Source organism: Athene noctua, chromosome 2, assembly GCF_965140245.1.
Source record: "Athene noctua chromosome 2, bAthNoc1.hap1.1, whole genome shotgun sequence".
Taxonomy (NCBI): domain Eukaryota; kingdom Metazoa; phylum Chordata; class Aves; order Strigiformes; family Strigidae; genus Athene; species Athene noctua.
Window position 1 is genome coordinate 53,937,877 of NC_134038.1, and position 121,896 is coordinate 54,059,772.

At 39.0% G+C, this 121,896-nt stretch overlaps 1 protein-coding gene across 1 annotated transcript; it reads left to right on the top strand.

The window, feature by feature from the left end:
- The first annotated feature begins 24,593 nt into the window (after positions 1-24,593).
- Positions 24,594-113,218, top strand: SMCHD1 (structural maintenance of chromosomes flexible hinge domain containing 1). Its single transcript, XM_074899128.1, has 48 exons — positions 24,594-24,933; positions 36,468-36,543; positions 36,693-36,854; positions 45,878-45,960; positions 46,066-46,196; positions 47,896-48,010; positions 48,147-48,266; positions 51,166-51,332; positions 53,550-53,643; positions 53,897-54,107; positions 54,963-55,083; positions 55,186-55,369; positions 55,859-56,056; positions 56,189-56,302; positions 56,753-56,859; positions 57,124-57,206; positions 57,359-57,472; positions 62,259-62,336; positions 62,419-62,538; positions 68,792-68,936; positions 69,172-69,268; positions 73,876-73,948; positions 75,508-75,647; positions 77,234-77,368; positions 78,207-78,434; positions 79,143-79,291; positions 80,727-80,815; positions 81,964-82,082; positions 82,780-82,947; positions 84,148-84,273; positions 87,647-87,726; positions 89,241-89,398; positions 92,695-92,810; positions 93,267-93,328; positions 96,251-96,338; positions 96,674-96,805; positions 97,941-98,090; positions 101,473-101,599; positions 101,770-101,889; positions 103,323-103,408; positions 104,470-104,592; positions 104,859-105,049; positions 105,804-105,913; positions 107,156-107,226; positions 108,848-109,019; positions 110,874-111,032; positions 111,721-111,838; positions 112,810-113,218. Exons 1-48 carry the CDS (start codon positions 24,754-24,756, stop codon positions 112,916-112,918), a joined length of 6,099 nt encoding a protein of 2,032 aa, XP_074755229.1. The 5' UTR covers positions 24,594-24,753; the 3' UTR covers positions 112,919-113,218.
- The last annotated feature ends 8,678 nt before the right edge of the window (positions 113,219-121,896 follow it).

Sequence of the window (121,896 nt, forward strand, 5' to 3'; positions counted from 1 at the left end):
TGTCCTTGAGTAACAGGTGTCTCTAACTAGTTGGAATTTTGCTAATGAGTAAAGATAGCCATATACGAATGGTAGAAGTTCTATTGGTTCTCTTAGATTAAGATAGAAAGTAAACCATCTGAAAACACTCTTGTTATTCAGGAAATTGGCCAAGAGAATCTGCGCATGCTCTGGGAAAAAAAACAAAGTGAGAAAGACTACGAGCCTTCCTCCCAAAGACCCCTGAAGACGACCGCCAGGAGGCAATGGGCAGGTGCAAAGATGACATAAACTGTTGACATCAACCTTTCTAACTAACCCAGCCTTACTCATGCATATGTATGTTTGTGTTATATAATCCAATGAATATGGATATCCACACTCTGTAAGTTTTTTGGTAAAATGTGCGGTAGGTGTGCAAGCTTTGTGGAGAAATCCCCTTGCACCCTGTCACTGGAGTAAACATACCCGCTTTATAACTCTATTCGAGTTGTAGAGTCTTTTTCCACGAATCAGTATTGTGCTCTCCTTTTCAGTCTGTAACAAACTTAAAGTTTGATTATTTGGTTTTCCTTTATTTTAAACTCAGTTCCTTGGGCAGTAAAACCAATCTTTTTTCCTAGTTGTTCTAACAGGTCTCTCCCTAATAATGGTTTAGGGAATCAAGGCAAATAAAGAAACTTATGTATAACTCTTTGTTTTCCTAATTTATACTTTATAGGCTGCATAAAGAAAGCCCTTTCAGTCTGGCCAGTTACTCCAACCACTGTTATAAAATCTTTGTCCATAGGTATTAAACGTTGGTTCAAAACAGTGTAAGAGGCTAGGTGTTCTCAAAACCTATTACTTTGTTTCTGTAATAGCATCTAGCGTTAAGTCTGTATCTTTCTAATCAGGGTCCTAGTTCAAATCTTTCTGTGTCCCCTAGTGGGTCATCCCAGTAGTTTGTCACTACCTCCTTCCAAGCATCTAACCCATTCATACTAAAGGAGACTTTATTTCGGGTTATTCCTCCCGGTCCCATCGCTTCTCTGAATGGTGACTGTATAGTTGAACCTGACACTGGACCTGTTTTACGAGTCTGGGCATTGACTGGAATGCTACCTCCCACAACCTCCTAACACAAAGGGGTTATCATCCTGAGAAGGTCATACATTAATATCCAATTTTCCCCTTTTTTCTCTCAGAAGGCCACACCTTAATTAACACAAAAAAATATTACTATCCACTCTTCCCCCTATTCACTCTTATAAGGTCACACCTTAATTAGATCCTTTCTGTTCCCGAGAACTCTGTTCATGTATAAAGCAGGGGAGTGGTCCTCTCAGGAAGGCAGCATGTAAGTTCCAAACACAACACAAACTTGCCTCCTTATGTTCCTGAGAAGTCCCTCTTAACACAGTGAGGCAACACGGCACTCTTGTCTTTAGGGATCCTGTCCGTGACACCAATTTAATGTCCAGATCTAATGTCGGGGGAGGCTTTGATACAATCCCCAAAGCGAGATTAAGACATAAACTAAGTCAAATGCTGTATACCCAAACCAGGGTTTTATTATTAAAAGTGAAGAGGGGTAGTGATGTTACTGATTTTATTACCAACTGAAATTAAATGGTGTTTGATTTTAATATAAGTATAGAATTAAGACATATTTTAGTAAAAATCATTTATTTACATTTATTGTACTTTGAATCTAGCAACCGACTGCTACTCTAAAATCCCTGTACAGCCCCGTACCAAGGCCGAAGGGATTGGCCACAATTGTCTAGTAGGAATGGTTAGAACCTAGGTAATAAAACACAAGGTGATTTGTAAACTGATTTATAATACATATATAAGACTAGAAGAATGCAAGTAGTTGTCAAGGTCCAGGATTAATGGGAACTGAGGGAAGTGACCATAACAGCTTGCAAGTACCTGCCAAGAAAACTGTGTCCTTAAGCAAAAGGTAATTCAAGCAGGGGGAGATCACGACCATTGAGCCATGGACCACCTACTCACATTACACCCCAGACCCATTTCTAGACATTTCTAACCTTTACTGCGAAGAATCAGAAATAGGAGGAGAATATGTTAATGATTTTGTGAAATAAGTTGACATGATTCGTGTTATTATAAAATAATGTCAGGACTTTTTAGTCCATTTTCACCTACCTCAGCACATGGTTTTGCACAGTGTAAAATAAGTTGAAAATATTGCTCTTTTTATATGTATTTTTGACAGAACTGTTTTTGTATAACTGCAGGTTTGAGGGGGCAGGGTGACATAATGTGTAAATAGCTCTCTTTATTTTTTGCAAAGCCATCCTGACTCCGTGTTCTAATGGGCCGGTCCAACTGGTTCTGTTAAGTGTTGTTTACAGTTATCCGGGCCCAAGAAGAAGTTGTTTGTAAGACGCATGCTCGAAGTTCGGGGTCACCAAAAGGGCAGGCCGAGGAAGAGTGTTTACTTCATCCCACGACCACCAGAGAGGGGCGAAAAAGACCCCAACAGACAAAGAGAGCATGCGCAAGAAAGATCTCCATAAACCCACCCTTTTCCCGGAAATCCTATGAATATGTATTAAAGGGTATAACTATGTATGAGAAGAGAGAGAATAAATACTAAGGAGGGAAACAGGTCGGTGTGGGCCAGGTAGAGTAGGGGCTCCCGGTCCGTCCAGCGTTGTTTTTGCTTATCTTTATTTATTTAATAAATTGGAAATTTTGTTTATGACTAAATTTGAATGCGATCATTTATAACAATTTTGGAGGCTCGTCCGGGATGGTTTTAGCTCCTGATTTCTGACTCAATTTAGGAGAGGCGCCCCACCATTTGGTGGCTCCTGATCAGGTCGGGTTAGGACTAACGCCATCCTGAACCAAAAGAAATAAGGGTAAGCAAAAGGATTTTAAAAGATTTTGAACTCCCTTGTTGGCTGCAGCAGTTTATTTTACCCGTAATTCTGCGCACGAAGATCCGGACGAAGACGACGGAGTCGTAAGCATTGCGTATACCGTTTGGTTGGGTGGGATTTGGTTGCCTGTGTGTCTGAGAGTGTGATTGAGACGGAACCTGGTTCTGAAGTGATTGTGGAGGTCTTCTAACCACGGTTCCAATCTCCCATGAGGGAATTGGCTGGTGAAGGACTGAAGCGATTCTTATAGGATTTGTGGGTGGGTAATATGTCCTAAAACACCCTGCAAGACACTCTTACTGGTAACCAAGGGCTTTAGGAATTGCCACTGTAAAATTCGTAGATGGGTCAGAAGAAATCGAAGACCCAGGACCAGGAAAAAGGGAGTAAATTACCAGACATACCACCAGACAGTCCGTTAGGCATAATGATTAGAAATTGGAAAGAAAGGGGCCCCAGAAAAGGAAAAAGTAAACAAAAATTAATTCACTGTTGTATGGTTGACTGGCTGAAGAAACCTTTAAAACCACACGTTTTCTGGCTGACTTTTGGTTCTTTTGAAGACTGGATTTGCCAGGCTTTAAATACCTATATCAACTCAAAAGAACCATTTAATCAAGAAGAAAGTGATTATGCACAATTATGGATCAGGGCTTCACGTCCGTATCCAGCCTGAATATTAGCATTAAAAAAGGATGAAAAATCTGAGGAAGGGGATAAGAGCGAGGAAAGGACAGAAAAAGATAATAAATGGGAACCATTAGATAATTTGCCACCCCTGTATTTTAATAACCCGCCTCTGGTGGCAGCTGCTCCTCCTGTGGCTGTAATACCACCGCCTCTGCAACCTACAGCACCCAAAATAGAACAGCCTCCAGCTGCACATACTAGGAGTAGAACTGCAGCATATGAAGAAACTCCTTTATATCCCCTACGGGAGGTGCCTCTTGGAGGAAATCAGGGAGGCATTGGGTTTGTTGCGGTTCCTTTAAATACCACAGACGTAAGAAACTTCAAGAAAGAAAAAGGAACCTTATTAGATGATCCTTTGGGAGTGGCTGAAAAATTAGATCAATTCCTGGGTCCAAATACGTACTCCTGGGAAGAGATACAGTCAATTTTGGGAATTCTATTTACTGTTGAGGAAAGAGGAATGATTAGACAATCAGGAATGAGAATTTGGGAAAGGCAGAATCAAGCAGGACCTCCGGGGGACCAGAAATGGCCAAATGTGGATCCCCACTGGGATCACCAGCAACCCCATGGGAGGCAAAATATGAGGGATTTGAGAATGCTAATTATACAGGGAATAAAAGAAGTGGTTCCCTGCAGACAAAACATTAACAAAGCATTTAACGCACAACAGGGAAAGGAGGAGTCTCCAACAGAATGGCTGGAGAGATTAAAAAAAAGTTTACAAATGTATTCTGGCATTGATCCAAATACAGTAGCGGGAACTGCGTTTCTCAGAACACAATTTGTGGCAAAATCCTGGGGTGATATAAGAGGGAAATTAGAGAAATTAGAAGATTGGCAAGAAAGGGGGTTGGAAGAATTACTGAGAGAAGCACAAAAAGTTTATGTTAGGAGAGATGAGGAAAAACAGAAAATGAAAGCAAAAATCTTTGTAGCGGCTGTAAGAGAAAGCCAGAAAAATGAAACTCCTTCTGGAGAAAAGAGAGAAAAGAAAGCAGAGTGGCCGCCCCCAAAAAGACCTTACCGAGAAGGGTTGGCTGTCCCTATATGTTACTACTGCAGTAAGAAGGGACATATTAAAAGAAACTGCTGCAAATGGGAGCGAGATGAGAGGATGTTTCAAGAAGAACAGGAGTGTCAGGGACAATACCTTCTGGGGACTTAGACATCGACAGAGCCCTTGATAAAATTATTAATTGATCTCCATAAAGAGGAAGTTTCATTTTTAGTTGATATAGGAGCCGAAAAATCAACTATTCAGAAATTACCAAAAGGAATAGAAAAAGGAAAGATTTATATGTCAGTAATCGGAGCAAAAGGGGAACCTTTTAAGGTACCTATTTTGGAAGATATAGAAATAGAAATAGAAGAAAGAATTTGTCTTAATTATTTACTTCTGCTCCCTGAAGCAGAATATAATTTATTGCGGAGAGATTTGATTTTAAAACTGAATTTAAGCAGCCACAGCCCAGACAGTAGTAAAAACATTATTAGAACATTTAATTCCTAGATATGGAATAATCCAATATATTGATTCTGATCAAGGCACACATTTTACTTCTAAGAAAATAAAATTATTGAGTCAATCATTAGGTATTCGGTGGGAATACCATACCCCATGGCATCCACAGAGTTCAGGAAAAGTAGAAAGAATGAATCAAACAATAAAACAACAATTGGCCAAATTAATGGTTGAGACACAGATGCCGGACAAAATGTTTACCATTGGCACTTATAAGAACCAAACCGTATAGTGAGACTGAATTATCTCCTTAAGAAATGCTATATGGTATGCCTTATTTTCAGGGAATGCCCCTGGAAAATAATGCAATTGAAGATTATAATATTCAAAAATACATAATTGCCATTGGGAAAAGATTAAAAGATTAAGATAAATTGGGATAATATCTCAAACCCCACCTTTGGGATTCCCAATTCATCAAATAGAACCAGGAGATAAAGTTTTAATAAAAACATGGAGAGAAGAAAACTTATCTCCCCTTTGGGAAGGACCTTTTCTTGTTTTATTGACTACAGAAACAGCCATGAGGACTGCCAAAAAAGGATGGACACATGCATCGTGGGTAAAAGGTCCAGTGAAGGAGTGGAAATAACATCTGAACCAGAAGAAACTAAGTTGACTATCAGAGGAACCTAATGAGGTTGTATGATTACAGACTCGAATTCAAAGGAACTTAGCCGTCACTAAATGGGAGGAATACCCCAGTTAATAACACAGAACAGCAGAATCTTAAATTGGGCCAGTACTTCACCTTGTCCTGTTTGTCATCAATGCAGCTTATATCTTATTTGCCATTGTTATTATTGTGGAAAACATATAATCCAATTTAATAGGTTACAGAGAATTTATTTGGTGAATACATTATCTCCTTTTTGTATCAGGTGCAAACGTAATAATCCATTGGAGCTGCTGAAAAGGACAAGATATTTTTGTTGTCGAACTAATAGGGTTGTAATAATAGGAAAATAAGAAGAAAATAAAGTGTAAGACATGTTAACTGTGGGAATTTCATCATAACTGTTCCTATGCAATTTGGGAAATATATTTATACATAGAGAGAAAGTATTCAAAGATTAAAATATCAAGTCTTTTTGGATATAGCATACAAATTAAACTTAAGAGGCAACTCTGCAACTTTTCAGATACTTAAGATACCACCAATTAAAGGAAGAGGGCAAGACTGGATAGGGAACAGGTGGTGCGGCCAGAAAAAGGTCTGCCAAGGGCTGCAACCCCTTTGGGCTGTGACTGATGACCACTATGGCTCTTACCAGACCTCTTCTGATCCTACTTGGAGTGCCAATGTATACCATACTGTTTACAGTTGCAAGGGTTCCGATACGCCTTGTGCAAGGAGGAAAACAGAACTATATGCCATGATCCAAAAGAACTTCCTTATCAATACTGAATAGAGATTAGAACATGATCTTTTGATGCTTGTAAAGTGTCAGTACAACACTAGTTACTATTTAATTCATTTTACTATGAGATGGAAACAGGAGTAAAGTATGAGATTCCCACAGTAGCGAAGAATTCATTTGTAAATCTAGTTGTCCAAGTGTATACAAAAGTGGAAGACCCAGTTTAAATTTGGAAATAATTCCGTTTGATATTGTGTTTCACTAGGTTAATACATTCAGTTATACAGGGGATGCAAATATCTGCTACACAATTAGGAATGAAAACACGAATCAATATTATGGAAAAAGAAGAGGAGGGATTGTGAAATAACATGATTTGTGTTATTATAAAATAATGTCAGGACTTTTTAGTCCATTTTTCACCTACCTCAGCACATGGTTTTGCACAGTGTAAAATAAGTTGAAAATATTGCTCTTTTTATATGTATTTTTGACAGAACTGTTTTTGTATAACTGCAGGTTTGAGGGGGCAGGGTGACATAATGTGTAAATAGCTCTCTTTGTTTTTTGCAAAGCCATCCTGACTCCGTGTTCTAATGGGCCGGTCCAACTGGTTCTGTTAAGTGTTGTTTACAGTTATCCGGGCCCAAGAAGAAGTTGTTTGTAAGACGCATGCTCAAAGTTCGGGGTCACCAAAAGGGCAGGCCGAGGAAGAGAGTTTACTTCATCCCACGACCACCAGAGAGGGGCGAAAAAGACCCCAACAGACAAAGAGAGCATGCGCGAGAAAGATCTCCATAAACCCACCCTTTTCCCGGAAATCCTATGAATATGTATTTAAGGGTATAACTATGTATGAGAAGAGAGAGAATAAATACTAAGGAGGGAAACAGGTCGGTGTGGGCCAGGTAGAGCAGGGGCTCCCGGTCCGTCCAGCGTTGTTTTTGCTTTATTTAATAAATTGGAAATTTTGTTTATGACTAAATTTGGATATCATCATTTGTAATAATTTTTTAGGAATTATATGTTTGTGTATGAATACTTAATGAATATGTATGAGTAAGTTCTATATAAGGTGTATGATTCTGGTGCCTGGTACGTGTTGTTGCTGAGAGCACTCCCCTACACCTCCAGCAGTCAATGAAGAAGTGTCTGCTTATCTGCATTAAATTGGTGTCAATAAGTTATTTTTATCCCCGTTTTCGGTGACAGTGATAGGACAGAATGGAAGGAAAAGACAGAAATAAAGCAAGGATGCAGGATAGGGCTGCCAGAATAATCACCACCATGGATCCAGCAGTGTCCCCTTGGTCTTCAGTCTTCGGTTTTTCGGTGGTGGGTGAACACCAAGCAAAATTTTCTGCTGCCTTTTTAAGTTCATTGTATCCGCTGATTAGTATATCTGCCCACCTTTGGGTTTTTGTTTGGTTTGGGGTCGGGGTTGTTTGGGTTTTTGTTTTTTTTTTTAATCCGGTCCCACAGGTTTTGCTGCATCCTGCTTCTGGGCAGAACTGTTTGCCTCCTATCAGTTCATAAGCAATGGGGTCTGGCCTACACAATAGAGCCACAAAGGGCTACAGGATGGACCCAGCACAGTACACAGTTCTCAGCTTTCCTGACACTTAGGGCAGTCAATATCCCGCCCAAACTCGACCGACAGGTTTTGCTCACACCACATACATTCTAAAACATACAAAGGTTTACAATCATTTTCTGGGTGTAATAGACACTACGCAGGTTCCCACATTCATTGAAAATTACATATTAAGATCACAACAGTTATTTATCAATTGATTCGTCCTTCTCCAGCTGTGTTTCTTGCGGGATAACAGAACCATGGATTCAGACTCTGCACTCACTTCATACTTATTTGTACCTCTCACTCACACACAAAACAATCACATAATCATACAAAGAGATCCCTTACAGTTATGTGGTGGTTTAAGTCCTGCCGGGACTGGAGACCACATTGCTGTTGTCCCTCGCCCACCCTTGGACACAAGTAGGGCACAAACCCCAGGATTGAAATAAGAAGAAATTTAATACAACAGTGTATTAAACAATCTGAACAACAACAATAGCAATAGCAATAATAACAACAATGAACAGTAATAACAGTAAACAAGAAAAAATATATATATACAGAGAAATACTGCAGTAAACACAGCCACCTCGCCGCACGTGCTTCCCGCGCCGAAGCCACAAAGGAAAAAGATCCTGCGCTGCCGCGCCGGACCTGACGTCAGCATGGTATGAATAACCCGGCTGGAGATCCCTTCCCCCTCCCTGCTGGGGAAACCTAACCCTATCCTAGCTGAACCAGGACATAATCCACCCCTTTATTCTATACCATCTGTATCAGGTCCAGCTGTCATTTAGCAGTTAACAATAACAAAACAACAATTTACACAGGCACAGCATAATTCACGCTATGTTCTCACCCAGAATCAAGTCCCCCTGTGGTACGCATCGGACCTCTCCATTGTCCTGCATCACCCACCAGGTACACCCAGGTCCTTGGGCAAAAGCAATCCTGTGGAGGGGTTTGCCTTTACCTTTGCCTGGCGCAGGACTAAACCAGACCATTTTTCCCAATATATTCCTCATGCGCACCACAGGGACTTTATCCCCATCTACAGCACGTGGAGGTTTCGACTGAGCCGGGACAGCTCGACTGGCAGATCCTCTTGTGTTGACTAGCCAGGTGGCCTTTGCTAGATGCGTGTCCCAGGCTTTGAAGGTCCCACCTCCCAGTGCTTTCAATGTGGTTTTTAACAGTCCATTGTAGCGCCCAATCTTCCCAGAGGCTGGTGCATGGTAGGGGATATGGTAGACCCACTCGATGCCGTGTTCTTCTGCCCAGGCATTTATGAGGTTGTTTTGGAAGTGGGTCCTGTTGTCTGACTCAATTCTCTCTGGGGTGCCGTGTCGCCACAGGACTTGGGTTTCAAGGCCCAGGATGGTGTTCCGGGAGGTGGCGTGGGGTGCTGGGTAAGCTTCCAGCCATCCAGTGGTTACTTCCACCATTGTGAACACGTGGCGCTTCCTTTGGCGGGTCTGTGGCAGTGTGATGTAGTCGATCTGCCAGGCCTCTCCATATCTATATTTCATCCATCGCTCTCCATTTCGCTGGGGCTTCACCCGCTTGGCATGTTTGATTGTGGCACATGTCTCACATCTGTGGATGATCTCTGCCATGGTGTCAATAGTAAGGTCCACCCCTTGATCTCGAGCCCACCTGTATGTTGCATCTCTACCTTGGTGGCCCGAGGTCTCATGGGCCCACCGGGCTATGAACAGTTCACCTTTGCGCTGCCAGTCCAAGTCCACCTGAGCCACCCTAATCTTAGCAGCTTGGTCTGCCTGCTGGTTGTGTCGATGTTCATCAGTGGCCCGACTCTTGGGTACATGGGCATCCACATGGCGCACCTTCACCATGAGGTTTTCCACTCAGGCTGCAATGTCCTGCCATACTTCAGCAGCCCAGACGGTTTTACCCTTACGTTGCCAGTTGCTCTGTTTCCATTGCTGCAACCATTTCCACAGGGTATTTGCCACCGCCCATGAGTCGGTGTAGAGGTAGAGCCTCGATCACTTTTCCCGCTCAGCAATATCCAAAGCAAGCTGGATGGCTTTCACCTCTGTGAACTGGCTTGATTCACCCTGTCCCTCAGCAGCTTCAGTGACTCGTCATGCGGGACTCCATACAGCAGCCTTCCATCGTCGATGTTTTCCTACAATGCGACAAGACCCATCAGTGAACAGGGCATATCGCTTCTCCTCATCCGGCAGCTCGTTATATGGTGGGGCCTCCTTAGCACGTGTCACCTCCTGTTCTGGTGACATCCCGGAATCTTTGCTCTCTGGCCAGTTCGTAATCACCTCTAGTATCCCTGGGCGGCTGGGGTTCCCTATTCAAGCCCGTTGTGTTATCAGCGCAACCCATTTACTCCACATGGCATCGGTTGCATGATGTGTGGAGGAAGACTTTCCTTTGAACATCCACCCCAGCACCGGCAGTCGGGGTGCCAGGAGGAGCTGTGTTTCAGTGCCGACCACTTCTGAGGCAGCCCGAACTCCTTCGTACGCTGCCAGTATCTCCTTCTTAGTTGGTGTGTAATTAGCTTCAGAGCCTTTGTATCCCCAGCTCCAAAAGCCTAGAGGTCGGCCTCGGGTTTTCCCAGGTGCTCTCTGCCAGAGGCTCCAGGTAGGGCCATTCTCCCTGGCTGCGGTGTAGAGCATGTTCTTAACCTCCTGCCCTTCCCGGACTGGCCCGAGGGCTACTGCCTGGGCAATCTCCCGCTTAATTTGTTCAAAGGATTGTTGTTGCTCAGGGCCCCATTCAAAATCGTTCTTCTTACGGGTTACATGGTAGAGAGGGCTCACAATCAGGCTGTAGTTCGGGATGTGCATCCTCCAGAACCCCACAGCGCCCAGGAAAGACTGAGTCTCCTTCTTAGAGGTTGGTGGGGCCATGGCTGTTATCTTGTTTATCACCTCCATTGGGATGTGGCGACGCCCATCTTGCCATTTTATCCCTAGGAATTGAATTTCCCTTGCAGGTTCCTTGACTTTCTTTTGCTTAATGGCAAAGCCGGCCTTCAGGAGGATTTCAATTATCTTCTTCCCTTTCTCAAAGACTTCCTCAGCTGTGTCCCCCCATACAATGATGTTATCAATGTACTGCAGGTGCTCTGGGGCCCCACCTTTCTCCAGTGCAGTATGGACCAGTCCATGGCAAATGGTGGAGCTGTGGTTCCACCCCTGGAGCAATCGATTCCAGGTGTACTGGATGCCTCTCCAAGTGAACGCAAACTGTGGCCTGCACTCTGGCGCTATCGGAACGGAGAAGAACGCGTTAGCAATGTCAATCATGGTGTACCATTTGGCTGCCTTCGACTCCAGTTCATACTGGAGCTCTAGCATGTCCGGCACTGCAGCACTCATTGCTGGTGTAACTTCATTCAGGCCACGACAGTCCACAGTTAGCCTCCATTCACCATTAGGCTTTCTCACTGGCCATACAGGGCTGTTGAAGGGTGAGTGAGTTTTGCTGATCACCTTCTGGCTTTCTAGTTGACGGATCAGCTGATGGATGGGGACTAGGGAATCTCGGTTGGTGCGGTACTGCCGCCGGTGCACCGTCCTGGTAGCAATCGGCACTCGCTGCTCCTCAACCTTAAGCCGCCCCACCACTGAGGGATCCTCTGAGAGGCCGGGTAAGGTGGACAACTGTTCAACCTCCTCCAGGGCAGCTACACCAAAAGCCCACCGGTACCCTTTTGGGTCTTTGAAGTACCCTCTCCTGAGATAGTCTATGCCCAGGATGCACGGGGCATCTGGGCCAGTCACAATGGGGTGCTTATGCCAGTCCCTCCCAGTCAGGCTCACTTCAGCTTCCAGTAGGGTCAGCTGTTGGGATCCCCCTGTCACTCCGGAGATACAAATGGATTCAACTCCATTGTAGCTCAATGGCATCAGGGTGCACTGAGCGCCAGTGTCCACCAAAGCCTTATACTCTTGTGGGTCTGACGTGCCAGGCCATCGGATCCACACTGTCCAGTAAATCCGATTATCCCTTTCCTCCACCTGGCTGGAGGCAGGGCCCCTCTAATCCTGCTCATCATCACTCACTTCTTGCAAGAATGATTTACTGGTCCCCTCAAGAGGGTCAGACATAACGTTCACCATTCTGTTCTGTCTGGGGGATTTCTGACTGGACACTGGAGCTGCGCTTTTCTTGGAGGACTCCCCTTTGGTGATGGTCTTCCCTTTCAGCTGCTCTACTCATGCAGCTAGGGCGGCAGTGGGCTGTCCATCCCACCTCCTCATGTTTTCTCCATGGTCGCGGAGGAAAAACCACAGGGTGCCCCGTGGTGTGTACCTTCTGCTGCCTTTCTCTTGGGTGGGGAAACGTTTACTTCTAATGGCTGAGACATCAGCCCGTGCAGGTGGAATGTAGGACATGTCCTCTTCCACTTTCTGGACCCTCTGAGACAGCTCCTTTACAGCTGAAACCCAGGAATGTTGGGATGAAGGGAGATTTCCCTCATATTGCCAGAGCTTGCCAACCACTCCATCCACTGTTAGAGTGTGGGTGTCTGTCCACCAGGACACTATTGCCAATGCTTTCAAGTGTGCTTCTGGTGCGCTCTTCAGGAACTTCCGCCACATCAGGTGTGTGCAAGGGGCCTGATCTGGGTCCATGGGTGACTGCTCATCATTCAGATCACCATAGATCATCTCAAACACAGCCAGTTCCCTGAGGTTCTGGATGCCTTTCTCAATGCTGGTCCATTTGCCTAGCTGACATAGGATATCATCCTTGTAGGGGTGCCTCTCCCTTACACTGAGCAGGAGTCGCCTCCAAAGGCTGAGGGTTTGAGTCTGTTTCCCTATTGCCCTATCAATGCCAGCATCCTTGGCCAAAGATCCCAGCTGCTTGGCCTCTCTCCCCTCCATTTCAAAAGCACTGGCTCCATTATCCCAGCATCGGAGCAGCCAGGTGCAAATCTGCTCGCCTCCCAGGCGGCTGAAATCTCTCCACATGTCTCGCAGCTCAGTAGGGGATAAAGATCGGATGATCACCTCTGGCCCTTCCTCCTGCTCCCGTGCTGGGCCTGGCTCATCCCCATCCCCCACTTTGCGAGCTGACTTTCTGGTATATTTGGTTTTCTGTATCGGGGTGACTGATACAGGCACTGACTGGATCTCTGGCTCAGCTGCTGTGCTGGTGGAGGCAACTGATACTGGCTCTGCCTGTTCCCCCGGCCTAGATACTGTACCAGTAAGTTCACTCTCAGGTCCTGCAGCCCTTTCTCCCCCTTGAGGTCAGTGAGTGGCATTAAAAAGGACACGGTAGGCATGGGCAAGTCCCCAACACATTGCAGCGAGTTGTGTCTCCTGGGTTTTGCTAGCTTGGTAACAAACCCTTTCTAAGCACTCCATCAGCTTATCAGGGCTCTTCATTTGTTCAGGAGTGAAATTCCAAACCACTGGAGGTGACTACTGACCCAGGCATTTGCCCATCTTTTCCCACACACCTTGCCACTCACTATTATCTGACCTAGGGGCAGGTTTCCACGTACCGCTACTGTTAGAGAAGTGTCACATGGCCCAAAACACAATCTGGCAGACACCCAGAAAGCATCATGCTGCAAACACACTGGCCTGAAAGCTCCAAGGATAATTGAAACTCTCAAAAATTGAGAGGATCTCTTCCCCTGGCTCACCCATAGAGGGGGTGAGACCCCTAACAAAAGCCCAGGCAGCAAACAGGTACCGGCCTGCCCCTACAAACAGCGATACAAACACATTATAAGCAGTCAGTAGCCAGTATAACAAAACAAGCCCCTTTATACATTTTCCACCGACAACGAACATCAGCACTGGGAACACACAGTGGATATAAGGAATAATCCAGCCCCACCACACAAGCAAGTGGGCCAGCATTGCAAACATTTTCTTATCAAGCAGTACAAATACAAATAGAAAAAACTGCACCCAACAGATTTCTCCAACACACTCTGCTCAGGGTCTGTCCCTTTTTGAGCCTTATTTCAACTCTCTCGTGCCCCCACGTTGGGCGCCAAAAAAGGCTGTGCTAATTTAAGCCCTGCCGGGACTGGAGACCACGTTGCCGTTATCCCTCCACCACCCTCGGACACAAGTAGGGCACAAACCCCGGGATTGAAATAAGAAGAAATTTGATACAACAGTGTAATAAACAATCTGAACAACAACAATAGCAATAATAACAACAATAAACAGTAATAACAGTAAACAAGACAAAAGATATACAGAGAAATACCCCAGTGAACACAGCCAGCCCGCTGTACGTGCTCCCCGCGACAAAAGCCACAAAGGACCTGACTTCAGCATGGTATGAATAACCCGCCTGGAGATCCCTTCCCCCTCTCTGCTGGGGAAACTTAACCCTATCCTATCTGAACCAGGAAAAGTTATTACTCACACAGTATAAAATAACAAATACTACAAGCATCAAAACACTAATTATAAGAATTGCCAAGGTCACGTTTCCCAGCATAAATCGTAAACCATGAGCCGTTTGCCAATTATCATTCACCACAGATCCACACCTGATCGATATCGACTAAATTATTATAAATGGTACCAGATTTTACATTTGATGGTAACATGGCCATGCCACACCACTCCCGTAACCCCATACTGGGAGTACCCAAGTCGAACTAGGATACCAATGTGGTCAGAGTGTTGAAACCACCCTGCCACCTGATTCACAGAAAAAAAGACTCTACAACTCGAATAGAGTTATAAAGCGGGTATGTTTACTCTGGCGACAGGGTGCAAGGGGATTTCTCCACAAAGCTTGCACAACCACCGCACATTTTACCAAAACTTACACAGTGTGGATATCCATATTCATTGGGTTACATAACACAAACATACATATACATGAGTAAGGCTGGGATAGTTAGAAAGAATGGTGTCAGCAGTTTATGTCGTCTTTGCACCTGCCCATTGCCTCCTGGTGGTAGTCTTCAGGGGTCTTTGGGAGGAAGGCTCGTAGTCTTTCTTACCCTGCTTTTCTCATGGAGCATGCGCAGATTCTCTTGGCCAATTTCTTGAATAACAAAAGAGTTTTTCAGCCAGTTTATTTTTCTATCTTAGATAAGAGAACCAATAGAACTTGTACTATTTGTATATGGCTATCTCTACTCAATAGCAAAATTCTAACTACTTAGAGCCACCTGTTCCTCAAGGACAAAGCATAATATTTTGCTGTACATTGTAATCCTTAGTAGATTTTCACAGTGAACTGCTTTGTTCTGATGAACACTATAGTCCTTGGTAAAATTCCACATAACAGTCTGGGCAAGCAGGATTCTTAGCAATATTTTAAAAACCACTGTAAGTAAGTAAATAAGTTGCTAAACAGTTTTCTATAAGTAAATAAATCTTAAAACAAGTAATCATTTCTCTGTATCACACCCACAGGCCCACTACCATTTGGGGACTCAAACCCCAAACCCAGGGGCGAGCACAGAGGCTCTTTACCTCGCATAGGACGTCTCCTCATGACTTACAGGTCCCCCCTTTTTCAACATACCTGGTCCGCTGATGGATGGTCCTTGTCTGCCTCTGCTAAGATCGGGAGAGCGAGGGAGGTTCTCTGAGAAAGGAACTTCAGGGTGCCTAGAATGTCCCCCTCTCAACCGGTCCTGCAGCCGGACAGAGAGGGTCCCATCTGGGTCGCCAAATTGACACACGGAAACAAACTCTACAACTCAGAGAGTTATAAAGCAGGTATGTTTATTCCGGCCAGGGTACAAGGGGATTTGTCTACAAAAGCTTGCACCCTGTCTCTGTCGCGTAGCTGTCACATCCCACTCAGACGAGGGGGACAAGTGACTCAGATTCGCAAATCCCCAATCGGAGCAGACAACAAGTCTCCAAGTACAAGCATTTATTAACTACCCACAATGTACTAATTGAACACACGATAACTGGCTAAGTATATAGCAAATTGTGGTGAGCAATATAATATGCCTTGCATTTCTTAAAGAAAAAGGAAAAGAGGGAGATAGAGGGAACGGGGGAATACAGATCTCTGGTCTGGGTTCCTGTGCTGATCCTGCCAGCGAGGGTTCCAGGAGGCGGTCGTCTTTTTCTCTGGCATCTGTCTTCTTCACTTCACTGCTCTCTCCAGACAGCTGGGGGGCGGGGGGGGGGGGGGGGGGGGGGGGCAGAGAAAGAGGGAAGAGAGAGAGAGAGAGAGAGAGAGAGAGACAAAGAGAGCTTTCTTCCCCCCCTTGATTTATATACACTTTCCTTGGGTCCGTCCCCTAGGTCGATCCACACAGCTACATATCCCATGTACAGGGAGGGGTAAGGTGTTTCATGGGATGATGTCATTAGCATGATCATGTCAGCCCTTGTTAGCATATTGAGGGGTGTTAACTTTAATATACATTTCATGGATAATGAAGTAAAGTTCATTCACCAGACACATGGCCCTTGAAATTTGCCCAGGTGCCCCAGGGCAGAGCCATCCTGTCTCCACAGGGCTCTCTCCCCCAGCCACATCAGGCAGTGTTATCAGCTTCGGCCTCCACAGAATGTACCCTGTGACTCAGAGTTTTGTCTTGTGAGTGTTTGAGGCATTTCTTCAATCAGCCTCAACATTTGCTTTCCCAGGTTGTTTTTCTTAGTTTCTCACAGGCCTGGTTTCTCATCTCTCACAGTAGCCAAATATTTATTACACCAAAGCATACACATTCCTTAAGAAAGGCCGGGTTACTACAATTAGTTCGGGGAATAGGTGTGGTTATTATAATTATTCAAGGGGAGAAGTATGTGGTCTTCTTCACTGAGTCTGCTCTTTCCAGGGCATGTGCTGTGAAGCGAAGTCCAGGTGTCTTCTTCTAAATCAGCAAGATCATCCTCCCTAGATAGCATCTCTGAGTCCTTTTGTTCAAGTTTAAGTTTATCTAAGTGCCCACTGAGGGCTTTGAGTAGGTGCCCATTCAGGGCTTTGACTCTGCTATCGGTCCTTTTAATTCATACCCCCGGGCTACCTGCTACTTTCTTATCAAAGCCAATCCCCAAACTATCTGGTAAGCTACACTGAACCCACAGAACACGTCTGGACAAGCAGGATTTTTAGACAACGTTCAGAAATCATCATATGTTGCTATAAGTAAATAATTTGCAAGGAAAGTGGTCGTTTCTCTGTATCACTACCCCTCTTCACTTTTTTAATAATAAAAACCTGTTTGGGGTATATGGCATTTGACCTCGTTTGTGTCTTAATCTCACTCTTGGGATCATACCGAAACCTCCCCCGACACTGGATTGGGACACATGCTCATGAAGCGATCTGGAAAGAACAGGGACTTTTAACCACACAAGGAAAAAGCATTAAACATGCAGATATGATACTGAGACTTTTGGAAGCAATTCAACTTCTGACAGCTCTGGCAATCATACATTGTAGGGGACATCAAAAAGATAACACTGACAAGGAGGTGGGTAACAAATTGGCTAAGAGGCGAGGCAAGCAGTGGAACAAGGTGAGGTATTAAGCTTGATTCCTGAAAAATCTCTATCATCACCTGAAACAGTAAAATATGATGAAAAAGATAAAAGGCTAATCAAAGACTTAAAAGCTAAGATTAATTCATCAAGATGGGCAACAGTAGAAGACAATTGAGTAATAGTTCCCTTTAAAATATTGTGGCCATTGATAAAAATTGAACATGACAGAACTCATTGGGGAACAGAAGCTCTGTATAATTCTCTCTCTAAGCAAATAGCCTGAAACTTGTTTCAAACTGTGAAAAATGTGGTTAACAGATGTGAGACATGTTTGAAGAATAATCTGAAAGTAAAGAACCAAGTAAAGTTCAGAAACGTTAGCAAAGGATGTGTTCCAGGTCAAAGTTGGAAAATAGACTTCTCGGAACTTCCTAGAAAAGGGGGGTATAGATATCTGTGAGTATTAACAGATACCTTATTTGGATGGCCTGAAGTGTTTCCCTGCCAAACTAATAAAACTCAAAAAGTAACTCAAATTATGTTAAGGGAAATTATCCCTCAGTTCAGAGTCCCTGAAATGATCTCTTCAGACAGAGGGCTGCATTTTGTGTCACAAGTAGTACAATTAGTCAGTAAACTCTTAGAAATTAATTGGAAATTTCATACAGCCTATTGTCCTCAAGCAAGCGGGCAGGTAGAAAAAAATGAATCATTTGATAAAAACACAGTTAAGGAAAATCTGCCAAGAAACTAGCTTTAGATGGGATCAAGCCCTTCAAATTGTCTTATAAGAGCTCAAACCAAACCAAGAACCAAAGAGAAATTCAGTCCTTTTGAAATTTTATATGAGAAACTATTCCAAACTTGATATCAAGGACAAGATCTCACTCAAGTTGGGGAAATGAGCTTACAACAATATTTGATGTGTAAATTTGTGGTATTGCCTGTGATTTTTGGTGAAAAGCCAACATTTGAGCCAGAATATTGGCTACCCCACTGTGCTGGTTTAGATCCTGCCAGGACTGGAGACCACGCTGCCGTTGTCCCTCCCCCACCCTTGGACACAAGTAGGGCACAAACCCTGGGTTAAAATAAGAAGAAATTTAATGCAACAGTGTGATAAACACTCTGAACAACAACAGTAGCAATGATAACAACAATAAACGGTAATAACAGTGAACAAGACAAAAGATATATAGAGAAATACCGCAATGGATACAGACAGCCCCGTGCTTCCCGCAACCAAAGCCACAAAGGAAAAAGTTCTTGTGCTCCCGCATTGGACCTGAGACCTGACGTCAGCATGGTATGAATAACCCGGCTGGAGATCCCTTCTCCCTGCTGGGGAAACTTAACCCTATCCTAGCTGAACCAGGACACCCACTTAGAGGGAGACTATATTGACTCTAGGAATCAGACCTGTAAATTGGATTTGTGTACACCCACAATAAATGGTATGTCAACAAAGCTCACGATTATATGAACCAGGTTTATTGGAACATTCAGTGAATCTATGTAAATGGGTAGTCTTGCCTGGAAGTTTTGATGTGTTTGTAGAAATTAGTGCTAGGCATGTTTGTATAATAACAAATAATCAAAATATTACAAGAATGTATAATTTAACCACTCCATTTTCAGGGTGCCGAAATGTACTCTATCTCATTTGGCATGGACAGATGTATACCTTTCATTTGGCACATGAGAAAAAAACTAAACCTGTATTGGCACCCTCAAAGTTTAGATCTTAGTGAAATCAGCTTATCCCTGACTCAACTGAAAACCATCATGGAGCAATCAGAATATTTGTGACGACCTGGAATGACAGAATAAAACTCTGTCAGACTCCACGATAGAGACTGTGATCACAAAGAATCAATAAATGTCACCAGCTAGCCAGGTGGAAAAAGAGATTGTAATCATTGGTGGGACATCTTCACAGGCTATTCACCATTGGTAACCAAAGTGTTAAATTTATTGCTACATCCTTTGCTTGTAGTACTGGTAGTAGCAACAATACTAGTAATTGGAAATCTTATTTTCTGGTGCAAATTAACCAAACTAGTCAGAAGAGTTTGGGCTTTACCCACCAACCTTAAGCATGAACAACATGAACTTTTGTGAAAGAATTAGCGAAGATAATGAAAAGGGGGGACTGAAGGAGGAGCTGCTGCAAGTGTACTTGAAAATATAAGACCAAAACACTTCTCAAGACGAGCTGACTTTGCTGGTGTATAGAAACCAGTAACATTATTTTTATTTTTGTATTTTACTGCAATGTATATAACTTCATTTATATCCTTTTCCTAGCTACCCGCTGTGGTCTTACCCATTCGTAAAATATCTTGAAACATGGAATTCCTTGCCTATTGGGGATAAAACAGGCCTTGGACAGTCTGCTAAACTCCCTGAGTGCATCCATGATAACAGGAACCTAAAAATGCAAGACAAGCACCTGAGAAGACACCAGTGTCAAGATAAGTGACTGGAAGCTGGTCAAAACTAAGCTCCTTGAAGAAAACAGGAGCTGAAGGACGGATGAGCTAACTCCATGACTGTATATGGACACGGGAAGCCCAAAGTTCAACTAGCAGACAGTGTGAGAAAGACTATGTGGACCCCCAGGAGGAGGGGAAGACCCTCACTCTATTTTTACTAGGCATGCTCGGACTATGTAAGTGAATTCTGAGAACTCATTAGCATAAGACTACCTTTTCCAGGGAATCTGATGAATATGTATGCTTTTTGTGTATATTAGGGCGTTTTGTTAGTAGTTGGAGCACTCATGGTGGAGTAAACGCCAGTGCTGCCCTGTGCTGCAATAAAGAATACCTGCCCAACAGATATATTGGATTCTGACCATTGAGTGAACCTCATGGTTTCAATATCAATTTGAACTGAAAAGTATCATGTCCCACACATGTAGTAAGACATTTTCTGTGACAATGTCATTGATGAAGTTTTCCTGTTTCTTACGCATCTTACAGCAGAGAATATATTTGATCCCAGTCTTTGACTTGGAGAGACTTCTTCAGACACAGTCAAAAAAAAGAAATCTTTGGGAGCATAACAGCAACGGTTCTGTTACAATATTAATGTTTGAAGACTTCAATCTCATACTTTATCAGCCTTTCCATAAACTGTTTTCTCCCAATGTGTCTTTGTCAGATATATGTTTTCACGTACTTGTTCATTCATGTTTCTTTGTCTCGCAGAGGAAAGAAGATTTTAATGTTTGGTCCATCCTCATTGATTTCCCATGAGAAGTGACTGGTACCCACAAGATGCGGTGGATTGATATCAAACTTATTTCATGACCACTGCATTTTTGGATGCAGTCATCTATCCCTGGTAGGTGAATGGCAATAGATTCTTGCTAGTTCACTTCTCAGAGAGGTTCCCTTGTATTGCCACGGTTTCCTTCAAAGAGTTCCATGACAATCCCAGGAGAGCTGCCAGGCTAAATCTTACAAGGATCCACCTAGTCTGGTGTCCTCCTTCCAAACACAGCTTTGGAAAATGATGCAAAAAACTCTACAACAATGAGATAATGGGATGACTTGCTTTCCAACTTAAACTATTCCTACTCAGTAATATTTGGATATTTTACCCTAAGGACAGAGTACATGATTTGTATATCTCCCGGCAAAAATGTCTTCTTTTTTCTCTAGTTATTTATCTCCTTTCTATTCATATGAAGAAAAAATTGTTTTAAATATCACTAAATCATTAATTCTCATTACATGAAAACATATTTCACAGTTCAATCAAGTGTTTTATGAAAAGTGTATCTTCCTATCACTTCTACATGTTTTTTAACACAACTTCATGTCCCTTTTTGCTTTATAAAATAGACTGGAAGTTCCTGATGATCTTTCCTGGTTTTATACTTTTAACTGTAACATTTTCTCAGTTCAGAAATCCCAGCTCTTAGGCACACTTTCCGTGACTAGTTATACCCTATCAGTAGTCATCAGAGCCATTATTTCCATTGAATTTTAAACGAGCATGTCACATTGTATTCTTGTTAATGAAGTACGCAATGAACAGTGAGAATTTACATGAGTTTGGCTCACAAAGCCCAAATGATGGAGTTAATTTTGACCACAGGAGGGTGAAGGAATGGTTCATTGTCCCTGCCCCTTCTCCCCCATCTCCCTGTGTGGCCTTCAATTATTAAAAATATAATCTGATCTCTTATCATATCGGTCAGATATCTCAGAACCATGGACCGTCTTTACAGTCCTCTTGACTAACTGGATTGTGTTTCAGAAATATTTTTCAATTGCTCACTCATTTGTTTCAAGTTGCTGAGAAATTAGAAAAAGAATAGCACATAGCACTTCAATCACCCACCTCACATCTACATACATGTTATGATGACAATTCACTGTTTATTTCTATTCTTTGTTTTCTGTCTCTCAGACAGTTTTCTGGGTAATGATGCTGTTTCTTTCACACTGCAGGGGTTCTCACTAAGGTACTTTTTGTAAGGGGCCATGTCAAAGGTCTGTGGAGTTCTAAACAAGATGCCACAGGCTCCTCTTCTTAGATGCAACACTTTTGTTACCTTAAAGAGGAGCAGCGCTTTCTGTTAGATAATTGGAAGTTTGTAGGTTTGTACCTACAAAGCATACATAGGCAGTAGCATCCAGTATCGCTCAATAGACTGTGCCACTGCAACAAGCCCTAGTAGAGGGGCTGTGCGCTTTATTCTAGTGAAGACACAGCGATTTTCATTACATTACATGTATGCAAAATACTTACTATATAAAAATGTCCAGGGTTGGAACTTAGTTCATATTCCCCCTTAATACAAAGAAATCAGATATTTATTCCTTGAATGAAAAAATTAGATACAGGAAGGACAGAATGATACATTCTCACATACATAAAAACCACATTACTGAGCATCATCTGAAACATCAAATGGCAAGATGAACAAATAGTTGGTTACTGATACTATTAATTTTGAAAAATAACATGACATCTGGCTTTAAAATCCAGTAGATCAGTATAAGCAATATTCCTTTTTCCAGAGAAAAAGTTATTTTCCGTGAAGACTGAAAATGATTACTCAGTTCTTAACAGAACAAAATACTTCATACAGCAGAATTAAAACTTTGCAACTGCAGGCACTCTTTAAACCAGCCTGCAGGTAGGCTGAATAATGAGGGCCTGATTTTCATGCAAGTGAAGTGGTGAAGTGCCTGCATTTCAGTTAGAACCATCCTTCTCTGCATTGGCATATTAATTTTGAAACTAGATTAAATAATTCACCTCTTTTTTTTCCCCCAAAGTAGTTAGTATTCTAAAATGGAAGTGCTATCTCAAGTCTAGAAATATTTTACAAGTATGCTGAAAATCAAAATTCTGTTTAATGAACTCATAAAGTAATGAAGTTTGTCATCAAGTCATCATTTTGAGGGGCTCTGAGTCACATCCTATATAAAAATTCTCAAGACACCCTTCCTCTCTTAACTGGGTGGCACAAATGGTCTTTGTTCTCTCAAAACTCCGCAGTGCTCATTTCCATTATGCAATTTGCTTTCTTGTACTGTAAGTGCATGAACCTCATTTCTTGCATGATGAGGGGTTTTTTTGTCACCACAATCCTTTCCTTTCAAAGCTAAGAGTCCTTTAGCAGCTGCAGTTTTCTGAGCGTTTCTGTTTGTACTTTTGTAGACAAGCAGGACAAAGCACGTAGAAGGAAGACTCTGTCCCTTCAGTTTTCTCTTGCAGTTCTTGTTCCTATCCTAAGAAGACTACACAGCCTACATACCCCTTGAACACTGCTAAATGAGATAAGTGAACACGCAACTTTGTACCAAGAAAGCTTTAAAGTAATTAATTTACAGCTGGGGGGGGGGACAACATAATATTTTTAGAGGGCCTCAAGGTCCAATGTCCAGCCATGTATCTTCTAGAGCTCAATCCATACAAGCAGTTGTATCAGACAATGAAAATGCCACCCTCAAATTAAAGACTGACTACAAATAATAATGATTGCACTTAGAACATCTGTGTATTCTTAGACCAGAGACTTCTCTCGGAATTTACATCAAATACTTAGGAAACGTGTTATGCTCAACTGACAGTACTGAAAGTCTATACGTAAACTCAGAACATAAGAACAACATGCAGCATGAAATCATGAACCGCAAATATGAGAACACACAAAACTCAGAACACACTCGGCTCGAGTTAATCTCATCAGAAGTGTAAGCTGCCCCTTCCAGAAACATGAATACATACATTGTGATTACTAATTTTTCTCTAAGTTCATTTAGAATGTGTATCCCAACTATGTCCCTATTGTTCACAACAGGAGGAAAACCTATTAGTTTACCCTACAGTGAATGATAAATCAAAAGATCCTGACAGTTTCCTGACAAGTATGTTTTGCTTAAAGAGTGTGAAGACTGTTTTTCTCTCTTATTTTCGTTATTATTCAGCTGCAGTTTTGCAGCTACTCTATTCCCACCATTCTTCTACAGTGGCACGATGCAGAAGTCATTTGGGTTCTGTATATACAAAACTCACAAGCTTTACGTTGGTTTCAATTCAAATGCGTTTTTTAAGACTGTGGGCAATACACCAACTCTTCAGAGGATAAAGTGTTTCAAGCATTAAAGCGAATAAACAACAGCTTATGGATCTCAATTTACACCGAGGCAGGCCTACTAGGCCTTCACGCCTCCTGAGCGCAGCCGGACTCCGCCGCGCCCGCCCCAGCGACGAGCCTCTCCCTAAGTCCAACCGACGGGCACACGCTACTGCCGGGCCCGCGCCGGGACTGTGTCCGCCAGGCGGCGGGAGACCGCGGCGGCCCTGCCCGCGGCGCGGGGCCCTCGCCGCCACGAGCCCGCCCCCCGCGGGAGAGGCGGCGAGCGGCGGCCCCGGGCGCCTCAACCGCCAGAGCGGCTGCGGCGGCCGGGCGGAACACGCGGCCCCGCCGCCTAGGCCCCGCCCCGCCCCGCGGCGGCCGAAGGGCGGCGGAGCGGCGGGCGTGAACCCGTTCCGAGGTCGCAGCGCCGAGGCTCGCTTTCGCTTCCAGGCCGCTCGCCGCCCCGCCCCCAGCGGCGCCACCGCCGCCTCCATCCCGTTCGGGGCCTCCGCGGCGCCGCTGCTCCAACCTCCCGCCTGGCTCCTCCTCCTTCCCCGGCCGGGGCTTCCGGGGAAGCGCCAGGCGGGGGAGCTCGCGGGCCAGGCAATAGATACCGCCGTTGCTGCTGCTGCCGCCATCGCGGCGGGACGGTTTCCGTCTCCTCAGCTTCCCAACATGGCAGCGGCGGCGGGAGGCAGCCGCGGAGGTCGCAGGCCGGTGCTGCTGACGCCGCGCGGCAGCGGGGACCGCACTGTCTTTCTCTTTGACCGCCGCCAGGAGCAGGCAGATCCGGACGAGAAAGTGCTCAGCTACGGCAAGGACAACTACCGCGGCTTCCGCAGCGCCGTCTGCCAGGTACCGGGGGCGGGGAGGAGGCGGCGGCGGGACCGGCCGCGGCGTTCGCGCCCTTCGGGCCGGGGAGGGGGGGGGGGGGACGCAGGGGCGGCCGAAGGGGCGCCACCCGCCGCCGCCGTTCCGCCCGCGCGCGCGGCCGGGCCTCGCGGCGCGGGGGGAGGGGGTGGGGTGGGGAGTGGCTGGCACGTGTCGCAGCCCCACGTGTGAGGGCAGGCGCGAGGGGGGCGCGGCGGCCCCGGCGGCGCGCGCCCGGCCGGTGGCTGCTGAGCGGCGGCGGCAAGCGCGGGGGGCGGGGGGCGAGCGGTGTCCTCCGGCCGCCCGGCGGGGCGCCTGCCGCCGCGCCGGCCTCCCCCTCCCAAACTTTGTTGCCGGGACAGGTTGGGCGGGCGCCCGGGGCAGTCCGGTCCCGCTCCACGGGCGTCCCCTTCCCTCGGGCACCGGCCCTGCCGCGCTGAAAACGCCCGTCCGGGACGGCCGGCGGCGCGGCGGGAGCAGCCCCTGGCGGCGGACGGAGGTGGAGCGGGCGGTCCGGGAGCTCCCCCGCGCGGGGAACCGGCGGCGGCGGCGTCCTGGGGCGCGGCGCGGCTCTGCACTCCGCCGGGCCGGGCCGGGCCAGTGGCGTTTCTGCTGTCCAAGGTGTCGGCGTGAAGGGCCGGTGGCTTCCCGCCCTGAGGCCGGTGGGCGCCTCTGAGAAGCGCGCGGTGGTGGCTGCCATTTCGGTACTTTGCCTGGGTGGTGCTTCGCGCTCTCGTGTGTTCTTTCAGTTTTCTTTCCTTTCGTTATGCAAAATAAAACCTGACTTCTGCCTTGAGATCTCTTGGAGGTGGAGATTTCTTTCCACGTACGGGCTGTTTACTTTGGTGTGCTGGCGACACCAGCCGGCAACGCCCATTTTCGGTCAGTTTCGTTTCCTGAGGGAGGAATAAATGCCAGAAACCTGTTAGCTGCCCACTTATGTTTTATATTGTGAAGCCTACAGGAAAGTCAGCTGTAAATTGTGCACTAATTTAGTCTGATAAAACATTCTATTTCAGTTTCTTTATCCAGTGCAATTTGCACTGTGTTCTCTAGGATATGCATTCTTGGGGGAAATTGCTTTTTTTGTCGTATGCCCGGACAGCCTTTAAGATAATGTTTTCCTATTGCGATGGAAGCTTTTGGTTATCAATGTCAGCAAGAATAGCTGTCACACTTGACTACTTCCTCCTTACACCATTCTGCTTCGCTGTTCAAAATGGCATAGTCATATTCTGTTAGAGGTACTGAGTCTGTGCTACTACCTAAGGTCCTACTACTCGGCAGTAACTTGTCTGTGGAGTGTTGGCACATCCCCTGCCCTGGTCAGAACACCTAAATTTCAGAAGACTGGAAGAAACAAGTAACTACATGGAATAGAGAAATCTGTACACTTTATGTAACTTCTCAAATTACATTATATAGTGGGGTGGGTTTGTGACCCTCTAAGAGCCAACATCCTCCTTACTGGAGCATCATTATAGGGTTCGTATTTCCTAAAAGTATAACGTGATCTCCTCCGAGAGTCGTCTTAATGGATCCCATCTCAGCAGTACCTACCAGATGAATTTCAAGGATACTTCATATTTTTGGTATTCGTGGCAAACGTGATGAATAACCCATCTTTTTTCTTTTGTAATAAATTGATGGGCTGAGGTTAACACTAATTTGCAACTTGTTACAAACAGCAGAGTCTTTCCTTTTGTAGCTTTTTTATATATGCTTTACATTTCCAGTGACTTCTGCTTCCATGCATCTTCATGGTGCTCAGCAGTTCACAGAGCTTTGTATTTGCAGTCTTCTGATGGTGGCTTTTTTCTGTATAAGAGATGAAAAATCTTGGGTACAAACAGCTTCAGGGTTTTCTTATCTCAAAAACACATTGACATTGTGGAGTTGGTACTTCAACACCGTTAGGCAGACCCCTCAGGTGTGCAGCATAGTGCTTGAAAAGTCCGGTGCTGCAAAGCAGAACTTGGTGTGTTTGGATTTGGTGCCTGTGAAAGTACAATTTTCAAGTATGGTTTCTTATGATGTCAACACCATAATCCTTAGAACCAACCCTGGTGGCTGTTTTGGGCATTAAGGATAGTAGTCAGTGGTCTTATAAATTTGTGCAACAAGAACCTCAAATGATCTTTCCCTTAGAGAAAGGCCTTCTCCAATAACGTGTTGACTGTCTTGTGAATTCACTCAAGGATGCCTCTGTCACAGCTAATTTCAGTGTGGTGATCTTTGCACCTTGGAGCTTTAGTTGTCTTAAATATGGGACATCTAACTCTGAAAGCATGCTGAGACAGATGGCTTGATGTGACCAGTAAATGCAGCTACAGTGAAAACTGGGCAGGCTGGTGTCCAAGAAGCTTGACATCTGATGTCTCCTATGCGAACAGTGTACGGGTTCTTGTTAGGTTTCTGGAAGAATGTTCCGGCATCTCGGTGCCTCTGGAAGTTTTGCGCGGTGTGTGTTTCTGCGGGTGCTGTACTCCAAAATGCTGGATTTCTGTCATCTTGAAAGTTGCAACTAACTGCTTTCAGGGAAAAGGTGATCAATGGATTCACCTGATTGGGACAGACTTTCCCCTCTTCATGGTGCTGAAAACGTGTCAAGGAACTGGTTAAAGTTCAGGAAGAAAGAGTCTTTTGATAAGCAAGTTTTGAATTGTTGAGACAAAGTGGAATGTTGTACTTGGTTTTCTCCAATGAAAGGTATTGGAGACCATCTGAGTGAGTGATCAGGCAAATGCCACATAGATAGCAGTGTTGTTTCTTTGGGTATCTCTGGTGGCTCAACCTCAGTACAGGCTCAGCTTTAAATTGACTTTCACTGGCAGTTTGTTGTGCAACTGAATGATGCTATGCAGCAGTGAGGGTGCACATAGACTTTTCAGTCTGCCAGCTGGGCCGTGGGGGTGATAATGTCTGACATTAAATAAAGAAATATTAAGCTGTTGGAATTATTTTTGCTGTGAACATCTTCCTGTGGCATCCCTTGGATGTAACTGGATATGCAGGAATTAAGGGAGAATGTAAATCTTGAAAAAATGAAATTAAACCTGATTGCAGTATATGGTGATTCTGAGTTGAAAACACTTGAATGCCTGAAGGCATGGTCTTAGGCTGCTACTTCTGAGACTTCTATTTTTTCATAATACAGAATCACTTTCTCTCTGGCAAAATAACTGATTCTTGAGACAAGAGATTCAAGCACTGAGAGGTTGATTTAGGAGCCAATTCATGTCCTTTCTGTCATCATATAAAACATTCATTATTATTCATTATCTTTACTAATTTTTGGAACTTTTTTTTTTAAGCAAATATTTGTTGTCACCATATGATTTTCTTTTGCTGTCCCCTTACAACAAGCTAGTGCATGGCAGTGTGGTTGGATGTGGCTTTCTCTACTGATAAGTTAGCCTCTCCTTCTGAGTGTGTGTGTGTGTAAGATTAAAAAAAAAAAAATCTCACAGAAGTTGTTGGAGCATATATAGTCTGCATTCTTCCTTGCAGTGATCAATCCTAGAGCAGAAACCTCTTAATTAAAAATGATCTGTTAGCTTGATTATTCCATTTGAGCACTGGCAAGCATATGTGGAGCAGTCATGTAGTTTCAGGCTCTAGAACCATGAAGTTTTAAGGTGAACAAGTGAATTAAATACAGAGTTTTAAATACGGAGTTTTACCTTTTCTTCAGAGTACCGTTGCTTGTACACCTTCTTGTTGTCTTCTGTTAGCTACATGCCCCACTGCTTGTCCCTGATGTTTAGAGTATAATTGGGAAATATTTACCTGCAATGAGCAGAATGGAGCTAAACTTTATTGGCAGCTAATCCTAGATCCCTTGCTCACATTGTCCAGTTACGCAGTGAATCTGGGGCACTTCAGTTCGTTACTAAGCAGGTGGGAATCCTTCCGAGCATTTACAGAGGTCATTCTCCTTTTAAAGCAGAAAGGTGTCTGTGCTGAAAACTGCCCAGAAGTTTTGCTAAGTGTGAAGGGGTTTCTGACAGGTGAAGGACCAGTCTGAAGAGAGCAAAGGGTGCTAAAATTACTACTTAAATAGGAACTGAACACATTTATAAATGCTTTTTTAATTCTTTTGAAAATTTTCATTATCGTTGCAACCTCCTTGTTTGAAGAAATATATATAGGAAGTATAGATCTGTAATTTGCATAAAAAGTAAATATCTGTAATGTATGTAAATACTCAAAATTCAGACATCGCAATAAAACAAAATACTTTGGTCTTAATCTTTTGTCACATCTTTTGTTGAGCTTCCCATTGTATTCTAACAGCCTACCTGCTATTTAAACATTATTTTGACCGTCCACCAAAATGCCAGTGTATCAATAAACTAAAAGACAGGAAAAGATGGTCATTAAGAGCGAGTATGGAGAAGCAGCATAGCTGTGGTGGAAACTCAAGAAATAAGTGTAACTTCTTTTTGTATGTGTGTGAATATTTGCTTGCCAGTGCCTAATAAATAATTTATAATGAAATTGTTTATGATTAGTGAAAAAATGTTAGCAACTTCTGCTGTTTGTATCACCAGAGGGTAACTCTTAAATGTATTTAAGAGGTGTTTGGATTATGAACTGAGATACTGTTCTGATAAATTTGCTTAACAAAAGTACTTCCATTCTTGATGAAATCATTCCATCTTGCAATAATTACATTTTTGGATTATAAAACCCATGTTTGCTTTCTCACTTTCCAAGATTCTGCATAGCCAGAAACTAAAAATAGATATATTTTAAACAAGCTGTGCATACATGAAAGAGATTTTTCCTTAATTTTTAAAGAAGTTGTTGGAGGTACTGTAAGGTATGCGTAGGATGCAACAATATTGTATTTTTTTCCAAAACTATCATACCGTATTTCAGGCTTCACTGAAATGCTTGTGTTACAGCATCTTTGTTACTGACACATTTCAGTGGGAGGAAAGGTGCAGTTTGCATACCTTTGTGCACTTAAATACTACCTTACTATGTGTTGACTGATTTGGAAAGCCATGTGCTTTTTCAGTTCCTGCTCAAATTTGAGCGCTGGGAGATGCAGTCAGATGCAGAGTATCTGCATTCCTTTACCATTCCTTATCCAGGTGCAGGTTCTTGGATGTGATCAAATATTTTCTGCTTTTGAAGAGTGGCTTCCAAATTCTTGTTACTTTACCAAGTGATGCCATACAAAATATGTTCATGGTGGAAGCTGTATGGAGTTGATGTTAAAATTTTGGCTGATAGCTGCACGCATTAATTTTTGTGACTGTGCTTTTAGACACAGTGACTTGTGAAGGTCTGGTGAAAGTTACTGTATTTGTCTAGACTCTGAATAAGTCTAGTAGGCACACTGTGATCTTTGCATAAATTCTGGGGTCCCCATCTTCTCTCTACTTGTTAAAGCTTGCAAATCTTGAAAAGATGTCTGAGGTGGCTCATTGTTTTGGACAAAATTTCATTGATTTATGTATGTGGCTTCTGTAGAGAGCTTCTGTCATGCAATGCTCTCTTCTTTTTCTCTCTTTTTCCACCAAAATTATGATAAAGCTTTTCTTTAAGATGCCACATAAGAATTTTTTCTGTTACTGGATCTTGTGGTATGTAGCAATGTACTTTGGTTGAACCATCTGTTCACTTAACACCTTTCATTGATATCCTTTTAAGTATTTAGAAGTCTATCAACTGAACTTCTGAAAGTAGTGAAATGTTTAAGTAGGACAGAGGACAAGGCACTTCAAGTTCTGCAAATGTTGTCTTCCATAATTTGTTCTTTAAATGGAGGTGACTCCATCAATAAAGGATGATTAGGAAATCTTTCAGAACACTAGTGTTCACTGCTGGTTTTTATCTCTAGGTTGTCTCTAGTGACCATCAGCCCAGAAGATGTGGGCTACTGGATAATCCTATATTTGTGTAATAGACAACTCTTTGCTTTGAGCTTCAAGAAATCCTTGAAAATAACTTCTGTTTTTTTTGAATGCAACTGCTTTTTAGAGACTTTTGGATCCACTTTCTGTTGGTGTCCAAAATATATGTTTGTGTCCTGACATTAGGCAAGCTTATTCAGATTATGATTAAAGATGATTGTTATCATACGTGCTCTGCTACCATGAGTGCTCAGTACCAGATCCTTGCTACTAGATCCTGGGCAGGTTGTCAGGAGACCAGCTGACCTGACAGTGGACTGGAAAAGTCTATCTGATTAGCACTCTTATGAGCTACATACAGTTGTTCTCAGTTACTTCCAGCAAGGTCTTTGTTACTGCTTAATTTGTTTACATCTTAGTTTTTCTATTTGCTAATCTGTATGAATAATTGAGAGAGTTGATACAAATATCTCAGTATCCATAAGCACTACTGAAAGACAGTTCTTGGTTTGAAAATCCTTTTCCTTAAATGCGTTTTATAGTTTCATCCATTTGTTGATCTAAGAGATTTCTCTCAATTTGGACTGATAATTCTCTTTAGTGTAGGATAAATAACTGATAAACATACATCTTTCAGGTGACAAATTGACAAATGGCATGGGACATGCAGTTAATCACCTGCAAAGTTACAGAAGGCAGCAGGCCTCTCAGAGTTTGGATGTGGCACTTAGTTTCCTATTTTAGATTCCTGAACAAGTTCCTGCAAAGGAGCTGCTGGATCAATGTGAAATACTCAAAGCTGTATTGCTTTTTATCACTTTAGGTAGCTGAGCTATGTAGGTAACTTTTTTTGTGAAAATCAGTAGCTATGGAGGACAGCACAGAAAATGCCATTGCCAGATCTCTTTACGTTTAACTGATACAGTTCAGGTCCCCTTTAAGAGGTTTGCATTGACAATACAATTCTACTAGCCAGAAAATTATTTCTGGCCTAGGTGCCATGTGGAAGGTGGCTGCATGGCTGTTATGTCTGTTACCCCTTGGCTACATTGCCAAGTGCAGAGGCTAGTTCTTCATATCATTCTCATGCATCTGCCTGGGAACAGTTACTGTAGGACAAGACAGAGCACTTTAAAGATATGGAAGTTGCTTATTGTAGGAAACAGTTGTTTGTATTGGAAAAGTTTGTATTGCAAGGGGTTAAAGGTGTCTCTCAAGATACTGTAGTTTTGGTTTCACTGTTTTATGTCTGTCATGTGTGAGACTGTTCCATTCCTTTGGTTTGAAAAGTCGGCACCAGAAATGATTGTTTTATGGTAATAGACTGGAGGACCGCTGGAAGCAGACCAATGATTCTGTGCTTACAGTGTGTTACTTCTCCTTCACTTACTACTTCAAGCCTATCCATGTTATTGCATGCTGTGATGGTATAAACACAAAGTTGAACATTTGGTTGTTGAACATCTTTTCCAAGGCAGATGGTAAATCTAGAGGCAAAGTCTATGTTGACTTCATGTTAAGTGTTCTAGTTGGTCCAGAAGTCAGGTAAACCTCACAGTGCATGTTCAGATCAAACGGCATCAAAATTTGCTTTGGGGTTTATGTGTTAATATGTGAAAGAGAAAAAAAAAACCAAACTTGAGGCCTGTTTAAAGGAGTCTTAGCTGCCGAGTTGTCTGTGATTTGTGGGCTTGTGTTTCAAATTTTTTTTGTTGTTTATAAAGAAAACCTGTGACTAAAGCAAGTTTATAAATTGAACTTTGCCTCTCTGATTCAGAGTTAAGGATTAGAGAGATCACAATTCATTCACACTTTTCATATATCGTACCTGTAAATTGCTCTGTTGAAAGTTCCTTGGGGAGTTGGCATTCATTTGGCTGTTTCTTTACATTTACAAAAAAAAAACTTTTACATTTTAGCATTATGTTAATCTTACGTCAAAAACATCCCCCAACAAATTGAGAACTATTAGCTTTATTTATTTATCATGAAACATAGGCAGTGCTCCAGACTGAGCCTCCAGTTTATAAAGAATGCATTTCTTTTGTTTGAACAAAGACAGCTTTTTGGCTCGCTTATCATTTCATAGGTATAATGACTGACATCCTGCTGCAGGCAAAACAGGCTTGTCTCGGGGAATTTTTCTTAATTTAACTTGTTGCCAATTAACACAAACGTTTGATCATTGATTGGGGAGTCAATTAAACAAACACTTAAGGAAATGCCTTTCCTTCTTTTTCCCCCAAGCTCATTGTCTGTCATAAACCTCTTTTACTCCATTCCTAGTCTAATCGCCCCTTGTTTTCCCCATGCACAACACTCAGTCAATCCAAATTCTTTTTTGAGGCAACAAGCAGTGCAAGAGGTTAGGGCCATGTGCAGGGTTTCCTTCTGTTGCTGCTCCTCCTCCATGCTCTTCACTGGTTTTCTTCTGCTCTGGTGGGTTATCTACAGGCCACAGACCTGTGGGAGTAGGAGAAAAGAGAGGGGAAACTCCCTGCCCTGACATGGATCCACCATGGGCCCCAGCACCTTTGGAGCCATCCCTGCTCTGGCTTAGTGCACCTCGTTTCAATATGTCTCCAGTGCTGTCCCTAGCAGTGTCTCCTCTGATGCATCTTCTCTGTTGCCTCTTGTTTGTCTCCTCTATTTCTTTGACAGTATGTTTGAACAGAAGCACCATGTGCTCTTCTGGTTGAAATTTTGGTGCACAGTGGGTGGTTTCCCTCAGTTTGAGAGCCATCTGGCACTGGCTGTGACTAGCTCAGGGCAATTCATAGCCTCTTCCTGCACTGGTCACCCCTGTATCTCTCTGGCACCAAAATCCTGAGGTACCACCTCCAAGTGTGGTTTAGCAAACAATTTAAATGGCTCTTAGTGAACAGCTACGGTTGTTTTCCCAGAATATTCAAAATCTGGTTTGTTGTTATAATCTTCTATATTTTATAAGTTCTAGGTGGCTTTTTTTCTCTTTTGTGTGCATTTAACTGTTTATAACATTTTGACTTTTGCATTTGCGTGTAGCGATCCTATGTAACCAATAGTGTAGGAATCCTTGTCTCTTCACATATCTACCTCTCTTTTTAGAGAACATACAGTTACTACTTTTTTTTTTCACCTAGATTGTGGATTAATTTGGAATTTGCCTCTTTTTTTCACAAAAGTCTCTTTTTCTATCAGAAAACGTAAAAGCTTTCTGCTTAGCTGTTCTAACAAAATAACCACCAAACATGCTTTCATTGGGAATGTGCAGAGGCATTTCTGAGTGTAGTGATTCTATTGTACTTGCCAAGATTTTGATGACGTCAAAAGCTACGTCATGATTGTGCATTTGGACAGTTTTCAAAAGAATAACCAACAGATCTATAATCTGAACATACTACTAGGTTGTCATGTGAATCTTCTGAAGACAAGAATTGAGTGCATCTTCAGTGCTTCTTTGAAAAATGGCACAATGCTAGACTGAAAGGAGCTCAGCCGTGAAACCTGAACTTTGTATCAAGTCAACAAAAGATGCCATGGTGTCTCTTACATGTGAGAATCTTAGTGAGAAATGAAACATTTGACCAAACATTGTTTATCAGAATCAAATGAAACATCATCAACTGCTCAAGTAAAGTACCTAGTAGGTTCATTTTTATTCAGGGATGGCTGGCTCATCTTCCTGGAGACCACATCCACATAATGGGACAACTGTGCAGCCACCTCACTGCTACCTGGCATTAGGAGGAAGAGACAGGGACTGGGATAACCAAGAGTGTAGGACAGAGGGAAGGAAGAAGTAAACCAAGTAGGTCTTATAATTATATCCAGTTCGAAACTAAGAAACTTTCTAAGTTGGCCAAACTTTACAAAAATGTGACCTCTTAAATTCTGGCATGGACAAGAAAAACAGGTTGTCTGCAGGTAGGACTGCCAGACTTGGTCCATGAATCTGCCCAGTAGCTTGTCTCAAAATGACAACCATTTGGAGGGAAGCAGAAGGGACCTGCTGTCAGTAGATGCAGTAGTGCTGGGCTCACCCAGGAAACTCGGGTGTAGCTCTGCCTTAGAGGATGTTGCAGTCAGCTTAGCTGAGGCTCACTCATGGAATGGGGGAGAGGACCAGAAGGAGGAGGCTGCCCCTGCTCAGTTAGCAGGCAGCTGTCTTGTGCGTGCACTGCATTATCTTAACTTCTTGATGCCTTAAAGTAAATACTATACTCTTCTTAAGGTTTTAAGGGTAGAAGAGCTTTTGGGAGGTAAAGAAAACAGGGCAGCTGTAATTATACTTGGAGGGAAAAGATGCTTATCTGTGCTTTCAAATGTAAAACTCTCCAGTTCAGTTATTCTGTATTAACCATTAAACTCAAATGGAAAAATAGGATGTTAGTTTTATAGTATCTGTATTTTTTTAATTGTTTATTTTCCTTGCTTGGAGCAATTTTATATTTTTTTCCTGCACAGGTTTGCTATGTGGAAATTTGTGTAATGTGAGAAATTGAATTGAAGTGGTCTGAATGTATAACAGTTAAAAAGTAGTAATTTCTCCAGGCTCTTAAATCTGAACATTAATCTCTTCATGCCATTTTCGTTTGTTTCATTTGCACCAAGTGCTTGCTATGAGAAATTTTGACAATTTTGCTGATGGATACTAACTGTATCTTTAACATACTTTAACCACCATAACTAGGGAGAAGATAACTGAAAGATGGAAAGCAGACTTCTAATGAAACCTTAAGCAGTGTTTTAAAAGTATTTTTGTGGCTCTTGAGTACTAGAGATGGGAAGAAAGACATACGGGAAATAGTGAGGGCAAGCTACTACAGGGAATGCAGGAGCTTCAGGGAAGAATCTGGCTAAAAGTGCAGAAAGTACCTGTCAAGAGTCATGGCTGCAGGACTGAAGGGGTTGATAGTTAAACAAAACCAGAGTTGACTTTTACTTGAGTTTCAGACACTTGAAAAGGCAAAAGAAAATACAGATATTTAGTTTATTATTTTGAGAAAGACATCGAGGTGTGGAAATGAGGGGAGATGTAGAGGCATATAAATGTATGTAGAAAGCATCCAAAGCTACAGAAACGTATTCAAAATTTGGAGGCAGCAAAGCAGCAAAGATTGTTTAGGTTCAGAAGAATATACTTCAATGTTTTAATGGTAAATTTTGTAAAAGAAATTTTCATTGGGCTTTTTTAAGTGTATGATATAATTGAAGAACAAAGACTTTAATGTATATCCTATGTTAAGAAATATTTGGTTGGTTTAATGTCTCAAAAGAGTGTAATTAAATAAGGGACACCCTCTAGATCATGACTATTGCTGTTGTAGTTGTGCAGTCTGAAATAGAACTGTTCAGTCTCATTCCTCAGCCCTGAAGGTATACCCATAAGACAGAATCCTCTTTCTTAAAATTCCTGTTGCTCACTAGAACATAATTTAAGCAGGAGAAAAAGAAAATTACTCTAGTACAGATAGTTTTGGCTAAGTTGAGAAAGAAAATGAAGTTAAGTTCTGGAATTAAATGGTGTTATGAGTTAATATGGGGAAAATATAATATTTGGTCACTTCTCAGTAGTTTGTGGCAAAGTATATAGAACGATATTTTTAGAAAATGTATTTACTTTATGGAGTACTTAGTTATAATAAATTAATAACCTCCAATTTTTTCTAGGCTTTTGGCATAGCTACTGATGAAAACTTTGTTATCACCACAACAAACAGGAAGGAAATTACAGAAGACAACTTCAGTAAGTAGCTTAGATGACAAAAATAAATACACCTATTTTTTGTATTGATTGTAAAGACCGCATGATGATTGTTACACTTTATGATGTGCAGTAATTAACTGGAAGTACACATTTTTTTCAATATACTTTATATTTCATCTTCACTACAGGAGAACTTGTTCAGGATGGAGTTACTTTGTATCTGCTACAGTCAGTTGATCAGACGCTGCTTTCAGCAACCAAGGAGCGAATTGACTTCCTGCCCCACTATGACACGCTTGTCAAAAGTGGCATGTACGAATACTATGCCAGCGAAGGCCAAAATCCTTTGCGTAAGTACTTGTCAAAATAATCTTGTGTGAATTATGTTTATATGAATACAAATTGCTCATAACCACATCAAATTTTAGTTACATCTGGTAAAAAAATACAGTCTTAACTGTAAAAGAAAAATTAAGTATGTTCTTTACACAAATTTTTCTTTTAAAAATTACTCAAAATGGCCGTGTAATAATCCAGATTTACATAGGTACCTCATTAAATACATCTTAAAGTTTGAGTATTTTAGAAGTAAAATTATTTTAGTCTTGATAATAATCTTGTGGATGTGACCCAGGCAGGTCAGCACTTGTGTTATCATGCTTTTGTCTCCTGTACTTGCAATAGACTTTATGTTTGAATTTGATGAACAGTTTTTCTATAAGGTACCATAGAATTTTGTCTGCTCTCCAATTTGTCATTCTACAAGGCTTAACTTACCACCAAGAGCAAGTATTTCTTTAAAAAAGATGCTGCTTTAGTTTTTATCTAACTGGTATATTAAATATGTAATCAGCATTTTGTATTGTTTTATTTTAAAAATTAATTTCTGTTTATGGCTTCTCTGAAAATTCTCTCTGTGGCTGTGGTTACTTTTTAAGTATGTATGTCTTGGCCTGTTCAGCTGACTTAAAATTGTACTGAAAAAAATGCAAACATCAAGACTCAAGCATTATACCATTCTCACGGCAATTTCTGTTTCAAAACGGTCTCAGCTATGTCTGTAAATAGGAACTGTGTTTTAAGTACCAGTCTCCTTTTGCCCTCTCCCTCTTTCTCCACTTCATTGATTTCCCCACCGTGCTGAAGATACTGTTTTGGTTCAGTTTTGAGGGAGCTGTGCTTAAAATGCACTAATAGTTTGGTCAGTGATATGTGTATCTTTATGCACAGGAATTGGTGTATTAGACCACACATTCTGTCTAGATCTGTCCTTTGTTCCTACCAGCAGCCAGTGCATTAGATACCTGGGAAATACTAGAAAAACAGAAAGGCAGTGTAGAGCTGCAGCAGTAGTGATTCGGGGAGTTTGGAATTCATGTCTGTGGACTGTTATTTTCCGTGAAGTTGTCCAGTTACTTTCTGAACCACATAACATCTTTAGCATTCACAATATTTTGTGGTATTGAGCCCCCAGCTTAATTGCCTGTGAAGTGTCATATCTTTTTGTGTATGTCAGACTCGTTAACAGTTTCTTTGCCTGGTGATCCTCATTTGTATGCTGGGAGATACTGTAAAACATTGCTGCCAGATTGACTGACTTAGTGAGTCATGCTTTAAACTAACAAACTCGGGGGTTGGGACGCCACCAAAAAGGTGAGACAGTCAGCAGTCCGACTAAAATGTCTCTATACCAGTGCATGCAGCATGGGTAACAAAGAGGAGGAGCTGGAAGCCACTGTACAGCTGGAAAGCTATGATCTGATTACTATCGCTGAAACTTGGTGGGATGACTGATATGATTGGAACACTGCGGTCAATGGCTATAAACTGATCAGGAGGGACAGGCAAGAAAGGAAAGGTGGGGGGGTTTACACTTTACATAAAAAAATGGATTGACTGTACAGAGCTGTCTTTGAAAAACAGCAGTGTACAAGTTGAGAGCTTATCAGTGAAAACTGAAGACCAAGCCAACAAAGGAAACCTCATGGTTCATGTTTACTACAGGCCACCTGATCAAGGGGAGGATGTCAATGAAGCACTCTTACTTCAACTACAGAAGGCATTACACTTGCAAGCCCTGATCATGTTAGGGGACTTCAGTCACCCTGACATCCACTGAAAAAGTGGCACAGCAAGCTGCAAGCAGCCTAGAAGACTCTTGACAATAACTTCCTAATCAAGGTGATAGAAAATCTAACCTGAGGAGATGCATTAGTGGACCTGTTGTTCACCAATACAGAGGAACTTACTGTAAAGGTCAAGATTGGTAGTAGCTTCGTCATACTAGTGAATTCATGATCTCGAGGGATATAGGCTAGGTGACAAGTGAGGTCAGAACTCTAAACCTTAGGAAAGTGAACTTTCAGTGTTTTAAGGAAGTGGTGGATGAGACACCCTGGGGAACAGCCCTTGGGGGTAAAGGAGCAGAAGACAGGTGGTGACTATTTAAAGACTTTTTTTCTTAAAGCACAAGAACTGTTGATTCCCACATGCAAGAAATCAGTCAAGGAAGAAGGAAGACTAGCATGACTGAGTAAGGACCTCTTGGTCAAACTAAAACATGAGGGAAATGCATGGGCAGTGGAAGAAAGGGAACGCATCCTGGGAATAATAAAGGGATAATGTCTGGGAATGTAAGGGCGGGGTCAGGAAAACTAAGGCACAACTGTAACTAAATTTTGCAAGGGATGTGAATAATAATAATAATGGTTTCTGTGGGTACTTTAGAAAACAAAGACAAGAAATTGTGCACCACCACCACCCCCAATAAATGAAGGGGGGTGGGGGGATGACAACTGACATGGAGAAGACTGAAGTTCTAAACAGGTTTTTTTTTTCCTCAGTTTTCACTGGTAATTCTTCTTCCCACATCTGCTGAGTCCCTGAATCTAAAGGCAGGGACTGGGGGAATGAAAACCCACTCATTGTAGGAGGGGATCAGGTTCAAGACCATCTGAGGAACCTGAATGTACAAGTCCATGGGAGCTGATGAGATGTATCCCAGGGTCTAGAGAGAACTGGCAGATGTAGCCACTAAGCTGTACTCTGTTGTATTTGAAAAGTCGTGGCAGTCAGACAGTCTCCAGTGGCTGGAAGAAGGGAAACATCATGCACATTTTTAAAAAGGAGGTCTCTGGGAACTCTGAACCACTCAGCCTCACCTCAGTGCACAGTAAGGTCATGCAACAGATCTTCCTGGAAGCCGTGTCAAAGCATATGGATGACAGGGAGGTCATTAGAAACAGCCAACATAGCTTCACCAAGGGCAAATCATGCCTGACTAGTCAGTGGCCTTCCATGGTGGAGTGACTGTGTTGGTGGATAAGGGAAGAGCAACTGATGTCATCTATCTTGACTTCTTTAAGGCCTTTGATATGGTCTTGTACAACATCCTAGTAGCTAAATTGGAGAGAGATGGGTTTGATGGGTGAACTGTTCAATGGGTAAGAAATTGGCTGGATGACTGCCACCAAAGACTTACAGTCAATGGCTCAATGTCCAAATGGACATCAGTAACAAGTGGTGTCCCTCGGGCATCTGTATTGGGACTGGTACCATTCAATATCTGACATAGTGGGATATTGATGCAGATGCACCAAGCTGAGTAGTGCAGTTGATAAACACTTTAGGGAGGGGATGCCATCCAAAGGGACCTTCACAGTCTTGAGAAGAGGGCCCATGTGATCCTCATGAAGTTCAACAAGGCCAAGATCATGCACCTGGGTTAGAGCAATCCCCAGTGTCAATACTAACTGTGGACTGAATGGATGGAGAGCAACCCTGCAGGGAAAGACTTTGGGGTACTGGTCAACCAAAAATTGGACGTGAGCTGGCAGTGTTGCACCTGCAGCCCAGAAACCCAATCATATCCTGAGCTGCATAAGAAGTAATGTGGCCAACAGGTCAAAGGAGGTGATTCTCCTACTCTACTGCTCTTGTGAGACCCCACCTGGAGTACTGTGTCTGACTCTGGGGCTCCAGCACAAGATAGACATGGACCTATTAGAGCAAGTCCAGAGGAGCGCCACAAAAAAGTGATCAGAGGGATGGTACACCTGTCATATGAAGAAAGGCTGAGAGAGGTGGGGTTGTTCAGCCTGGAGAAGGCAAGGGTCCAGGGAGGCGACTGCAGCATTTAAAAAGGGGCTTATAAAGATGGAGAGAGACTTTTTACCAGGGCCTGTAGTAACAGGACATGGGGTAATGGTTTTAAACTGAAAGAGGGCAGATTTAGATTGGACATAATGAAGGAGCTCTTTACTATGAGGGTGGTGAGAACTGGAACAGGTTGCCCAGAGAAGTTCTGGATGCCCCCTCCCTGGAAGTGTTCAAGGCCAGGTTGGACAGGGCTTTGAGTAGTAGTTGAAGATGCCTGTGGCAGCAGGGTTGGTACTACATCATCTTTGTAGGTCCCTTCTGATGTAAACATTTCAGGATTCTGTTATCTCTTGTTTACATTTTCTGTGGCAGTCATAGATCTTTGGAGTTCATTTTTTCCAGGCATGTACATTCTGTTCTGCTTAATTAAGGCTCTTGTTGTTACTTTTTGAATAAAATGAATAAAACTGAGGTACAGCAGTGCAAACTAACCTAAGCATTCCTTGTCTATGCATAGTTTCTTAAATTGAAATTGATGCATCTTCCTTTCTAGCTTAGCTCAAGACTTGTGTAAAGGAAGGTTACTTACTGTTTCATTCCCTTGTGACACTGAATTAATGGTGGAACCTGATATTATTGAAAATGAAGGCCTATGTATGGTTATCATTACCTGCAGTAGCCATCCACAGACTTTTCAGGGAAATGTTGGGTGATGTTGGGACACGTGGAACTATTATATGGCATCATAGAATAATTTAGGTCAGAAGACATCTCTGGAGGTCATGTCATCTAACCCTTGCTCAAAAACAAAGTCATTTAGGTCAGGTGGTTGGACAAGTCTGGTTGAGTTTTGAGTATCTCCAAAGAGTAGAAATTCCACAACCTGTTTTGGCAGCCTGTTCCAATATTCAGTTACAGAAGAAATACATATTGAATTTTTCATGTTCTAACTTCTGTCTGTTGCTTCCTGTTCCATCACTGTACACCTCTGAGAAGAGTCTGGCTTCATCTCTCTGTACCCTCCTAGGAATAAGACAGCGATACGGTCTCCCTTAGCCTTCCTTTCTTAAGTCTGAACAATCCTAGTTTCCTCACCAGCTTCTCCTTGCCTGTCTGGTGCTCAAGCCCTCTGATTATCTGGAGGACTCCTGGGCTCACTTCAGTATTTTAGTGTCTTTTCCAGAGAAGCCTAAAGCTGGACACGGTACTCAGAATGCAGTCTCACAAGGACTGGATAGAGAGGAAGAATCACTTCACTTGACACTTTGTGTCAAAGTGTCACTTTGTGACAAAGTTTGACACTTTGTCAGTGTCTCTGTATTGCTCTCAGGTAGCCCATCACCTCTTCAGCCTCAGGCATTTGAACTTGCTCAGGAGTCTTATTCATCAGTTCTGGCTTTCTGCCACACTTGAGTTCCTCCACAGTAGCATGAACTACTCATTCCTTGAGGAGGAGGTCCTTGGAGATCAACCAGCTGTTGTGAGCCATCCAGGACAACTATTAAAAACTCTCTCTAAGGGTACCAAAGGGATGTAAAGTAAAAGAGAGAAAGCTGCGAAGGTACAGATGAATAAGGATTGGTGGCTGGATCAGGGTGGGTTGTGTGTGTCAAACCTACATTTTTCTGTTCTTGATATGTTGAGCTTTTTTCTTCCCTCTGCTCTTCATTACAGTAAGATTGTTGGTTTCATAGCAGAGAGTTGTCAACTTGGAGAATATAACTGTATGAAACTGGCAGGTATCATACCTCATTGTATTTGTGTTATGGTGATAGATTCTTATACTGAACAGTAGTAGTTCTTTCTGCTGAAAATGAAACATTGTAGAATCATACCCCTTGGTCCTGTGTAATGTTTCAGTGAAATGCACTGTGGATCAGTGGGAGGTACATGTTACAGATACTGAAGCCGTGCTGGAGTAGTTGGTTGGCATCTTATCTTAAGCTACTCTGATCTCTAGCTGCTTGACTCTTCTGCTAATTTTACCTGTCGGATTTTTTTTTTTATTGGCAAATGTTTTGTATTGTTTCTTCTTCCACTTTCATCTTGGGTTCAAGGGACTCAGAAGTTATTTGTTGTTAAAAGCTGTGTTTTTTCATATATGATGGAGACTACAAGATAAATAAGAACAGAAGTAGTAGAATTGAGATACTTCTCTGTTGTGATTTTTATCAGTGTTGCTGATGATGCTAAACTAGATGGTGAGGTAGACACATCAGAAGGGAGAGCCATCTTAAAGAGACCTGGACAGGCTGGAAGAGTGGGCAAGCAAGAACTGTATGAAGTTTAACAAAGACAAGTGCAAAGTCTTGCACCTGGGATGACATAACCAAAGAGCCCAGTACAAGATCAGATCTGTGTGTCTGGGGAGGAGCCTTAATGAAAGGGACCTGGGGGTCCTGGTGGACAGCAAGCTGAACACAAATCAGCAGTGCCCTGCTGCAGCAACAGAGGCAAATTAGATTCTGGGATGCATCTGCAGGGGTGTTACTGGCAGAGATAGAGTTGTGATCATCCCACTTAGCACTGGTCAGGCCATGCCTGGAGTGCTGTGTCCAGTTCTGGTTCCCACAGTTCAAAAATTACATTGGCAGACTAGAGAAGAGCCTAAAGGAGAACCGCTGGAGAACCTGCTATGTGAGGAAAGACTGAAGGAGTTGGCTCTTTTCTGGGTAAAGAGAAGGCTTGAGAGGACCTCATCACTGTATTCCAATACTTAAAATGGCAGCCACTAAGGGAATCGAAACTCCCCCTTCACAAGGAGCCATATGGAGAAGACGACCAGCGGCAATGGGTAGAAGTTGCACTGGGAGAGGCTTCATACCGATGAAAGGAAGAAATTTTTTGCAGTGAGAACAATTAATTAGAACAGTCTCACCAGGATGTGCTAGAGTCCCCACTGCTGGAGATTTTTAAAGATGCAGTTGGTCAGGGTGCTAGATAATCTCATACCTAGGCTCCCTTTCCCATGAAAGGTTGGACTAGATGACCTTTCAAGGTCCTTTCCAACCTAAATTGTTCTGTGATTCTATAACTTAATTTGAGTTTACAGACATTAATGCAGATTCATAGGGGGAAAAGTGTGACAGTAGTATTTTGGGGTAAATTCGTGTATTTCAAAAGTTGCAGGTAGAGATACTGTTCTCACTGCTAGATTCATGTTAACTGGAAGCATTTCCATTCTTTCAGTCACAGAGATTCAAATGAGAATTTTTGGCAGTCAAACCATAGCATATTCCTGAAACTAAAGAGCACTTCACCCTTGATTTGAAGGAATGCACCCTTAGCAACCACATTGGATGACTACATTTTTTTTAATTTTAAAAAAGAATTTATAAAAAAAGTACTTGAATGTGAGGGTATAAGTAGGAAACAATATGCAGCCCATCCACTGGGACAGAATAATAACAAACAAAAGATAACTGTTAATTATATTATGTGTCATGTCAAGGTGATGTGAGGCGTTGAGTGCATTGGTGTGGATGCAGAACCTTCTGTTGTTTGATGTTCAGCTGCAAAACCAAGGAATTTTGCTACTATCCATTCATGTTTCCATTTTAAATACATACAACATTGCTAGACAAGGAGTTAATACTGTTTGGCTAATAGTAGCACAATGATACTTGTGGGACAAGAAGATGATGAGAGCTGGGCATTGGGAGCAAGGGTCTATTCTGCAAGAATGGAGAGATGAAGGGTAGAAAAATGGAGAAATCTAGTTTTCTGACATACAGTTATAGTTACTATAACCACTGTGTTTTAGAACTGTTAAGCTTTGAAGATAAATATGTAGTCTGTGGTTTCTTGTATTCAGTTTCCTATAACTGTTTATTAGAACTCCCAAACCCTATTCCTCTATTGAAAAAATAAAAATTTCATCCTGAGAAGAAAAACAGTATTTTTTGGAGTCAGAGTCAAGTATCATCTCTTTAGCTTTACTTCAGGTACCATTTAAATAAACCGGTTTGTGCATTAAGAGCAACATGGTGCATGGTCATCAAATTCTGCAATAGAACTTGAAGTCCCTTCTGTTTTTACGGTTTCTTATGTCAAGAAAGCAAGTGTTTAAAGTTTTCAGTTTAGAAAGATATACTCTTTAAGAGTTGTGGTGTTTTTTTTAAACCAAAATTAAAATTTTAAATCAAGAAATAATATACACTGAGGACTGTAATTCTTCTACATTGGAGAAATACCTCCGTATGTGTATAACAATCCAACTCTCACACTGTTTTCGTGGTAATAACATCACTGGTATCAGTTTTTCAGAAAAAACTGTTAACTTCTCATAAGATGTTTATGAATATGAGGCCATTCAATACTGCACTTAAAAGTGTTCATGTAATTTGTAGCTACCAGTCATCTCCCATGAAATGCTGAGCATTCCCTTGGTAGGAAGACCTCTTTTTCCTTCTCTCAACAGGCTTCAGAAAAATAATATGAGATGAAAAAAGATAATGCATATGTCGCATGCATATGTTGCATATGCATAATGCATGCATATGTTCAGTTTTCCTTTAGTTTGTCACACACATGATTTCTTTTTATTTTCCCTTCTTTTCTTCATAAAGGACATTTTCCACTTCTGTTGTCTCACGTTATGATAATTTCCCAGTACATAACTCCAGTGATAGCCTCTTGTAGTCCTAACTTTAATTACATAAGGGTTCCAAGTGTTAATGTTTAGAAACAACAAACTTCTGCAAGTAGTATAGCTGATTATTTCTGCTGTATATTACCATGTGTCTGACATTACTTTGGTTGTATTTACCAATCATTAAATTCTTCAACCATTTTTGCAATTTCCTTGGTGTTTTTTTATAAGCAAATTATTTTGTAGTTTGTGCAACATTTCCATTCAGGTTTTTTCAATGAGTTTATTGTTCCCTCAATATTTTAACAAGTCGAAGTCAGTTTTTTAAGTACTTTGGACTTTCATATGATTCACACAAATTCATTCCTAATCATGGTAAAGGACAAGTTTGTTTTGTGGTAAGAAGCCTGTTAGTTCATCAGTGTTCCTAGGTACTTCCAGTAATTGTGTTCTTGCCATCAACAGAGTTATAAGATATTCAGTAATGAAACAAATAATAAAGTGTATGTACAAATGACTTTTTCATTTTTAACCAAGATGTTATATAATTTTTATGGTTCTGATAGTGCCTAGCTCTTGTCTATGTTTAGGCTGTATCCTAATTGCTCAGAAGAAGCTAATGTGTGTGTGTCTGTTTTCTGAGAACAAGATTTTAATAGGGTTATTTTTCTGCAATTTATTTAGCGTTTGCCCTTGCTGAGTTGATTGACAATTCTCTGTCAGCTACGTCACGAAATACTGGTATTCGGAGCATACAGATAAAATTGGTAAGATAGAAATATTCTTTTTTCAGGTGTAGTTTGAATTGTCCTTTTTTTTTTTTTTTTTCTGGTGCTCCTTTTTTTTGTTGTTTTTTTTTTTCCTCCAAACAGTTATTTGATGACTCCCATGGAAAACCAGCTGTTGCTGTGATTGATAATGGAAGAGGAATGACTTCTAAACAACTTAACAACTGGGCTGTATATAGATTGTCAAAGTTTACAAGGCAAGGTGACTTTGAGAGGTTAGAAAGTTTTAATAATTTTTACAATTAGCAGACTGTGAAAGTTCACACACATCATTTTAAGACATATCTCTGTACCAACACCCAGCTAAAACCTATCATTCTGTGGCTACATATAGACACATACTTTTTGTAGGTAGGAAATAGAGAAGCTTCATAACACATGTCTAATATTATGATACTGTGAGGACACTTTTTTATTCTCGTGGCCTTTTCTAATCTGTCTGTGACTTGCCTATATACAGTTAGGGGCATTCTGTGTTCTGCAGAGGTTTTTTTTATAGTGTGTTGTTCATCTGTTACCTGAAAGCCTTTCAGTAGTGCGTCAAGCAATGCATTCATTGTCTATTATGTTACTGGAATAATGGATACAGAGTTTAGGTTTAATGTGGGTTTTTTGGTGTTCCGTTTTTGGGTTTTTTTATATATCTTAATGATGTACAATGTAATGCAAAATTATTCCTGAAGGTGGCTAGGAAAAATAAATGCTTTATATTTAAAAAATAAAGTAGAAGTTTATGGTGGGTTTTGCTATGTATATAAATTCATTTTTCAGTTTTGAATCTGTTCTCAAGAGATCTTCCAGCTGCACAGACAGACTTAACCCTAGTGTAGAAAATTCCAGAGAAGCAGTTATGTACAGTCCTTGAGCTTTCGTCACTTTAAATACCTTAAGTCTAGGACAGTAAATATGAAGATGAGGATCGCAGCCTCAATCATAACTGATTTGTCATAGGAGAAACTAGTGTAAAAGTAAAATGGGGCAGTGAAAAGTGATAATATAGCTAAGGAGGGTTGTTTTTTTTTTCATTAGAAGCATCTCCAAATAGAATGACTGATATCTATCAACCAACTGTAGATAAGTGCATAAAAAGGTCTCCTGGGTCATCTAGTCATTTGTAAAGAAATTCACTACTTTTTGAAATTGCGGTAGGTGAATTTAGTAACAGTAGAAATGTATAGTATTTTTAAGCTAAAGGTTTAAACTGTGGGTTGATGCCATTCAGTGGGAGCATAGCTGTAAATTATACCAGGATACCATCTACATCTTGTTTCCATTTGGGAATGCTATGACTTAAAAACAGACGTTTGTCCTACTATTTGCTTAAACTAGGTAAGACTGTTCATCAATCTAAGCTGACTTAGACATGAAAGGTGATGGTATGTGTAGTCTCTCCAAGACTGCATTTAATAGTTGGTTGGCGTTATTTCCTATTTTGACTCAAAAGTGAAAGTGTGAAAGGATGATGTTGGGAAGATCAGACTTGGTTTGTAAGCCGTTTTCATTTGCAGCAGCTTCAGTTAGTGTGTTGCCATGGTCAAAGGGAGAGCATTGGGGGATTTGCCTTTTACTTTCTACCATTAAAACTGTATAATTGCTGTTGCCACAGTACCTGTCACACAGACCTGTCAACCATGTCCTAATGCACAGTTAACAATGCAGAAAAGTTTTCAGAGTAATAGTTTCTATCAGATTCTTACTGCCAAATATTTTCCTCTCTTTCATCTGAACTTCATCTAGAATTTTAGGCACGTACCTTTTAATGTTGCAATTATAGTTGGTCTAAAGTGGAGGATTTTTGAACAAAGTGACTGCAGGAAGAATTTAATATTACAAGCTGTTTAGACCAGAACTTTCTTTCTTTTTTGAAATTACTTTTGTCCTGAGAAAATTTATTAAAGGCACTTTTACTCTCAGTGATCATTCAGGATATGTACGCCCTTTGCCAGTGCCTCGTAGTTTAAATAGTGATATCTCGTATTTTGGAGTTGGAGGCAAGCAAGCAGTGTTCTTCGTTGGACAGTCTGCCAGAGTAAGTAAATATCAATCTTTATTTTAAAACATTTTTACATTAGATTGTTATTATCTTGGCTTTCAATCACAGCATTAATTTTTTTAATGTTAAATCTTATTTTGATTTTTAAATACTGTTTCTTCAATAATATTAGATGATAAGCAAACCTGCAGATTCTCAGGATGTTCATGAACTTGTCCTTTCTAAAGAAGATTTTGAAAAGAAGGAGAAAAACAAAGAAGCAATATATAGCGGATACATTCGAAACAGAAAGGTAAATTGCCTTAATACTTTTTTTTTTTTTCCCTTTTTTTTAATTGAAAGACTTTTGTGGGTTAACATGATTTCACTATATAATATTCTTGTAATACTTCCCTGGGGATATCTTCATCTTATTGGATCATTGGCATCCTGGAGTGTAAAAGAAAGTAATGGGAACCTTGAGACACTATATCATAAGGCTTTATTTATATGTGATTCTTTTTGTAGTATGGCTTAAAGAACAGAAATGCCATACAGTTTGATAGGCTAGGTTAGGAAAAATATTTTTAAATACCTTTTTAAGAACAAATTGCTTTGTTACATAGGAAACCTAAAGAAAAAAAATGCCACTTCTATGAAGTAGTAAGGAATAAATTAGGGAAACCAGCTGTGCTTATGTAGAATAACTAACCTGCATATGGGAGAAAAGTTCAGCCAGATCAACAAAACTCAGTGGTTTCACAAATCTTCACTAATTTTGTAAAAAAAATGAACTATTTAGTTGAAAACTGAAAGGAACAGTCCTGATGATTTTCATGAAGAAAAGCTTAAGCAAAAAGTTGTAAGGTAAGGAGGAAGACCAAAAAGAACTGTTCTTTGGACATTTTTGAGCAAGGAGATAAAAATACAGCTAAGGGTGCACATGGAAGCTTAAGTGGGTGCTGTGTATAACAAGGTAATCAGACCTTGATAATAGTCCGTATCTTGTGAGTTATATCAGTGTTCTTGGCCTTTTGTATGGGTCAGAAAGGAACATGGAATAAATAACATTTTTATCATGCTAGTGTTGGGTCAGTGACTTGTGACAAAGAATTGTCAGAAATGTACAAGTTTTATTTTTAATCTCTGTGCAATAGAGACGAGAAGGTAGAGTCACAGAAATAGAAACTGAAAATAAAAGCAGACAAAATCTGTTTTTTGTATAAGGTACAAACGCTTTCCATCTTCATTTGATATTAAAAAGGGAGTGCGGGGGACAGAAAAGTAGAAAATAACAGATATTAGTTGGAGGAAACTAGCTGAATGAGATGCATAGATACTATTAAGGAATTAAAGAAGATGGTGCAATCATCTGTTTGAAAAGTTGTGATGATAATATAAAATGAACATTAAGCTGATACAGGTAGAAAAAGTAATTTTCAAATAGAGTTCTATTAGAGGTAAAAAATAACTTTTAAATATCCAAGAGGGAAGAGATGATGTGAAGCGTTCAAGTAATAGAAGTGAAGTGTGTAGATAATGAATAGACAAGTCAGGTCTCAGAAATTCTTTCAAATCATTGAAATATCCAGGCCAGTTCATTATATTGATGTGAAATTAAATGTGTGAATTTGTCTCTCTAATGTCTTGAAAAATGGTCTGCAGTGCACACAGGTGATCAAGAGAATACTATCTCAGAAATAGAAGTTGTAATGGGTCACTGCACTGTTAGAAGAATAATTGAGTCTTTGAAGCGTAAGTTTGTAAAGGAAGTTACTTTTGCAAAGAAATCAAGATATACTATCAAACCTAAGGCATTCTAGAACAGGGCCAGAACACTGATGGCACCCCCAGTCAATCATCTTCTGTTGATGGATAATAAGCACCTTCACTTGCTTCCCTGGACCATTTAATATTGCCAACAAGTAAATACTGCTTTTCTAGTTGAGATGGATGCTGGGAACGTAGGGGAAAGTGCCATGGTAGTTTGTCATCTGTGGTCGGAAGGCTGCAAAAAAATTTGGGAGGCATTTTTGAAGGCACTTTCCTTCTGTTAATTGTACAGGATAGCACTTGTTCAACATCAGTGTACAGCTTCTAGGTCATTGGTAAAATCATACAGAAGTGAGGACCAAGCAACTCCAGCTTTTCTTTATTATCTGTGATCTCATTACTAGCTTAGAAACAACCCCTTGCTTAGATGCAGTGATCAAGACTGTTAGGTTTAAAAGAGGCTGTGCTTTGAGCAGAAGACAGCATTTGAAGAACTGCAGTCTTATTTGATGAAAGTTCCCACAACTGGTTAAATTATTCTGTTGGTTAAGGAGAGCTGTTTGATTCCCTGGGAAAAGTAAGTCTCAATAGAACACCCTTGACTAACATATTTCACCACCTACAGTTAGGTAGGATGTATCCTTTCATGACTTAGTGGTGTGTTTCCTTTTTGCCTACTTTCCTGCAAAACAAGGCATGAAGCTCTACTTACTACAGCACGAAAAAGCACACCACCTCAGTTGTACCAATTGTTTGCAATTGCTATAAAAATCTCAGTCTTTGTATTGAAAATAGCTTATTTTCTGGATGAACCAAATGTAAAGGATTATACACTGGTCCAACATGAAACATAACATCAACCGCTGTGTTTCTATGCACCTTAGAAACCACTTATCATAAGAGTAGAGTGCATCCATCCAGGAAAAGTCAATCAGGTCTTTCTGGAAGCAGGAACTTCTGTTTTCTGTGGGACTACTGGATATTTCAGCTGGAACTGAGGATTCACCCTTCCTCTTTCCCAACACAAGCATCTTTCTTCCACTTCATTTTCTGTTATAGAAAGCAGTCTATCCATTTAAAAGCAATTTTTTTTTTTTTCTGGCTTGGCTTTCCTAAAAAGACTTAGACCTTGTACCCGGTTCCATTTGATGGATGTATGTCACACAGTGCCACATTAAACATGATTAGATGCATTTCTAGATTGAACACTTCAAATGCAGTGATGAAAGTGAGTTAAAAATCAACCAGATCAAGTATGTCAGATTCTCAGTTTGCTGACTTCAATTTGGAAGCTTTTATTTTAAGCATTAATCCTTTGTGATGCTTAGCATCATGTGTTCTATATTCTTTTCCTGTTCTGTTTTTTAATCCTTTTTGAAGCTGATGCAAGTTCAGAAACTGTTTACATTCCTGCTGTTATTATTTTACTCTCTTTGTAGCCGTCTGACTCTACTCACATCGCAAGTGATGATGAAAGATTTCTTCATAATCTAATATTAGAAGAAAGGGATAAAGAGAGTTTTACAGCAGTTGTCATTACAGGTGTACAACCAGATCATATGCAATACTTGAAAAATTACTTTCATCTTTGGACAAGGCAGCTGGCGTAAGTTTGTGATTTAAAAGATTTGATTTAAAGGTGGACTACTAACATAGTCAGATAATTATGAATTACTTCATTTTTGTACTTAGTGGCTTTGTTTCTGTTAAGGCTGTTGATACATGTTTTGTTAGCTAAGTGATTTTACAGAAACTAGGTGCATTTATTCAACTGAATAGGGCACCCATCTAAACAAAGATGTTTACAAACATAAGTTTCAGTGTGACTTGATAAATTGATATATAATTATCCAATCAAATTATTAATAACCTATTAAATAGTTATTAATTTAATTTTTATATATCTCATTATTAACTTGATAAGTTACTGTTCTCACCTGTTCTCACAGCTGTGCTCCTAACCTTGATATCTACCTTTGTGTTTAGTTTTCTGTTTTATTGTTTGGTTTTGGTTTGGTTTTTTTTTTAAATGCTGCTTCATCCCAGTTTAAGAGGGAGACTGATATATGATGCTGTCCACTAATTACTATAGTAGTGTCATCAGTAGCCCTGCAGAGCTTGGAGATCTAGCAGTCTGTGATACCTGTGAATTGTGTGGGTTTATCTGTTAAGATGATGGATCTGTTTGTGAATATAAACTCAACTATGAAGCCATGGCCCAATTTTGAAATCTAGCAAACCATGGAATTTTATTTTCAAGCTATAATTTTATTTTTGTGTTACCTATAATCTAATAATAATAGATAATATAAGAATTAGATATTATACGAAACATCATTCGCGCTTGCATGTAAGAACTTGTGGCTGAAACCCTTTTTAACATTATGAAAATGTTGGGGTACATCTACTTTGACAAGTAACTTAGGTCCCTCATTAGCTTCTAGGTGCTCTTCTGGTGAACACCCACACTTAGGTGTGTGTTAGTTCATTCCAGCAGTCTCTTGAAGTGAAAGAACTGCCTCCATTTGAGATGAAACCCAGGTGCAGTTATTCAAGTATATGCCCTGTAGCTATTACAATGAAGCCAGTCAGATTTAGCTTCCCAGTGCTACACAATCCTGCAATACTATTTCAGCTGTAGTGGCCTTTTTCCCCTCAAACATCCCCACACACCCTCCTGTCATGCCTTTTGCCACACATGCATGATGCCGGTTTCATTCTGCTCTAATGGGCTGCAGCACAGCCCTCATACTGTTTCAGATGCTTTGAAGTGGAGGGAGGAGAGATGAACCCCCAAAATAATTATGTATTAAGGCCATGAGAGCACCTTTTCAGTTCTGGAGGAGATGCAGACAAAGTGCTAAGCAGTTTGTTAATACCAGTCTACTCTAAAGTCCTGAGCAATGAGACTACAAGGAGCTTTTGTCTGGGAACTAGAATTTCTCCATGGGGTCCATTTAGTGCAGTGAATGTCAGAAGCAAAGCGATTATAAACACCTGCAGGTGCATTTAACTTCATACATTCAGTCCCATTGACTTGTATAATCTCATTTTTCTGCAAATCACCACCCTGAGGTTTAAGGACTTAATCTTTGAAGTTGGAAGAATTAGCTAGCTTGCTGAAAAGTTGAAGTCAGTGGGGTTTAGTTCCTCACTTTTCTTAAACTTAATATCTCTATGAAAATAATCTATCTGATGGTGTGGGGTTTTTGGGAGTTTGTTAAATGTGCACAAGTACTGTTAGAAAATAATGTTTACAAATAAAGAAACATTTCTAATATGCAGATCATATCCGTGACTGCTGCCTGTATTCAAATAGGATATATTTACTCTTTTGTAAATAACTTAAGAATAATGATTGTTAGATGCTTCTATTACTATTAGATCATCAATACAAAGCTGATAGAAACAATAGGTGTGAAGCTTTTTGACTCTTGTTCATCCCCAGAGTGCAGAACAAATTATAGTAGTTTTATTAGTTTTCACTTTGATATAAAGGATCTATAGCCATGTAACTATCATAATTGTTTTTACTTATGTATTATTTTCCCATTTGTAAGGTTTCTCAATGTTTTATCAAAAAATTGATCCCAATATAATTGCACATGAAGGAGATGAGTCGAAAAGAGTGAAAAAGAGTCACTCCGTTTACTAAATCTTCTGTACCACATATGCATGTTGTCATGGAATTGATTTATAAAAATGCAATGAACCAGTTATATTTTAATCAAAATATTAGTTTATTTAGGTTTTTGAAAATCATAATGTGCAATTTTAAAATAGAACTTTCTGAGATTTATTTTTCATTTAAAATGTATTTCAGACATATCTATCACTATTATGTCCATGGACCAAAAGGAAATGAAGCTAATGCTGTAACAAAAGATGTAAGCCCTTTCAACAACATTGACATTCAGGTAAGAGGTTTTATGCTTACTAGTCAGAGTTCTTCTTTGATGACAACTTATTTCACATTGTGCCTGTTTCTCTTTAATCATGCATTTTGAACTACAGCAGCATTTTAAGATATGTATGTAATTTAATTTAAAAACTATCGTTGCAGCATAGGAACTAATTAATTTTGCTAACAGTTAAGATAAATGTAACAAATACTAATTACTGTAGGTTTGTTGGTCTGAGGAGAATCAACTTGTTTTGGTTTTTTTCCAGATTTCAATGTTCGAAAAAGGAAAAGTACCAAAGATTGTCAGTCTTAGGGAGATCAAAGATGACATGCAGACATTGTATATAAATACTGCAGCAGATAGTTTTGAGTTTAAGGCACATGTTGAAGGAGAAGGTATAGTGGAAGGCATCATCCGATATCATCCCTTCCTGTATGACAGAGAAACATATCCTGATGATCCATGTTTTCCATCAAGTGAGTGAAATGTTTTGCGGGTTGTCAGTCCTGTTATAGACAATCGTACTACTCTAAATGTTTTAATGAACTAGAATCTAGAACAATTTAAATTGAAGTGTAAATTGTTCTCTAATTTGCACTGTAGCAGAACAGAAAAGTTCATATTCTTTTGGATGAACAAATCCTGTGAACAAATTGACTGTTGTGGTAACTCATTCGTGTAAACCTGAACCTTTTGACATAATACCTTCTGATTTCAAACTATAAACTCTTAGGGAATGCAGTCTGATTGAAACATTTCCACTTTCCTGTTAGATCTTTGCTCTGAGAAAGTAATGAGAAACACCAGTAATTTGATTCAAGAAATGCTAACTTTGGAATACCACAGAGGACAGCATGTAGTCTTAAGAGTTTAATTTAAAATTTGTTTTTTCCAGTCTTGATGAGTTCTGAGATGCTACGGTTTTAAAAGTGATTGTGTTGGTGATTTTTTTTTTTTTTTTTTTTTTTACAAAACAAGTCTTGAGTTTATATCTGGCAAGATTTAATGATCTTAGAAGAACATCAGATGTAACTAGGGGGAAAAGTAATATTTATTCAAATTCGAAATTCACAAATTTGGTAGTCTTGGTAATGTTATACAATCCCTGTTTAAAATTTTTCCTTAGCTTTCCTTAGTTCTGCTTGATATTTCTTAAAAAGAAAAAAAAATCCTAATATTGTGTGTACCTAGCTTGATATCATATGTACTGCTACCGTGCTTAACTTGATAAGTATAGATAGTCCTTAATATAGACTGCACTGTTTTTTGATACTATATTATTGTTTTAAAGAAACTTGTTCATGGAGACTATCTTTTTTTTTTTAATCAAGAATTAAACGATGATGATGATGACGACGACTGCTTTATAGTAGAAAAGGGTGCCAGGGGAAAAAGGCCTATTTTTGAATGCTTTTGGAATGGAAGATTAATACCGTACACAACTGTGGAAGAGTAAGTGGTAATCTGTTTCTACAATGTAAACCAGGCTGTTTCTGTAAGGTAAATGTCCCTTTATAAAGAAGAGATTTAATGTCTTTTTCCTTTTGTTTTAAGTTTCGACTGGTGTGCTCCTCCAAAGAAGAGAGGATTAGCACCTATTGAATGCTACAACAGAATTTCTGGTGCACTATTTACCAATGATAAGTTCCAGGTCAGCACAAACAAACTCACCTTCATGGATCTGGAGCTGAAGCTAAAAGATAAGAATACTCTGTTCACGAGAATCTTCAATGGACAGGTGATCATTTTATTTTGTTAAGTATTTCTTCTTGGCAAAGTTTAATGCATATGTGACACAGAAACGGTTACTGATTGTTTCTTCATGTCACTGAATATTGCCTAGTTTCTGAAGAAATTTTACCTTGGGCACTTTTGCAGGACTTCATAGCAAACACTTCTCAGTTTTAGTGAGTAGTAAAGCTGGCTTAAATCTGAAAAAAAAAATTTAGTCTTTTTCCTTCTATTTTCCTAAACAGTAACTTTATCTAGTTTTATATGACAGTTTTTGTGGAAAGGCCCTCTTTATAGAGGAATGTGAGTGTTGAAAGAAACACTTTCTCTGGCTTGAGGTTTAGCTTTCCTAGAATTTTGTGGTGTTTCTAAGCTGAAGAATCTTTTTTTTTTAGTACAATATCACTATTCTCCTATAATTGTTTATATTTTTGAAGTTGTCAGATTTAAATTTTGTAATATGTTAATATGTATTTCTCTTGTAATCTCTTCATAGGAGCAGCGAATGAAAATTGACAGAGAATTTGCTTTGTGGCTCAAAGACTGTCATGAAAAATATGACAAACAGATAAAATTCACAGTTTATAAAGGAGTAACTACACGTACTGATTTACCATCCAAAAGAATGCAGAGCCCTTGGACAATGTATGCTGCAATAGAGTGGGATGGGAAGACATACAGAACTGGACAGCTTGTAAGTTAGTTGTTCACTAATGTTGGCATTTTGTTTATTTTGTAATAGAGGACTTGAACCCTGTAAAAGGCAAATACTGTATATTTGATGCAGAAGGAATGTATTGATGCTAATTGTCTCTTCTCCTTACAGGTGAAAACTGTTAAGACTCTTCCAATATTCTATGGAAGTATTGAGAAATTTTTTTTGTATGGAGACCATGATGGAGATATATTTGCCACAGGAGGAGAAGTTCAAATTGCTTTGGTATGACAAATATAAAAAGGATTCACACACCTAGTATGCCTGTGGAATCTTAAACATAATCCTGGGCCAGACTTGTTTAAACAACTTTTAAATAACTATTGAAAATTATGGGGGTTTTTTTGAGATTCGGCAATGTAGAAATAATCAGATTGCTTAGTTACATTAATATTAATGTAACTATATTAAATTATTAACAATTATATGATTTATTTAAATTTGCATGTTAACTAGAGTATCACAGTTGGTATCGATAGTATGTTGTGCATCCATTCTTAATCCTTGTGGTTTCAACAAATTTTAGAGCAATGTCCTGTGGAGTCACCGGGTAGTATTTGTTCACATATTGCATTATGTTTGTGTCTACTTGTCTGTTTCCTTGGTAGAGAGGTACTTCTCTGACATACTGTAATCTGACTGTTTATAACTGCAACTGTATTCAATTTTTTTCAGGAACCTCAGGCATTGTATGCTGAAACGAAAACTGTTCCAATCTCAAAACTTGACAGAACAGTGTCTGACAAAGCTATTAAAAAATACATAGAAGATGAAATGGCAAGGTAAGCTCTAAATTCTAATTATTTGCTTGTGAAGTTCCTCATAACAGTTCTAGCATTTCTTCAGGAATAAAAAAAAGTTTTATTCCCAAATGGGAAAGCAGTCAGCTGTTTCAGTAGCACCAAAAAACCTAGAACTCTAAACCTAGAAGAAATAGTTCACTGGGGTTTTTTTCCAGAAAAAATAGATTTGCGTATATTCTACTAAAGAGAAGTCACCCTGTTTTTTAACTCGCAAAAACCTGTTAATTCTTTTGTTTTCACTAGACTTCCTGACAAATTATCGGTAACATGGCCTGAAGGAGATGAGTTATTACCAAATGAAACAAGATTTGCTGGTACACCAATAGGTATATTTTTTTCCTTCCAAATACTAAAAAGTAAAATATAAATTTAATATTAGGTTATACACTTTTGTTTAAAAATAATCTCTTATCTTCAATCACATAATACACAGCATATTTTAAAAGTACTTTTTTTTTTTTTTTTTTTTTAAATACAGGAGCATTAAGAATAGAAATTTTGAATAAAAAAGGAGAAGCAATGCAAAAACTTCCAGGTACAAGTCACGGAGGTTCAAAGAAACTTCTTGTTGAACTCAAGGTTATTTTACATTGTAAGTATTTCAGTATATTTAAAGAAATCTTTATTATTTTAAAAATGCTTAATGGATATTTCTTTGTGTATATACACATAATACACATTAGAATTTGATGGATGGATATAGCTTTTAATTTTAAGGATAATATCCCATCAGAATATGTAGTATTCAAAGCCCTATTTCATTAAATGACAATTGCTTCAATGCCAAATGTTTAATGTCTTAATGCTACATTATGATTACATCTTCTGTCACATGTAAGAAGGACCTATCGGTTCCAGGCCGTCTACTTAATATGTATAAGAACATGGTTAAAAAGCTAATGCTTCTGTAGTTAACGTAGCAATTCATGTGAGCTGCATAAAAGCAGTGACCAGACTTGTTTAGTATCTAACATAAAGTCACTTCAGCATTTTAAAAGATCGAGTTTCTTGTGAGTTACTATTTTGTGGTTTCCATTTTATGGGTGCTTCACTTGATACTCATAGAATCACAGAATGGTCTGGGTTGGAAGGGACCTTAAAGATCATCTAGTCCCAACCCCCCTGCCATGAGCAGGGACACCTTCCACCAGACCAGGCTGCTCAAAGCCCCGTCCAACCTGGCCTTGAACACTGCCAGGGAGGGGGCAGCCACAGTTTCTCTGGGCAACCTGTTCCGGTGCATCACCACCCTCACAGGAAAGAATTTCTTCCTTATATCTAATCTAAATCTACCCTCTTTTAGTTTAAAACTGTTACCCATCATCCTATCACTACACACCCTGATGAAGAGTCCCTCCCCATCTTTTCTGTAGGCCCCTTTAAGTACTGGAAGGCCACTATAAGGTCTCCCCAGAGCCTTCTCTTCTCCAGGCTGAACAACCCCAACTCTCTCAGCCTGTCCTCATAGGGCAGGTGCTCCATAAACAATAGCAATAACCTATAGGCATGTGGCATATACAATAGGAAAATCCAATTCTTCTATCTGATAAGAGTTGTAAAAATACCTTTCTGAAGCACTGAGGTTGCTGTAATGATATATGTCAAAGGAAGCCAGATGAAAGTAATTTAGCTTCAGTTTAGTATGTGTGTCATAAGACTACATATGGTATTTTAATGGCACTTGTATGGTGACTGTCTGCTGTGCATAACCATTGTCCAAGGTAGTGTGCTGGGACATAAAGGTTGGAATTGAAAAAAAGTGTTCACATAATACAAATTATCAGATTGTATTTGCCAACAGCCTGGGAAATAAATCAGTGTTTTGCAACCTTAACTAAAGTAGACTATCATGATTTTAGGATGTATAAACTTGAAGGAGTCGTGGTGTTTTGTCAGTGTCGTTGCTAGCAGAAATAAAACTAAGTTTACTCTTTGCCTCCAATCACTGAAAAGTCTATCTTCAGACCTTTTGTGTCTCCTGACCCCTTTGATTCATTGGTGGAAACTTGTACTTACAACTTTTTACTGCTTCCTGTCTTAACTTTTGTTTCTAGTCAATTTATAAATCACTAGTGTAATCCTGTTCTTCACCAGAACAATGAGTTAAGTCCTGTAAGTGACAGTTTGGACACAGCATACCTGTCAAACTCAAACCCCTAGTCTTTCTTATAATATAAAGCTTTCAGTTGTACTAAAGTGGTTACACCTGCATACAGGACAACAACAAACACCTTACAATGTACAGTAAGTTTCTCTTCTCATTTGAGAATACCTGGCAAAATTTACTGCAGGCTGCCAAAAGACTTGAGCTGTGAGAAACTTATCTGATCTGTTACTGGGGAGCCATATAAAAGGTTCGATTCAAGATTAGGGTTTGATTTAGGGTTGAGAGAATGAGAAGGTAGAGGGATGCGGTGGGGATAAAAGGAGCTCCCAGAGCAAAGGGTGGAATAGCAGAACTAGACTGTGAGAAACTTCTTGTCTGGACTGTGGCAGAAGCACCTTGTTCAAAGTTTGGACAAGGGAAATGAGGCTAGCAAGACAGCTGGGAGATGTGAAAATTTTTATCTGGGCGCTTGTAAGGTTTGGCCAAAAAATAAGGTGGGAGTTATGGGTTAGAGATGAGAAAAAGAGAAAGCTGAAGGGTCTAGGTGGAGCAGGAAGAGAAAGGGGCTACCAAATGAAGGTAGGATCAAGACAAAGAGGCTGCCTATGGAAAGTGTCTGCCAAAGGGAGGCATGGACTGCCAGGAAAACAGGGCTGTGAAGTTGGTTTTTTTTGGTTTTGCTTATTTGGATGTGTCATGGTTTGATCTCAGAGGGCAACTGAGCACCATGCAGCCTCTCGCTCCTCCCTTCCCCCACAGCACTGAGAAGGGAAAGTAAAGCAAAGGCTCAGGAATCGAGATAAGGACAAGGAGGGATGACTCATCCGTTATGGTCATAGGCAAAAGACAGATTCGGGGTGGGGGCAGAGAATAGGAATTTAATTCAGACACTAGCAACAATGCTTAACAGAGTAGGACTGTGAGAAGCATTACCACATCTGAAAAACACTTTCCCCCCACCCCTCCCTTCTTTACAGGCTCAGATTTACTCCCACTACCTCTACCTCCTCCTGTCCCAGTGGCTCAGGGCACAGGGAATTGGGGTTATGGTCAGTCCTGCTGCTTCTTTCTCCTTATGGTGGGAGAGTTAACTCCTCACATTTTTCCCCTGTTCTAGTGTGGTCCGTCTCTCACAGGAGACAGTCCTCCACAACCTTTCTCTGACATGAGTTCCTCCTATGGGTTGCAGCATTTCCGTAGCTGCTCTAGTGTAGGTCAACCCCGTGTGTTGCAATCCTCCCAGCGATGAGCTACAACAGTGGGGGCTTCTTCCCACAGAGTCCCAACCCCCTTCGGACGCAGTCACCTGCTCTGGCGGGGTGTCCTCCACAGGCCGCAGGTCGGCATCTGCTTCACTGTGGACCTCCATGGGTGGCAGGGTGATGCCCTGCTGTCTCATCACAGGCAGGATACAGGGAGGGCTCTGCACTAGCACACTTGCCCCCCACTACTTCTTTCTTCCACTGACCTCAGTGTTCACACAGATGTTCTCCTCACAACTCTCACTCCTCCCAGGTTTCCTGTCTTAGATATGTTAACAAGAAACACTGCCACCATCACTAACAGGCCCAGCCTTGGCTAGAGGCAGGTCTGACTTAGAACTGAGGGAATTTAAACTTCCCACAGGCCACTTCTGTAGCCCCATCACCTGCTACCAAAAATGTCTGTAAAAACTTAATTTCTTGTGCTGTTTGTGAGACACAGCACCAAGTATCTCAGTGATTGTAGTGATACTGGTAATATTCATAAATATGTTGTGTGGAAGTATCAAGAAAAGAACATTCTGATTAGGAAATCCTAATGGTGCTTTCTAGCAAAGCAACAGAGGAGAGCTCATTAATCACTACTGATACAAAGTGTTTGAAGGGCTTTTCCTCTAGCAAAGTTAAAAATGGAGAAATTCCCAAGAAAGTTCTAAATCTTTGCATGTGACTCCACTGAAATAATTTAGTCTATTGTTCAAATAAAACATCGGGATGTTTTTTTCATCAGAAAAACCAAAACAATATTGGATGTTTCCGATAACTTTCTTGTGCAGAACTGCTCTTGGGATTGTCTCTTCTTTCAGAAGAGATCAGAATATGACATCCCTGCCTTTAAAAGCCAGGTTTTTCTCATTTATTCTCTTCCAAGATCCCATTTGTTTTATTGCTGTCTTTTGTGTATCACTGTGCACTTCAAGTTATTAGACTTTTTTAACTTCCTATAGACAAATTTCCACCTTAGGTTATCTATGTATTTGGGGCAAGAAGAAGGGTATGCATCTTCCAGGTGTGCATCTTGCATAATACAGAGAGACTTTCAGTTTAGCTTGGTGGCAGTTGACACTGCATTAGGAAACCTGCACTTCACTTGAGAAGTTCTCTTTTCTCAGTGTTAGTAACTACCAAAGGTAGGAAAAACCCCAATATAGAAAACTGAATTAGCTCTCACTACAAAACACCATCAAAATTTGTTTTAATAACACACTACTGCCAGAATTATACATTCAAAGATACACACCCAGGAAAACTGACAACTGTTACTTTATCTTATGTATACAATTTGGTGCAAGAACAGGATCTGAAACAGTTGTACTTAGCTATAGAACAATGTATATTTTTACTGCATTTCTTTTTATTTTGTATAGCCTTACTGCAGTCACGTTCTGTATTTATTCTAAATTATATTTTGAAAAACAAATGTATTAATGCCTCTTGAAGTTTCAAACAATAAATCTTATTCCTGTATTTATCTTCAGTTATAGAACCAGTCACTAAAAAATTGCCTGGAAGTCTGTTTTCTTTTTGGATGTGTCTTAATGCTGCGAAAGTGTTTATAAAGACAGAGAGACTAATTTGAAGAAAAAAGGAATGTTCTTTTTTCCTTATTTGTATGTTTAGTCAACTGCACATTTTTACCATTGATCCTATTTAAGCTAATTTTTTATGGTCATTTGACAAGCGGATCAGTTGCTAGTGTGGAGCAGGCAGCCTACAAGTGCTCAGACTTAATGGGGAACATATAACCAAAGAACTAATAAAATCCAATTTTACAAACCTGCTGCTTTCAGTTTAATGTGTCTGAGGCTAGCAATTTTCAATTAAAATGGGGTTAAGTAGGGAATTCATTTTTTTAGCTGTGATCAACAAGATTAATTGTGAAGCTGAATTTGTATTTATTAGATTTAGAAGTGATAGTAGTACTTAATAATGAGTGATAGCACTACTTGAAAAAAATAAGAATTTTGGTGCAAAATCTAAATACATGTAGCAAATTCTTTGTTTTTCAGCACCTACTGGGAATAAAGAAATAATTTCCCATATCAGTCAGCATGGAGGCAAATGGCCATACTGGTTTAAAAAAATGGGTAAGTCCACATACGCAGTATTTTCAGTTTGTCTATAATTCTACTTTTTTTGCTTTGTAATTGTATTTGTGTTTCTGTTTAGAAAATCTTCAGAAACTTGGGAACTACACCTTGAAATTGCAAGTAGTATTGAATGAAAGTAATGCAGATACTTATGCTGGAAGGCCTCTACCATCTAAAATATTTAAATTTACTATTATAGGTAAGAATTCCAGTCATACCAATTTTCTTCTACTCTTAGTGTTTCTATTTGATTCATTGTATATCAAAATTATTCATGTGTTAGGTGAGAGATAATTTTCAGCACTGAAAAGTAGCATTTGCATGTCAAACATGAAGCACTTCAAGGAAAAAATAATTTTTTGTCTAATAGGTTTTTATCTCACCTGTAATGTGTTGGCTCTGCTATACAGTTTTGCAAAAAAGTGTGGTGGAATCAAAAGCTTTCCCCTGATATGAACTTTTCTAAATGTACTTAATAAAAATAAACTTTTACTTAATTAGAATCACCCTTTTTCCTCATGCCATTGGCATATTCTTTCATAAAACTAATATTCATTAGGCCAACTTCCATGCATAAACTGCAGAGAGAAACTCATTCATAAACAGGTTAAGCATTTTAAATATGCATGTTAATATTGAAGTGTTTTTTAATTAAAAGAAGAGTCCTATGCAAAACTAAACTTTAATTCAGTTATAATGGGTGTGTACCTTTTGGATTAACCATATAACCAAAATATTTACTGGAATACCAGAACAGAACTAATACGGTTAAATACATCTGATGTTACTCTTCCTTGCCATACTCTCTGGTGTGCATGTATGTGGCCTAAAATAGTGTATGACTGATTATATCTTCCCAAGTAAGTTAATGGATTCTGATTTTAATGGCACTGTAGGGGACCGTAAAATACACAGTGTACGGTGACATCATGTTTTTAGTACAGCCCTGCTAGTCCTGTTTCTCTCATCCTCTAAGATGTTAATTTTATTTCCTAATTTATTTGTGTGCATTTTTACCTGTTAGTTGCTAGTTAGTTCTTGTTTATAAGCCTTTCTCTGGAGAAGTTTTATTTCTTTTTGCTGAAAAGACTTCATTTCCAAGGAAAATAGGCATATATTTATGAAAAGGGTAAAACTGTAGACTAGGTTGAAGTTGCTCTTTCTGTCCAGGAATATGACAAACAATTTTTTAAAAATTATAAAGTAGTAATATGTTGTCTGTAAAGGAGATTTCATAGGATTCAAAAAAAAATTCTGTGCTTTTGATTCTGTACATAATAATTCATCTTAATGAAAAACTTTTAATTAATTTACAAAATTCATTTTCAAAAATACATACTAATTACAGATTATATATTCCATGCTCCATCTTATCACCATGAATCATCCTTTTATGTAAGTGTGCTTATATACAGTAATCAAATAAGTTGTGGCCTACATACATTAAAAAAATAGATCTTCTCTTGGTCTCTGGCTCTCAGTCTCCAGTTCAAAAGGAAAAGTTTTGTTCAGCCCTTTTGCCATGCTGTGACTTTGCCTTTTTCTGCAGTGGCAAAAACCAGGCCAAAAATAAGGTAGGAATGACAGCGGAGGAAGAGAGTTACTAGCAGCCCTATGAGGGAGTGATGGACATGGTTGACCATCAGAAGGCCTGGAGCAATATGGCAGAAAAATCACAGATTCAACAAAATGGGGCTGAAGTGAGCTCACCTCCAGCATTTGCATGTATGCAAGGAAGTGCCTACAAAGGCATCATTATGGAGAAATCACCAAACCCTTTTGGCAAAATTAGCATGCTTTGGTGCCTCTCTGAACTGCACGTGCACTAGCCCTTCCAGCATGGCTAATAAACATGTTGAGTTAGAGAAAACAGAGCAACATTATAGATCTTGCTAGATTCATGGAGATATGGTGGGATGGCTTACATAAGTGGAGAGCTGGAATGGATACAGGCTCCTTAGGAAAGACAGATCGGGATTGTTACAGCTGGAATGCATGGAGCTCTGCCTAGGGATGGATGGTGTGAGTGAGGGTTAAAGAGCAAACCAATACGGATGACACTGTAGTGGGTGTCTGCTGTAGGCTACCTGACCTAGAACAACAAGTGGATGAGGTCTTCTACAGAAAGCCAGAAGCAGCATCATGTTCACAGACTGGTCTTCATGGGGGACTTCAACCACCCCAGTATCTACTGGAGTGACAACACAGGAGGACATAAGTGATCCAGGAGGTTCCCGGAGTGCATCAATGGCAACTTCCTGACTGAAGTGATAGAATAACCAATAAGGAGAGATGCTTTGCTGGACCTCATACTCACAAACAAGGAGAAGCTCTTTGGGGATGTGAAGGTTGAAGGCAGCCTTGGCTGCTGTGACCATGAGATAATAGAGTTCAGGATTGTAAAAGAAAGGAGGGCAACAAAGAACCCTGCATTTCAGGATAGGAGACTTCAGCCTCCTCAAAGATCTGTCTGGTGGAGTTCCATAGGATAAGGCCCTGGATGAAAAGGGGGCCCAAGAAGGCTGATTGATATTCACAGATTACCTCCTCCAAGCTCAAGTCTAGTCCATCCCAATGAATAATAAGTCAGGCTTTGCTAGGAGGCCTGCATGAATGATCAAGGAGCTCCTGGCAAAACTCAACACAAGAAGTATATAGAAGGTGAAAGTGGGAACAGGTAGCTTGGAAAGAATACAGAGACACTATCCAAGCATGCAGGGATGGAGTTAGGAAAGCCAGAGTCCAATATGAATTGAAACTGAATCTCTGGCAAAGGATACTAAAGGCAAGAAGATGGACTTCTCTAAGCACATAGATGACAAAAGGATGACTGGGATAAACATGGACCCACTGTTGGATGAAACAGGGAACACGGGACGTGGAACAGGCTTTCATGCTGAACACTTTCTTTGCCTCCATATTTACTAGTAAGAATTCCAGGCCTCCGAGACTAGTGGAAGGTCTGGAACAAGGAAGATAAACCCTTGCTGGAAGGGGATCATGTCAGGGAATACCTAAGCAAACTGGTCATACATAAGTCCACGGGTCATGATAGGGTGCATATATGAGAGAGAGAGAGCTGGCTCATGTCATTGTGAGGCCACTCTCAGTAATTGAACAATCATGGCAATTCTGAGAACTGCTCGATGATTGGAGGAAGGCAAATGTCACTCCTGCCTTGAAAAAGGTCAAGAAGAAAGTACAGAACTACAGGCCAGTCAGGTTCATCTCAATCCCTGGGAAGGTGATGGATTGACTAATCCTGGAAACCATTTCCAGGCACATGAAGGACATGATGATCATCAGGAGTAGTTAGCAAGGGTTCACCTTCTCATCTATCAAGCTAGTCATTTCATCATAGCTGAGCAGTAAATGATGTCTAGGTAGACATCGGTACGGCTTTCAGCAATGTTTCCCGTAAGATTCTCATAGAGAAACTGATGAAGTAATGGGCTGGATGAGCAGTGACCTGCACTGACAACTGACAGAATGGCTGGGTTAAGACAGTGGTGATCGATGCCACAAAGTCTAGTTGGTTGCCAGTAAATAGAGGTTGCCCCAGGAATAGAGTCAGTACTGGGTCTGATCCTGTTTAACATCTTCATTAATGATCTGGATGATGGAGCAGTTTGTAACTTCAAGCTTGTTGATGACACAAAGCTGAAGAGAGTGGCTGATACACTGGAGAGTTGTGCTGCCATCTAGAGGGACCTCAACAGGCTGGAGAAATGGGCTGACAGGAACTTCATGACATTCAACAAGAAGTGTAAAGTCCTGCACCTGGGGAAGAACAATGCCATGCACCAGTACAGGCTGGCATTTGACCAAGTGGTAAGCACCTTTGCAGAGAAGGACCTAGGGGTCCTGGTGGACACCAAGTTGAACATGAGCCAGCAATGTGACCTTGCTGCAAAGATCAACAACGTTTTGGGCTGCATTAGGAGAAGTGTTGCCAGCAGGTTGAGGGAGGTGATTCTTTCTCTACTCGGCACTAGTGAGGCCACAACTGGAGTACTGTGTCCAGTTCTGTGCACATTATGTTACAACACAGACACGGACATACTGAAGGGAGTCCAGCAAAGGGCTGTGAAGTTGGTGAAGGGACTGGAGCATCTTGCATATGAAGAAAGGCTGTGAGAGCTGGAGTTACTCTGCATGGAGAAGATTCATGGGGATCTTAGTGGTGTCTATAAATACTTGAAGGGAAAGTTTAAAGAAGATGGAGCCAGGCTCTTTTCAGTGGTGGCCAGTGACGGGTTAAGAGGCAGTGAGCACACACTGAAACACAGAAGGTTCCCTCTGAACATCAGGAAACACTTTTTCACTGTGAGGATGACCAAGCACTGGCACAGGTTGCCCAAGAGGTTGTGGAGTCTCTGTTCTTGGGGATATTCAGAAGCTGTCTGGACATGGTCATGGACAACTGGCTTTAGGTGGTCCTGCTTGAGCCAGGGGTGTTGGATAAGATGACCTCCAGGGAACCCTTCCAACCTCAACCATTCTGTGAGCTTTATCTGCAAGGGGGATAGGGAAAGACAAAATCTACTACTTCCTTTGTGTTTAATACTAAATTAATATTTTCATCACAAGTTCAGGAGGTAAAGCTAACATCTGTTTCCAGAAGATCAAGAAAAAAAATAGATGCTTTCAGTAGCCTTGTATTTTTTTCTGCAAAACTAGAGGCTTTGAATGCAAATCCTGTAGGGAGGAAAGAGTTCTTTGTAACGTATTCTTCTAAAAGCTTCTGCAAAAGTATTATTGGCAGAATACAAAGAGGTATTCTTGTATGATAATACAGAAAAAATGCTTGGCATTACTTGAAAAGAATTGTTATTTAAACATGTGTCTAAAAACCTGGCACTGAAGTCTCAAGATACTTCTGTGAAGTTCCAAGAAAAAAAAAAAAGTTTCTCTGCACGAATACATAAGTGAACCCTGTCTGCTCTTTCTCTGTCTCTTTACTATAGCAAAAAGAGAATCAGAAGTTGCAAAGTTGCATTCTGTATTTTAAAAATTCTTTCTCAATATTGTTGTGGCTTTTCCCAGCATGGCAGCCTTCAATTACAGGTTGCTGTGGCCATAACAGTTGAAATAAACAAATCTCCTTGGAAAGGAATATACACTTTAAAAATCTAGTCAATTAGTATTTTGGTATTTTTAACACAAGGGATACCAAAACCAGCTTTTGCTATCTGTTGTTGCTTTATTATCTAGTCAGAAGATAATTTGACATTTTTAATATTTTCAGTCTTGAAAAGTGAATATTTCAGGTCTTTATTTTTGCAATGTTTTGTGTTGCTCAGAAGCAGCCATAAATCTTTAGTGTCATTATTCAAAAATATCAACATTTATGTCACTTTCTATGTATACAGATTCTAAAAATCCAGAAAAGAACAACTAAAATCTAAACTGAAATCAACAACTTCTTTGAGAAACAAATTACTTTATTTCTATAACAGTAGGTGGTTGTTCAGTGTACAGTTCTTGGTAAGGTAAAAAATTAATTGTAAATGTTGGTTAAAACTGAACTTCCTAAGTCAGTCTGTTTTGCAGTTTTAGTTCAGACACATTCTTTTGGTAGTTACTCACTTTGACAGTGCAGAAGTTGTTTTACTGTTATTTTGTCAAATCATTTTACAGTTTATCATTCACTTGTAAATAAAATTGTAAACACTGTACAGTTGAGGTCTTTTTGTTGTTGTAACGGATAAATAATTTTGTCCAATACAAGGTAACATTCTCCGCCCCCCCATGATCTTCATATCTCTTGTGCAAAAGAAGCTCCATGATCATGACACCTGTAGGCAGTGAAGGTAGTTGTTGAGTTCAAAATAATTTGATATGGTATTTATCTACCCTTTGGCTCAGCACTGTATTGCTGCTTTTTTCAAAGGCCACTTGACCAAGACAGTCTGATTCCACAAAATGTTATTCTGATTTACAAACTCCCATTTGTACTGCTCTGTTTGGTCTTAATTTTTTAGTGCCTGGTTGAAGCCAGTCTAATGGGGCAGATTTCACAGGAAGGCTGCACTCACATTTCTTTTTCAAATACTCATCATTACTCATCTTTATCTCTCAAATATGTGATAGTTGTAGAACAAAAGTGTTTTGTTCCGTAAATGATTTTATTTTAACAGACTTAAGTCAATTAGATGTTTAAGGAAGGCACATTCAGGTGCTTTATTGATCTTCCAAGTACTTTGGAGGTTTTGGCTGTCCTGTTATGTTTCTCATACCATAGTCTACTGCTGCTTACTATTGGTTTTATGTTAGTGTAAGTTAAAAAAAGAGGATAAATCAATGAAACCATGATTTAGGTTACAACAGCATTCTGAACAGCCTATTTACTTTGAGGCTGAAAACCACTTGACTTAATCACAGCCTTAATTAAGAAAAAGCCAATGAATACACATAATTACTTCTAAAAATGTGTTATTCTTTTCTCCTAGAGGGCAAACCAGAGAAATTTTCAATTGGTGTTTTGGAGCTTCCTTTTCGAGTTGGAGTACCTTTTAATATTCCTTTGGAATTGCAGGATGAATTTGGTCATGCAACACAGTTGAGAACTGACATTAAACCAATTCTTGAAGCTAGGTAATTCAGCCATCTCCTTGTTCTTTTTTTTTTTTTTTTATATTTTTGTCCTTTCGTCATGTGACATTAATATAGTAATTCTTTGGGATTTGAGTGATACACTGGATACTTTTCACATAAATTAAGTGGCATTTTTGCTTTTATTTCTTTAAGAATATCTGAAAGTATCTTGTATGTTAAAACACTGTGTTTATTTTAAAATTGATTCTGTTCTGTTTTCTATGTATTTTTCTAGTGGATTGACATTGCAGTATGAAGAAATAACTGCGGAAGCAAAGTGCATCATTAAGGGTGTCACTGCTAAAGGCAGTATAAATAGCTGCCAGGGCAAGGTAGGCTAATGAATTTAAACTTGAAGTAACATACTCAAAAAGAAAGAGAGAAAAAAAAACAACCAAAAAAAAAACCAAACCCAAAATGCAGAGCAAATAGTTTTTGTGTAAAATGGACTGTCACATACTGTTATCTAAGTTTGGTATACACTAATGAATGTAAGTATTTCTTGGGGTATTTTCAAATGGTCTCTTACAGCTCTACCTGGAGGAATTTATCTTTCCTACAGCTGCACTCTGTTAGCTGATGGGACTGGAGCTAGAGGGGCTGATCAACACATGGGTGTGTGGAAGAGTGTACCCAGCATGCTAAGTCAGCTGTCTTATTTTAAACTGGTGCTGAAATTGGTTTAAGCCAAATAACATGGCTAACTGAGGAGGTCCCATTGGACTGGAGGGTAGCAAGTGTGACACCCATCTACAAGGAAGGCAGAAAGGATGATCCAGGAAACTATAGACCTGTCAGTCTGACCTTGGTGCCAGGGAAGGTCATGGAACAGGTCATCTCGGATGCCATTAAAAGTCATATAATGGACAACCAGGGGATCAGGCCCAGTCAGCATGGGTTTATGAAAGGCAGGTCCTGCCTGACAAACCTGACAAATCCTTCTATAACAGGGTAACCTGCTTATTGGATGAGGGAAAGGCTGTGGATGTTGTCTACCTTGACTTTAGTAAGGCCTTTGACACCTTTTCCCACAGCATTCTCCTGGTGAAACTGGCTGATCGTGGTGTGGATGGGCACACGCTTTGCTGGGTAAAAAACTGTCTGGATGGCCGGGCCCAGAGAGTGGTGGTGAACGGAGTTAAATCCAGTTGGTGTCCGGTCATGAGTGGTGTCCCCCAGGGCTCAGTTTTGGGGCCACTCCTGTTCAACATCTTTATTGATGATCTAGACGAGGGGTTCAAGTGCACCCTCAGTCAGTTTGCAGATGACACCCAGTTGGGTGGGAGTGTTGATCTGCTCGAGGGCAGGGAGGCTCTGCAGAGAGACCTGGACAGGCTGGAGCCATGGGCTGAGGCCAACTGCGGGAGTTTCACTAAGGCCAAATGCCGGGGGCTGCCCTTGGGCCACAACAACCCCCAGCAGCGCTACAGGCTTGGGGAGGAGTGGCTGGAGAGCTGCCAGTCAGAGAAGGACCTGGGGGTGTTGATTGACAGCCGGCTGAACAGGAGCCAGCAGTGTGCCCAGGTGGCCAAGAAGGCCAATGGCATCCTGGCTTGTGTCAGCAATAGCGTGGCCAGCAGGGACAGGGAAGGGATCTGACCCCTGTACTCGGCACTGGTGAGGCCGCACCTCGATTCCTGTGTTCAGTTTTGGGCCCCTCACTACAAAAAGGACATTGAATGACTCGAGCGTGTCCAGAGAAGGGCAACGAAGCTGGTGCAGGGTCTGGAGCACAGGTCGTACGAGGAGCGGCTGAGGGAACTGGGGGTGTTTAGTCTGGAGAAGAGGAGGCTGAGGGGAGACCTCATCGCCCTCTACAGCTGCCTGAAAGGAGGTTTCAGAGAGCTGGGGATGAGTCTCTTTAACCAAGTAACAAGTGATAGGACAAGAGGGAATGGCCTCGAGTTTTGCCGGTGAAGGTTTAAACTGGATCTTAGGAAGCATTTCTTTCCAGAAGGGGTTGTTGGGCGTTGGAATGGGCTGCCCAGGGAGGTGGTGGAGTCCCCATCCCTGGAGGTGTTTAAGAGTAAGGTTGACATAGCGCTTAGGGATATGGTGTAGTTGGGAACTGGCAATGTTACGTTAATGGTTGGACTGGATGATCTTCAAGGTCTTTTCCAACCTAGATGATTCTTAAAAAAAAAAAAAAAAAAAAAATCTTTGTGACTTTCACACTGAAATAGCGTAGGGAGCACTGAAATCTTTCATACTTGTAGTTGAGATGATGAATGATAATAGTTAATATGAGTGGTAACTACTTGAACTTCTCTAGACATTTCCAAAATGCTGGTTTCACTTCTGTAGTAAATACATGTCATCTACATCCAACCTGTTACTGATGGATTCTCAGCACCTAGTCAAGTTGCTAATTTACTGTAAAAACAAAAACATATGTAACACACTAAAAAGTTTTCTTTCAAGAAACAGATCTTAATGGTTCTCATAAATATAGATTTGAAGATCTGAACTAGGAACTGAGGTGGCTAAAGATATCTCATTGTACTGTTTATATCGTTGCTTAGAAAAAAGCAAATTAATGTTGCTGGTGGAAAGGTGTGTAGAGAGAAGAGGGAGCATATACCTGCATGTTGAAAACTGGAGAGTGTCGAATGTAATAGATTTTGTGGGTAAAGCTCAGAATTTCAGGTGAAGGGCAAGAATATTGACAAAAGATAGAGGTGGATTATGGGAAATAAATTGTATATGGCAAGACGTAAATTTGGTGAGGGGTAAGACCAAGAGTCATTCAAGGAACTTGCAGTACAGAGATAATATCATATCATAATGATGGAAAAGAAGGGCTGTTATTTTCTCACGTTGCTTAATTGCAAAAAATGTTGGAGGCAATACAGGAACTGGCACTTAAAGTAGCAGTTCTAATTTATATATAAAAGGACTGTTTAAGATGGGAATGAAAAATAATGCAAAAAGCAGGATGGTGGGACAGCAGACTAAAAACAACAGATAATTTTAAAATGTAAATACAGTGTAATTTTTAGTGTTTAATTTAAAATAAGCAGAGAAGAACATAAGAAATTTTCAGCACCTTGGAAGTTTATTTTGAAATGGTTGCAGAACAACTAAGATATCTCAGAGAAACAGCTAGTAATAGGATTCTAGAAAGAATTTAGAAGGAGAAAGTTAATGAGAGAACAAAATGGAAGACATGGAGAGCATGGCAAAAGTTAAAGTGAATTTTTTGGGGAAAGAAGTAAGGAGAAAAATGTCAGAGGAATAATCATGCTAAATGTAGAAGAGAAACTTGATTGAGATAGGAAGTATAAATTATCTGAGTTGTCAATGAAGGAAGCACTGATAGAGAAGGGGAAAGCAGACTTCATTTACGTATGTAGTCATTGATTTAATTCCACCCAAACTAGGCAAGACAGAGAAGTATGTTTTTATTGTGGGTGGATTCAAAGAGAAAATTTTAAGACAAGAATGTAAGCAATAGCAGCATGACTGCTCTGTTATAGGATTTCGAACACAGTCAGGAGAAGGGTGAGGAAGGGAGTTTAAAAAAATTTTTTTTTTTCATTTTAAAGTACTGGAGTATACATAGAATCAGACTTGAAAGCAAAAGGAAAGTAGGTAAAGGGGTCATGAAGGATAAGGGAAAAGAACTTCCCTAGAGGGCACAGATGTTGAAAGATTAAAAGGAATAAAGTGAAAGATGTAAACCGATTAATTAGAGGCACAAAATAGTGCAGTATTAAGAAGAGGGTATTAACTTAAAATTAGTATTGCAGAAAAGGGTTTGAAACTAAAAGAGGGGGAGCATAGGAGGGGTGTCTAGTGCATGAATACAAAGCTTGATTGGATGAACTACTAAAGAATTCAACTTACTAACAGCAGCTATCAGCTATACTGGTTTCCTATGTTTTTATTTCCTATGTTATTTTTCCCTTCTTTCTTGCTGCTTGTTCCCCCCTCCCCCAGTCCTCCAACATGTCATGTTAATATATTTTGCCTTCCCCTTTTCCTGTGGTTCACCATTTGGTTTAATGGGGCTCCAGGTGATAGGTGCTGCTTGCCTTGCAGGCAGACCAGTATGGCTGGCTGGTCAGAGCTGGAGAGTTTTCATGCACATGTCTGGCCAGCCACGTGTTTCATGTGGAGCTCACGTGTTTGATGTAGCTGCAGTTGTGATGCATGTGCCCAAGCCTCATTGCGCTTTCTGCTTCTCTTGCCCAGCAAACCAAAAGAATTGCCTGATTGTTTTCATACAGTCTACAAGGTGTTAATATTGCCCATACCCTCTCAGACATGGGAAGGGCATAAGTCAGGATTATGAAACTAAACGTTTCCGGAGGCAGCATTTCTGAACATGTAAAAATGCCAGTTGATGAATTGCATCTAAATATTCTCAGAAACAAATATATAAAATAGGAAATGCACGTATCTGCAGTGCAACTAGTTTTTTAAAGTTGGAGCTTTTAAGATTATTGATTAAACTGCTTCATTCTCTGATTTTAATACGAAAATCAGTGGTAGTAATGCAGCAGTTGGGGTTTTTTATGGCCTTACTAAGCAATGAGATGGACAGTAATTGTGGTGTCTTGCTTCAGGCAATTAGCTAAGGAACAATGAACACAACTTGCAGACCCTTTCTTTAAAACTACTTTTTTTGAACTGGTACATTTTTTTTCCCCAGTAAAACAGTTTCTAAGCAGGAAACCACAGGATATGATAGCTGCTTTTAATCGTTTCAGAACCATGTAGTTTAATGTGCACATCCTGGATTGAAAGTCTCTGGGAGTAACAACACAAAAACCCCCAGATTTTAGTACAGTGAAAAAAATCTTGGTTTATGTAGCAGTGCAAGAAAATTTGGACAGACTTCTGAAATTTACATATATATGAATTGACGTGACTATGTTGAGATAATTTATGATCTGGCTTTGCTTAAGGTTAATATTTAAAATATTCTTTTCATTAGAACTTTAATCTGAAGGTTACCCTTCCCGGTTTGAAAGAAGACACACAGATCTTTAAAATAAGATTGCAGCCTGGTAAGTATCCTTAAAATATTTAGCAAATTTCTCTTGAATTTTATTCAGACAGTATTAATGAAATGGTTCTTATCCCAAGAAGGTATAATATTTAGTGAGGCATAAAAAAGGATATTCTAGCTCATCCAGGTGATGACTGAAACTAAATAAAGCTAAAGGCATGCCATTCTGGGCAGGAGTAACATCAGACTCAAGACCAGTTTTTTCTATTCTAGGAGCTGGAATTTGTCTGCTTACTTGAGAGTGATTTTTCACTTGTTTTAAAAATTATATTAAATATTTTTCTAATGTAGCACAACTGATTGAATGAATCAATTTCTCTGTTTTCTTCAGCATTAAGCTCTTTAACCTGTACTAATCTGCATTAACCTGTTCTCCCTGTAGAAAGTATCTTGTGAGTGAATAAGTACTTGTTCAGTTTCTTACCCCAGCAAAGGGAGGATGCTTTGGTAGTTGGGATTGTGTCTGAAATTTTTAGTGTTACATGTTGATTTTACCATAAAGCAAGAGAGGAATATAGAAGTGTGTATCTCCACTGCCCTTACCACATTTTTATGCTTTGTGGATGTCTTGATACTGAGAATTCCCTCGTACGATACCTGTTATCCCTTGTTACCTGGATTTTTCTGGATTTGGGAGATAAGGTATTTGAAGCCTAATTTTTGGCTTCCCAGATTACCAAACTTTAGGCTTTCTCATCTCGCTTTGCAGAGAAACTGTGTACTTCGAGCTTTGTTAGACCAGTGATGCACAGTTTATTCCATTATTCTTTATCTTTTGAGGAGTTAAGGCTTCGTGTAGAAAATGGAGTGGAATGGTCTGACTTGAGACAGATTGAATTGTGTATTGCTTAGTTATTTACCTTGGACTGAAGGCAACTTCATCCTTCATTAGAATCTTTTGCTTTTGGCAATGTAAAGATGCTTCACTGCCTCTTCTCATTGGACTTATTCTTGGCTTTTAAAGCTGTTTTTTGAAGAAGGAGTGAATAAAAGCTATTTCAGTCTTTCCTGTTCTTCAAGCAGTGAGTTTGAAATGGAAGTTTTAATGAATGATGCATAAAGGATGTTTCTGAAAAATGGCCTTCTTTGTTCCTTCAGAACTTGTCTTTTAATAATAATCTATTGCTTGTCTTTTTAAAACTGATAAAATAGTTACATGTTCCAGGGGGTAAACTTACTTGAATAGCTTCACTTTACTATCCAAGTAATGCTAACAAAATTTTCTTTTGCTTTTCTTTGCATGCAAATTGTAGCTGTGGTGGCTTTGGTAATTAAACTGCTGCACATCATGATTGATCAGATATGTCAACATTAATATCTTTGGCTTTAACATGTCAGGAGAAAGCTCCGAGTTTCTTTTTGATGAATGTGTATCTGTATTCATCAAAATGTATGTATCAGCATAAACCAATACACTTGAATTGTGAAATGGTTCGTTACCACAAATGTCTTGGTAGCTTGGCTTTAAAAACACTTGGAGATAGCAAAAAACGAAATCCAGTGTCTCACAAGTTATCTAAAATAGAACCAGTGTTCTGCAATTGTGTATTTTTACAGGTCCTCCTCGTCAGTTGAAAGTAAAACCGGATTCTGACATTCTAAAGATTGAAAATGGTACAGCTTTCCCCTTTCAGGTTGAAGTTCTGGATGAATCAGGAAATATAACAGCACAGCCAAAGTTGATAGTTCATTGTAAGGTAAATGCATTTCATTATGTGTTATAAGGATTTTCCTACTTGCTTCCTAAAGGGCTGGGAAGAGAGCCTATTTTGGCATCTAGATGGAATTTATTATCTTTAATAATGCTTTTTGAAGTTTCTGTAGCTTGTGTTGTGTTTAAACTCAGCTGGCAGCCAAACACCACACAGCTGCTCGCTCACCCTCCCTCACCCAGGCAATGGGGGAAAAAATTGGAGGGGTAAAGGGAGACTCGTATGTTGAGGTAAAAACAATTTAATAATTGAAATAAAATAAAACAATAACAGTAACAGAAAGTACAAATGGGTCATGCACACTGCAATTGCTCACCACCCGCTGACTGATACCCAGCCGCTCCTGGCATGTGATCCCAAAGAAAACCAAGATCCCAAAACTGCGATCCCGGAAGCGAGGGAGAACCCCCGTCCTTCCTGGCCAACCCTCCTTTAAGATACTGAGCATGACATTACATGATATGGAATATTTCATTGGCTAATTTGGGTCCTGTGCTCTGGCTGTGCTCCCTCACAGCTTCTTGTACACCTGCGCAAAGGCAGGACACGGGGAGTTGGAAAGTGTTTGATCTCTTCATCTCTTAGCAGCAACTGAAGATATCAGTGTGTTATTAACTTTCTTCTCTGACCAAATCCCGTAGTGAATCCAAAACACAGCACTATTCTAGCTACTAAGAAGGAAAATTAAATATCCCAGCTGAAAGCAGGACAGCTTGGTAGCCGTAACTTAGACTCTCTTGCCTCTATTATGAGTCATTCAGTAAATTTCGGAGTCAGAGGAACCTGGCCTTAGAAATGGAAGAGAAAATTATGTGAGGATGTATAGCTACAATTTTAAGGTATTTTAAATCCTGTTTGCCATATACTATGCTAAAATTTGCTCAGGAAAAAATCTTCATGCAGCTTACTTTGATTTTTTTAAAAGATGACAATGCAAGTCTAGTGCCTAAAAATAATATTAGACAAGACTATTATCATAAGAATTTGTCTAAGTTCAGAAGGGAATGCAGGCATTACTGTGGCTTTTAGAAGTAAAAAATTTTTGTCCTTTTGGACCTTTTTTTAATTTTAAACTCGAGAAAGTGACTTTTCTAATTCTAGTGAAATCAGTCCAGTAAGAACAATATCTTTTTCCCACTGCAAAATAATCTGCATTCCATTTACACTTTACATGCATACATTTTCTTCCTGTAGATGGTGTCTGCAGTAGTATGATGACATGTTGAACTCGAGATTTAAATTCTGTTTAATGTATCATTTTTAGAAAACTAATGAAAAAGATTTATTTAACAAATTAATTGAATGTATTGCCATAATGGCAAAAGAGACTAGTATTTATGTGTTAATACAAAACAGTTGAATGGATTCTAAATTTTACTTCCATAACTTCTTTCTTTCTCCCACACATCTCTTATCACCTGCAAAAAAAATACAGATGTTGATCTTTCAGTCTTCTGGAAAACTGAAATCTATCAAATTTATGCATTTGAATTTGTACAAATAATCATTTCTGGAGTAATTCTAGTAGTTCTGTAAAATAAACCTGAAGTTTAATTTTGAATTTTAAATAGTTTTTAGGTGCTTCAAACCTTCCTGTGTATTCTGTGGACTGCAGTAATGCAGGAACAAACATTTTAACTGGTCCAGTTATACATGTTCAGAATATCAAGAAAGACCAGATACTGAAAGCAAGGATTGAAATACTTGTAAGTATTGATTGGGATGTTTGGATGAATAAAAGTTTAAAAACAACTCATTATACTGTCTTGCTAGTATACTGAAGTCTTTTATGAATAAACTTAACCCCCAAAAGTTGCAGTTTTAGTTACCATAAGCCTGATAATCAGGTGGCTGCCTGATTCTCTCTGGGAAATTATAAAAAGGCAAATAATTTTTTCCATTTTTTCTTCACCTCTTTATTTCTAAAATCCCTGAAGTGTTTCAGAAATATGCGTTATTTCTGAGATTTTTCTTCCCCTTTTTACTCTATAGATTCTTCTGACAAATTGCCTTAATTACATAAACACTTAGAGCCTGAAAAGTTATAGCAACATGTTCCCCAAAACTTCAGTGAAGAAAGATACATTTTTTCAATGGTTAAAAATCAGTAGCTTTTTGTAGCATTTCAGTCTTAAGTCTCTTGAAGTTCAAAATTTTAAATGCTGTTGACCATCCTAGTTCTCTGGTAGTTAGGAGAGCTACACTGCTGGAGAAAATAAGACTGGTGGTGTTTTACCCTGAAGATGTGTAAAGAAATACTAATATGGCAAGATATTCCTTTATGAAAGGATACTTACGAGTAGTCTTAAGAAGTATTTTGAAAATTCTGTAACATAGTACTTTTGGAACAGAAAACATTTTCTAAATAGGTGGCATCAATTCTAGTATCTGTTAAAAGTTATAAGCATTTGGGCATATCCTTTTGATTTGCTTTTGACAAGGCACACATGGTAATCCAGATTAGTACCATAGGCTATTATGGAGTTATATTTAGGAATATATGTGTATTTAATATCTTTTTTTTTTTTTTTCCCCCATGCATAGAGTTGTAAAGATGTGCCACCAGTGGAAAAGATTATTAAACTTCTTCCTAGCAGTCATGTTGCAAGACTACAGGTTTTAAGTGTGGATGGACAAAAAGCGATTCAAATTAAACATCAGGATGAAATCAATTGGGTTGCTGGCGATATCATGCACAACCTTATATTTCAGATGTATGATGAAGGAGAAAGGGAGATACATGTAACTCCAGCTGTGGCAGAAAAAATCAAGGCAAGTACTTCTGAGTGAACAGCAGCAGAATGTGGAGGAGAGATACAATGCTATTTCTCTAAAATCCATTGACATCAGTCTATGAAATAATATTCCTCAAGACTGTGTTATTAAACATTGGAACTTCACTCTCTGCTCAATAAATTTTTAAAAATCATTTTGTTAAAATTAATGAGATCAAGACATTTAATGAAATGTTAAGTAATGCTTCAGTGTAGTGTTATGAAATGCATTTTAGTAATTTCTGGTGCTTCTCCTAAACACAATCAAATAATTCTGACATAGTTATGATTCTTCAGATCTGGGCTTTTCCAAACATTTAGGAACCTTGAATAGGAATATTCCTTCATGAATATTTGCTTACATATTTTATCCTGCTGTCTGTGTACATATGTGGAGCCTAATACAAAGGTTGAGCTTCACCAAATATGTGACATGTTTTTGGGTGAGGTTTTTCAGAATCAAATCTTTACTAAGTCAAGATAAGTGACAGAATGTATGTTTTGCTTTGTTTGGGGTTTTATTTTAGAGTGATTTTCGGTATTTGGGAAGATAGCACTGGTTACTGTTGGGAAATGCACAGGCTTTCCATTGAAAGCTTCTATTGCCTGTATGTTACTTCAGCATATTTAGAATGACCACAGATGTATTATGCAGCTAGTCATCAATAATTTAGATTTTGATTAATTTAAGAAATTTTAATTTTAGGTTAACTGGACACCTAGAATTAACAGAGAACAGTTGATTCAGGGATTATTGCCTGATGTAAAAGTACCAACATCAGTAAAAGATATACGTTACTGTCTAATTACTTATCTTGATGACCATGTGTCTTTGGAGAGTGCATTCACAGTCAGGTTTGTTCATTTGAAATACTTTTTTATGAATTATGTTGTTGGCAAAGAATTGTAGATTGGTTCTACAGAAGCTGAAATAATCAAAGCAGTTGATAAATTAATGGTGGAATGTAGGGTTGGGGAGGAGGTTATGCAAATCGTTTACAGATGAGAACATTACCTTTGTGAAAGACTCCATCACAATCTATATCCAGTCCTGTAATCAGATTTGTACGTATACATACACTGAAGAAGATTATTGCTATCTTAGAAAACTTTCAGTAAACATTAGCTTATAGAATAACTAGTTTTACTGAAGAGTCAGGTCACTGGTTACCAAAAAGAAAGATCACTATGAAGTTAATTGTTAGCCTTAGAGAAGTTATTACTCTGAAGCTAAAGACAGTATTTATCTAGCCAAGTGCTGGATACCTGCATCTGGTATCTCAGTCAAAAGTGACAGACTGTAAATAAAACTTTAAAATTTCCTGTTTATCAGCAGTCTCAAATCAGTTCAGTACTATTCTATCACAGTTGTCATTAAAAATTAACTGGGGGTCATTCTAATGGGACTTCTAAAGTTCTCAACGGAATTTTTAGCTTAGAACACACAAAAGGAGTTAAAAGCATTGTGTTGGATAACTCCTAGACCTTAAATAACTTATAGAAGTTAGGTAATTCATAAAGATTTGAGGAACCAGCACATAACATACGTTAATCTTCATCAAGTAACCAGAAGGAAAGTGAGACTGTTTAATAGCACCCCAGAAAGTATTTTTAAGAACCTAGTGTTAGGCATAGTTTGGTCTGATGGCTTCCACTTTATCATCACAAAAGAGGAAATGGAAATCTGATTTTTCTTTTGCTTAAGTTTTTCTCCATAATTTTTGTAATGTGCTCTGGTTTTGTTTTGCTTTTAAGAAGAAACTGTGTCACTAAAAATTTTAAGATCAAGTCCTTGAGTCAGGAAATATTTTCATACCAAGGGAGACTAATACCTTTATGTACATATCAGGATATTAGAATTGGTTTTATAGTAATAGATGTATTTTAGTATGTAGACAATTTTGTATGTTACTTTGATTTAGAGGTGTTGGGGATGGGTTATTTCAAGATTTAAGATACTCCCAAACTTGAATTCTGCTTTGTCTGGCTAATGATTCTGATCTGTGGCAAAATACTGGTAGGCAAGTTATTACAGATAAGATAAAATCCCATAACACTGTTGTGGTTTGTTATGTAAGTCATGATTGATAAGCTCCCCCTCATCAGGTTGAGGTAAAAGCTGCTATGTAAGTTGTGTGTGCACCAGGCTTGATCCTGTAAATATGTGCAAGGATAAAATTTTTTTAAAAAATCCAGTCAGAAATAACTGCTGTATGCTTTATCATGCCTGCTATTATAATTGATTACCTTCATGATTATAAGTCAATTTTCTTTTCATATGCCGACTTAGACCACTTCCTGATGAACCCAAACACATTAAATGTAAATTAAAAGGACCAAACACACTGCAGGTGGGTGAAGAACTACAAAGTGAAATTGGTGAGTATTTGCATATTCTTCAATTTTTTTAAAAGATACATTTCTTTTTTCTTTGCAATTTATTAACCTATTATGTATACAGATGCCATAAAGAGTGAATTCTCTTCAACTATTTTAATATAAAAAACAGGTTTACATCCTCATTCATGAAAGGATGATCAGACTTCTCTAATTGCCATTTTACAATTCTGGACGTTGCTCTCCAGTAAAATTCACCTCTTAGTTCGTACATTGGGACACTCATCACGCTGAGTTCAAATTGTTTGTAAATTTTTGTTTAGTTCATGTGTTCTGAAATCTTACAGGGCATAATGACATTCAGACTATTTCACAGGCACAAACTTAAAAGTGAAACATTTTAAGATTAACTTTAACCTAAGAGGAAGGCATGTTAGAGATCAGTCTTCTCATTCTCCTTTGGTTTCTGTATGCAGTTGCTACATGGTGTAGTAAGAAATAAAAAATTCTTGAGTTATTTTGGGACATTAAAAAAATTGTGTGTGAGTGAAGAAAAGCACATAGGATAAACTAACAGGTTGAAAAACAGCTTTCAATTTTAAGGTGGTGGGTTTTTTTTCCTTTTAACTTCATACCAAGAAATAATCATTTTATTCAGAAAAAGTGGGAAGCACAAATACGTGATATCACTATACAGATACTTTCTTTATTTTAATAACCTTTTGATACCCACAAGATAGGGAGATCTTATCAATGTATAGAGACGTGAAGGAAGTGTGCAAAGAGGACAGAGCCAGGCTCTTTTCAGTGATGCCCAGCGACAGGACCAGAAGCAGTGCGCACAACCTGAAACACAAGAGGTTCCCTCTGAACAGCAGGGAACATTGTTTCCCTGTGTGTGTGACGCAGCACTGGCACAGGTTGCCCAGAGAGGTTGTGGTCTCTCCATCCTTGGAGATACACAAAAGCCATCTGGACACATTCCTGGGCAGCTGACTCTGGGTGGCCTTCCCTGAGCAGGGAGATTGGAGCAGGTGACCTCCAAAGGTCCCTTCCAACTTCAGCCACACCATGATTCAGTGATACTCGTAAATTTTCTCTATATTGTATGTTGTATAATGTTTCATTAAAGCAGCTGCTGAGGTAATCATCTTAATAATCATTTTAATCATCATAATTTTTTTTAACAGATGTAATGATTACAGATCAGTATGGAAATCAGGTTCAGACAGTGACATCTGCCTGTGTAAATTCCCTAGGAGTTTCTGGGCCTGGACTTGATAAATCAAATTTGAAAATAACTTGGCAGGTATTTATAAGATGTCATACAGTTTATTTCTCTATGGCCTTTATGTGGTAATTGTCTTAATTCTGTCACACAGAATTGAACCAAAACTGTAGAAAGATAGTCAAATTAAACACTAGTTGGTAAGCTGTGAGAAGATAGAGACTTAAAGCATTAAATTCATATGATCCTATTCTAAGGAATACAGCAGCATCTGTTAAAAACCTTATCACTGCTGCAGCTATACAATATGGGGGCCAGTTCACTTCATGCTTGAGTCAGGTTTGCTTTGTTTCCAGTCCATTGTTCTATATCTTCTAACTTCTTTTTAGTGTTTCGTTCTGTGTTTGTTTATGATAGTACAGTTGATTTTATGATCTTTTGAAGAACTTTGTAGAAGGGACTAATGATATTGTCTGCCACAGTTTAATTTAAAATGCATTCTATACCTTTTAAAATATATTGGATATAACTAAGTTGTACATAACATACACTGAAAATCAGGTTCTCTAGAAATGTTTGAGTTTGAAATTGATAGCTTCTTACACAAGGAGTCCATTTAAATTTAACAAAAGTAATAGAAGTTGTGGTTTAATTTTTAGTCCACTGTCTCACAGTAAAAAGGCAGGCATAAATATTAAAATACTATATTGAAAAAAATGAATAAATGATACTTCCCCTTATCTGTTCTTGTTTAAATCCTCTTTTTATTTCTCAATAGGAAAGTACTCTAACAATGAGAGTAAAAGGTATTCGGTTTAAACCTTGTTTACTTGGTAGCAAAGAATTGTGCTTTGCTTGGCGTGAATTTTCTGACTTCCTCAGAGTAAACTTAACTGCGGGATCTCCTGCTAAATTGCAGTTTGTGGATTGGCCAGAGTTAGAAAGGGTAAGTTGAACAGTTTTGGTTTGAAAAAAACCAATGGGGTCACTAGTCAGAAGGTCTTTATTTTGGAGCACAGGATGCAAAGCTGAAAACCCTGATTTCTTAATATTGATACTTCTAAAAGCTGTCAGAATATGACAGCTCTAGACACGTTTTTTATTCTATGCAGGACAGCATAACACAAGCAAAATTAAGTAAGTGTTTTGCAATGTCTAATGATACAGATGTGTTTTAAATGGGACTGTAGATGTGAATTGGTTTTCTTACAATAGCTAACTACATTAGTTTTTCAAAAGTGAACTTGTTTTGGAATAATCTAAGTACAGTGTTGTAAACACTCATATGACTCCTTGATATCTCTTGAACTGTTCATTGTATCCCATTTACTCTTCAACGGATGATGTATTTTTCTTTTCTTTGGTGCAGCAATTTTATTGTGGACTAGATCCTAACACCATCTTCCACTGCTGTTTGCCAAAGATACTGTCCTTAATGACTCATCTCTCCTTTATCTGTTATTGGGGGTTTTTTTTGGTTTTTATGTTCAGGATGTAGGAAGGCAGTCCCAAATTTATTTAAGTTTGCAAGTGTTTACTGTCAGAAAGTGGGGGAGGGTGTACAGTACTTGTATCAAATGAAAAGGATGGATATTTTTGGTACTATCCATTTATTTGGTGGCTTTTTTAAAATCATTTTTCAATGTTTACTTTGGCTGTTCAAATGACACAACTGGTGAAAGAAAATGGGGTCTCTGAGTGGAGAACAGGCATATTGGGAAAATAGAGAAGGAAGTCATTGAAGAAAAAAGTGAAACAAAAGGTTCAGGGAGTATCACTACAATTTTTACTCTCTAGAAGGCTGTCAAGGTATATCAGAATATAAAAGTTCTAGGCCATTTGCCCTTTCTGGCAAGGAAACTGTTTGATAAGCCTGTTCAGAAGCATGTCCCTCCTTTTAGTCACTTCAACACAAGTAACCCATGTGATTCAATCCAAGTGGTGTATTTGATAATTACAAGAGATTGTAAATAGGAAAACTCTAGAAATATCTTCCTGGAGTTTTACAATTCTGTCATGGTCTAGCTGTTATGGGAGACAAATAGTATGGAAAAGGTGGACACTATTGCTCTGGGGACTCCTGACCTACCATGGAAGTGTGATATACCTAGAACAGAATAGTATAATGCATTTGTATCTCTTCCAGCCTGTTGCAGTGATTAATGGTAGAGAACTGCAGAAGCCCCTTATTGTTCAGCTGTGTGATCAGTGGGGAAATCCATCTCCTGAACCTAATGTCAAAATCAGCCTTACAAAGAGTAACAACTTAAAGGTAAGCATAGGCCTTATGTGAACTTTGTGTAACACAAATTTTTGATGTCGTGTCTACATTATCTTCTAAATTTTAAGACGTTTTTGGAAGCATGAACAAAATATTGTAAGGGCACAAAAGAATAATTAATCTCATATAATAGTGGTGTTAATGAGTAATGTAAGCAGTTCCTAGGACAGATTGTTCAGCTCCCTTTCATTATAACAATCACAAATACAACAAAATTCCCATAATATATTGTCCCATGTGTAATCAGTATATATTCTGGATCTTCTACTGAACATTTTTCCAAATTCTGCATGCATACTACTCCACCCGATTCCCCACCTTTATCTGAGGTGTTTTACTGAATAATAAGAATAATAATGATGATGATCAGGATGACTATATGGTCCAAACAGGCAACCAGATCACTTTTACCTGGTGGTTCTTTGATGTATGTATGACTTATGGTCTGTTTGTAGGGTTAGTCAGCAGGTTTGCTCCCTATTTCATTATCCCCATGAAAAGCATTGGCAGTGAAAACCAAATTAAAACAACGAGGATGCAAATCTAACCCAAATTTAAGTGGTTACTGTCCTTTCCATGAGTGAAGTATGGTCTTCATATGTCCTTTCCATGAGTTCCACATGGTTTGCACATTGGTCTGTAGGAAGAAAGGAGTTTGACATAATACCCCATTCATTAAAATTTTTGTGAAACATTCCTAATTGTCATTTCAGTGACTGTTACACTGAATGTGTACATTATCAGTGCAGGATCTATTCATCCACCTCTGGACATAACATTTTTTTCATGCAGGGCTGGTTTTGTTATCTTTTTGTTCCTGCTTGCATGCATGCTCGGTTCTCAGAACGCACAGCAGCCAAGAACTTTATTTTTCTCGCCCCTCAAGAACTGCCACAGCCTGAACTTTCCCCCAGTTTAGCTATGCTACTGTTACTTATTTTTACTAGGGTTTTTTTTATATCTTGAACATTTCTCTTCTGAATCTCTTGCCATAGAAGCCTGCCTCACAGTTTGGAATTTTTTTTCTTTGCCCCAACTACTGCCTTTGTGATTGCAGCTGCAGTTTTTTGGGGCTTCCAATTAAGTTCTTGAGAGAGCATACAGCCTTGACAGTAACACTGTGGTTGTGCCACCTGATCAAAGAGATATGGTGGTATGCCGTGTCTTTTCAGATACTATGCCTTCTTCCAGAGAGGAGCAGCAGCATGTTTTAGAAACTCTGCATGCTCTTTATCCAAGTGCTATGTGTCCAGGAGAAAGCCAAGGTGGATCATTGTTACAATGTGTTTATTACAGTGTGCGCTGGTGGAGCTTAACACTGGTGTCATTTCTAAGAGTTAGTTTCACACATTAGCAGAGCAACCAACTGCATATTGGCTGAACATACACCAGATCAGTATTCATTAGTATTTTGGGGAACCTCTTTAGAGAACTGTCTTGCCTTGGCATTTCAAATAGGTTGTATGCACAGTCTCCCAAAGGAAATGATGATCTTCTTGGAACTGCAATTCTCAGATAAACTCTCTGTCTATATTTCACATCCCATCCTCTAAGTCTCCTAAGCCTGATATTCTGCAGTTGCAGCATGCCTTTCCTGTACTCCATTATCTTACAGGTCCAAAACTAAATGAGCATGGCTGAACGGCAACACTCTGAACTCTTACGTGCAGCTCCGTAGTGGAAATGCACTGGTTCCTGTAAAAACTAAATCTTTTCATTCTGTGATATACAGTAGTTGCAAATACAGACTTACTTTGTTGAATTGAATATACTCTTCCAAAGACTTTATGAAATGTGTGGCAATTTTCTTAGTATATCTTTACAATGCTGCCTTCCATTTGAACCATTAAGTACATGTTTTTCTGCCATTGCTTTCCTCTAGTGATGTGGTAGGATAAATTCATGCTCCCATAGCTGATTCGTTATGAATGAGCTTTCACAATTTTTTTTCCCTGAAGTAGTTTCATTCTTTTAACTTACTGACATTTGGGAAAAAAAGTAATTTTAAGTGGACAGTAGACACTTAGTCTTCTGAAATTTGTGCTGAAATAGCAAAGGGAAAGTATTTTAATACCAAACACTACAAACATTTGTACCCCATTGTTGTAATATATCATCAATGAAAAAGTTGATTTCCCTAGTTAGAGAGGAATTTATTACATAAGAACTCAGAATGTATCCATGACTTCCATTGCTCTCCTCCAAACTTTAAGGCAACTATTTGAAGTTCTTTTTGATACATTGACAAGATATTTCATAGGTAAGTCTAAGGCAGCATGCAGACAAATTTGCAGAAGAAATAGCTTCTGCATACTTGAAGAGTGCATTAGTACTTAAAGATTCACACCTGTTTCTATGAGAGGATAAGCATTCTCCATCTGCTACCCTGTAGTCCATAGTTTCAAAAAGTTGTGGTTGATAAAGAAAGTGAAGTGATAGCTTCTCTGCCATTTAATGTGGAAAGGCAAGTATGACTTAACAGTAGTGCCAGTCATAAGATTTCACTTTCAGTGCCAGGAAGTTAAAGTGCACAAAGACAGGGTGCATATAGAAAACAGGCCTTGAAGAACACTGGTGAGTTAAAGGGGAGTTATTTTCTAACAACAGGATTCAGTGAGATTTAAGTCAGTAGTAGAATTTCCATAGGCGTCAAGGGACTTAGTATCAGACCTAATTAATGTGCTCAGTAGATGAGAGATGTATAAGGCATTTATGTGGTTATCCTAAAACAACACTGACAAGAAGTTATTAACATTCGATTAAATGCCATTTCTTAGGCTACAGAGGTTAGTTGCTGTTTGTCATTAAGTTTTAATAAATAAGGTACTGTACTTCATCATTTGTCATGACACTTTTCTCTTGGTTGTCTAGCAGTCTTACATTTCTGCCAGTGGGCCTAGAATGGGGGAAGGAGAAGAGAGACACAGATATTATAGTTGGTTTTACTCCAGTGGTACCATTCTTTAATTTTTGCTACCCAGGAATCTCTGTTCAGACTGGAGAAAGACTGTAAAGGGGAATAAATAGTTTGCAGAATGTTTTAGAATCTGAAAACATACTCAGATTAACTTGTGCTATGGATGACATGATAGTCAGTAGCAGTTAAAGAAACAACAGTATTAATATGTTCAAAAAATATCCTAGTTCAGACAAAGTGATTGTCTTCAAAAACTGGCAGAGATAATTCTGAAACCTTAATATTGTATTCATAACCATGTATCTTTCCCTAATTTAGCATGCAAAAATACAAAGCTATTGCTCAAATGGAAACAAAGTATGCAGGCAAATGAGATATATATTTTATTCTAAGACTTGATACTACTTCTGTGTCACTGAAAGAATAAAAAAAATTTTTTTTTGACAGATTGTTCCTTCAAACCAGCTACATAAAACAGATGAAAATGGTAGGGCTAACCTGGGAATTATTAGTATTCATGCACCTAGGTAAGTAGTGAAAACTATATGGAAAAAAAAATTGAATTCTGAAATGTCGCTTGCTAGATGTATTTAAACTGCGCATTTCATAAAGTACCTACCAAGAATTAATCTAGAGCTAAGGTCAAACATTTATTATTTATATGCCTGTGGAAGACCAGATAGTAAGCTTTTAGAAATTAAGTGCTTAACTAAATAAAACTCAGTACCTGCTTCTTTTGGTCTTTTGGGAAGCTGCTGCTCTAATTTCTGAGTCCTGTTTTTTCTGGTCATGGTAAAACACAGGTTATAATGGTTCAGCTGTACATGGTGCACATGGTGTCATAAACCACTTAAAATATTTGAAATGTACAGCCTTTGGTGATCAGATCCAGACACTGTGCTTTCAAAGTAGGAACACATTTTAGGAATGTTGAAACCCCACTTCCTCTGGGTGCTAGCCATTGTTTTAAAGGACTAGGTAGTGTCCAAAAGAATTTAAAATATATTTATTTATTCTTATTTGCAATAGAATTAATGAAGTCTCATTTCCTGCAGATATGTGTCATGTGGCTCCTGCTTCATGTCAGTCACCCTGGCTCCTCTTACACTCCCATGTCCCATTTGATTTTTCAAATTCATTATTTCTATATCCTCCTCAGGTTCACAGTTCTGCTGCCCACTCCCTGTATCCCTGAGCTTTTCTTGCAAGACTAAGTTGGCTTTAGGTAGCTTAGAAGCTAGCCATAAGTGCTTGATCTTAAACTTCTGAAATATTTCATTGCAGTTAATATTTCTGCATTCATATCTGCAGGATTTGACCCATAATATTATTTTGTATTTGGAAGAAAATCTATTTTCAATTCTATTGATAGTGCTCAGCATATTTATAATGCCTGTATCTTGATAGAAGGATGATATTAGTTATCAATGTATTATTGGAGTCTAGAAACAGGTGTGCTGGACAGGTGCTTCACAGGTGTGAAACATCATACTATTTATAGCATAATCAAAACTGGCTGGGGAGAACAGCCTTTATGTGGTTAAATACCATATTCCCAGTTCTGTTTAGAAACTTGAATTTTAAGTTTTTAATACAGTAAAGAAAATTACTTATTCTACGGCAATGAAGTCATTATATACTTGCAATGCACTTTGCTAGATGTGAGTTGTACGCAGATTCACTCTTTGGAAACTCAAAGCAGAATACTCCTCAGACAGCATTTCAATGAGCTGTGTTTGCTTTCCACCTTACTGTCTTCTGCAACTTGAAGCTGTAGGTGCTAGTGTCTTATAGACAGGCAATGAAACATGATCAAACTAATAAAATACTAAAGCAAAATTAAATTTAATAGACTAATAAATTTATTATTTTCCTTGTCTAACTTTGCATTAACACTTCCCAGTGCTTTTCTTCCCTTTACTACTAATAACTTTTTTTTTATCATGCCTTCATGTACATGATTCAGACTTAAAGTCTGTTGAAAATTGTCTTTTCAGAAGAGATCTGTTTTAACAGTTTTTACAATTTCTATGTATTTCAGGGGAGAGCACGCTTTACAGCTTAAGGCCTCACACGGCAAGACCACATTAGATTGTCCTATAATCACATTCAATGTCCTGCCTGATCCTGAGAAACCTGTCTGCTTGAATGTTAAATATGACAAAACTGTTTCTTTTCCAGCAGGAGGTACCTTCCCTGGTAAGTATAAGGATTCTTTAGTGGAAACCAATCACTCAGGAGCTTTGTAAACCTATGAAAAACTATTTTGATGATTCTCCTGGTGTATTTTCTTACTTTTGTTTTGTCTGTTTTGTCTCAGTTCTTTGTAACAGCCGTATCAGAGATGCTTCTGTAATGTTTGGAGAGAAAAGATATGTACGTCATCTTTCAAAAGCATTTCACTTTTATTTATTTGTTCAAAATTATTGGCTTTATCTGTCTGTAAATGGTAAAACTACAGAATCTCTTCTCTGTCCTTAGTGAAATACTGTGTTTCAGTTTTTGATCTTTCCAAAAGATGATCTGAGCTAGTTCATACGTGTTTTCCCTCATCTCATTTTCTGTGGCATAGTAACAAAGGAGGTAGCTATAGGCCAACTGTGAACCATGAGGAACCAAAAACTGATCAGAAGTGTATGAGCGACAATACAAAATACTCTTCTCTCTTGCTGTATTCTCTCACAAAAGAATGATCTTTGCTAGAAAGCAAAGGCTGCCAAGTCATTAAAAAAAAAATTCCCATCTTATGTTTTATATCCCAGTAGTATTCACAATAAGGAAAACAGATAAAGACAAGTTATAACCATGAGGAAACATCTTTTACTAAAAGCAAAACAGAATTTTAAACCTCTGCTTTTTCCACAGGAAACTGTGGCATAAATAAGAGACCTACACTAATTCCATTAATTCAGGAAATAAGTCGTCTTTGATGATAACCATGGGAGATAGGGTTCTTGAATTTGCCAGTGAAGTATACAAATTTACTAGCCTATCTCCCAGAAAATTCTCCTGTTTAATTTGCAGTAACACAATTTGCACTATGAAACTATGATACAAAGATATTCTTCAGAAAGCTGAAATCCTGTCTCAAAAAGTTAAATAGAAAGCAAGTAGATTCTGTCACTTTAAATATAATACCTTATTAAGATAGGCAAAAAAAGACTTCAGCAACAATTTAGTGAAATTAAAAACCAAAACCCATTCGAAACTTGGGAAATCTGCTGTGTTTTGTCAGTGGTACCTGTGAAGGGAGAGTAAGGTAGTTTCCAAACTTATTTTTTTCCATTTCATCCCACCTTGGTATTAGGGAAAAAAAATCACATTTGAATCTTCAGTAGATGACTTTTAGACCTATTTGATAAAGTAAGTGCTAACAAATTTCCTATACTGGATGGTATTCACTTAAGAATTATAAATTAATTTAGGCATGAAATCTCAAAGTTACTAATTCTGATATGCTAATCCTATTAATTTGGCTTTTGTTTGAAAGGAATAAATTAAGGTGGCAAATCTGATGCAGTTTTCAAAAAGTTTCAGGAGAGGTCAGGGAACCATCTGATCAGTAGATTTGTTTTCAGTATTGGGCAGTTGTTGGAAGGAATATAAAGAATGTAATTAAGTCAGTACATGGATAAATGTAGAAATGGGAGCAAGTTGGAGACTGACTTTTGTACAGGAAAGCGATGCCTTGCTAATGTTTGAAGGAATTGACAACTGTGTGAATGTGAGTGATCCTGCTGATACAGAGTACTTGGTTTCTTAGCTTTTGCCAAGTTCCTTAAACAAAGGCTCTTAAAATAAGCTTGTTACAGGACACTGTCCTTCCTATATTTCAGTCTTTCCCTTGCCTTTAGATGGACTTAAAACCAAAAAAATTTTCTATCGAAGGAGTGTTTTCAGTTCTGTTGCTGTTTCACAGTGTGATTTCAGCACAAGCATCTGAATTTTTCCTACCTATTGTCTATACTCCTTTGTAAATACTTTTGGATTCCCAGATGATAGACATCTCTCAAAAGTGACCAAAATAATCAGAAAATGTGCTTCATACAAATCCATTTGTAGTATCCCAAGCCCATTTGAAATAAACAAAACATCTATTAAAAATTTATGACAAAAAGGATTTATTTGTAGTACTAGGAGCTGAGAAGCAGAATATCTCACAGAAATACGAGGTCTGTGCTGTGAGGGCTTGTGTTCTGACCAAGGAAGGTGCCTATTCAAAGATAATAATTATAGTAGCATAACTTGACAAGACAACATTTTTATGGAAAGAGGGTTTTGTTCTTTCAAATACTCGATACAGTGTTATGAATTTGACTAAATTCACAAGGTATTTTGGTTTTGCCTAGAGGAAGCATACTATAAAATGATAGAATCACAGAGTGGTTTGGGTTGGAAGGGACCTGTAATGATGATCTAGCTCCAACCTCTGTGCCAAATAGTCCTTTTTCAAATGTAGAGCATAGTATAAATCAAGAAGGTTTTGACAGAGGAAGAGAATTAAACAGCTTCTTGAGGAGATAACATAGTATATATGACATTAAATGTTGATAATAATTAGATATTGAATTCCTAATTAACATGCTAATTATTGGATTTACTGGTGAACTCGGGTACATGGGAGGGCAGGCACTGTAATCTTGGAGGAAATTGTGCCTTGCTTTTTCATACACATCAAAGCACAGTCCTTAAAGTGCAAAATTCTGTTCTACATGAACAGTGTAGCTTCAATTACATGCATGAAATCCACCTGTAACCATAGTGTCAAGGTGCTTGGTTCACATCTTCAAGTAGAAGGGTAACTTTATTCTAGTTTGGATTCCACTTCCTTCAGACCACTAAACTTTCTATGGAATAGATAGGAAAAGCTGGATTTTTCAGGTCAATATATGAAATGACAACTATTATGACTGCAGAACCAGTCAACAGCAAATGGAAGAGTGAAACATGTCCCTATATAGTATGTGGTATTAGTCTGTAAGAAGCAGCCAAACTCAGCTTCAGATTCATAGCCTGTGTCATCCTTTTTATTACATGTATTCCCTGATAGATAAGGGAAAAAGAAGTGGTGTTTGTACAGGCTCGTTACAACTACTGTAGCTTTCTATCCAGTAGTTCACTGGCTAAAGCACTTGTGAAGAAGGAGGGGAGATCTGGATTTCTTGTCCTTGAAGGAAGAAATCAGCTACTTAACTAGCTAATGATTGCTCTTTCCTGGGAGCAAAAAGAAACGTGGCTTTCTGTTTTGATAAAGATGATAATCTGGAAAAGGCAGACTTGAAATTTGAGAGGGTTTTTTAAAGCAGTCATTGGATAAAGTAGATGGGATTTTTTTTCTAAGGATTATTACCTGGTCTAATTTACAGCACTAGGAAGAGAACATTTTCCATGTCTGGTTAGTTTTGTGTTTTTCCTCTAGATATGAGGGAGGCACAGAAGTTCCTGAAGTTTGTTCTTAATTCTGAATAAAAAAACTGTTGTCTTTCATTCTACAGATTTTATGGTCAGTGTTCTTTCTGAAGATGACAACATTATTAAAAATATTAATCCAGCACGGATTTCTATGAAAATGTGGGAAGCACAGAGCAGCGGAACTAGGACACCAATCGATGTAAGTCATCAAAATGTGTTTTTAAAACGTGAATCAAAATGTCAGCATAGGACAAACATACTTGTAGTAGAAACTTTTCTACATTTAACTTAAATCAATATCCTCTTCTAGATTTTAAATAGCATGTATTACATATCAGTCATATTTGTTTATCAATATCTGTCCTGTTACAAATTGTCAGACTGTTCAAATGTCAAGACTATAATAAGGACAAAAATGCTACTGCTCTGCAGAAGGTAACTAATGCTGGAAGACTGTTAAAAGTTACCACCCTGAATTTTGCAAATAAAAGACTCAAAAAATTAAGAATATGAAACTACCATCTAAATTATAGTTGATCTCATTGAATTACTGTATACTATCAGTACTGCAAATCATTAAGACTTGAGAGCATCTTACAAGTAAGGTACTTAACTTTCCGTATATTGCATTAAATTTTTTGCCTTTTTTTTTCAGGTTACAACATTTAGCTGTAGTAAAGTGAAGGATGACAAGGAAGATGGCTTCTTCTATTTCAGGTATAGCAGCATTTATTTTATAATTACTGATGCAACTTATTGTACAAAATACATAATTTGAAATAGAAATGAGTTTTAGGTTTTGATAATAACAATCTGTTATAGAATTAGTATGATACAGTGCTATGAAATGATATAATATATTAGCAAAAAGCAATGGACATGAGGATTGAATTCATCCCTAGATAATTTGACATTTGTTTAATCTGAGAGTAGAGAAGAAAAGAGCCTTAAGATAATATATTATAATACATGATGAGAAATGCTAGCAGTGAAGGAACTATGTCATCTGCTTGTCACTTGTCTAGTATTATTCCTTAATTCTCTTCAGTGTTACACTCAGCTGCTGTAGAATTGCAAGCTGGACAAAGTGGACTTAACTACCCTGTCAGTTTAGTGGTCTTTCCCTTGGATTACTTATTCAGAGATGGTGTCTTACATGCCAGGCAGCAGAACTAGAGCTCAGTGTAAGCTGCTGCCTGACTGCCACATATTTTCTACATCTATTCCTGGCAGTCACACTGTGGGATCAGTTAAATAGTTGTGGTACTGGCTATTGATTCAAACTGTTGCCTTCTCGGAACAGTCTTTCCTTCTGCTTTTAGAAAGCAGACTTTAGGATCACCTTAATGCAGCAGATACCACTGTTACCCAGCTAATCGTGGTTCCTGCATCAGAGAAACAGAGGGTGCTGCAGCTCAGCTGTGTCAGGATTCCAGGAGCATCTGAATGGCAGCACCTCAGGAGGTGATAGAGAGTTTCTGAACTTGCCTCTCAGCTGTGGCTCTTCTCCCTTTCGAGGCATGTAATAGAATTCAGGAAACTAGGCATCCAGTTTGTAATCCTTGGGAATCTGTGTGCTTTCTGTGTGTTACTTTTTTTGCCTGGGGAGCTGAGGCTCAAATCCAGGGTTCTGACCCAGCCTGATATGCAATGCAAATGCACCTTCATCTGTAATTCCTGTAGTCATATCCAGCTAAGAAACTATGAATCTGGAAAGGCAGTTGATAGGACCCTGGTTTACTCAGTCTTTGTAGGTTCTCAGATGGTGTACAGCAATGTAATGTTTGTATATGAAGGCTTTTTCATTTAAGAGATTACAACTAATTCAGAAAGCTATTTAAGCTTGGCTTTTCGTATCATTACCAAGCTCTGTCTTTACCTTGAAGGCACTCACAGTTCCAAAGCCTTCTAAGGCTGAGTTAGGCAACTATAGCAAAAAAAAGACTCCCAAATAAGGGTGAAGTTTTGCTTTTAACAGAGCAGAGCTTTCTGCATGCCCAGTCCAAGGTTATGGAATGAAATTAATCAGAAACCAAGGATCGCTGCAGACTTGCACAAAGTATGAGGTGCATTTCTTTGACCTTGGGCATTTTTACAAATTCTTAGTTACAGGTATAGTTAAGAACACCCTAAAACGTTATCAAAACAGGGCACTCTGCATCATATATTTGTACCTCCAGAAAAAGAAAACTAGGATAAATGTGCCAATATGTAGTCATGCTAATAAATCTTCTCCTGTGAAAAGCACTATATGGTCAGTGTGATATAAGCTAACCTATATAGAGTTGCCTATGGAAATTATGAAAATCTTGACATTGGTACCTGTAGTTTACTAGTTGTCCACAAATATCCAGAATTAAAACTGCCAGCCCTTTTGAAAAATTTGAAAGAATAGACAGCAGAGACTAGCCATTAGTAGCCCTTGTAGGAAAGTATAGATACTCATTGCTGCCTGTGGCACCACTGTCTACTGCCCAGTTTCTCTCAAGTTTTCTGGTCCTTGGCACAGTCACAGATTATTTTCATCTATTTAACACTGGTCAGTAACATGGATGCTATTGCACAGTCTTACGACTTTCATAAGAATTGTGCAGTTTTGTTCTTTTCTAAAGCATATGTCTGATTAGATGGTGTTCAGCCACAAGATCCTTAGCAGATTATTTACAACTCAGTTTTTTAATGTATCCTGACAAGGCAGATGCTACTTTCAATCTTAACCTAGATAAAATGAAGAAAATATAGTAGAATGGTTCCTTCTCTGTGTGGAATACAAAAAGGAAAAGTCATGGCCCGTTTTAGAAATAGGTAAAACTTTGGGATTTTGTTTTTTACAAGTTAAGCATTCCAGGGAATCCTGCATCTTACTCCTTCCCAAGCAAAGTAAGAGGAAACAAATTGCTTGATGTTATTGAAAAAAAGAGATTAAATGCTGTATGTTGAAAACAAAAATCTATTTAACCAATTTAAGAGTGCCACAAGTTATCCTCTCAGAGAAATGTCTGAATCTTGGTTAGAGACTGTTTACATCTCCTTAGAAGTTTCTAAGCATTCATAAGTCACTACTATTCCTTTTTAAACACTGCAGCAGTCTTCTGGATGCTGTGTAGCCTTCCTTGACTAGGTGAAGTCTGTTTATAGCAGCAGAAGCCCAGGTGTCTTGTCTTCCCTTCATATTTTGATGTTAGGGGTTCTTTGCCAGTAGTCCGCACTCTGGAACGCTGTAAGGTTGAACGAAAACTCTTTTCTCTCTCACTGTAGTCATCCTTGGCCACTGGTTCAAGTTACCCAACTTCGTACACCTTCTGAGTAAGAGAACAAATTAGCTACGCATATTTCCACCCTGCATAGCCTCACAGCATCTTTGTAATCATTATGACTCGCTAGCCCCTTCTTCTAAAAGCTGTAAACTCTCCTTTTCTCCCTGAGTTGCAGCCAAAGCTCCCTGTTTAGCCAGGGTGGTCTTCTCTGTTGCCAGCTTCTCTTACAACACCTGGAGGAGTACTAAAATATGTCATGCTTTAACAGGACTTTCTGACTAGTTTGGAAGACTGCTCAGAATTTGAACTGCTTGCATACTTACACACTTGTCACTTCAATATTGACTTGCTTTTGCTTGGTTTTTGTTTTTGATTTATTTAGGGATAAAGTGGTTCCAGAGAGAGTGGGCACTTACAGTATCCAGTTTACCTTTGCAATGGATAAGACAAATATGCTCAGCAGTGACCAGGTTTGAATCTGTAATTAATTACATGTAGCCAAGAACATATAATAGAGAATCCTCTGGGAGAGGGTTTTTTTTTTTTATATAGTTACTGATTTCAAACTATTGATTATCAAAACATGCTTTTATTAGCTTTTATAATTAACAAATTTTGTGGAATAAGCAAGCTGCGTAATTTGCAACCTAGTAGAACTGATCATGTTAATCTATTTCAAGATTGTCAGTAAATATCAGATGCATTTGTTTCAGTATTTTCTGAGCAACCCATGTGTGCCGGTAAATTGCAGTGAATTATATCAGTTTATTTTCTTTTATTTTGTTCTTCCTCTTTTTTTTCCTAGATTATAGCTGAAGTTGTACCTAATGACCCTGTACGCTTGTTACCTGATTCTTTACCAGCTACTCCAGCAGTTTCCAATGTTCGAACTCTTACTAGCCGTACACTGGTCAAGGATTTACACCTCCATGTAATGGTAACTATACTTTAATACAAAATCAGAATTAGGGAAATACGTAAAACTGCTAAAAAAATGTTGAATTTTGCTATAAGGTATTGCTGCTATCTCTTTGCAGATTAGCTTAACAAAGATGATGTTAATCAATGATTTCCAGTGTATGAGAGGTGCATCTTGGTTTATTTATATACACATAACCAAAACTAAAATATTAAATCCTTGCTGTCAGGCATCTCAATTGAAATCCATTTCTTGTTGCCACAGGAAAAAAGTGTTTCAAGAATAGATTTTAGTGGGAAGACACTTAGATATGCAGCAGATGTTTCTTTCCATGGCTTTTCTTCCAGGAGACCGTTTTTCTTAGAAATCTTGTATTATGAAGAATAAGGTCTCCTGAACTTTGAACATTCACAGGGTTACAGGGGGATCACCTAGGAGCTACCACCATGGGCAAAACAGACCTGACTTGTGGAAAATTAATTAAGCTTATCACCAATTAAAATAGATTTGAGTAGTGAGAAACAAAGACAAAAAAAAGTAAAGCAACACCTCTGCCCCACCCTTTCCCAGGCTCAGCTGTACTCCAGACTCCTCTACCCTTCCCCAGTTGGCACAGGGGGAATGGGGGTCACAGTCAGTCCATAACAGTTCCTCTCTGCTGCTCCTTCCTTCTCACAGTTTCCCTACTCTAATGTGCCCTTTCCACAGGCTGCAGTCCTTCCGGAAATATCCACCTGCTATAGTGTGAGGCCCTCCATGGGCTGCAGGGACACAGCCTGTCCCACTGTGGTCTCCCCACAGCTGCAGGGGAATCTGCTCTAGCACCTGGAGCACCTCCTCACCCTCCTTCTTCACCGATCTTAGTGCTCCCTCTGCTGTTTCTCTTTTTTTTTCCCCCCTTCTCCTCTGCCTGTGCATTTTTGCCCTTTCTTAAATACAGTTTCCCAGATGAACCACCATTTTGGCTGAGGAGCTCAGCTGTGCCCTGTAGCAGGTCTGGCAGGGGGCAGCCTTGGCCTCCCCTCACAGAGGCCACACTGCAGGCCCTGCTGCCAGAACCTTGCTACGTAAACCAAATGCAGTATATAAATGGATTACTTATTTCGGTTCATGTTCCAAACTAACTTTTTTTTTTTGTCATTTTTACTTACAGGATCAATACAACAACCACACTGGAATTGATCTAGTTGGCAGAATAATAGCAAAAATTAAGAGCCCCAGTGAAGATGATATAGAGATCCCGCAGTTTCAGGGGAAAGTCAGTACAGTTGAGTTTCCATTTGACAGAGGATCAGCTGTAATTGTAAGTGTCGCTGAAATACATAGTTAATTCCATGAGCAATGGTTCTAATGAGGCAAATTTTCCTACAGTTTCAAAGCTGATCTTACACCTCATTGTGTTTTGTGGAGGATTAGCATGTATTGTAGCCTTCCCTTACAGATAAGTAGATACATTATTTCTTCTCTGTTTGGTTGCTAGTTTTCAGAAAGCAAGGAAAGACATTCTTTAAGCTATTTATCTTTGCCAATCGAGGGAAGGTTACAATTACATTCAGTCAGAGACTGGGATATACAGCTGGGATCCAGGATAAGTCTTTTTCTCATTGGAATTTCACATGTAAATAACACTTAACCAATTTGTAGTTAAACCATTAATATTAGCAGTGTTGTACATTTTTATTTATATAATTCTATCTGGCTGTAATATCTTAAGATAATTTAGTCTGATCTCTTCATATATATATGTAATCAAATTTTACCAGGTTCTCTTTACATTTTTCAAGCTAACTGGGTTTATATGTACTTTGCAGAAAGGCACCCTATCCTTATTTGCAGAAGTAAAGATGAAACTACCACTTCTCTCTACATTTTATTTCACTCATTAGTGCCCTTGACTGTTAAAAATGCTTGACTTATGTCAGTTTGAATCTCTGGCTGTAGCATCATGCATACCTCTGAAAGTACTGCATATTGTCACATCATCACAGTCACTTTTTTCTTCAACAAATACAGATTGAACTTTTAAAACCTATGAGTTCAATTTGTAACAGTTGTTACATACAAAAGACACAAGTTAAAAAGTGTACATGCACAAAACCAAAAACTGTTGAAAGCACCAAAAACCCAGCTGAGTGTAGAGCTGCACATTTGTTCTGTGTGGAACAGTCGCAATATCTATCTTAAAAGCCTACAGAGAACTTCACTCAATAGGACTATTCACATGGTGAAACAGATAATATATATTTGGGTGTTTTAAATTTGTTGAAGTATAAGAATTGCAGAGCAAAAGTATACCCCTGCTTTATTTGACTCCTCTGGTTGTCAGGTTTTACTAGCCTGAAGTCTGTGGAAGCCTTCATTTAGAAGGTGTACTAAAGGAGGATCCAACTTTTTAAAGAAATTTTCTCAACAACCTTTTTAACATGTGTATTGGAAGCAGCTTCCCAGCAGAGCAGCATCAGTGTGTGCCAGGTGAAGGCAGACACTGCCATAGCAACAAATGCAAAATCTGCCAATACAACAAAACCCTGGTAGAATCACTAAAATCTACATATCCTACATCTAAGCTTCTTCAGAATATATTTTATTCAGTACATAACTGCTTTTATGGGACTAAATAGATGAAACCTAATGACACAGCATAAATGTCTCCTGTCAAGGATAGAAACTTTCAGTTAACATGGGCAAACATTTATAGCTGAACACTTTGTCAAACTGGTCTACTCTGTTCCGTCATGAAAAGTGACAAAATATGTATGAAAAACAAAAATATGTGGGTTGAATAGAGATATCAGCTAAAATTAATATACTTAAAAATTGAATTTATGGTGCATTCCGAGTTTCTCTTGTTCCCCAACCATGTTTCGGGAGTAATAAATTAATTGGTTTGTGAACACATTTTTCTTGGGCAGGTGGGGTGGGAAAAAGTGCAAAAGTATAGGTAAGGGGTCAGCTGTAACCACTGGTCTAACACAGTAGCACTTTTCTCTGCAAATCTTGCATTTACACCTGTGGTAGAAATTTGAACAGATGTTTAAAACTTCATACTGTTGAGGGGAATAATAACCCCGTAGATTGGACTCTCACAGTTCAGATAAAGTTACTGGATTATTTCTCAGACTACTCACTAATGCAGAAGTAACTTTTTTTATCTCCATGTACTAATAACCTGCTGTTGAGCCATTGTGATGTAAATACTCCTGTCTTGCTTCAGTGGCTAAGCTAACAACCTATGTAATGGGTGTGAAGGGAATGTTTTGGGGGTGGTTTTTTTTGTTTGGCTTGTTGTGGATTTTTTTTTTTTTTTCTAAGCAGATTCTTTTTCTTTCTATTTATATATTCCCGATTTGTTGGGGGGCAGGTGGGTTGTGTTCTGCTTTCTCATTACTGTGATCTGATAAGATCCTACTGCTTTTGACAGTAACTCGTGTTCCCTAGTCTTCTATCAGGAGTAATTCTATTTCAGTGAATCCCATACCTCTCTGCCTCTTCAGGCAGTTTTCAGTTTATACTGAGTTCTGTGACTTCAAACTACTCACAATGCCAACATGGAAAAAATTTTTTGGTTGTGATGTAATGTACTTTTCATATGACTAGTAATGGGGAGGGGACACACTAGTGATTTTTCAAGTATCTTTAAATTGTTCCTTCTTGTTCATAAATATAATTATGTGCAATTAGCATCAATGTAATGAAGCTGATAATCTGACATGTTTATCCTTACACTGAGATTCAGGAATAGTAAACTTGTTTAATGAAGGAAAATGTTTAGATTTTTATTAGTATAAATTTTCTAAGGAAAGTATATTTCCACTACAGACTTCTCCTGATTAAATATGTAGCTGCAATATTTTTGAAAGCCATGAAGACTATCTTTGAAGGTTATATATCTATCTCTTCTTTTAGGCTGCAACCACCTCTCTTGATTTGGCCAGTTGAGTAGCAATTTCTACATGTTAAAGGTGGAAACAGTATGAGTTTTATTATAAGCATTTTTCATTTTATGCATGATACCTTTCCCAAAGTAACAGCACATTTGGATATTACCTATACTAATTTTATTTCTGTTTACCATTTCTTATGGGTTTATATTTCCTGTGTTTGTAAAGAAAGGTGAAGAATTTAGTTTGTCTTTTCAATAAGGAATTGATACGAAATAGGATGTTCATGTTTTTGTTTGGATATATATTGTTCATTCATTTGGGACCTGCTGTCTACTTCCATGGTAACAGCAGTAACTTTAACTCAGCACTGGGAATAGTTTATTTTTCCTTCTCTGTGTTTATGCTTTGGGTCTTTCTTTTTAATGTTACGTTTGCATTTGTTCACATGCTGAATGAAGTACATCCAAGGAAATCTTGCCTGTGGGACAGTGCAGAGTGTATTTTTTTTTTTTTCTGAGCATATGTCTCTTAAATATATAGCCAGAAATAGTAAAACTTTAAACAGGTAAAATGGCAATCTTAATTCTTAAATAATAAAATAGTTACTGCTAAATCTTTGTCTTTTACTTCTCTTTATTAGGTGTAAAAGGCATTTCCAAGCTGATACTTAAAACTGTAGAGATATTGTATAGACATCATGTTAGGTAACTTAAAAAATTTAGTATTTGAAGAATGTTTATTTTGTGTATTATCTCAAGAGTGAATATAAACTTATATATGTTTGTTTGTTTGTTTTATTAGAATCTAGTGCTGGCTGAAAACAGTCCTGGAAGAGATAGCACTGAATATATTCTTGTATTTGAGCCAGATCTGCCAGCGTTGAAAAAACCTTTGGAACCATATTGTTTGTCATTTATGTTTTACAATGGTATGTCTCAATTACTCTAAAATGCTTGCTTTTCCTTAGAACCAACTATTCTTAGATCCATAATACCTCTTCAGAACTGTGTAATAGCTTAATAGATTTTTACTGGTGTTTAAACCAGCTAAGTATGTTACTGTATTTTCTTCTAAACATGTATATATTTATTTCTGTAGATTTCAAGAAGCAGCAACAGATGGCAACACTTACAAGGGAGAGAGACCAATTATCTCAGTCCATAGGTGTTTACAGAAACTGGTTTGATACTACAAATCAGCTTGTAACTGAAATGAAATGTAAGTTCAATCAAATATATAAAAAAAATTCCTGGGAATTAAACTTTTTTTTTTCCTTTAATAACTTTGAGAATATAGAGAGGGGGAGAAAATTCAATACTGAAATAATGAGATACAGTAATTAGAAGGGAGCAGAAGGGAGTAAATCTTTGCATTAGCAAGGAAGCATCTAGTTATTTGGGTGGATCTACCTGTAAAGGGTCTTGATTTGAGGTAGAACATCTTATGTCAGAACTGTCAAAAAGAGGACTAAAACACTGAGGTTGGTGGTCTGGGTTTTTTGGTTTGTTTGGTTTTTTTTTTTCTATGACTGCCTTGCACTTCCATCTTTGCAATGAATATGTGAAGGCTCATCCATCTGGAAATTCAACAGTTGCCTAAAAACGATTTTAGGGAATGAACTACAGATAATCCTCCCCCCAAAAGTTAGTCTTATATATTCAAAACATTACTTTTTCCTCCCACATCTGACCCTATGTACATTATTCACATTATTCAAAAGTATTGTGTTAGCTATTCATTGTTTATCTCTGTTCTTCAATTAATGTAATGCTTTATAAAGTGTGTTAAATGGCAGAGCAGTGTGAGGGCAGTGGTTATGGGAATGGGAGAGATGAAGGAAATGTTTTCTTTGCATTATTGTTTCCTTTAAATTATCCTGTCTGTTGATCAGGAGGTTTGTTTTAATAGATACATTTTGAACCTTTTTTTTTTTTAAGTAATCACTAAATGTGAATGAAGTATGCTGGAATTAGAAGATACTGCTATTTCCTGTAATTTTAGTACAGGGCTATGTTTTTATTACTTGCTTACTGCATATTTCTGTTATGGATGCAAATTCCCGAATTCCAGTGTGAAAGGCAAAAAGGTTTGTTTTTCTATTTGCAGGTATTTTGCACATTTCTAGAGAGTAAGTCAGAGCACAACATTATGCTTGAATAACATTTCCAAATATAATAGAGAGTTGAATAGAGAGACTGGAAAGCAACTCACTTGTTTAGTCATTTGTTTTCAAAATTGCTTCAGCTCAGATATGAGAGTTGAGGAAACAGTGTCTGGAAAGTGGTGTCCCATATAAAAGACAAAAGAAGGCACTGCCAGCTACGACTCTTCCCTCTTGCCATTTTGCCTGTTGGAGAAACATTTGGAAGGATAATTGAGGATGAAAAGAAAAAAGGGCTTACATTCACAAACTGATCTAAGGACTGCCCTATGGCTTCCTGAAGCTGAAGGAGATAGCAGCTGCTGAAACTGCTTAGAAGCTGGACAAATCACAAGATCTTTGTGGACAAATCCGGATACTCTGTGCTGAAATTAAGAAGGAGATAGGATCAGCTGTGGGTGGCATAATTCTGAAAGTTTTAAGAAATTCTGTGAGAAGTGCTCCCTTGCTTTTTAATATTTCCTTACTCTGTTAATTTTATTGGTTTCAGGTCAGGTTAAAGAAGCAGAAACAAGAGAAACTCACCTGAAGAATGAACTGAAAAAACACCTAATTGAATTACCACAGACAAACACAGTATGGTTTATTTCTTAACTAAACTTCATAACATCTTAAAAATAAATCTAATCTTAATATGAAATCGATATCATTATATAACATTGTTGAATCACACTGACATATACACAAGCACCTGTTACCAAAACCCTGAAAATTTATAACATGAGGAAATTTTGTGGATCAATACCAAACAAATTTTTTTTTTTTTTTTTTTTTACTGTTGTGCTAATGTGACTATCTCTTAAAGAAACTGCTAGAGAAATAAGAAAACTTTTATATCCTGATCTTGGTTTTGCCTTTCTGCTAAGGTTACCAGCTGTGTTACTGGTACTGCTAGTTTTCATAATGGGTTTTTTCAGGCTGGTCAGTATCCCCTGGATGTATTCCGGAAACTGTAGACCAAAGGAGAACACTTCTTTTCACAGAATTAGAGTTTCATATGTTACTGCCAAAGTTGATGTAAGTTTGAAGGATTCAAGGCAATGTACCCCATTGCTAATTTCCCATGAAGATACAATTATAAAGAAACTTTTTAAAGAAAGTTTTCAAACTATTTACTGGTGTTTAAACCAGCTTCATGGTTTAAAAACTACTTCTTGGGGGAAAAAATTTAAACAATTAGTTACGTTCAGATCAAATAAAAACAAGTGTTACAGTCATCACAGGAATTAAATTTTACACATTATGCAATCATGATACCCAAGATCCCCCTGCTGGCTAAATTTTTTGGCCCTGGACATAGTTCCCTTCTTTTTTGATTTCTTTTTGTATATTTGTGGTTGTCTCTTACTGCTGTTTTAAACTTTCTTCAGTTTTAGCTCTAATTAAGCTCTGGTAGCTCTTTGTGAAAAGCTCCCTGAAGACTTAAAAAAAAGCTAATAAAGTTTATGGTCACAATTGCAGTGTGACTCTTTTTGCTCTCCTCTGAGATTATATGCAGTGGTCCCCTAGATATCAAAGAGTCTGTTTCAGATTATTGAATGTTTTTTATTAGGAACTTGATTGACAACAGGTAAAGTAACTACTTCTGCAGCTCAGCCAAACGGTATATGCTTCTAACTTTAAATTTAAATTCTCAGCTTCAGTATGTGGATTCTCTTATAAAACAAAAGATGTTGGATCAAGAAGGAGTAATGAAACAGCCCAGGCGAACTTGTACTCTCCCAAACTATCCAAAAGGCAACCAGGATATTTTAGGCAAGGTGAGTTTTCTCTCAAAGAGCCTTCAAATGAATTTTGTTAGTTCCAGGGAGTGGTAGTGGTGGAAAATTAGCCAACCAAATATGCAAGTAATTTCTGAGAGGTATTATAAAGAAGATGGCATTCTCAACCCATCAGATGACCAACTCTTAGTGCCAACAACAGGGTAATTAAATGTGTGATTGAAGATGCAGGATGATTGTGATGAGTATGAAAAGAGGAGATGGTCTTGGCTTCTGTTTTGACTGTTCTAACTTCTGTGGTACAGATTGCACATTTAGCTCAAATTGAGGACAATGAAGCAGCAAAAGTCATCTCTTGGCATTTGGCAAGTGACATGGACTGTGTAGTCACGCTGACTACTGAAGCCGCTCGTTCTATTTTTGATGAAACTCAAGGCCGACAACAAGTGTTACCCCTTGATTCTATTTACAAGAAGACACTGCCTGATTGGAACAGGTAGAGAAAAAACAATGAAACTTCTGCACTTGTATTACATAATACTACAACTTTTTTTTTGTCTAATTTGACTTTAAAACTTCTATTAAAGATTTGAAATATCAAATTTCTGGCTATATAATTATAGCAACAGTAATGTCACTTAATGTTAGCTGAAACTACCTTTATATCTTTAAGTGCTGTGCATTGTTCTTTATAGGGTGTTTCTATTAAAAAGGAAGTCAATCTACCATTTTTTTCTTCTGTATATTTTCTAGTGCTTCAAATTCTGACTTTTTTAAAAATCCAATTTTAGAGTACATTCCCTAAAATCATCTATAGTAATAGAAATTCATTCTGCTGTTTTGGTTCCCTGGAAGATAAAGGGAAATATCATTCCATGCCTGAAAATAATTTGCTTATGAAGATAACTGCTAAAGTCATAAAGAATGCCTTTTATAAAAGATCTGATGTGCAGATATATTTATAAGGTCCAAAATCTCAGTTTTAATAAAATAGTATATTAAAACTTGACGATAAAATAAGTCATATGAATTTGTTGGATATATGTCTCATTACAAATTAGTGTTTTACCAAACCATCTTTAATAATGGCATTTCAGATAATGTTGGGCTCACCTAATGTGGTGGAAGTGTTAAGATGCATTCAATTCAGTTTGAGATTTCTGACTGGATTGTCAGCAGCAGTAATGAACTAAGTACAAATGTCTTTTTTTCTCTTCTTTTCTCCCTCACTCTCTGCTTTCTTTAACTAGGCCATTACCTCACTTAAGAAATGGAAAAATCTTCTTCAGACCTATTGGAAATCCTGTGTTTGCCAGAGATCTGTTAACATTTCCAGATAATGTAGAGCATTGTCAAACAGGTAAATGATATTAAAGAAATCGTTTGTAACATTTCTTTTTAATAAATTAAATACAGAAACATCACAAATCATTATCCATTCAGTAGTCTAATGAGACATTTGCAAATGCCAGTGTACTTTCCTTGTGAGATCTGCTGGTAAAAAGAGGATGACACTAGCGTTAAGTATTTGCAAACAACAGTTGTGAAAATTTCAGCAGTAACCACTGTCTTCTGCTTAGTCTTTTTTTTTTTTTTTTCTCTACTATATATACTTGAAGTTTTTAGTTTTTTTAATTACTGCAGCATTATCTTATTCCCAAGCTCCTGTGAGCAGAAACTGACAATCACGATACTATTTTCACATTGCAGAATTTACTGCTTTTTGTCAGGCTGTTTTTCCAGTCCTGTTCCTCTCAAAAATGTGTAATGCATAGGATTATGTACGCTCAGACCAAACTGTAAATGACTCTATATATTACGCTTAAATAGGTACAATAAGAAGAAGCTTTCAATTTTTATGTAGATTTCAGTTTAGGGAACCATCATCCTCTTGCTCTTTCTAACAGTGCAATGGTACCTACCTTTTCCTACACTTTTTTCTTCAGTAGACCTACTCCTTTAAATGGAGAGTTGGAATCTGCAATTAGTTCAATAAGTTTTTCAATTTACTTCACAACTTCCTAGTATCGCAATATTCCTCTCTAGTGTTAACAACAAACAATTTTTAGTCCGGTTTATTTCCAGAAAGTTAGATATTGTCAGAGAATTTAACTATAAATTCTTCTTTGTGTCTCTTGGGGGAATTTAAAAAACCCCTTGCTTGGCACACCTCATGCAGGGCTACATCAGGTTAGACTTCATCTAGAACTGTCTGTTATTAGCAGAAGAAAAGTCTTCAACTCAGTTGGATCATCAGTCTGTGAATGTTTATCATTTCCTAAAACTTGGGATTTTCTTATGTAGGTCTTCATAAGTGTAAATGTAAGATACCAAGGGAGTACTTTGGAAAATACAGACAATTATGACATAAGGCAATTAAACTTACTATATTTTTTTCTTTATGAATTATTTGATGAAAACAGAAGATTGAATATTTCTCTCAATCTCAGAATAAAATTTCACTGAAAAAAGATCATGCACGTGCTATTTTCCTTGCACTTATCTGAAAAGCTGTAATAATGATGCCTCAGAATTGATTTTTCAAAACTCAAGTTATTTTGTTGCAGAAGAAATTCACGGTTCAAAAAATTACATTTTTCAGTGTTTGGGATGCTCTTGGGTGACACTATCATTATAGATAACTTGGATGCTGCCAACCATTACAGAAAAGAGGTATGTTTCAATAATTCTTGATTTTTTTTAAAAACAAATGTATTGCATAGCTATATATTTAATACATTACAAACTTAGAATAATTGCTACGTTTAATGCTGCTTTAGCTGTAAGTGTGCTTGACTGGCTGTAGCTCTTGGTGCACTTAACAGTGAATGAATTTACTATTGGCACTGACAAAATTGCCTCCATTCAACAAATTCCATTATGTGAATGTTGCCATAAAGTACAGGACCATGTTTTTAAATATTTTTAATTTTGCTGTTGGTGTTAAATGCAAGTTTTTCTGTACTTTCCTAGTCCCTGTATGTATAATAAAACACAGGAGTTTGATACACATGAGGACATTTCAGATCCACTAAAATACATAAAATCTTTGTGAAACTTACTAGATCTTTTTCTGACCCATTTTATTTAGTTTTAATGGGACACATTTTAGAAGACAGTAGTCTCTGAGGAAGTCCTGACACTAGGCACTTTCAGCTTATGAGTTTGCTAAAATTGAAATAATGATTCAGCATAAGAACATAAAACTGTACTGATTAAACATTAAGCTCTTGGGGCAGGATATTTTTTTTTTTTTTCCCTCTCCGGAAGTATACAAAATTGTGCTGATGTTCTTAACAGAACATCAAGTTAATATGAAACTGTGGTGGCATCTAAAATTGGTTGCCTGCTTTGATCTTTCACAGTCAGTGCAGCATAGATTTCCTGCTCTGTGCTCTAGGCCTGACCAGCTCTTAACTCTGTGATTCCATTCCCTTTTTACTGGCTACCACCAGCTGGTAACCTGGGAAGATTGTCTTGAATGTTTCCAAAGAGTGTCTCAGAAATACAGATATAGTAAAAAATAGATGATTGACATTAATATTTTAATTTTCATCATGTGGTATAACCATCTCAGTGTCCATCACATGAACAAATAGCTACCATTTTTTCAACTGTAAAGACTGTATGTACTTCTTTCATCAAAAAGTATTTATATTTTTACTGCAAAATCAAACAGAAGAGACAGGAAAGGCAGATCTCGGTTGTTAATCAGTGTTAGGAGACTGACCATCTGTGTCTGTTCTACTATATGTGGTCATTTCTCAAAATGAGGCCTGGGTCATTTCACTTGGTTAGTCTGTCACCCCATTTGTTTCAATCACCCACCACAGGTAAATTTCATCAACTATATTGGAATTTCTATTGGATACGTTATAAGTAGTAAATCTCTTGGAATTCAGATGCTTTAAATCTTGTGTGTTTGAAAAAAATATAAAGCCATCTTCATCAAATAATTGAGCAAATATTCACATTTTTTATCAACACTAATGTTTATTGCCATTACTTCATAGTATAAGTTGACAAGTTAGCTTTTTTCCAGTATAGATCTAAATTCTGCCTCCAGAATTCTGTTAAAATCCAAGGACACACACAAAAAAATAGTCTTCATAAATAACAACATCTATATATGCATTCTGTTACTTGAAAGCAAAAGTCATGAGATGTAATTTCATAAAATATGTTCTCATTAGAGAACAAGCTGCACTGTAGTTGAAAGATTGCAACAGCATTGCTGAAAACTTAGATTTTCCATGAAGTTACTAATTTAGTATCACTTTTTATACCTGTGTAGGTTGTAAAAATTACACATTGCCCTACTTTGCTGACTAGGGAAGGAGACAGGATTCGCAGCAATGGAAAATTTGGAGGCCTCCAGAATAAAGCGCCTCCAATGGACAAACTCAGAGGAATGGTATTTGGAGCACCCATGCCAAAACTTTACTCGACTTTATCTGGACAGATAGGTGGGTTAATGAAGTAATGAAAATGCAGAACTTATAAAATTGTATTGCTTGTCTACATTAGTTATTCTCTTATGTAGTGCAGAAAGGAAAACTTCAATTTAGCATGAAGTTATTTTGAGAAATATGACCTGTACAATGTCCTATGTGCAAGTAAGCTCTATGAAGCAGTGGTAGAAAAATTCCTGACCCCATCAGAGTCACGCATAACATCATCTACATTATTTCTCTAACAAGAAGATACTTTAGATTTCCTGTGGGATCACTTACATTTCATCATGTGCTTGGATTATTCCTTTCAGAATAAAGGTTATAAGTTAAGTTAAAAGTTGGCAGCTTCTGACATGTAACATGATTTGTAAAATATTGAAAAGTCTTATTCTCAAATAAGGTTGTTCTTAAATACTTAATTTTCAAAAGTTTTGAAAAAGACTTGAAGTTTTTCCATTACAGTATTCCTAGAAATGTGCGATGAAGAGGGATAGAGGGAGAGCGAGAGAGAGAACACATGTGCCTATTGGAGTAGCCTTATATATGAGCAAACTACTTAACATTGACCAGTTGAGGGAGAAAAAAGACTAAAAATGTCTTTCCTCAGCATTTTGGTAAAAATACATTATGTGTAGGAAAAACATAGTAAGCATTTCAGCTGCACACTGAAATATGCTAGGTTTAACACACTTCATATTTGTCTATCATCACATTTTCAATTGTTGAATTCAGTTATTACCCAGTGTGAACTAAATTGGAATTGTCTATAATTTAGTACAAGAACAGTCATGGTAGAAGAAAAGGGTGTGTTTTCATTGCATTTGGATAGCTACTAGACATTTAAAGGAAAATAATAGTGAAATTCCATATAAAGGACAGCACCTTATTACACAAGACTTGTTTTGAACTAAATTTCAGCCTTAACATTAGCTCTGGCTTGCTGCACTTCTGTGTTTGTACCATAAAATATAGTAGTTAGTTAAACTGTGATTACAGACTGTGACAAGGTACGTCTAAAATAAACCATACTAAAAATTTACAGTGCCTTCGGCCAGTCTGCAGTAACTATCTATGTAAACGCTTTCACCCTGTGGCAGATGTAAGGTAATTTACTGTTCAGTTAAGCTTTGTGCAAGCTGCCTCATATTCACCACCAAGTAAAATGAATGAGCCTGGGCTAACATGCTTGAACCCTTTCTTATTTATAATATTTATTCAATGCCTAGACAATAAATAATAATAATTTATAATATTTATATTTATAATTATTTATAATTATTATTTATAATATAGTTTAAAATATAAATAATTTATAATATTTATTCAATGCCTAGACAAAAAAAATTCTTCATCTCATATGTTAAGAGGAACAAAGATTGTCAGCAAAATACGTCCTTGTTTACCTGAGTCTACTGCTGTTTCCTTGTTTAAATTTCTGTAGGTGGGACAAAGTGAAACTCAGTAAATGTTCTCTTGTTCCACAAGGTGGACTAGAATTCAAGTCAGTAATACAAGCTTCAGCTGTGTAGCACTAAAAGCAAAACATACTGCAAGCACATTTAACAGCATCAAAGGTAGAGAATTCAGCTTGGAGCACACAAGCGACAAGATGTGTAAATAAATACCTGTCTGCCGTGTCATTTTCAGAGTTCACTGGTTTGGTTTTTTTTCCCAGTTTGTCTTTACAGTCATTCTAAGAACAGCCACTGGTCCACTATAAGTTTGTGTGGTGTTTTTTTAAGTAGTGCTTTTGAAAGATATGTTTTCTTGTGAATCTTAAGTTGTCTGGGTTGTATCTGTAGTCTTCTAAATCAAAATGACCACCTATTTACTGGTTTGTGCTTTATTATTTTATTCTTCAATTAGATCTTCTTCAGCAGTACCGTGCAGCAGTAGTGAAACTTGATAAAGTGAATAAGGACCTTGGTGTACATTTGCAGTCACTTAACACTCCAGAAATGCAAAAGAAAAAACAAGAACTTGCCGAACAAGAGAAAAACCTTAAGCTAATAGAACAAAAATTGGGTAGGTTATTATGTTGTATTTTTGGTGTCCTAAAGGAGGCAAACTGTTAACTGCATCCAGATGTATTCTACTCTTACAAACTAACAAGTTCGAACTATGAAGGAAGGTTGTTGAAATTAAGAGCTTAGAGATGTCTTATTTTAGGGAAAGAACAGAAAAACTGCATGTAGTATGTTGCTGTGGATATTGCCTAGACCAGCACTACCCTGTAATGTGTTCAAATATTACAAATGGTCAGTTAGTGTCTTGTGAACATGAAACTATGATCTCACTAATACGAGATTATATAACTATTAGTCAGGCTGGCCCAGTGGTAGAGAACATTGACATTCCTTTTGAAATTACTCTGAAGAGCTGAATTGCTTTTGCTAGGGAAACACAATCAAAACATTGTACTATAAAAAGAAACACCCCTAATTCTGCAAGGATAGTATTTCTTAGTCAATATCAAATAACTTATGATACTTCAAAATATATTTAAAAAAAACCAAACACATTTATTCTGTGACAACTATAAATAAATGGTTTTGCCTCTCATCTTTGAACTTAATTTCAGACATAAGGTAACTAAAATTTATGACGTCTAAAGCCTTACTTCAGAGTTTTAACACTACTGTTAAAGAGCCCATTTATAACCAATAGGATCAATATATTTTTTAATTTGTTCTTACTTGCAACTTTTTCATAGGTATGACTCCATCAGATAAAGTCACTGAGTCATTACTTCAGCCTATACTGTTAGATATGTCTGACACCCCCATCCCTTCTAAAAGAATGCGAAGAGAAACAGTAAAAAAATTGTATAGGTAAGTCTATTCTGAATCTAGTCATTACTTTCCCATATCCTGAATTCAAAGCTAAAACTAATTGGGTTTTTTTTCCCATGGGAGATTTTTTTCAATTTGTATTTGTGTACAATAACCAACAATGAGTAGAGTTTGCATAAGGCTGATTTTCAAGGTAATTTTTCATTTCCTCTGAAGTTTCTGCTGTCATTTAAGCTTGATATAAAGAATTGGTTGCTAATTCTTACTCTGTTTCTCTTTATGAACTGACTGGCATCTTTATGCATTCACATTCCCTGTATTTTCTGGTATATTCAACTCTGTTACATGCCCAAAATATATGAGATGGCTTGGTCTGTAAACTCTTAAGGTTCAATGCCAAATACTGGGCAGATGAACAGACAAATAATTATTCTTACAGAACAGAGAAAGAATCATTCTAACCTAATTTTTCTAAGTAACTCTGAGGTGGTACAGTATTTAACACATTTATCTCTTCACCTGTGTATTTACTTCTCCATTGCCTCTGTGGCTAATGAGCATTTGTACACACAGGAAGAACAATCATGGAGATCTGTAAGTCTGTATCTTTAAAATTACATGGAACTGACTTTTCCAGTTCTTACATCTCCTCATGACTGCATCATTGTCTTTGCTGAACTATGGTCATATTTTTGAGATTATTTAAATCTTAGTTTTGTTCTGTAAATCTCAGAATGAGTTTTCACTATATTACTATGTCTCTTTATATTTATTTTAATTCTTTTATCCACGTGTAGAACTTGAGTGGTTGTGTATTTAAACTAATATTAGCCTGATGCTATTCCTCATTTTAGTGAAATTATTCTATGAATAATCAGCTGTGCACAAATGGGAGCTCTGTGCTTTTGCATCAGTTACAGCAAATATATATATAAAAATTAAAAAGATATACATATCTAGAAAAAAAGGGCTTGGTTTATAAGCTACTCTACTACTATGTTTTTGTTTAGCTCAGAAGAATGGATCTCCTCTCCCACAAAGAAGCAACAGCAGCAACAGCAACTGCTGCAAATACCCACTTCAGAACTTAATGGAACTCCACGAAAGAGAAAGGCTTAGACTGATGAGACTTGCTGGAAATAGCAATGTATTGAAAATGTGAATACATTCACTTAAAGGAAATATTCATGTTGTATGACTCATTACTATGAAAATTTTTATACTGATAGAAAATACAAATGTATTTCAGTTAGTAGTACCAGAAACTTAAGTATTTAACATTGATAGCCTAATTTTTGTATAGTTAATTTTCATTTCTAAAAGCTTTCAGAGTTTTTATGTTCATGTGTGAAAGAAGTTTAAAATATATCTTTTTTTATTTATGACAAATCAATCTTTTCAATAAAATTGTTTCAATACAAAGCACTGCCAGTATAAATGATTGTAATAATTAAGTCAACAGATTGTGCCATGCAATTGGATTTTAATTTTAAAAGCATCCCAGGCTGTCTTGGGGAAGAGAACTTTCTGGGCTGCTCTTCTTTGATAAATGAGCTGTTGAGGTAATAGCAATTCAGAAGGGAGTGTTTGAGCGGCGATATACTGGGATCTAACCACAGCTGTGTGTAGTCTTTAGACAGTTAACAACAAACCAGTATCTAAGGCTATGCCCAAGGTGTTGACATGGAAATTCATATTCTCTTTCAGACAGTGCCAGTGGAAAAAACAAAGTAAGTATGAAAAGTGTAACAGGTTTACGGGGGGGGCTATTTTATGGATTAAGGGAGTGGCAAGTAGGGATACTTCATGGGTGCAAATGAGATAAAACACTACTGATGCTAACCACCTCTCAACATCTGTTTTATCACAACCCTCATAAAAACCTCACTGCTTAAGGAGATCAGAAATTGGGCCTTGACACCAAAAATATAACTTATGACAGAAGGATTTTAAGAGTTGGAAATGGAGACTTAAACTGGAGGTAGAATAATTGTGTTGGGAAACTGTAGATACCTGGACAGAATTTTACTTTATAAGGCTGTCTCCAGCTTTAAAAAAAAAATAAAAATTCTGTTGGCTTTCATAAATACCTAAAGAAAATTAAATTTTCCATGGTTTAAGAAATGGGAGTCTTAAAATGCAAGAGAAAGTAGTCAATGGTAATTGAGACCCAAAAAAAAGAAAAAGGAGGGAGAGTCAAAAGTCACCTCTAGTTGATCTGCATCACAAGGATTTCAGTAATATACAGGGCAGAAAAGGACCAGGCATGAGTAAAGATACAATTTCAGCCAGGGTCAGAGTGAGCACCTGGAAATGGGTTTGGTTGGATGAAAAAGATAGGGCAATAGTACAAAGCTAAACTTGAGACAGTGTAAAACTATTAGTTGAAGTTACATAAATAAAGAACACAGCAAGAGAAGGCATGCCAGTATGGGGACGTGGTGGTTCCAGCCTCAAAGAATTTCTGCTTTGGAGTGAAAGTTGATATCAAATCTACTGATTTACACTCTCTCAGCAGCAAGCATTTTATATACAGCTTTTCTGAAAAGGGACTTTAAACTTAAAAAGACATGATGGCAGCCTGCTAGAAACTTCAGAATACCGATCACATAGTGTCTCTATAACATTTCTATTAAAATATCTCCAAATTAAGGGGAAATTAAGCAGCACATTCTGTGGTGGAAGGTTGTCCAAAACCTCCTATCTTAAAGATAGATTGAATAACTTTAGATACCAATTTGTCCTATTCATGAAGAAAATAAATATATTCAAGTATAGCATGTCACACCAGCCAAAAACTATTCTAGCCCTGCCTCAGGCCTTTTCTGTTTTTTCAGCTCTAAATTTAGACATCAAGCCTTGAACCAGGCAGCCATGATGGAGGGTTTGCCACATAAGAAATTGTCCCACCACACCAAGTTACTTAGTAATACTTCTTTTAAATGCTTTTATTTTAATTCTGACATCGGCCTAGCCTCAACCTCCAACCTCTGGATGACCTTGAATCTTGATTAAATACCTATTTCAACAGAAATGGCGCTTTTTGAAATTTCATCTCCTGCCTTCAGTGGCCAGTGTAGGCACTGCCAGCATCATGTGATGTATCTCCCTGCTGGAAGAAGCAAACAGGAAATTAAGAATGGTTTCCAGAGTTGTGCAATAGCTATCAGAGATTTCAAGAAATTTCACCGGGGAATTTTCAGGATTTTTCAGTAGAGCAATGGCAGGTTATTACAGCGTAAGTGACTGCTTTGCAGAGCTGTTTAGGGCAGCTTGTTTTGTCCTGACAAAACACTCAAGCTTGGAAGGTAAGTGTAAACTTTCTACCGTTCTTTATGCTGTAACAGAGCAACGTAGGGACTAAAAACTAGGCTCCGTATGTTTTCCACGCTGATTTCATGATGGGCTGGTAGAGAGCAATGCAGGAAAAAGGAGAGGAAGTGGTTCTTGGGGGGGGGGGGGGCTCGCGCCAGCTCACGGGAACAAGGAGGTGGCTTCTGATGGAGGCTGGAAGCAGCTCCGGGCGGGGAAGGGCGGCTGCTGCCGCTGCACCCCAGGGAGAGAGGGAGCAGCCGCTCATCAGGCGGGGAGTGGTGGGATGGAGGAGCAGGCTGCAGGCACATCGGGTCTGGCCCTGACTGTACTGCAGCCGGTGGCACCAGCCACAGAGCAGGGCTGGCTGTGAGTCCCCTTGGTGTTCCCTCTTGGCTACTGGCACCTTTTCCAGCCCAGGGAGAGAGGACCTCACCTTCTCCCTTTTTTTTTCCAGCAGAAACTCCCAGAGATACTGGCATGGTGCTGCTGTCCCCATGTGAGGTGGTATCTGCAGTGGGCACTCGTGCACAGGGGCCTGTCACTACCCTGTCAGGAAGCTGAGCAGGAGGCCCATTGCTGTGCCAGGTGACCCCACTCCTCACAGCGGGCTTTGTGCCCCCACAGCAGTTTTCCTGCTCGGAAGGTAGACGAGATTTTCCCCATCCAAAGACCTGAGACCTTGCCTTTTCCACAGCCTCTGGCTTTCATTGCTCCTTGCCTCATCAGATCCCAATATCATCATGTCATATGGTGAGCTCATCAGTGAGGGCAGAAATTACAGCACCTGTCACATCAACAAGGAGAGACAGGGAGCTGCACCTCTGGTGTAAGATGCTGAGTTGTCTTGTAGGACAGTGAACATCTGGCAAAAATGTATTGGGAGGAAACCTGATGTGAGTCCTGTGCCTGGGCTTGTGTCAGCAGCTATACTTGTTACTATTTCCCTCCCTTCAGCAGAGAAGAAAACAGCAATGGCAAGGCTTTTTTTTTTTTCTTTCACCCACCCCTAAAGGACCACAGCTTGACTTTGTGATTAAGCTCTGCTTCCCCTAGGCTGGTGCGTGTTTCCACGCTTTCTGCTCTTCCTCAAGCAAGCAGGGATGCAAAGACTGCCTGTGTCAGGTGAGTGGGGATACCCTGTGAAACCCAGTGATGCTGGTCATGACAAGTCCTTCCTTTCCAAACCATGCTGTTGTGGTGTTACAGCCCCACCGTCAGTACCGTGGCCCCGGCTCCACAACTCTACCATCCCAGTATTACCATCTTCTCCAGTACTTCTCTAGCCATGTGTATCTCACCTGTGACTTTTGCCTCCTCCAGGGCCTCTCTGAGTCCCATTGTCAGCCAGGGCTCCAGTTCAGGGAAAGAGCGGTGAGAGGGAAGGAGGAAAGGATGATCCCCGAGGGGAACAAAAGGAAGACAGAGCAGTAAATGAGGCTGGATAACGATGCTATGCTATCACTACATCAGTAGCCTGGATGAAAAACGCACCTATTCTAAATGTCTATTGAGACACCTTGTGAGATCTGAGCAGTAGAATTACTAAATTTGCTCTAAAGCCTCCAAAGTAGGTGCATATTTGATGAAGCTAGTTTTATATTGCTATTCTGAACTCCATTTCAACTAAGCTGATCAGGAGATAGCCAGTCACCATTGATGAATGGTCCATACTGTCAACTGTTCATGATAGGAAGAGAGGTAAGTTGCTTGCTATAATGTGTTTTTTCAGGGAAGCAGTGTCTACAGGTACATTTTGCAGTTATTCCTCCATCCCTTTTGCTGTGTGGTTCTAGATAACTGGGAACCAGCAGTTCGGTATAGGGGGGAGGGGGAAATGAAACATAGTTGTCCTTGGTAAATGAAGCACGACTCAAGTTGTGAGCACTCAGAGCAGGTCTAGTTTACCAAGGCATGTATGTCTGGTGATAACAGGAACAGCAGTCCTCCATGGTATTTGAAAAGTTATGGCAGTCAGGTGAAGTCCCTGGTGGCTGGGAAAAGGGAAACATTGCACCCATTTTTAGAAAGGGTAGAAAGGAGGACCCTGGGAACTACCACCTGTCAGCCTCACCTCTGTGCCTGGGAAGGTGATGGAACAGATCCTCCTAGGAGCTGTGCTAAGGCACATGGAGGACAGGGAGGTGATTCGAGACAGCCAGCATGGCTTCACCAAGGGCAAGTCCTGCCTGACCAAGCTAGGGACCTTCTGTGATGGAGTGACTGCATCAGTGGGCAAGGGATGAGCTACAGATGTCATCTGTCTGGACTTCTATAAGGCCTTTGACATGGTCCCCCACAACATCCTTCTCTGTGAATTGGAGAGAGATGTATTTGATGGATGTTCGGTGGATGTGAAATAGGTTGGATTGTCACATCCAGAGGGTAGTGGTCAACGGCTTCATGTCCAGATGGATATCAGTGATGAGTGGTGTCCCTCAGGGGTCTGTACTGGGACCAGTACTGCTTAATACCTTCATCAGTGATAGAGACAGTGGGATTGAGTGCACCCTCAGCACGTTTACAGACAACACCAAGCTACATGGTGGCATCCAGAGGGACCTGGACATGCTTGAGAAGCAGGCCCGTACGAAAAGTCCTGCACACAGATCAGGGCAACCCCCAATATCAGTGCAGTCTGGGGGATGAAGGGATAGAGAGCAGCCTTGCTGAGAAAGACTTGGGGGTGTTGGTGGATAAAAAGCTGGATATGAGCCAGCAACATGTGCTCGCAGCCCAGAAAGCCAACCATATCCTGGGCTGCATCAGGAGAGGTGTGGCCAGCAGGCCAAGGGAGGTGATTCTCCCCTCTACTCTGGTCTTGTGAGACCCCGCCCAGTGTACTGTGTTCAGCTCTGGAGCCCTCCGCACTGGAAGGACATGGACATGTTGCAGAGGCTCCAGAGGAGGGCCAAAAAAATGATCAGAGGCATGGAACACCTCTCCTATGAAGAAAGGCTGAGAGAGTTGGGGTTGTTCAGCCCAGAGAAGAGAAGGCTCAGAGGAGACCTTGTTGCAGCCTTCCAGTACTTAAAGGGAGCTGATAGGAAAGATGAGGACAGACTTTTAAAAAGGCCTGTTGTGATAGGACAAGGGGTACTGATTTTAGATAAAAAGAGGGTATATTCATACTAGATAAAAGGAAGAAATTGTTTACAATGAGGATGGTGAAACACTGGAATAGGTTGTGCCCAAAGAGGTGGTAGATGCCCCCTCCCTGGAAACATTCAAGGTCAGGCTGGATGGGGCTCTGAGAAACTTGACTGAGTTGAAGATGTCCCTGCTTATTGCAGGGGAGGTTGGACTAGTTGACCTTAAAAGGTCCTTTCCAACCCAAACTATTCTATGATTCAATCAAAGAATGCCATTTTACTTGACATTGCTCAGGTTTTGGAAGATTCACTGAAAACAGATGTTAATTGTTTGGGCAAATATTATACTATTCCAGGAGTCAGTTTTCTTCTTTCTTTTTGTTGTTACTTCTAACAGTCATTTTCTACTGATATCTTCATCCCCCTTAATTACATTTTGTATTTTCTGACTCAAATGTACTTCTCTTTTTTTTTTTTTTTTTTTTTTTTTCCATGTGATAGCAGCTAAGAAGTCAGCATTGGTTTTAAAGGTCTTTTTTTCATTTCTTTTCCCAGCCAGTGGAACAGGAGTTCTTAATCAAAGACTTTTATGATTTTAAATGTGGCTGGGGTTGTAGTGGTGTCATTTTATGGACATTTAATAAAGCATTAGTAAGGAACTGTTATTAAAATGTTGTCTGCCTTCATGCATCAACATTTTCTTCCAATAAATTCTGCTCCCAAGTTTTTTCATATTTAGGAAACAAAGCTGGTAAAGATTGCATTTCCTTAGTGCAAGCAAGTATAATTGTTCCCAGTGAGGCAACCATCACACAACAGACCTACAGCCAATTAATTTTCACCTGCCAGGATGCAGTCAAGCATGGGAGAAGCCTGAATTAGTTTTAGTGTTTTCTTTAAGTCTGTTGAATCCTCTAGGAATTAAAGCACATTTTACTGGTGGTAGCAGTAACAGTATCTTTCAGTATAAAGTAGCTATGATACTAACCTCCAGTCCTGCCTGTTGCTGGAAAGGGTGTATCCAGTGATTTTGACATTCCTGTCACACCAGATCATCTCCCCAGGCTTCAGCAACAGGGATCATTTCTGTTTCATAAAAAGTATTGACATGTGTATGTGCATGCACACACAAAGATATATATGTATGTGCATACATATAATTCCTCTGCTATTCTATATTTCCATAAACAGGTTCTTCCACACCCACTGTGACTGGAAATGCATAAAATTGCAACAGAGCTGTTGTGTTGCCTAAATTTACTTTAGCTGCACAGATACTCTATCTCTGCCTGTGTTGCATGTCTTCTCTGCAACAAAATTATTCCATTTGATTCCATGATAGCAAACAAGATGTACATAAAAAATGTGTTCACATAAATTAATTGAATGCAATTTTATTTTAAACCAACCTATAAAACTAAGGAAAATTTTCAGATATTAGAGGCAATCAACAAGCACCTCTAATATGTAAAGATATTAATTCCAGTTTTTACTGTATGGTTAATGTATGTTAATGCGTTCTTACAACGCTCACTAGTTTTTATAGGACTGAGTATTTATAAAGGCTCTAAATAAATCCCCACTAATTATTCTCTGGGTAATTATTGTATAGTATGCTAGCAGCTAGCTGTTTATGACTACAATATTTAGGCCCTGTTTGTATGGACACAATCAAGCACGCATGTAGTTTGCAAAACAAAGTATAGACCTTCCTTCAATTTGCAAAAATTGAAAATATTTTACAACACCATTGTAACACCAATTTTACAACACCAAGTATAAGAACAAATTATATAAGATGGTGTGGGTTTTTTCATCTAATAATACAGTCCAAGGATTTTAGCCTGAACTATACGATGTTCACTCTTTTTAACAAAGGAATGTTACATTCTAGTTGCTTGAAGGACAATCAGTGGGCTCTCATTTCCTAGTATTCACTTCCTCTTTATCCCCCATCCTGTAACTTTGGCAAATCAACTAAACCATGTCATGCAAGAAATACACAAAGTTTTGCATTCAAGCCTGATTTCTGGAACAGGAGAAGTACTTTATTTTTCCCAAATGTACTTACAAGTTTGGAAGAGCGGTGAACCAATTAACTAACTGCAGAAACCTCTCATTTTTCACAAAAATTTGGGAGATTAAAAAGTTACTTAGTAACAAACTGGGCTAATGAATGAAAAGTTGCTGCTACTTTAATGGAAATGACCCCTCAAAAAACAAAGTTAACTTTCTCCAGAAAAACAGCTAGTGAAAACAAGTATTTCATATCACATACAGCTCCTGCTTTTAGCATGTTCTTACAGCTAGATCCAAAATACAGTAGAGAATTGAAATTGCAGTATTATAAAATTAGTACTTTAATTAAAGACGCCCTATAACAAACAGACAAGGTGGACTGGTGTGCTCTTGCTTTGTCTTTTTAACTCTGAGAATCTTCTAGCATGTGTGTGTGTGTGTGTGTGTGTATCGACCCAAATGAACAACTGCTGTGCTGGAAGATACAGATCACAGGTCCAGCTCTGCTCAAGCTGGAAGAGCTGGTTGTGCAAGAGGAAGATTCATGACAGCCTGAGGAATGCAGCGAAAAGAATTCTTCTGAAACAATGGAGGAGGCCATTCTACAAGTTGCTCAAGAGCTTCTTTTCTTCAGCAGAGTCCTGGGGCAATTCTGGGACAGAGGATGTCCTGTGAAAAGCAGAAGGGATGGTTAGAAGTTCTCTTAATGTTAGGGAGTTCTGTCAGAAGCAATCATGAGAGTAATTTTAGTAATGCATACCAGAGCTAGCACAAAGGAGAGCTGCTGAAGTGGAAGCACGCTGAAGACTGGTACACATACAAACCTCACATGCTGAAGTTAACCCTGCTTCTGTTGCAAATGGTAATTTTAGCAGATAAATTGGCTTGAATGAGCTGCCTTCAGTATTGCAACTTTATCTCCTGAATTGACCTGAAGGTATACAACAAGGGTGATTGGGTCAAACTGCTGCAACAGTGTAGTAAAAATGGGGATGGGATAGATCAGTTACTAAGTTATGGCGTGCTGCTGTTGCAGTGTCTTGTTAAACAGACATGTGCAAGCTTGCAACTAATCATGTCCTTCATTGGCATTTTAACCACTGTTTTGAAGTTTGTAATTACATTCTGAGTGGAGAGCCTTCAGATGCCAAAGGCAGTTTATTGTCATGCACAGCTTGAAAGGAAAAAAGTCCCTCTGAAAGTGGGTGGTCAGGCCAAGACTGACTTATCCAGCTGGATTCTGGATGGAGATTTTATCTACCTGCAGAACTGAGCCCATCTGGGAGTCAGCATCAGAGCACCCAACCTGTATGAGATTTGACCCTTCTCATCCTCCTTCTCACTCTGCCAACACTGTGCAGGAGTACTGGCAGAGGGCTGTGCTTGTCTCACACTGCACAAAGCCAAACGGTCTTTTTCCTCTTCAGTGTGATTGAGAGTACACTTGTGATGCTGGTAGAGTCTCTCTCCTCCACCAAACTTTGCCACCCGCATGTGCCAAGATATTTCAAATATAAGTAAGAGCCCTCAGAGCAGTCTGAATGGAGGAGTGTGTAGCAGGGAAGGAGGAAGAGTGGAAGTGATGAAGAAGTCATAAGCAATCAGATATTGCTGGCTTTGATATTTGGGTCTGAAGTTTCACATCTCCTAAAAGGAGACCTGACAGTTTGTTAG

Bases quoted from the DNA above. Each gene is read 5' to 3' on its own strand.
- SMCHD1 (XM_074899128.1), top strand. From the start codon at position 24,754: ATGGCAGCGGCGGCGGGAGGCAGCCGCGGAGGTCGCAGGCCGGTGCTG. The intron at 51,333-53,549 runs GTAAGTTTGTGA...AATGTATTTCAG, and splicing joins CTTTGGACAAGGCAGCTGGC to ACATATCTATCACTATTATG. The intron at 111,033-111,720 runs GTAGGTTATTAT...ACTTTTTCATAG, and splicing joins GCTAATAGAACAAAAATTGG to GTATGACTCCATCAGATAAA.